Source organism: Crotalus tigris, unplaced genomic scaffold, assembly GCF_016545835.1.
Source record: "Crotalus tigris isolate CLP2741 ecotype Arizona unplaced genomic scaffold, ASM1654583v1 scf7180000023830.6690815, whole genome shotgun sequence".
Classification (NCBI taxonomy): Eukaryota; Metazoa; Chordata; class Lepidosauria; order Squamata; family Viperidae; genus Crotalus; species Crotalus tigris.
In genome coordinates, this window is record NW_024100214.1 from 6,305,272 (window position 1) to 6,421,997 (window position 116,726).

At 39.3% G+C, this 116,726-nt stretch overlaps 3 protein-coding genes and 1 long non-coding RNA gene across 12 annotated transcripts; 2 read left to right on the forward strand and 2 right to left on the reverse strand.

The window, feature by feature from the left end:
• The first annotated feature begins 1,684 nt into the window (after positions 1 to 1,684).
• On the forward strand, positions 1,685 to 29,549 carry IRF7 (interferon regulatory factor 7). Of its 6 annotated transcripts, none has more exons than XR_005554053.1 (12): positions 1,685 to 1,936; positions 5,542 to 5,653; positions 7,794 to 7,956; positions 10,750 to 10,939; positions 11,954 to 12,045; positions 13,865 to 13,940; positions 15,171 to 15,326; positions 18,142 to 18,378; positions 19,560 to 19,736; positions 19,964 to 20,338; positions 25,065 to 25,587; positions 27,358 to 27,475. XR_005554053.1 is itself a non-coding variant. In XM_039322017.1 (12 exons), exons 2-12 carry the CDS (start codon positions 5,631 to 5,633, stop codon positions 27,514 to 27,516), a joined length of 1,767 nt encoding a protein of 588 aa, XP_039177951.1. In that variant the 5' UTR covers positions 1,685 to 1,936; positions 5,542 to 5,630; the 3' UTR covers positions 27,517 to 29,549. The 6 variants fall into 6 exon arrangements, 5 of the variants coding, with proteins under 5 accessions (XP_039177951.1, XP_039177955.1, XP_039177954.1 ...); XM_039322017.1 differs by having other exon boundaries at positions 25,065 to 25,183; positions 27,358 to 29,549; XM_039322021.1 differs by having other exon boundaries at positions 19,563 to 19,736; positions 25,065 to 25,183; positions 27,358 to 29,549.
• A 4,379-nt stretch (positions 29,550 to 33,928) lies between these two features.
• On the reverse strand, positions 33,929 to 47,776 carry LOC120298352 (malignant fibrous histiocytoma-amplified sequence 1 homolog). Of its 2 annotated transcripts, XM_039322030.1 has the most exons (11): positions 47,725 to 47,776; positions 45,437 to 46,304; positions 43,979 to 44,270; positions 43,310 to 43,499; positions 42,250 to 42,431; positions 40,390 to 40,874; positions 39,446 to 39,603; positions 38,404 to 38,563; positions 36,973 to 37,043; positions 36,313 to 36,413; positions 33,929 to 34,997 (listed from the first exon to the last, which is right to left on the reverse strand). In XM_039322030.1, exons 1-11 carry the CDS (start codon positions 47,741 to 47,743, stop codon positions 34,980 to 34,982), a joined length of 2,544 nt encoding a protein of 847 aa, XP_039177964.1. In that variant the 5' UTR covers positions 47,744 to 47,776; the 3' UTR covers positions 33,929 to 34,979. The 2 variants fall into 2 exon arrangements, with proteins under 2 accessions (XP_039177964.1, XP_039177963.1); XM_039322029.1 differs by lacking the exon at positions 47,725 to 47,776 and having other exon boundaries at positions 45,437 to 46,762.
• A 6,187-nt stretch (positions 47,777 to 53,963) lies between these two features.
• Positions 53,964 to 91,041, reverse strand: PHRF1 (PHD and ring finger domains 1). Of its 3 annotated transcripts, none has more exons than XM_039321916.1 (18): positions 90,469 to 91,041; positions 86,661 to 86,775; positions 82,706 to 82,819; positions 81,878 to 82,098; positions 80,940 to 81,023; positions 79,766 to 79,887; positions 78,504 to 78,604; positions 77,965 to 78,137; positions 76,478 to 76,607; positions 74,913 to 75,037; positions 74,535 to 74,722; positions 72,651 to 72,773; positions 64,560 to 64,714; positions 59,594 to 62,278; positions 58,692 to 58,768; positions 57,532 to 57,795; positions 55,194 to 55,322; positions 53,964 to 54,954 (listed from the first exon to the last, which is right to left on the reverse strand). In XM_039321916.1, exons 2-18 carry the CDS (start codon positions 86,749 to 86,751, stop codon positions 54,844 to 54,846), a joined length of 4,893 nt encoding a protein of 1,630 aa, XP_039177850.1. In that variant the 5' UTR covers positions 86,752 to 86,775; positions 90,469 to 91,041; the 3' UTR covers positions 53,964 to 54,843. The 3 variants fall into 3 exon arrangements, with proteins under 3 accessions (XP_039177850.1, XP_039177851.1, XP_039177849.1); XM_039321917.1 differs by lacking the exon at positions 90,469 to 91,041 and adding an exon at positions 89,181 to 90,428 and having other exon boundaries at positions 77,965 to 78,131; XM_039321915.1 differs by lacking the exon at positions 90,469 to 91,041 and adding an exon at positions 89,181 to 90,428.
• An 8,258-nt stretch (positions 91,042 to 99,299) lies between these two features.
• LOC120298381 lies at positions 99,300 to 111,746 on the forward strand. Its single transcript, XR_005554063.1, has 2 exons — positions 99,300 to 106,916; positions 107,041 to 111,746. It is a non-coding gene; the product is annotated as an uncharacterized LOC120298381 (long non-coding RNA).
• The last annotated feature ends 4,980 nt before the right edge of the window (positions 111,747 to 116,726 follow it).

Sequence of the window (116,726 nt, forward strand, 5' to 3'; positions counted from 1 at the left end):
GCAGGCACAGGGAGGGTTGCTGGTGTGCGTGGGGCCCAGCGGGTGCCTTACCACCCTTGGGCTGGGCCAGCTGGTGGCCCAGCCGGTGGTCAGCCTGTGCCATCTCTGCCGCTTGCCAGCTACGCCTCGGCTGGCGCAGGGGGCGGCACCATGCATGCACAGCGCTCCCAGGCAGGGAAAGTCCTCGACTTACAACCGGTTGGGTAGTCCTTGACTTACGACCAGTTGGCGGTCGTGGCATTAAAAAGGTTGAGAACCACTGGGCTAGACAGTCACTTATCTGAAATGGTATAGGTTCTCCTGCTTGAGCAGGGGTCTGGACTAGAAGACCTCCAAGGTCCCTTCCAGATTCTATTTTATTCTATTGACATCTATATATACAAAGGTATATAAATATATACTGAATCCTTGCAAGCTGTTGATAAAGTGTCTCAGTCTTGACAGAATTTCCTTACCCCAGTTTAGAGCTACATCAGTACAAGCACAGGAGCATTTAAAACAGGAAGTGCTGAGAAATTAACGTCTGTGAGTCAGGATATTTTAAAAAATGCAAGATGGAGGTTGCAATCATGCAATCGAAGCCCCATACTTTTGTATATATACATGTGTGATATTAACACGAGTGGGATGGGGTTTTGATTGCATGGAATCAATTGCCATATTAACCTTTTTTGGTGCCCCCTTCCTCCAAGATATTGTTCTGAAGAGATGCCTTCATCTGATTACAGAAAGTTAGCATTATGGAGTAAATTATTCTAAAGAAGAATTCTGTGCTGAAATGGATTTGATTCATTTTTATTAATTTATTTACAGTCTCTACATTTTTCATATTAACAAATCTCTCTCACTCGTCAGAGCTTGCCCTATTCAGTAAAGAACTTGACTAAATTTGAAATCCTTTCAGTTTTAAATCCACGTGCACTCCAGCTCTACTAAGATCTCGATTGTCCCATGGTTCCTATCATTCTCCTGGACATCCTGGCTCAATACAATAGAAGTTGTACAGGTAGTCCTCAACCTACGACAACTGAGCCCAAAATTTCTGCTGTTAAGTGAGACATTTGTTAAGTGAGTTTTGCCCCATTTTATGACCTTTCTTACCACAGGCTGTTAAGTGAATCACTGCAGTTGTTAAGTTAGGAACAAGGTTGTTAAGTGAATCTAGCTTCCCCATTGACTTTGATTGTCAGAAGGTCTCAAAAGGTGATCATGTGATCCCAGGGCACTGCAACCATCATAAAGATGAACCAGTTGTCAAGCATCTGAATTTTGATCATGTGACCATGATCCCCATGGTTGTGTGAAAAACGGCAATGTCACTTTTTTCAGTGCCAACTTTGACCTGTCACTAAACGAACTACTGTAAATCGAGGACTACCTGTAGTCTAACCCAGTTGCAGAACACTCGTTTGGGGAAGGCCAAGCACCTGGAAAGCCTCGAATTTTCTCTTCTTATGCGCGCTTCACACTTAGTTTTAAAAAAAAGAAAGCAATTCTAATTGAAGTTTCACTTCCTGAAAAATACCTACTCCTTTTCCAGAGGAAACCCAGCTGCCGAATAAAAGCTTAGCTTCTTGGAAAGCCGGAGCCATCTAGCAAGATCGCCCTCAATTCGCCCCGATGGAAATGAAACTTAAACTTTCGTAGAGATCACGTGGTTTACAGGAACAGAACAGGGCCGAACGCAGCCGGACTCCCTCCTCGCGACCGCACTAGGCCCTTGGCAGCGATTGAGAAGAGCGAAAGGCATGTGCCCTCCCCGCGAGGAGCATGCCAATCCGAAAGGTGGTTCTCTCTGATTGGCTGTCATTGGTCAATGAAATTTCCCTCCGATCTGTAATATAAACATCACGCAGAGGGCGAGAGAGTTTTGTGGTTTCCGCGTTCTTCTCTGTCGCGCCGTAGGAGCTCTCCGCTGGTGGAAAAAAAAAAAAAGGTAATGATTTGTCCTTTTTCTGGAGTGATTTTAACTCGTAGAAGAGAGTGAGTTAGCTGAGCTGAAGTTGCTTCCACCCAGATGAAGGGAAAAAAAAAGCCACTTTCTTATTCTAGGTGGGTATTTTCACTTTTTCGGTGTCTAGCCGGCGCAAGAGGTTTTGCGGCTATGAGCTGCTTTTTCGGTACGGCGTCCAATTATTACATTTTTTAAAAAATGAAACTCAATTTAAATTATCCGATTAAATTATGAAAAAGAAAAAAAGCGTCCTGAAAATGCATTTGCAAACAGCCGAAAACAGTGCAACATCGGAGCAACATCTTTGTATACCTGACTCACAACGCCCCCCCCCCAGGTAGCAGGTGTAGAGATTTGGTTTATCTGCAGCCTAGAAGAACTAGGTGTGATCTGCTTGTCGGTTGCTCCAGGAAGCAAAGTAGATTTGCCCTGCATTTTCCCTGTTGCAGTTGCATCAACACCTGGGAAGAATTTGGATGCAAGTGGTGATAAAAAGTAACCATGAGGTGGGGGAGAATGCTAAGTGTATTGCTTTATATAGTTCTGCAGATTGTATGCAAGAAAAGTTCTTGTTTGCTGGTAGGAGACCTGCTTAATGTTCTCTAAGTAATGTGCATATGAATGGGCTATTAAGTCAGTTTGCAACCAAAATACTTTTTTCTCTGGGGAAAGAAGTAGAATTTTGGAGTTTTATTTGCTGCTAAGTTAAAGATTATTTTCACCAGCATTTGTGCTGATGGAAAGTGATCTCTGTGCTACTAAAACAGTTGTGTCCGATTGTTTGTAACCTTCAATTGGTTGTTTCAGTTGTTGCTATATGATCCACTGAAATGTGCATCATATGTAAGGTGACCAACCGTCCTCCTTTAGGGAGGACAGTCCTCCTTTTGTAAGTTGTCCTCCCTCGAAAAGTGTCCTCCTACATGTCCTCCTTTTCAATATTTGAAGATTAATCTGCAGGGCATTTTCTCTCTCATAGAAAGCTCAGAATGGCGTTCCGGCACCTTTTTTTGATGGGTTTTTTTTTCAATTTTTGCATGAGCTGTGCTACTTCCGCCAAAACACCCAGCTGGCAAACTTTGCACATGCAAGTTGTCTGTATTATTGTTGCAATGAATAAAATGTTTCTTTTATTTATGATATTTTTTTCTTCAATTTATTTGTGTCCTTTTCATTGTAAAAAAGTTGGTCAATATGGCAACAGTCTTTGAATCAACATACTTCAGATGGGTTAACTTACAGAATGCATCAAAAATCCAGGACCTATGACTACTGTGGGATTGAAATTGGATAATTGTGGCCACTTCATTATGTGATCATCATTTTCAGTGCTCCCTGCCAGCTTCTTACAAGGAAAATCAATGAGAAAGTTACTCCTGCTCTCTCTGCTCTTTTGCCTGCCAGTAATCATTCTGTTTCTCTATTTAAGTAAGGAAATACCTTTGAAACAGTAACCCAGCAGGGCACAGATTGTTTAGTAGTACAAGGTAACATTTCCTGCTTTCATTATCAATCTTTGAATCTCCTGTAGTTCCAGTGGTTGAAGGAGGGGGATGATGAAATATGAATCATGCAAATGATGTAAGTTATGTATTATAGGGATTTTTCCCTGTAACAATGATTGTGTGGTGGGTTGGGCTGAGAGAGAATGCGACTGGTCCAAACTCACCCAGCCAGTTAGGTATGCCCAGGCCTGGACTAGAACTCACAGTCTCCTGGTATAGTAGGTGTGGGTAATGATTTAGAAAGATTGTGAAGGATTGCAAAACCTTTTTATTAATGGATTTTGTGAGTCTGTTATATAGAGACTAAAAACATCTTGTCACTATGGGCTTCTACCATACCAAACAGGAATTTTCATCTATTTGAGGCAGGTTTTGTTCAGTAAATATTTATATTTTTCCCTTCTGCAATTCCTTCAAGATCAACTTTCAATTTGAGGAAATAAACATACAATATGGTCAAAACAGTCAAAACCTAAAAATAGCTTGAAATTATCATTAACATTTCACAGTGTAAAAGGTGAGGTTTTTTTTAAAAAAAACATCTTCACGATATATCAGTATGACCTCAAAGTAAATTTCAAGCAAGAGTCCCACAGAAAGTGAGATGTCTGAATCCTCATCATCTGCTATCCCCTCAAAAATCTGGAAGAGAACGTGCAGTAGCAATTATTTTGGTGGTCAAACAGGTTGATGCCTTTCAAGGCACAGGCATTTTGGCTAATGAGCCCTTAGGTACAGCAAGATATTTCAATTTTTGAAAAACACTTGAAGCATGTATTCATATACATTGTGTGGGGATGCAATTATTTGAAGTTTAAGGGATGGAGTGTGTTAGATGAGGACTTCGTAGATCTGATCAATAGAGTTGGACCCTTATGTGATGCAAAGTCCAATCTACCCCAGTGTAATAGTAGTAGAAGACCTCCTCATTTGACTCTCAGTCTAAACCGAAGTCCCTGTTATGAAACTCCTCAACTTAGTACTTATCATTTGAAAACTATGCTTCGTGATATAGGCTGGCTCAGAAATCTGGAAATTGGGACTCAATATGGCTGAATGGTTGGAAAAGGCTGACATAGGAAGCATCACCACTATTGACAAGGACAGCGAGTTTGATTCCCCTAGTCCAGGGGTGTCAAACTCAATGTCACATGACGTGTCGCGACGCATGACTTTTTTTCCATTGACGGCAATGGGGTGGGCATGGTTTTGCCATAACGCATCTGGCCCGCAGGCCGGCAGTTTGACATCCCTGCCCTTATTCCATCTAGAGTAGGTGCATAGTGGCTTTTCTTCAGATCGTATAGACTAAGCTTTGGGTGTACTTGCAGCCTTGTTGAAATTGTGACTGAGCACTTTCTAGAAGGAATGTGATTCTTGAATGAATTCAATCTGCCTTAGTGATAAGTTCACTGAGCTAACTATTGCAATATGATGTATGCCAAGTTTTATTATCTTATCAAATGTATATAGATGCTATATCTCCATTCTGGGCAGTGAACAAAATGAAAAGAGACATTCATTAAAAGCCAAAGTCCAATTAAAGGTGCATCAAGGCTCAATAAAAACACAAAAGCAGGAGGATTATTATAGAGCAATATTGGGGGCTGTCTTGGGACAGTTTTTTCCACCTACATGTGCACCAATGGAGAGAAGGCTTTGAGTGCTTTCCCTGCATGAGATTAGTCATGGGATGTAGATAGACAGTCTTCCTCTGGGGAAAGCCCAGGTTTTGTAGCATCCTGCCTTTAGAGCTAAACTTTGCTATTTCTTCTAGGTATTTCATATTACTTATTTATTAATCATTGCTAATTAAACAGTTGATGTCAGTTTTTGTTGGCTTATTTTGAACGGGCTGCCATGATACTGTGAAAAACATTTATTTTGCTCTGGTGCGAAGATTTTTATTCTGGTCTGAAATGATTGACTTCTGTATTTCTAAAACTGCCCAGAGTATTAAAAAAGTTTAGAATGTGATATGGAAGATGAATCTGAAGCCTACTTGGCTATGAAGACGTGTAATAAAAATTCAAAAACCAGTAATTAACAAGGTTATGTCATCTGGTTGTTGTTTTGGAACAGGTTCTCCCTGGAGGGGTCTTCCATTAATCCATAAGTTACTTGATGTAAAAAAGAGAGAATTCTTTCATATTTCATCTGACAGCTACACAATGGCAGCATCTGCAAATAAGGGGTAAGTGCTTCTTGGGTAGAATTCTAAAACAATAACAATAAAAATGTACGTGTGGGCAAAGGAAAAGTGGGCTTGTGTATCTTTACTTTTATTTATACACAGTGCTTTTCAGCTAGTGAATAGTATGATAAATCTGTCAATAAAGCCAAGCACTTCTCTTTTCTGTAAATAAGAGCTTTTGACCTAAATTACATTGAGAGGAAGAAAAAAAAGCAAAACAAGAAGAGATCAGGACTTCTTTATTAAAGCTTTTGGAAGTAAATTCAATAGCATTTTCTTCCCTGTAAATCTGCTTAGAATTTACAGCCTATAAATAACAAAATAACAAAGAACAAATAATGGTTTTTACAACTCCATGCTGATGTTAGGATGCTGATAGAAAGTGAACTCAATATACCATAAACTTGTGAGTCAGCTTAATATGTCAACGTAGTATCTAATGCAGAGGTCCCCAACCTTTTTTCCGTGGACCAGAGGGTGTGTGTTTTTGTGTACTGCCTGCATCCTGCAGATGGGGCTTTGCTTGTTTGCACGGACCGGTTTCTGGCGTGCCGTGGCTCTATGCCAGTCCACAGATTGGGGGTTGGGAGCCCCTGCCCTAGGGTTCTGCATTTATACTACTGAGTTGGTTGCAAGTCACATCACTTGTGTGGGGATGCATATTTAATATTTTGCCCTCCTCCTACAGATACAGTTGATTGTGTCTATTCTATTTTAGGTGAATCTGAAAGTCCTCATATGCACACTATTGCAATCTTGGCCAACTTAGTATTTTCCACGTATCTTAGACTAGAGCTCCCACTTGCCCTAATGGTATTGCTTTCCTGTCAGGTAGTTGGTGGGTTGTAGTCTAATAATGACACTAGATTGGGGAAGGTTGCATAGTAGCAAGCAGTTTGTGGCTCCACAATCTCCATGCTGCAGCTTGTGCTTCTACGTAGCAACTGGAAATGTTGGGTTTTAGATCAAAAAGAGGACTAAATAATGAGCATTACATTGTAAAACGTGGGGGATTTACAAGTGCCATAATTCTGCACTGATGTAATTAGTGTAGTATAAGTTATTTATTAATGATTAGGATAATGATTAGGAAGACTACGTTACTGCCCGTGTTATTTCTGGGGAGTTACTGATATAGAAAACTATTATTTTTCACCTATCTAAATCTGATTTCACTACTGGGTACTATGGCTCTGTAGCTATGTGGCTTTGAAGGGGAGAAAGTGATTGTACACAATAGTGTACAATACTGTCAATACTCCCTTAAATCAAATATATCTCTCCTTAGGATAGTAGAGTACCAGCCAGACTAGCTCAGGAAAAAGCATAGTTTCTTCCTAATCGTTGACAATTGCTCAGGGAACATCCCTTCCACAATTGCATAACTCTACTGTGTCAAATTAATGATTTGTTCTTCTTTTGTCTGCAAAGTCACTCCCTTACTGCAGTCAAGCAGTAGTTAAATGTTCCAGGATAGGTAAATTAACATCCACAAGATAAACAAATTCAAGTACAACTTCAAAATAAGCACAACATGTAACATGCCATGTTTATCTGTTGACATTTTTCAACCTTTGATTAAGGATCAAGTGAAAGTAGCAGAATTTAGCTGATCCTGAAAAAGTTTAACAAAAGTAGGCCTGTTTAGTACTGTATGTGGATGAAAAAACATCAAGACATTCGAGACTAGATAAGGAGGTTGAAAAACATTCCAAAGTAGTGACAAGCCATATCTGTATTGTTCTCAAAAGAAGAATGAATGTTGTCTGTTGCATCAAGTGTTAAGCTTGGTTTGAGGGGAGAAAAAGTACTGGTATTAAGTTAGAGAAGATTGCTATATTGTATATTATGACTCTCAGATTCACCTAAAATGAACAGAATGATCCAATCAGGCTATGCCATGAAAAAGTGCAGTTTTGTAAAGTTCAGGGAAGAAATATTTGATTCTGGCTTCTTTATTTGAAAACCCTATTACGACAGCTACACTTCCTTTTCTTAATTGGAGGTTTTATCGTTTTGCCTGAAGTCTGCAATGAGAGATTTTGGAGATCACCCTCCATGTCGACTTACAGTCATTTCTGTTGTGGCAATTCTTGGCTATAGTTTTCAAGGAGTAAAATTCTTCTATTTCCTCACTCAGGAATCCTAAAAAAGTTGGGTTTTTTGACTGGTTGATTGAACAGATCAACAGTGGAATCTACACGGGTTTGGAGTGGACAGACAAGAATCACACAGAGTTTTGTATCCCTTGGAAACATTATTCAAAGAGGGATCTTGTGGCAGATGATTATAAGATTTTCAGGGTATGAACATCTTCTGCTCAAAATGTTTATGTGTATATGTTTGCCATACCAAACTGTACTCTCTTCTGTAACCATTTCAAGCTTCTAATATTTTAAATAGATCGTGATGTAAGCCTGTGCAGATTGGACTTACTCACTGATGCTGAAAGAAACCAACCTAGTAATTTTTCTGAAAGCTTTGCTATATAAATGAAGAATCCATTTTACTCAAACATCCCTAGTATAAATAGCAACTTGTGGTTCCATTTAGCTGACAGATTACTTTAAAAACGTCTAGATACATGTAGGCAGCGGCAGCCCATTTTTGCACCCCATGGCGCGGCGTCCTGTTTTTGCTCCCCGCAGCCGCAGTGCTAGCACAAATGAGGGGGTATGCATACACACATGCATGCATTGGCCAGCCTATCCCATGGCCCGGTGGCCAGCAGGCCATGGTCCATTATCGGGCCACAGCCCACAGGTTGGGGACCCCTCTTCTAGGTTGCTTCTCTCCTTGATTAGTTTCCATCCATTGCTTCTTATCCTGCCTTCAGATGTTTTGGAGAATAGGTTGAGCCCCACTTCTTTGTGGCAGCCCCTGAGATGTTGGAACACTGCTATCATAGCATCCTAGTCCTTCTTTTCATTAAACTAAATATACCCAATTCCTGCAACTGTTCTTTGTATGTTTTATCCTCCAGTCTCTTAAACATCTTCGTTGCTCTTCTCTGCACTCTGATATATTTTTTATATTATGGTGACCAAAATTGGATGCAATATTCCAGGTGTGGTCTTAATCAAGGCATTATAAAGCGATATTAACACTTAATGTGATCTTGGTTCTACCCCTCTATTAATGCAGCTTAGAACTGTATTGGCTTTTTTGGCAGCTACAGCATGTTGCTGGATAAAGGAGAAAGGGTTGGAGTAGCAATGTCTGATAGTTTAATGAAAACCATTTCTGAGTAAAGTAGTATTTTAATCTTCATTCTCACTGTAGTTGAGTTCAGAAACTGCCCACAAGCAAGGACCTGTTATTTACAATGGGTGGAGAGTTCTTATTGGTACGTGTGGAAACTTTGCTCCCATTCTGAATAGGAGATATTTCTCTCAGTGTACATTATTTATTTTATTTAAAGAAAGTTTTATTAAAGTTTATTGTAGCATAAAATACAATGCAAATACAGATTAAAAAGGAGGAAGTACAGGGTAAAAAGGGAGAGAAGATTCTGATTTCCAATTCTTTTCAACACAATAAAATATTAATACATTTATGACTTCAACTTTTTACACTACCTGTTATTATTACAAGCCAGTTCTATAACTACACAATTATTAAATATTCAAACCAAATTCTAAATTTTAGTTTTTTTCTATCTCAAGCATAAAAATCAGAAGCAATATCCCAATAAAAACTAACAAAATAAAATCTTTGTTTAAATCAGGTGACATCACCATTTTTCCAAATCCATTTTGCCCCTGATATATATTTCTATTTAACTTATTAATCTTTTTAAACTATAATCATCTCTTTAACAAAAATCACCATACTTTTTCAAATACTTTAACCTTAAGAGGAAAACTCTTTTATATTCATTTTAAAATCTTAAGCGTTTCTTAAGAAAGTTCCACCTTTGTAAGTAAAACAATTAATTCTAATGCATCTTTTAAACTTTCAACATACATACATTCAATAATATTTTACAAACTTAGGAATTATTCAAGCATTATAAAAAGAAACAAAATGATTGCAACCCCGCCTTCCAGTTTATGGACGACTTGTCTATTTCAGAGCATTGCTATATAGCAGTGATGGCGAACTTTTTAAGAGACTGAGTGCCCAAACTGCAACCCAAAACCACTTATGTATCGTCGAGTGCCGGATGGGTGTGGCCTATTGGGTGGACGTGGCCCATTAGGTGGGCGTGACTGCGGTGATAATGGCAGACTGGGTGGGACTAAAAAGTTCAATCAATCAATTCCAACTTTGCAAGATCTTTTTTTTTCCCACGAGAAGTTGAAATTGACTGATAGAACCTTTTTTTTTTTTTTTTTGCACACGGCAGCGGAGGCCTAAAGCAAAAAGGTTTTATAAAACCCAGCTGAAGGCCTAGGACTGGGGCGATGGTGTGCGTGCCCACAGGGAGGGCTCTGAGTGCCGCCTCTGGTACCCGTGCCATAGGTTCGCCACCACTGCTATATAAAGAATCTTGTGGGATGATTCTGGGACTCTCTCTTAGCAAGAAAGTCATAAAAACTTAAGAAACTCAGTTCCCTGTATGTAAATTTAAAAATCTTTGGTCTGGAAAGGACTTTCCCAAGTAGTCAGTTGGCTATATTCATCGGTAGTCAGTGTACATGACCCCTTTGAGACAGTAACTAATACAAAATATGCAAGTTCTTATCATCACTTCTCACCACGGTGTGCTTCTCATCTGGTTTACCATCTCCCAGTTACTTCTTTAAAAAAAGGTTAGTTGCACAAGAATAGTCTTCTCCAATCTGGCATTCTCCAGATATTGGATACTTGCATTTTTGAGAACTCAGAAGGGCATAAAATTTGGCACATTAGAAAGGGCACAAAATTGGGAAAGGCTATACATGAGCAAAGTACATAATGAAATAACATCTCTAGTTGCCTGTTTGATACACTCTTACCTTTTATCAAATTTGGGGATATTTGTCTTTTTAATTAATTTCTGATTGTCCTATTCCTGATTTGCTGGATCAGGAATTGGACAAGGTGGGACCAGATGTTTCATTGAATGTTTACGTTTTCATCTCTCTATTTTTTGTCTGTTTTCATGTGAAAAGGCATGGGCTATGTATAGCAAAAAATATAATAAAACAACTCCTAGTAAATGGAAACTCAACTTCCGCTGTGCCATGAACAGTACGAAGAGATTTGAAGAACTGGTGTCAGATAAACCTGACTTTCACAAATACAGAATCATCCCCCTGAAACCAAAAACTGAATCAACAGCTAACCTCTCTTCGAGTACAAGTAAGACTTCTTGTATTATATTATTAAGCCAGAAGGATGCAATTTCCTGTGTATAAGAAATAATGAAAAAAGTTACGAGTCTGAAGTTTTGAAAGGCTATCATTTAAAAATAAATGGTGGATATTCATATTATTCTAAGCTAACTTTGCCAAGCATTATCTTAGAGAATGCTATAACAATGACTGTGTATATTAGGGCTCTTCAAACTTTGCCCTTTTATGACTTGTGGACTTGTGGCATGCTGGCTGAAGAATTCTGGGAGTTGAAGTCCACAAGTCATAAAAGGACCAAGTTTGAAGACCCCTGGTATATATCATAGATCAGCAACTACATCTTAAAGTATTTCGATTTTCTAGAACCCTTTCATATATGAAAATTTGCAGTGGTACAGGACTGGATTTTTGAAATAAGATTGCCAATTATTAGGCAATGTGCAATAAGTATACTTCAGTTTAGGAAGTGTGAATTAAGATGGTATGTTTGGGACTGGAATGAACCAAGAGAGTGAACCAACTTCATAGCTTGTCTTTGTTACACAAAGATTCCTCTTGTCCCAGTGATGGGAGCTCTGATGTGTCAGGATTGTGAAATCCAAATAAGTGAGCTTGGAGGTGATCCTCCTGAGGGGGAGTATGGTATTTTCAAGTACATACAAAACTGTGCAATTTGAGTATCAGCTTTTAAAAACTAAGCTTAAGCACTGCTGAGTGGGGCTAACAATCAGCATATTGGCAAAGTAGCTCTGCTGATGTGAATCCAACTGCCAGAGAGAAATTAGAATTATACAACATGCTTTCTTGACTCAAAAAACATTAACTAATCACCCAAACTGAATAAGAGTTGGTGATAGAAGCCCAATATATTACTAGTGCATGGAATGCTAGGTGATATTACTTGTGACTCAGTATAGCTTATGCTCAACGAAAAAATATTTGAATTTAATTCTTAATAAGTAAAACAGAAAATTCTCAATATCTCAATAACAATATTCTTTGCTGTTATCCTCTTTTTAAGATAATGGGAGTGACCATGAAGCTCAAGCATTGCATTTCAGTCCATACAGTGAAGAATGTCCACCTCTGCACCAATCTGCACAGTTGTGCCAGGTACAGAATTGTAGCCCTTGCTGTGATGACTGGATTTGAGAAGGCAGAGGAGCCACTGAAAACATGAAGTTTTGGAATTAGTCAACATTGATAGTAAATTGTATGAAAAAAAATCACTGAATGAATTCATAACAAATAATCTATGCTGACAAAACTGAAAAGCATACGGATACAGAGATTATGGGGATATTTACAGGACTGGAGAAACCCCCGTCTCTAGAGAAACAGCATCTTAAACAATTTGTGACTTATTTAAAATGGAAAGCAACAACAACAACAAAATACAGGATACAGTGAAGTCTTGAAGTCAGACTAGTTCCTGATCTATCTTTCTGTTTAACCTAGAGATCTAATATTTATCAATAATCTAAGTTTTTACCAGGTTCAATCTTGCCTGACTTTTTAAAACAATTCAAAGTCAGAGAGATGCTGCTGTTTGTCTGTTTTATCATATACGTGAGGTATATTTCAAGGAAAATAAATCACGTGCAACATCTTCTCCCAGAACCATTCAAGGCCTTGTGAAGTGCTGTTCCTTTGCCTTCTCTTGCTGCCATTGTTTTATAGCTTAAAAAGTGGTTTTAAGTGTCTGAAGAATTTTTTCTTCATTGTAAAACACTAGCAAATTATATTAGTATCTTGTTATTGGAAGACTTTACAGGACTGATTAAATGTAAACACCCAAGTATCTTTTTAGGCATGTGGATTGGAAGCATCCTTGATTCTATGGTTTTTAAGAAACTTTTCATCCAAGAATTTTCTAGAACTTCCATCTACTGGTGCTTAAACTGTGATAATTTTTAGATGTGAAACCAAAAGTTATTCTTGTTTTAATCAGATTGTACTAAGAATATAAAAGCTATGTTGCCCAGAAACTTAGTTTAAATGTTTGTCCACTGAATTCTTTTCTATGGAGGATACATTATATTTTGGTATTAGAATGTGCTATTGAAGACACAATACAATCATTTTGTTGATTTGGGTGCTTATTAGATTGTTTTAGTCTGGGCTGTCTGGCTGATATTAATGTTTTTATCAGTTTTAATGTGCTAAGAGTCTGCTAGAATGACTGCCAATCCATTTTAATTAAATAATTAATCTGGAGATGTTCAGAGTCTAGGTAGAAAGAATGTTTAGAAACCCCTGGTAATCTAGAAATTGCCTTATGCTAACCCAATAATCCTTTGGGTCAAGTATTATTGACATGGATTGGCACCATCTGTGTAGTAATTTAGACTGAAATCTTTGCTCACCCTTCCTTACTGGACATGATAAGGGTGAAATTTGAGGCCATCTACATGCCAAGTGTACATTTACTATTGAGTTGTCATACCAGGAACTGTCATCTTAAATTCCTAATGGACTAAATATTTTCAAGTCCCATGCTTTTTCAAGAGGCAACTGGACTTTCTTGTTTTTCTTTGAAGATGTTTCACTTCTCATCCAAGAAGCTTCTTCAGCCCTGATTTTCAAGGAGGACCTTTGCTCTCCCTTTTACTTTTTCATGAAAAAAATCCACAGCAGTTTCCTGCCTAGTAGAAGTGAACAATCTGATTCATATAGATTTGAAGTGGGAGATATGAACTACACACTTTTAAATCTGTGGTTTTGATAGCAATAATTCTTGGATCCCTCCTGCATAATATTGAGGTAACTTAATTTGGAAGACCTGAGGTAGCTTTTGTGGCACTTTAAGTTGAGAGTGAATTGATTACTGAAAAATGTGGCAGTGTCATGGGGTAAGCTCTAAGTGTACTATCAAGGCAGGTCGACTGGCATATAATGAACATTTTCACATGGTATTTCTCCGTATGTGCAGCAAAACCTTTCGTCTGGTTCACAGCTGGAAATTGATGCTGCTTTTCAAACTTTGACACTGGAAAATGGAATGCCAGGTAAAGTTGTGGGTACTCACTTATTTCTACAAGAGTTGGCTGGGATAGGGGCTTTGATCATCTTGACTAGACTGCGATGAAACATGTTTAATAATAACAAGTACAAATGTGCCCATTTTCACTGCCACAGTTCAACTGGAACCACAGTTGCAGGCAACTTTATGCCTGTGAAATGGTGAAATATCCTTTTCTTTTAATTATTAAAGCTTACATCTGGTTTTCAAAATTAGGAATTTGGGCTGCCAATTATATCTACTAATGCCTATTGCTGCATGATTGAATTATTGAAAGGAAGGAAAGTGGGAAAACCTTTTAATTTGTAGTATACTTCTTAGACTTAATCTGTTGTTATTACTGAACACTATTTGGCCAAGATGAGAATGTATTTTATTGATAACTCCTGAAGAGACTATATTGGTTCAGCTCCATTGGATCATTTGTTAACAAAAGTTTTTGAGAAAGACTATAGATGCAGCTGCAAAGTAATCTTGGACAGAGCAAATTTAGATAAAATCCCTTTTTGGTCAAATTTCAGACTCGTGGTTGTATGATCACGTTGGTAGATGATTTTTATTTGGACCTGGATGCCCGAGTGCATCCCTCTTAGTCCTATTTAATTTCTTAGAAGTGTTCATTACCATGAATTCTGGTATTCTTTTGGACCCCCTGCAATGTGTGGGAATTGATTGCATTCTGCACCAGTGTTACTTCCTACCCATTTTCAGGTTTAGTCAGTTGTGATGGGGATGAGCAGTTGAGTTCCTGGATGCTTGTCCATGGGTTTCCACAGGGTTCATGTATCTCCCTTACATTTTTCAAAATATCTACCTGAAACACATGGCTGAAGTCCTTCTATTTGGAGTAAGCAAATATTATGCTGATGATATCCAGTTAAATATCTTCACCCAGAGCCAGACAGGAGGTACAGTGAGTCTCCTACCCAATGTCTAGAGCTAATCAGGGACAGAATGGGATGAAGTATTCTGACACTGGGCTTCCTCTACCCAAATGCATAATTGATTATGATATTTGCCATTGGCTTTTCCTTTGTTAACGCACATGTGCAGACAGTTAACAACCATTACAATCCAATAGTGTAGCTTGCAGAGATTCCCCAAGAATTTACATTATATTACATTTAATGTTGATAAAGTCAGTAGGCTAAGTAAGTTTATTGCATACGTGTTATTGCAAAAATCTTGTTAACGGTGGATCTTAATGTATGTGTAGGTTCTGCAGTGCCAAATGAGAATGCAGCAGGCAGTTTTTACCAGACCAGTGATGATATGCTCCAGTGGATTATTCAGGAGTCCCAACTGAATCTGACTGAAACGTTGCAGGTCTCACGGGCCCCAACAGTAACCACAGATTCCAGTAATCCTATAGGTAAGTCTAAACATAGACTTTAAACAATGAATCACAAAATTACAGAAGTGGAAGGGATCTTGAAGTTTTATCTAGTCCATCTTCCTGCTTAGTGCAGGATGCAGTAGAGTGTCTCTGACAGGGATGAAGACCTTTTTAAAAAAATAATTTTATTTAATATATAAAATACAAAGAAAAATAGAAATAAGATATTAAGGGAGGGAAAAGGAAAGGGGAAGAGAAGGTGTGAAGTACAAGGCAAAAGAAAAAAAAGGTGTTGACTTCCAACTCTTCAGCACAGTACAAAATAAAAGCACTCTAGCCTCAACTTTTTGTTTTTACACATTATTATATAACTAGCCATTTCTATAACATGGAAATCTATCTAATCGACAAAGCCAGAGTCAGAATTATTTTTTTTTTCGTCACAAGCACAAAATCCAGAAGTGGTATCCGAATGAAAAGCATACTCAAGTATATTCTCCTCTTTAAATAGAATGATCAATTTAGTCATTCCTGCTTTATCTCCCTTGCTGTGGAAGTGGTATGTATTTCTATTTGCACCTAATAATCTTTATAAACTATCACCATTTTTATTAACAAAGTTAACTATATACTTTCAAATTCTTTGACCTTACTAGGAAAAGAACTTTTTTTTTCCACCACGCCCTTTTTTTTAAAAAAGAAAAATGCTAAACTTTCATTAAATACTTTTCTAAAATCAAAACTTTCTAATACTTTTTTTCTTCTTTAACTTCTTAACAAACAGGCTTTGAACTTCAATATTGAATTTAGCTCCAAACTACCCTTATAGAATAATATCTTTTTTTTCTTCCTTTTATAAACATATAAAAGTTTTCTTTAAACTAGTACATCATTTTCTTTAACTTTCTCTTAGTACAAGTAGTCTCAAATACATTTTCAAAAACATTTTTCATACTTTAAAAATTACTATATATATAATTTTCAAATTTTTGATAAAGACTTTCTTCCAGTTATAAATATCAAGCAAAGAAAATCCATCCTACTTCCAGTGTTGATGGTTTAAGTCATTCCTTCCAGGTTATCGTCATAGAGCAAAATCTTTTTTTTCTCTAGAAGTTTTACCCGGAGGTTGTAGGCCTTTTTATCACGGAATCATCAGCCTTGTTAATGTCCTTAAAGAGAAAGTCCAAATTTGTCTTTTTTCTTCTTTCAGTTGTATTGAGAATTTTATATTTACGCCATAATAATGAAAGTTAATAGCAGGTTCTTCCAAAACTGCAATGAGCTGCTTTGCATTTTCTGCCTTTTCAACTACTTGTGAAGTTTCAACTACTTGTGAAGTTGTCTTGGTAATATGATAGCATTCTCCACATGTTTGCATCTCAATAATTTGAGAGGATTTTTTTATTATCCTTAAAGCACAGCTGGTCAGCGAATTGGCAAATTTTATTTAAAGACCTTTCAACTATTTCTCTAATAATCTGTTCCACCATCTTGGCTTCCACTTTTATCAGAAACTTTTTGCCACCCACAGCAGAGAAGACCAGGCTACAAGTTACTACAATATTAAACTAAAATCACAGCCTTCATTCTTTATATGTCTCCGTCAGCTTTTTTTCTTCTTCACCACACTTCCTTATTTGGCTTGCCTTAGCAGCCTTCTTCCTTATTGTTTAAGGCAAAGAAAAATCGCTAAAATGGCATGAGTCTTCAAAAAGGCACAACAGGCTGTAACTAAAAAGAGCCTTTTTTTAACTTGGCTTGAAAAGAATAATAGTGTTTGAAGGTGATTAAGAAGGGAAACACCTTCATGGGGTTGTTGTGGCAAAGGGGCTTGCATAACTCAATGAAGCTATGAGCTATGCTGTGCAGGGCTACCCAAGACATAGCAGAGAGTTCTGACAAAATGTGATCCACCAGAGAAGGAAATGGCAACCCACTCCAGTATCTTTGCCATGAAAACCCCATGGATAGTACCAAAAGGCTGGAGAAGAGCCTAATGCTGGGAAAGATTGAGGGCAATAAAGAAGGGGACGACAGAGAATGAGGTGGCTGTATGGAGTCACTGAAGCAGTAGGAGTGAGCTTAAATGGACTCCAGAAGATGGTAGAGGACAGGAAGGCCTGGAGAAATGTTGTCCATGGGGTCATGATGGGTCGGACACAACTTTGCAACTAACAACAAGAAGAGAAAGGCGCAACTTACTGACCATTTGAAATGTGGATTTCAAGTGTCGGCTTCTTCAACCCCAAACAGATTGTAGCCCCCCCCCCAGCTTTTGGCATGCAGATTGCTTTGTACGAACTCCAGAAGCCGTCTGCCAGCTTACAGCTGTTTTGGAGGGTTCTGAGGGAAAGTTTTTCGACCCACACTGACTGGGTGGGTCTTAAAAACTGAAGGAATGCCAAGTCCCTTCAGTTAAAAGGTTGAGGAGCTACACCCCAGGGAAAAATCCTTCAGAGATCTTTCTCTGGGCATGTCACCCAGTTGGCCATCTTCCCGTAAGTCCAGCATCATATCAAGCATTTTTTTCCCCTGTATAGTAAACACTCCCATGTTCTTTAATAATTCCTGTTTGATCACTCACTGAAATGTTTCTTGGGCCAATCATTTATACTCTTGCGTTCTGGGCTGTCTCTTTGGCTCCATTAAATTAAGCATGTAATGCCTTTATGCTAGGTTTTATCCAAAAGAAACAAAGAGAGTCTTATGGAGAAGACCAGTGGCTGGAGAACATATATTAAGAAGAGCTGTCTACAAAACTCTTTTTATCATCTGTTTTTCCTATCTGTAATAAAGGCTGTAGATTCTTTCTGCTGGTTACCTTGTTTTATTTTTCTAAATACACCAGGGAATGCTGTTTTATATGAGCAAAGAAGTTCCTCTGAAGCCCCTCAGGTCACCCAAAATGACTGCTTACCTACAGGGAATGGAGTAGTGGTTGAACCTGTGGCAATTAACTATTACCAAGAAGGACCCCAGTGGCTACCTGCAAACCCAACAAATCAGATTTCCCAGTCAACCGTTGCTTTTCCAGTGTCACATGCTCAACAAAACTTCCCTGGTACTAATCAATTTAATCAAGTGGGTGAGTAAAGTATTCTGCAGCATATCTAGATGAATTCAGCCCAAATGGAGGCCAAAACTTTCCTTAAATTGAATCACTGTAGTGGCTTAAATTCCTATTGACACTATCAAAAGATAGTTCCCCTCTTCCTAATTCCATTTGCCCAGACTTTGCAAGCTTATGAAAGGTGGGAGAGGAATGAAAAAAATCTAGGCTAATTGCTTGTCCAGCAAAGAGTGAGAGGTTACTTCATTGTCTCCTGACTCCCAATTAAACACTTCATACTTGGAGAGGAAACTTATCCTTCTAGGAAACTAGTAAGACAAATACAAACAAACAAAGGGCAGAGGCACTTTGTTAGTGAGTTGTTTAATAAGGCAGTGCAGAGAATGGCTGTTGTCACTGGAGACACGGCAAAATGGGTTCAAGAAGTGATAGGGCTACAGCAAGATCACACAATTTTCCTGATTTTTCTCTTATTTGGTTCATTAAAAGAAGTAAGTGATTTGGCTAAACCAAGCCTTATAAGGATTTACAAGTCATCTCACTTTTCACCAGTTTCGTGACTTCTTTGTATTCTTAGCAGGCATTTTACCACCTTTTGACTTGATAGCTTAATATAAAATATAAAATTACCAAACAAGACTTTTGCCTCTTTATCTGCATTTGTTTTCAAAACCATTCTAAGTAAGCAAATCTATATACAATATAATATATTCCTAACATAGATGTGTTTCTAACTTGTGTATTTCCTCTACCCTAGCCCCCGGATCCTATTACCTATTGACCACTGTGGATCTCTTTATTGTACTAGTGTACTTCAAACACTTCAGCCAGTCTTCTCCTAGTTTTGCCCAATGGTTCATAAATTCTAATTAGAGTCACTTGCACAGTCCCTCTTAGGTTTATCAGCCAACATTGTTCTGGATAAAAATGAACAAAACACAGTCCTTGCATCAGCAGCTAGAGGTATCTAACCCATGTTGCCATTGAGGACTTTTAACAATGCCTCCACTGCTTAGCTTCGTTTCCCCCAAACTCTCTCTGATGTTGACATGCCTCCCTTTGCCATTCCCCCAGCAAAATAAAGGTTTTGTGTCCATTGAACAAGAAGTAGACCCATGTAAAGGTGGCTCAGTGGCTAAAATATAATACTTGTGACTTTTGATTTGAGAATAATGGTTCTTTCTCTTCCATCTTAGAAGAATCTGTCTGCGACACCAGTTGTTTTGTCACTAATATTTATCTGAATGAAGAGCCTCAAGATAATGGAATAGCAAACCAGGAAGCTCCAATGGAAGAGAGTGTATTTGTATCTTCAGCTACCTTCCCGACAGATGAACCAGCCATCAATAACGTTCCTTCTCAGGACCCTCTAGGTCAGTGAAATCATTTAATGTGGGCTCATGGAGGCAACTAATAAAAATACCTGAGCAGTAACAGCTAACCAAAAAAATATACCTTTTAAGTAGGGAGTAGGTTCCTTCCCAAACTCCTTTTACTGTCTTCTTTGTTTTCTGCTAATGCCTATTCAGAATGCGAGACTTGGCAGGCAAAAGGATGCTGAGTCTGCTTTCACTACACTGCGTACTCTCGTCTCTTGCAGAAACTGTCCCATGTACCATAGAGGTCTCTATCTACTACCATAACAAGCTGCAGGGCAAAGCAGAAGTAGACAACTGCATGTTCACCTACAACCAGGAGAACTACCACCTACCACACAATGCACAAGTCATAAAGTTTCCAAATCCAGAAGTGCTGACGGATCAGAAGCGAGTTCAACATACCTTGATTGCATTAAACACTGCAAGTTTATTATTATCTCAGAAAAACGGGAGGATCTGGGCCAAGCGACTTGGCACCTGTCAGGTCTTCCATGCATTCTCCAAGGAGCTGGACAATCCGTCTCAGGACCCTCCACGTAAATTACTGCCAAGGAATGTTGAAACGGAAATCTTCAACTATGAGCAGTTCCTTCAAGGTGAGGATCTAGAAATGAGGCAAAAAGTCTTATTTATTGAAAGGGCTGTGTGCAGTCTTGAGTGTTCAGATCAGGGGCTGTGTGACATCAGTGTTGAAATAATTAAAGAAAGGTAATTATAGGCAGTCCTCATCTTACAATCATTCGTTTAATGACTATTTGAAGTTACAGTGACACTGAAAAGATGATCTTATAACTGGTCCTTGAATTTATGGCTGTTACAGCTTCCCCACGATCACATGATCAAAATTTGAGCACTTGGCAACTGATCTATATTTACAACAATTGCAGCATCCTGGGGCCATGTGATTGGCTATTGGTGACCTTCCCTGGGGGCTTCCAAATCAAAGGGGGAAGCTAGTTTTGCCTAGTGATTGCAACAAAAAAAGAATGCAAAATCAGGTGCGACTCACTTAACAATCGGATTGCTTAGTGACAGAAATATCCGTCCCATTTGTGCTTGTAAATCGAGGACTAATTGTAAAATCTTTCTCAGCCATCTTCTGTTTAGTATTGTTACAGCTTTGCTATCACTGTTTTATGTCCTTAAAAATGGTTGTCTTATAAGACTTAATTTTGAGTTAATTGATACAGAACACCCCTGTCCCTGGCAATCTAAAAATTATAGGGTTATCAGTGCATGTAACATAGATGTGTGTGTGGACAAGAATATCAACCTTGCTGTCAAGCAAAATCAAACTTTTAATAGTGCCACACAAAGTGCACTAACCAAACAGGTGGTAAGAAAACAGGGGAACTCGAGCACCACACAGGTTATGTAGAAAGTAAACACAGGGTGAGTCATAAAGGACTCAAATGTCTATACACCAATGCACAGAGTATGAAAAATAAACAGGGTGAATTAGAAATTCAGGTAAATGAGGGCAGATATGATATTGCTGCCATTACAGAAACTTGGTGGGATGAAACCCACAAATGGAACATACAGCTAGAGGGATTTAAATTATTCAAAAGAAAGAGACCAAATAAAAGACAAGGTGGAGTTGCTCTCTATATAAGAAATAACTCCATCTCTACAGAAATAGAGCACAACAATGATGAAAACTGTCTTGAATGCATTTGAGTCAATATAAAAGGGGGGGAAATGACATTGCCATAGGTGTATACTATAGGCCACCCAACCAAACAGAGGAAATAGATGAACCTTTTGCTAGACAGCTAACTAAGGTATGTAGGAAGCACATCACAATAATAGTGGGGGACTTCAATTACCCTGATATCAACTGGGAAACAAACTCTGCACTAAGTGGAAGATCAAACAGATTCCTGACAAACCTAGCAGACAATTTTGTCTACCAAAAAGTAGAGAAGGGAACTAGGAGATTAGCCATATTGGATCTAATTCTCACTAACAGAGATGAAATGATAGAAGGTGTTGAAGCCACAGGAACCTTGGGGGGAAGTGATCATGCAATATTGGAATTCAACATTATGCAAGCACAAGCAATAGAACACAGTCAAACTAGAGTCTTGGACTTCAAGAGAGCTAATTTCAATAAACATAGAGAGGGCTTGGGAAGGATTCCATGGATGAGAATCCTCAAGGGGAAAACAACTCAAGAAGCTTGGGAAATTTTGAAGAGTGAGATAATAAAAGCCCAGTCTAACACAATACCAACGAAGAAGAAAAATAACAGCTCTCAAAAGAAATCAGCATGGCTGCATAAAGAACTCTCTGATAAATTGAAAGACAAAAAGGACAAGTATAACAAGTGGAAAGAGGGGCACATAACTAAGGCACAATATCAGCAAATAGCCTGGGCCTGTAAATAGCCTCACTGTAAAGTGAGGAAAGCTAAGACTCAAAATGAACTAAGGCTTGCGACAAAAGTCAAAAACAACAACAAAAGCTTCTTTCAACATGTAAAAAAAACAAGAAAAAAGTGAAGGAAATGATTGGTCCATTAGTGGGAGAAAACGGCAAGAAGGTGACAAGCAACAGGGAGAAAGCAGAACTATTTAACTCATTTTTTGCATCTGTCTTTACACAAAGGGAAAAAACAGTCCAACCTATCAAAAACTACCATAAAAAACAGATTAGAAACACAAGTTAAAATAGTCAAGAAAATGGTAAGTGAGCACCTGTCCAGCCTAGACGAGTTCAAATCACCAGGACCAGATGGATTACACCCCAAGGTTCTCAAGGAACTGGCAGATATGATCTCAGAACCACTGAACTATATTTTTCAAAGATCCTGGAGCATTGGGGAACTACCAGAGGACTGGAAAAGAGCTGATGTAGTTCCCATCTTCAAAAAAGGGAAAAAATAGATCCAGGAAACTACAGACCTATCAGCCTCAATACTTGGGAAGATTCTGGAAAAGATAAACAACGAATCAGCGAATACCTAGAGGCAAACAAAGTCATTACGAAAAGCCAACATGGGTTTGTCAAAAACAATCATGCCAGACAAATCTTATTGTATTCTTTGACCAAGTGACAAAATGAGTGGATCAGAGGAATGCTGTGGATATAATTTACTTGGACGTCATTAAGGCATTTGATAAAGTAGATCACAATCTACTACTTGATAAGATAGAAAAATGTGGTTTAGACAGCATCACCACCAGATGGATTCATAGCTGGCTGACCGGCTGTACTCAGTGTGTGGTCCTCAATGGAACCGCATCTACATGGAGGGAAGTGTGTAGTGGGATGCCCCAGGCATCTAGGCCCAGTGCTCTTCAACATCTTCATCAATGATCTGGACGAGGGGATAGATGGAGAACTCATCAAATTTGCAGACGACACCAAGCAGGCAGGAATAGCCAAAACTCCAGAAGATAGGCTTAAGATACAGAAGGATCTTGACAGACTTGTACACTGGGTGCTGTCTAACAAAATGAAATTCAATGGTGAAAAAAGTAAGGTTCTACATTTAGGCAAGAAAAACCAAATGCGCAGGTATAGTATAGGTGGTTCCTTGCTCAATAGTAAGAGGGAGAGGGATCTCGGAGTCCTAGTGGACAATCACTTAAATATGAGCCAGCAGTGTGCTGCAGCTGCCAAAAAGCCAACACAGTGCTAGGCTGCATTAACAGAGGAATAGAATCAAGATCATGTGAAGTATTAATACCTCTTTATAATGCCTTGGTAAGGCCACACTTGGAATACTGCATCCAGTTTTGGTCACCATGATGTAAAAAAGATGTTGAGACTCTAGAAAGAGTACAGAGAAGAGCAACAAAGATGATTAGGGGACTGGAGGCTAAAACATATAAGGAACGGTTGCTGGAATTGGGTTTGTCTGGTTTAATGAAGAGAAGGACGAGGGGGGACATGATAGCAGTATTCCAATATCTCAGGGGTTGCCACAAAGAAGAGGGAGTCAAACTATTCTCCAAAGCATCTGAAGGCAGGACAAGAAGCAACGGATGGAAACTAACTAAAGAGAGAAGCAACCTAGAACTAAGGAGAAATTTCCTGACAATTAGAACAATTAATCAGTGGAATAACCTGCCTCCAAAAGCTGTGAATGCTCCAATACTGGAAGTTTTTAAGAAGAGACTGAACAGCCATTTGTCTGAAATGGTATAGGGTTTCCTGCCTGAGCAGGGGATTGGACTAGATGATCTCCAAGGTCCCTTCCAAGTTGTTTATTATTATTATTATTATTATTATTATTATTATCGATCATCGCACAGTCAGCCAGATGTTCAGACTGGATTTGGCATTTTGTCTACCTATCGAGTCCTTACCCAGGACCTGGGATAGGTAGATGTGGATGTTTGATGGTATTACAGATATCGTCGCATGGAAGCAGTTCCTAATAAGGCCGCCTTTTGCAATTGACTAATAGCGAATTTGTCAATGCCAATTGTGTTCAAGTGGTGCTCCAGTTGTTTTGGGATTGCACCCAAGGAGCCTATGACTATTGGTACTACCCTTGCTTGTTTTTGCCACAGTCTTTCTATTTCTATTTGTAGGTCTTTGTATTTTGTTATCTTCTCCAGTTCTTTCTCTTCTATTCTGCTATCTGCAGGCACTGCCACGTCCACTATCCAGACTTTTTTGTCTTTCTTATCGACAATTGTTAAGTCTGGGGTGTTATGTTGCAGGTGCTTGTCTGTTTGAATTCTGAAGTCCCAGAGCAGTTTAATTTTATCATTTTCTATGACTTTCTCTATTTTATGATCCCACCAGTTTTTGCTTACAGGCAAATGATATTTTTTGCAGATCTTCCAATGCACCATTGTTGCTACTTTGTCATGCCGCTGCTTGTAATCAGTTTGTGCAATCTTCTTGCAACAGCTTATTATTATTATTATTATTATTATTATTATTATTATTATTATTATTATTATTTAGTAAAGACCTCTCAGTCCTCTAAGGCAGAGTTCCCAACCTTTCCGGGTTGGCAGCCAGGAGGGGGGGAAATGGAATGATTTTGTGGGAGAGACAGGCTCCTGTGCGTACCCGTGCATGAGCACCCATTGCTCAAGGAATGAGGCCGAGAGTACCCATGACGCTGGCGATTGGGCCAGGAGATTTTATGGTGGCATTTTGAGAGAGAGGTCAGAAGATTCCCCATAATATGCAATCAGATCTGGTAGGCTTGGTTAATGGGTTGTTGAGGACCAGAAGATTCTAGGTTTCTTCTTACTTAACCTTAGATTTTATTGTATTTATTTGCTCTGTTTTTCTGTTTATGAATTCATATGTTGGCTTAAATAGCTATGAATTCTGGATTTTTCTCTCTAATAGAACTGACTGAGTTCCGTAATGGTCAAAGAGGCTCGTCTCCTGATTATACCATTTATCTGTGTTTTGGACAGCGGTTTACCGCTGCCAGACCCAAGGAGTCCAAACTGATCTTGGTCAAGGTAAGGATATCGGTGTCAGGAAATTTACTGAAGATTGTCCAAGGTGATTTCTGTCTTCAAAGGGATCACAGTAGTGGACTTCAGTCTGTTGCCACCCCAGCATGATTTCCTCCTGAGGCCTGGATGGAAGGAAAGCATAGCCAAGTGGTTTTGTGGATGAGCCCTAAGAACTAAAACTGTGCAGCATTTGAGACTTGTCTCCAAAAGCTGCTATGGAGGGTGCAAGATTTCAAATACAATCCCCTCCCAGATTTCTTCAGCCAGAAAGTCCAGCTTCATTCAGATTGAGCTTGCTACAGTTGCATGTCTGGATTTGAACATCAAGCCTTACAGACTATAGATTATGGCACAGTTACCTTCCAGTTGGATTTGCAAGATTGCTCCAGGGGCAGAAGGTATACCAGGTAAAGAAGGGGAATCTTGCCCTATGATTTCAGTTCCTCAGTCAAATAGAAATAAATCGGCAACCCAGCATATTAAAATATCAGGTCATCTGTATTTTCAGGTTTCAAGAGGCTATCAATTTCAGCATACCCATATATCCAGTCTCACTGTCTCCTTTCTGTTCCTGTTTTTTTTCCCTAAAAATCCTGGAGTGCCACCCTTTTGAATCTTCCATTCAGTACACACCAGATTCTTCTCTGAAAAAAAATGGGCTTCCTATAATATTGATCAGAGGCAGCTTTATTTAACAAGGAAATATTCATTAAGCTCTCTGTAAATATTTTATATCTCTATAAATATTTCATACAGGTTGTTTATCTTTATCACAGTCTTTGACTAGCCTTTACAATAAAAGAGTACAATAAAAAGAGAAATAGTTTAATGCAGTAATTAGTTATTGGGGAAGAGAAAAAATAATAATAGGGCAATAAACAGAATATCTAATTAAAATTTTTGCACAGTTGTATAACATGGTGAAAATATTTTACCACCCTATAAGTGAGTATAGGATTAGCATCCTTTAAACGATAATAAACATAAAATTTATTTGTGTGATCCTTGTATTTGGAAATGATTAGGGCAATTAGAGCGTGTCTTGGAGCATCACAGAAAGGGTACCCTATGAGGACATGGGTAAAAAAAATTTCCTCCTTGGATCCACAGGGGCAAAGTCTTTGTGAATAGGTAGCCCCTTGAAATCTTCCCTCCAATAATAATAATAATAATAACAACAACAACAACTTTATTGTCACTTTGAATGTACACCAATCGGCATACATAAAAATGAAATTTCGTTGCATACAGCTCTCAAAGGGTCACCACCTCCGATATACACTCCTTGTTCGTGGCCAGCTCAAGTTTCAGATCGTCCATTTTAGTCTCTAGGGAGCAAACGATGGCAAACAGGACAGATGGAAATGGAGCTCTATGTGGATTAGCCCTCAAATTAGCTTGTATAACTGCACGACATGTATTCTTTGTTGGTACAGCAGTACTAGTTACAACCTGGGTGTCCCAAAAGCCACCAGATTCTGCTTAGGAAAATAAGGCTAATCTCTTAATCTCTTTATGCCCTTTTCACAAGTTTCCACCCTCTGCAAGGTCTCAATCACTAGTTGGATGCAAGCTTGTTTAGCCCATTGCTGGAAGGTTTTGCTACCGTGTGGATATTGCTGTCCCTTCATAGCAATAAACCACCTCTAGCATCTTCATCAATACAGTGGCATTTGCAGAGCATGTATGTGGTCCCCAGTCTCTTTCTTAATTCCCGCTGCCTTATAGGACTAGATAAGAACATTTAGATTTTGCTGCTGGAGTGAGTGGGAGATACAAACCACATAGCCTGTTGTTCTTCTTGCTGATGAACATTTTTTGTTCAGTTGTGCATCACTCATTTCTGTATTTGTCCGTTGTGGAAGGAGGGATTATTCAACTGTATTTATGTATTCATTCTGGAGCATCTAAGCTGCTTGTCTTGCATTCTTGGACTCGCTACTCTTTCTCCTTGTTCCCAGAATATCTAAAGTTAATCTGAAGCTAATTGGGAAAACTGACCTCTCTTCTGTTTTGTTTTTTTCTGAGCCCTCCTATTTCTAAGCAGGGGAGCCATTGTCAGTGAAACCATTTCAATTTTCTCCTAGAGAGTCAGTCTCATCCCTAAATAACTTTTTTTAGTGAAATGTATCTTTGCATACACTAACAATATTTATTGTCTTCTGTGTATCTTACAGCTGGTTCCAAATTTTTGTAAATATTGGCATGAATTCCTGCAGAGGGAAGGCTTCTCGTCCCTGAACAGCGAAACTGTGAGCCTCCAAATCTCCAACAGCCTCTTTGATATGGTAGAACAGCTTTCTACTATACTCATGCAGACTGACACGGCGCATTGAGTGTTTTGTTTTATATGCCAGTTAGTAGGTTTTTGCAAAGGATGAGGCTGGTTCCCTCTCATTTGTTTCACGGGCAGAAGTACTGTAATCTCTGGATTGCATCCCAGCCTTATATTAGGGCAGATAATCTCATAATTGGACTATTATTTATTGAGATAATCACACCCTGGGGATACAGATACTCTGCCATCTGAGATGAATTCTTTCCAAGAACTTATTGGAATGTACCTCTTGCTATGTGGCTTTATAAGAAGGATTCTTCTCTGCCAGTAATAATTGGATGTGGCACAAAGTTACGAAATTCTTGCAAGAACGTATTTTTATGTGATAAGAATTTCCAGATACTGCAGGGGTGAATTTAGATTCTGGAATGCACTTTTATCTCCTACTTTTTTGTAGGAAAAAACATTAAATGTACATACTAACCTGAAAGTCAACTGATTTACTTCCTTTCTCTGTGTTTCTCCAAACAAGACTATTCCCAAATGCTGTAGGAGAGGCTTAAAAGCAAGGTTTTGTATTTTCAGTCCTAAAAATAAAGAAACAAGCTTACAAAAGACTTATGTTCCTATGTAGGAATTGAGTTTATTGTCCACCCAGACGCTGCAGTTTTTAAATATTTGAAAAAAATATTTAAAAACTTCATTCAAGGCAAACATCTTGATTAATAAATTGTTTTAAGTGTATCAAGTTCCTTAGAAGTAGAAACATTAGAAGCTGTTCTCTCTTGTAATTCCAAGGGAGCTAATTGAAATAATTATTTATCTCTGGCACTCAACTTTGTATTATATTTTTCTATATTTTAACCTATTTACAAAAAAAAGCTGTTCAAAATCAGTATTGATTGGAGCAGCATATAAATCTTATAAGTAAATAAATAAACACTTTCATAGAAAAAGGAGCTTATGCAGCCCAAGGACAAGTGGCCATTTTTCTTTGTCTTCCAAAGCTACAATACAGGTAATCCTCGACTTATGACAGTAATGGAGCCTGCCCATTTTGGTCGTAAGGTGGGAGGACGTTAATTGAAACTCGTTAAGTGAAAGAGCCCTCATCATCCCAATGCAGACATTAAATGAATGTAAGGGTGAATGCAGGGGTCATTAAATGTGCATGGGATGCCTCAGGAATGTCTGCCTTGGGCCTCCCAGGGCCTCTCCCACCCCCTGAGATATCTCTGTGCTCTGCTTCCTTTTCTTGGAGTCCCCACAGGCATCTCCAGCCCTCACAACACCTTGCTTACCTTCCAGAGATATGCAGAATTCAGTCTTGTGGGCCATTTGGAGCAGCCATTTGCAAACTGACCTCGGCAAAGCAGCATTTCCCCCTCCTTCTGCCTTTCTGCATGGCCTCTTTAACTCAAAACAGGATAATGAGCCACAGTTTGTGCTTTGCAGTTTCTATATTTCCTCAAGAAAAAGTTTTAAAAGTGGGGGGGAACCAGAGCCTGTTGCAATGATAGGGAGAACAGACAATGAAGGTTTAAGTGTTAAAGGGGCGATGCAGACGAGGTCAGTTTGCAAATGGCTGCTCCACGTGGCCCAGTAAGAACGGCCCACAATACTGAATTCTGCAGATCTCCGGAGGGGTAAGCAAAGCATTGTGAGGGGTGAAATGGGGGGCAAAGCAGGCCCATGCCTTTGGGGACCCGCAGAGCAAGGATGGGGGGAGGGAAGAGATAGGTGGGCGTGCTGCAGCATCTCTGCAAAGTTATGAAGCCGTCCGGTCATTCGTATGTGCGAATGATCAGATAACTTTTCTAAAATTATTGTCTTCAAATCACGGTCGTACATGGCTTTTAGGAGGTCTGTTGTAACTTCGAACAGTCGCTAAATGATGTGTTGTACCTCGAGGATTACCTGTAATTTTCATAAGCCATTTGGAAATCCAGTATTGAAGAAATCTATACATGCTTTAAAGCAGTGGTTCTCAACCCGTAGGTCGGGACCCCGTTTGGGGTCGAACGACCATTCACGGGGGTCGCCAAACAACGCAGTCCGCCATTTTTTCCCCTTTTCCTTAGCTGTGCTACTCCCTTTTATTCTATTGGCTTTTGAAAGCCAATAGAATAGACTCTCTTGAATAGAGTCTAATTCTATTGGCTTTCAAAAGCCAATAGGAATTGTCCAGGCTGTCTCTGCCCTACTGAGCCCGCCAAAAGCCCCATTCTGCAAACGGTGCTGCACCAGTTGAGTAGTCCTCGACTTACGACCGGTTGAGTAGTCCTTGACTTACGACCGGTTGGGAGTCGCAGCATTAAAAAGGTTGAGAACCACTGCTTTAAAGAGATTCAGAAGAGCTGGCTGCTTTAAGGAGTTGACTCATTAAAATAGCAATGTCTGGTTTGGGGTTCACATGGAAACCTGACAGAAAGTGATGTGACTTATGTTAAAAAGTTACGATGCTTGTCCTCCCAAGCTTTGGAAAGTTCTTGCACACTCCTAGTCATCAGGTATAAACTCCAAAGGGCGAGTGGAGGCTGTTCCAACACAAATACTATGGCATCTGAGGCAGGAAAGGAAGTATTAGAAAGTCATCTAAAAAAGACCATGTGACCGTTTTGTCTCTTTGCTTTTTTATGTTTGAAATGGTATAGGGTTTCCTGCCTGAGCACGATTGGACTAGATGACCTCCAAGGTCCCTTCCAACTTTATTATTATTATTATTATTATTATTAGTTCTATGTTATTGCACTAGTACTACAAGTACAAGATTATGTAATAGTTGTTTTTCACATTATTGTATGATAGGGGCAGTTATTTAGCTGTGTCCTCACTCTTTGTCCTCAAAGAGCAGTAGGGGGTGATAGGCGCTGTGATCGTGCAGCAATATCAGCTCCTTTATTTTAGGGAGTAATAGAGACACAGGTATAATGGGCATTGTAATAGTATCTGGGAAAGACCTTGGGAGACAGGGCAAAGAGACATAACACAGGGAATATTCAGATGTGGACTGGGCAAGAGAGCTGAAAAGAAACCTTCCCTAGTTTCTTCAGCTGTAAAGGAGATGGGCGAGAGATTTAATTTCAGACTTGCAAGATTGGTGTCAGCCTTTTAAGATAGGAGAGATGATGCAATGAGCTTATTTTACTTTATTGCAAAGCTACGTTAACAGAATTTTGCAACTCTGAAATTACATTTCTCCCCTATCTTCTTTACAGCCCAAGAAATGGGCTCTCTTCTGAGCTTCCTGCCCTGCAATATTCCTAGGTGGACTCTCTGACTATTCCCTTAGTTGTATCTCTTTGCCTCGTCCCCCAAAATCATTCCCACATATCCTTACAAGAACCTGTTTTCTAGTCTAATTCATATTAAACAAAAAGAAAAAAGAAAGCGTAGAAGAGGGGGGAAAGGGGCATTATGCTGACCAATTTTGGTTGCAGAGTTTGGGGTAGGAGGAAGACAACAATAAGACTAGTGGACCGTATCTAGCCAGTAGGCTGCCTATGCCCAGCTGTAAGACAGGTTGCAGGTAATGTAGCCTCGTAATATATGGTCTATGATATGAGAGCATGTATCACTGAAGAATGTTAGCAGATCTCTGCTGAATCAAAGACCTGTCAAGTATAGTTTTTGTCTTCTCATAGGGATCTAGGACAATCGGCAGCAACCACATTGCTGTATCCACTTCTCCATGACGCCCCACCCCCCCACAGCTGATCGACTGTGGGCTGTGGCCGGGGCTCCTCTCCTTACCCCTTTTCCCAAGCGCTTCATCGAGGGACACTTGTCCCCAGGTGATTCACTCCATGGGACAGTTAAATGTGCCTTCCGCGTTTAATAATAATCTCAAAGCAACTTCTCTGTGTGAAGTCAAGGTTGCATGCACTTGTATACAATCCATTAGTAGAAAGGAACTTGGTGGGTGCGGGTGACTGTGTTTGCCTTCACCTGCAGTTGGGGCAGAACAAAATAAAAAATTAAAGTAGCAGGTAGTTACCGTCCCTCATATTCCAAGAGACATTTAGCAAAAAAGATTTCTTATTTTGTAACACATGCTGAATTACTTTACACATATTAGAATTGAATCCTGTGGCACTTAGTAGATATTATTTAGTATGCGTAGAACTGAAACCACAATGCATTGTTTTTTGTTTTTGTTTTTTGTAGTATTTATATATAAGATGCAGTTCTGGAAGAATTTCCAGTGCGTAAGAAGTAGGAGGAGTTTTTTGTTTTATAGGGGTACGAAGGTGAATGAATACCGAGCTGCATCTTCGGTTGCACAGCACCCATCTCTTTTCTCTTGTCCTTCAACAGCTCCAGTGCGTGTCACCCAAATCTGCTCAGGCAGGTGGGCAGGCATGCAGGAGGGCTGCAGAGGAGAATTGAAATCATTTGCCAACAGTCTCTGTTCCTCAGGCAGATGGATGGTTGGACATCCCTGGGCCAAATCCACCTGATTGCATTACTCAGGTGGTAACCCGATGCCTGCCTTTCTGTGCCTAGCACAGGGGTAGGCAACCTTGGCTCTTTTATGACTCGGGGACTTCAACTCCCAGAATTCCTGAGCCAGCCATGCTAGCTCAGGAATTCTGGGAGTTGACGTCCCCGAGTCATAAAAGAGCCAAGGTTGCCTACCCCTGACCTAGCATGACAGGCTACAAATGGGATAATTGAAGAGGAAGGAATCTAATACAGGCAGTCCTCGACTTACAACCATTTGTATAGTGACCGTTTTGAAGTTTGTGTGTGTGTGTGTATATATATATATATATATATATATATATATATATATATATATATATATATATATATATTCTGAGGTTTTCACGGGTGTTTGTATGTAGGTCTTTGGTTATTCGGGCTTTCTCCCGCGTCAAATTGGAAGTGTCTTGGCGACGTTTCGACGAAGTCTCATTCGTCATCTTCAGGCTGGTGTTTTCGGCTTCGTGCTTCTAGGAGCAATGTGTGATCGTAGCTGTTTCTTCCTTTTAACTGCCAGTGGGGGTGTGAACTGATTGGATGAGAGCTTGGCTGTGTTCTGATTGGATGGAGGTGTATTCTGATTGGTTAGGAGCTTGGCTGTGCTCTGATTGGATGGGGGGTTGACTGTGCTCTGATTGGTTGGGGGAGTGTTCTGTTTGGGTGGGGGCTTTGTTGTGCTCAGGTTAATCTGAGTTGCAGGGGGATGTGAGATGGTGAGCATTGCTATTGTTTGGCAAAAAAGATCATAAAATGGGGCGCAGTTCACTTAAGAACTGCCTTGCTTAGCAATAGAAATTCTGGCCTCAGGTGTGGTGGTAGGTCAAGGACTATCTGTATTTAAACCATCCGTCAGAAGCAGCATCATGTCCATATGTAAGCAGGTCATAGGATATGGAGAAACTGGTAAATACTGTACCTCCTCTTCTTCCAAGATCCAAGGCTGGAGAGCCAGAACGGAGCTGATGATAGTGTATGCTCAGAGTTAAGTTAGGGTAGCAGCCTGTCTCAAAGGCAAGACTTGTGCTTTTTATTAACTAAAGTAGGAGACCTGCAGATCAGGTTGCATTCACCTTTGATACAGCTTGCCTTGTTTAAGGGAAGAGAAGCTTAAATGTTTTGGTTTTTTTTTTAATTGGTACTTTCAGGCCAGGAAGGGCCATAAGCATAGAGTACATTTTCCAGTTGCTGAATGATTGGGGGGAGGGGGCGCAGAAGCAGCAGGGAGTGCAGGGCAGGGGGCGCAGTGGCAGGAACAGCCCACCACAACAGTCCCAAGTTCTCACGTGACCCCTTGGGAAAATTAACGGCCCACCTCTGCATTACAGGAAGATGAAATTGAGTCCCCAATTTTGTCCGTTGCACCTGAAGTCCATTTCAAATGGAGGCCTGTTAAAGCAATATTTTGCAACCCCCACTACTGGACTGTGAGCATTTAGAACCAGGCTGTGGAAGCAGTGCAGGCAGAGGGTGAGTGCATGCACACACGTTCCATTTGTGTAGGTGGCAGGCCTGTGTGCAGGCCACTTGCACAAATGGAGCTGCGCACGCACTCTTCCTGGTCTCTCACGTGGAGCCATTCCCTCCACCACCACCCACCGGTCCACAAAGCCAGAAAGGTTGGGGAACTCTGGTGTAAGAGATTGAAAATTCATTTTCTAATGTTTGCTAGATAATATTTTAAAGCAGGGTAAGGACACCTGGGCCTGAGTGTTGCTAAAGTTTAGCTCCCAGTATCCCTCATTTGGCTAAGGTGTCTAGGGCTGAGTTTATAACACCTCACCTAATAAAATATCCAGGAAATACTGATCTTTTCTATGTACCATTACAGTTATCAGATCCGTATGAAGTAGTTTCTCTGAATGTGGCCAAATTTTGTTATGGTGCATGCAAAATTAGGCAGACCCTTAACTTGCCCAGTGATAATCTACCACCAATGGTAATGTATTATTTTGTCTGCCATTTATTTTTATTTATTGCTATGGTTGTCGTTTTAAATGCTTTTATGTGTATTGCTAGTGTGTGACCATAATAAAAATTGATTGTCTAAGGCTCCTGGGAGGACACCTGCAATAGCTGGAGGGCTCCCAAAGGCTAATCTTCCACAATCCTGAACTAGCCTTGCTCCATTAACTCTAACTGATTATTCGTAGAAGATGATTGACTTTCTCAGACAAATACTTACATTGTGATGCATTGATCAGGCTTTTATGGAAGCTGCTTAGAATCCTTCATTGGTTTGACAGTTATATTGTAATGGCTGTGAGTTTTATAATACATTTTTCAAATGTTGCTGTTAGTCATTGTTTCTAAACCTGAAGCCACTTACTGTGCTTTTGGATCTCAAGAATCTTTTTAGACTATGAATGCCTGAAAACCTTATTTGTACTGAATTGAATCACAGGTAGTCCTCAACTTACAACAGTTCATTTAGTGACTGTTCAAAGTTACAAACAAACTGAAAAAAAGGGATTTTTCACATGACTGTTGCAGTCATGTGATCAGAATTTGGATGCTTGGCAGTTGGTTCATATTTATGTCGGTTGTACTGTCCTGGGGTCACCCTAACCTTTTGCAACTTTTTGACAAGCAAAGTCAATGGGGAAGCCAGATTCAATTAATGACCCTGTTACAAATTTAACTGCAATTATTCACTTAACAACTGTAGCTAGAAAAGTTGTAAAATGGGGCACAACTCATTTAACAAACATACATTTTGGGCTTAGCTGTAGTTGTAAATCGAGGATTACCTGCATATTGTATTGCTAGAATTTAAAATTAAGTCTTAATATTTTTGTTTCGGTTTCTCGTGGAAATATTTTATAAAATGTGAAAAATCTGTTGAGAACCTGTAATGAGAAATCAAGTCTTTATGTAACTTGTGTAAGCTCATTATGCTATAACTTCAGTCAATAATATTTTATGGAAATAAATTGTCATTCCATGTACATTTAAGAAGTACATTTTTTATTTGAACTGATCATTAAATAACATTGACAGAAATGATGTTGGCCAGTGATTTATCCTATGTGGCAGTTTTCATTTATCCAAGATGTTCTACAACAAAACAAAACATACCAGGAAATGTATTACAGATTTTGTTTAACAGATTAAACAGATCTAAACCCAAGTGTTACAATTACAGAATAAAGTTCTCTCTTGCTTTCGAGGATATAGGAGCCCCAATGTGGAACTTCTTAACAAGAATTGTTTACAAAACTTTTGCAACTTTTTAAAGTATGGCAAAGAGGTATTTGTGTTTGCGCTCTTGCATCATCTAAAGCAGCTTTTGGAGATCCAGTCTCAAATTCTGCAGAATTTTACTTTTCACAGCTCATCCATACATCCATTTTACCATACATTCCTTCCATCCGGGATAATGGGAGAAAATCATGTTGGCAAAAATCATATTGTCCCCACATCTTGCTCTTAATGTGTCTCTGGAATGGGGCCATGCTCTGCTGCTACCTATACAACAACTTCACATGACCCTGTAAGACAAAGGTCCCCAACCTTTTGGGTATCAGGGACCGGTTCCGTGGAGAAAGGTTTTTCCACGGACTGGAGGAGGTGTCGTTTCATATACTGCCTGCATCCTGCAGATGGGGCTTTGCTTGTTTGTGTGGACTGGTTGCTGGCATGCCGTGGCCCAGTACAGGTTCACGGACCAGGGGTTGGGGACCTATGCTGTAAGAACAGTAATTGGCAGCTTTCCCTGGCTGAATGTCATCAACCAGGGTAAAGCCACCACCCATTGCCATGCGGAATATGTACCAGGATGGTGATTTAAGATCCCAGTATATTGCATACATGATCTTGGAGCCAGAGTTCAAGGAACAGGATTCAGTAGTGTTCAGCTGTGGGGTGCCCTCTCGTACATACACATCATTTCTCTCAAATCCTTATGGACTAGTCAATCAACCACTAAATCACCTCCATATCAGATGAGAGGTTCTCTTCTGTTTTCCCAGAGAAAACTATGTATTTCCAGGCTGTAACTCCCTGAACCCACTTCAGCCTGCCTCAGCAATGGGCTGCCTACAATACAGAGGTTCTGTTTTGAAGACATGTCCCAGGCAAAGAGTATGTGAGATTTCTTTGCATCATATTAAACAAGTGAATGAAATCTTACTGTCTGTTTCATAGCAGTATAACGGATGCTAGAATGGAGAGACATGAATGAAAAGATCCAATTCGTACCAAAAGTGTTGTACATTACAGTTGTGACCTGCTTTTGACCTCATAGTCAAACTAACATTCCATTTTTCTGACCAGTTTTCCCTTACTCAATGTCCTCCAGGTATGTTGGGCTATAATTCATAATTCCTAGCTAGTTTAGGGAAGGCTGCTTTAGACTGCCACATTAACAAACCTGTCTTTCCACATGGACAGTGCTGGTTCCAAAGGTAGCATTTCCGTAGCTGGTGATATAATACTGTGCAGGAACCTCAGTTCTGCTTGGTTTGTTTGGAACTGTGAAAAAAATAAAATGCTTAGTAATATTATGCCTTTGCAATAAAGTTATGGCATGCTATGGCAGACACATGTGCTAGGCTGCCTCCCTATCATCCAAGTGTATGGTTATCTAAATAGAAGTATCAAGTCACTTCTATGCACAAGGGTTGAGAGGCAGAAACTCCCCTTCCATTATCCAGTTCAGACAACCCCACCTTGGCAAGATCACTAGCTCAGTTTCTCAAGAGTTTTACTTTAGTGTGAAGTGCAATCCCCAATATTGGAATAATCCAAGGTTATTCTGCTTTAACCCTCCAAAACTCAAGGGCTATGGTCATTATAACTGAAGTGCAATAAAATACTACAAATAATATAAACAAAGCCAGCACCGTAGAATTTTGTATCTAAAAGCTTTTTGACAATAATGTACTAAGCCTATATTTTTCTGGACATTTACCCTAAGGCCCACTCACAATTTTATCAGGCAGCATTCTATCTTATTGAAATAACATTAACGTTAGTATTAAAATAATTAAGACAGAGTCATTGACATTAATGGCAAATATTCCAACCTCACCTTTGGGTAACAGGAGCTCTGTTTCAAACCGATGGGCACAAATTCCACAAGTTTTAATGTCTTCTTTGAACCTGGAATGAAGTTGGACGAGAAAAAGGACCAAGCATCACTAAACAGATTGGCCCCTAGTGTGATAGGTTGTTACTAAGGTGTCAGACTAAGGACAAGATCAGAGGTTCAAATCGCTATACAAGCATGGGATTTACTGATTGATTTAGGCCAGTTACATCTATTTCACACCAACTTGTCACTACATAGTTTTCTCTGGGAAAACAGAACCTCTCATCTGATATGGAGGTGACAGTGATTGATTGACCACTAATGGGGAGAGACCTTGATATACCTCATTTTGAACTTTCAAAGAAAAAGGCATAAATAATTCTTAAAATGTGGGTGGGTTTGTTTGGGATTTGGTTTGGTTTGGTTACCAAAAGTGATTTTTGCTAATGCAGTCAACAGCAAAGTTTGAAAAGCTATAAAAGTACGAAGGCATATTACAATTCTACTGCTGTGATTTGGAAAAAAGATGCAGATGAAAATGGAAAGAAACTGCCCTTTGACTAATGGGCCACTATTCTTCCCTACAGCCGCTACTCCTAGGTAAGTAGAAATTGCTCAGAAATAGGGCAGGTTAGTCTTAATTGTACACACCAATTTTGTGATATGGTGATGGACAGAACAGGAAAGATTTAAGTCTGAATCCCCAGTGCAGCCTGAGGCTCCTATGGGATAGGCACAGATTTCAGGCTGACTTATCAAGAAGGTCGCTTCAGAGACCTTAAAATAGTAATATAACAACATCTCCAAATAAGTAATTCGAAGAATATAAAAGCAATCCCTTAGCTTGACTATAAACTCCTCTAGCTTAGGTTTCACAAGGTCAAAGAAAAGAAAGATGAAGCTTTACTGTATTTATGAGCTAAAGAAAAGAACTGGCAGTCATCCTGCAGCACAGCCTTTTCTCATCTAGAGCCATCCACATTTCCTTAATCTCCAGTCTAGTCTGGGCTGTGCTGGCAGGGGACCATGGGGGAGGAGACCTAAAACATTTAGAAGGCAGCAGATTCAGGGAGGCTGATGAACCAAATGAGGGAGGACTATAAACGTGGTAGAAGTGAAACCCTTAGTAACACTATCAGAAGGAATGCTTAAATGAAAATAAGCGCTTTATTTGAAATATTTTGAAGGTTCTGTTTTCTTTTTAAAGTCAGTTTAGAAGATACAGAGCTATCCCTCAGTTAAACTTAGGAAACACGGATTCACCGCAAAGTATCTCAGCAGAGGATCTGCTTTGGAAAGAGAAATGTTATCGTGTATATTTTCTGGATAAAGGTAATTTTCTGGACAGAGGAAAAGAAGTAATTTAAACCGCAAACCGTGAAAAAAACTTTTACAGTCTTGGTTTTGCCGGTGCACAGCATGAATACGCACACAGTCATCTTGTCCTCCAGATCTGGCCAGACAAATTCAGCAGGACATCCAACTGTCCGGCAAGGAGTCTTTATGCAAAGATGGAGCCCAGGCCATTCCTCCAGGAGTTTTTGGTTGATGGAGATGATTGTTATAATAAAGTCCCAGGTTAATTGGAATCCTGTAAAAGGCAACAGGGAGAGGGGTCTTAAGAAACATCCAGAGCAGTCAGTCTTCTCCAACTCCGTGAATCCCAGATGAGTCTAATTTCAACTCCAAATTAATTACCATCTAGTCCAGCCAAAGGCTGTGAGTTTGGGAAGAGCTGAAATGTGATGCTGTTATAGAGCCCCAAGTTGCAAAAAACTGTTCTGAACTTTAAAGGATGCATTAAAGCAGATGCAACTTTGCTGATTAAACAACATGCGCACAAAGGTGCTTTTCAAAAGGCAACTGGACTTTCTTGGTTTTTTTTCTTGAAAACTTTTCTGAAGAACTGTAGAAGCGTCTTGAATGAGAAGTGAAATGTTTTCAAGGGAAAAAAACTAAGTAAGTCCAGTTGCCTTTTAAAAATTTTGGGATAACCATGACCTGGATGATTGAGAATATCCATAGACGCTGTGCACACAACATTTTTCTTGGTCACACAGGAATTTGATTCATCCTTGTTAAGAAGAATGACTAAAAGAAAACAATAAATCTATTCTCTAAAGTTGGTTCTTCAGTTCCACCGTTTGATTTAGGACAGAGTTGAAGCCCGTTTCTAATCTACCACTATTTATCAGTGGGTCCTTCTCCCATACTCAGCATCAGTGGGATTTGCCTGTATGAAATACAGACTTTTTTCAGCTGGCATCCAGAGATGGGGCTGACCATTTGTGGTCATATGACAGGCCATTCCAAGAGTCAAACCTGTCAAACAACTTCCTTCAGCTGACACCCAAGGAGCTCATTTGTTAAGAATTACACAGATTCTGGCTTTAGATATACTGTTTTGTTCTATATCATTTACATTACATTTGAAGGTATAACACTAGAAAGCAGTAAATGCCTATGTACATACCGGCCCTCTCCCCTGGCTTTCTACACCTGAATTCAATGTAGCTGTAACCTTTTTGGTTATTTGCTTTGATCAGTAAAGGTGTGCCGCTACATATGAGCAGGCAGATGGCTTTAGCAACCCAGTGAGTTGAAAAGAAGGAACAAGCTTTCACCATGAATCTGGGAAGAGAGGGGAAAAAACAGTCAGTGCTTTCAGATCCTATTTTAAGATGTTCTCTCTTTCCCCAACATTACTGGCACTGCTAAATTGGACCCAAGCAATTACAATAATAATCAGTTCAAGAGAAGACTAAACAGCCCATATTCTAGAGAGTCCCTAATGCTTAAAATCAGTGGGATGCAGCTATTAATGGCGGCACAGGGCTTGAGAGATCAAATTCAAGCTCACAACTCAGCATGGAAGCTCCTTGAAGAATTCTGGTCCAGTCATTAACCCTTAGTGTTGAGAAGAAAACCAGAGGTAGAAATGCTCTGTAGATAGCTTTAAGTTCTGGGAAGGAAGGATGGTTACTGTTTGATGAAGGCTATTGTATCTTTCAGAAACAGGTTGCAATCAACTCTTAGACTTGAGGCTTCTTGCCTGCAATTGGGGCGCAGAATTAAGTAGCCTGGTTGCAACTGCATGTTCTGCTTTTGTATTTGCAAAATCATCACAAATTTACTTTCCTGCAGATTTGAGTGGCTCTCTATTTGACAGTCTCCAGGAAAACACTCCAACAGAGAATTAGGACAAATTAAAGGCCACAGAGTATAAGTCAAACTACCGGCACCCAGCAAAACCCTCACAGTTTTGTAAGACACAGGTGGCATATTGTCAGAAATTGTCCAGTAAATAGTGGCGGCCTCATCCTTATATTTGACCCCTGCTTGTACAAATCAACTGTCCCCAGTTCAAAAGGGCCCTCAGTTATAGATATTGGAGACTTAGCAAATACTATTCAATACCTTTGGAAGAAGCCCTCTGGGATCTCAGGAGAAAAGTACAAGCGAATGTGCAAGTCCTCCTTGTGATCTTCTCCCCACATTGCTGAAACCTCCTGGCTTTGATTGAGATAGTTAGGAAATAAGTAGTGTGTGTCCTTCTCCAGGCTTTGCAGAGTTTCCCACGGCTCCCCAGGTACAAATGCTCTGGCTCTAGGATTAAGTCCTTCTACATTTTTGATCTCCAGGCAGATCTCAAAGTGCTCGAGCAGGCTGAAGAGCTTCCCCTTCTGGAATCTGCTTCCCACCATTTCCTCAAAGATGTCCACCATATTGTCTAAAGAAAGCTGCTGCTTAAGCAAAGCTCTCATAGCTTTCTGGCATAAGATGGCTTTGGATTTAAACATCAATGCCCAATTGGTCCGGTCTCGGATGGTGGCATGTTCTCCTATCAAGATGTCCACAGAAATGCTCTCCAGCTGTTGCCTTAGGCCATACCTCACAAGAGTCTAGAAAAAACAGAAGCATATTTGCCCAAATAGACACACAATTTTGCTAGCTGAGTTGACTGAAGATAAATCAAGACTTACAAATAAACCTTTTGGCATCTTGCAGTAGATTGTTTTCTGATTCCTAAGTATTTAATCATACCAACAATAAAACCATTCTACTTCTGTCCTATCTTCTTCTTAAACAAGTTTATAAACTGAGATCAGACCAGTTTTGTATCTGACTCTTGGGATTTGAACAGGACATGAACCTATCCCACAAGTCTGAAGCATGCCCTAAAATAGTCCGCTGCTTTTTATTACTTGTCGGAAGTGGAAAATAAAGGAAATGTGATGTCCAACAAATTTAAACTGAAACATACAAAGAAACTTTTAAAAGTTCTTCTTGATAAGTGGTATGGGTATGTAGCTAAATTAATACATATGTTCAGCTATTTCATCTTGCAACATAATCTGGAATCGTATTTTGAATTCCTGAATTGAACTGGATGGCTGCACCATTTAGCTGGTGTTTCTGGACAGAATATCCAATTCTATTGATTACTACAAGCCATTGGTTTTCTGCGGTAAGATACAGTCAGAATGCCAAGTGACCATCCATACTTCAAAATTATGAACTCCCCCCCCCAAGCACTGATCTTGAGTAGATAAAGATACTGGATAGGACTGTAATGTGATTTAATACATTGCACTCATATAATTTGACTACCATCTGCCTCTCCTGCTTCACATTATATTTTCTTCTGTTAAGACGGGGGGGGGGGTGTCTCTCAACTCTTGGATAGTTTGTCAAAAGGCCAGAGGAGGAGAGTAGAGAGTAGAAACAAATAGGATGCCCCCCCCCCGCCCAAATGGAAGCATTTTTCTATGTAAAAGTCACCTTATGGGCAGTTTGGTTTTTCTCGCTCTATTTTGCTTTTCAAAAAAATTACAGGAAAATAGAATAAAAATAGAATAAAAGCATTTCCCAATATACCATTGGGTTAATTCAAAGACAATACAGAAGAAAACTGAGAGTCTGTTCATGAATGACCCCACCCCTTTCCCCAAATCCAGCACTTTTCCTTCATATTAATAATCTTTGCTAAATGGGACTTGGGAGAAAACATAAGGGGAAGTTTTGGCAGCTACTGTTAAGTCTGTGGAAGATTGTTTATGCTATTATTTTAATGGCTTAAATTTGTTGTTTGGTTTTGTTTTGACTTTGTAGTACCCCGCAAAGTGTCTGTTACGATTGGGAGGAGGTTATACATATGTTAGAACGATTTTTAAAAAATTATGGTCTGTGGAAATTTGGCTTCTAGCTAACTTCAGAGAAGCAATGACCCCATGGTGCTGGAGGAGGCTTCTAGGGTGGAATAAAGGTGATACTCACTTTGAAGAGAGTGATCAGAATAGTTGGATGTAAGAACACTGTGTTCTTCAGCTGCTTGATCTTTTCATACCACACAATTAATCCAATGCGATGAAGGTATCTCAAAATATCCTGCAGAAGTTCTCTATCCAAATGATACTGGCAGGAGAGCTTGCTGTGTAAAAGACTGAAATTCACCATCCCTAAAGTATCAGAAGAGGACTTGTTGAGGGCTGATTCGAGAAAGGCAGTCTCAGGCAGTCAACCAACAGTATATTCTATGGTGCAAACAGTATATTCTATGGTGCAAACTAAATTATTGTAAGTCCTCAACTTACAACAATTTAGCCCAAAATTTCTGTTTCTGAGACAGTTAAGTGAATTATGTTCCATTTTATGAGGGTTTTTTGCCACAGTTATTAAGTAAATCACTGCAGTTGTTAAGTTAGTAACACTTGTTAAGTGAATCTGGCTTCCCCATTGACTTTGGTTGTCAGGAGGTGACAAGGGGATCACATGACCTTGGGACACTGCAACCATCATAAATATCATCCGGTTGCCAAGCATCTGAATTCTGATCATATGAACATAGGGCTACAATAGTTGTAAGTGTGACACACACATACACACACACAAGAATCTTCCTGTGAGAACTTCATTCAAAGCAATCTTTCTCTTTCTAGTCTTCCAAATCTTTGAACCCAGTCAATTAACTTTTTATCCAACAGGCTTATAATTAATTTAACAAATCAATTAAAATATTGATTTGATATGGATCTTTATGTTTTTAAATGAATGTTTGCCCTAAATAATCGAGAAACCTAGCACCCAAATAAACTTAGGTTGCACAAGAGGAGGCATCCAGTTGCCTCAGTAGCTCTAGGTACCCAATTGAATTCAGAGTTTTAATTTAGGCCCACCCAGTTTAGGAACTATGCCCCAAATAATTCTTCTGAGCTAGTTGTGGCCATACGGCTGTGGTGAAATACACTTTGCACACGTTCCAAAAGGCATGGCTCTCACTTAACAACAACACAGTAAAGAAACGAAAGAGAACGTCTATAAGATAATATTTACTTGCCATGTTCAGTCATCTCTTCGTTATTTTGCATCATATCCACAATTGCTGCTTCTACTTGTTTATAGACAGGGGGGAGCACTTGGATGACATTGGGGAAGAGTTCTTCATTCTTGACATGCTCCAAGATTGCTTCTTCAAGTTTTTTAATGTCTAGGTAATCCATGCAGTTGACAGGAACAAGATCTAGAATCTAGAACAGAAAATGCGTAGAAACAAAGAGAACTCCAAACAAGCAAAGCGGGAAAGTGGGGAACTACTGACGTACTGCTTGGTGTTCTGTTTTTGTGGAAGCTCAGTGGAGAACAGAGTGGAATAGGAGAGGCCACACATTTATGTGTAGCATGACAAAACTGCAATCCCTCTGTCCTAAAACTAGGAATCATCTGATTGGCTAGAGCAGGAGTGTCAAACTCGCAACGTCACGTGACGTGTCGCGACATATCGTGACTTTTTCCCCATTGTCGGAGCTGGGGTGGGCGCGGTTTCGGCATGACGCATCCGGCCTGCAGGCCAGCAATTTGACACCCCTGGGCTAGAGATTCATGACAGAAAAAACGGAAGCATGTCATCATTACTTAGATTGCTTCCCAAGATGTTTGGACAGTTGCATGCCAGCAGTTTCTGGGTCAAGATCGTTGTATATGAAATATATATGACAATATTCCTTACTGTAAGGGTGCAATTTTCCATTTCTTTCAGTCTAGTCCACTGGTCCTCATAGAACTCAGATTCTTCATTGTCTTCCAGATTAGTAATAAGGTGAGCTAGGTTGACCTGTCTCTCCTCCAGCATGGCCTGTATCTTGCACATGATATCCTTTTTCTTTTCTTCAACCTCCTCCTTGGAACAAGCATCCACATGAGTTCCCACAGGAAGGATGACAGAATTTGGCACTCTCATAAAGAGGTTGCTTATCCAAAATCCAACAAGATCCTTGAAGGAGTCATTAGTAAGCTGATACCTACAAAAAGAAAAGTGATGAATCGCTGAGCCAGTTGATCAACTAGCTTATTTAAATACAAGTATTTTCAATAGTCCCAATTATCATACTGGCAAATGGAGTTTTTTTTTCTTCCTCAACTTCCTCATTAAAGTTATATACTAATACTTGTAAAATAAGGCAGAGCTCCTTTAGTAAAAATACAAACCAAGGAGACACGAGCTCAGGCAGGCATCTGCCAGGCTTTGCCCATCAGTGACACTACAAGCAGTTCATTTCTCCTGAAATCAAAAAGGGTGGGCAGGCATATCAAACATATGATCTCAGCATACTGTAACATGAAGTGTAACATTATTTAATATATCCATCGTTGGAGGTAAAAGACAAGCCAATAAAAATGAACCATTTAAAAAAGATGTGCAGAAAAGTATGAAGTCTCTGTCACCAAATATGAGAAATAAATTCTTTGTGTGCTCAGTTGTATTTCAACTTTAGAAGGAAACAATAGAGAATTAGTCTTTTGATTGTTACATTTGGCTTGCTGAGAATTCAACTTAGATATCCATTGTTGAAAATCCAAAACTCTGGGCAGGACTGATTAAAAGGATACTTCCTGACATTTTGTGGTAAAGTTCCTTCTGGATCAGAAACTCTTACAATGATTAATTTTAGTAGAAAAATTGTGTATTTTCTTCAGAAACTGTGTAGTGCAATCCTATGCTGTTTTAATGGAAGTGACTTCAGACGGGCTGGCATGATATTTAGCCTTAGATGCCACACTTATCAAATAGCACTGAAGTGGGAGAAAAAGGATGATTGTTGTCTCTATAATGGCGCCATCAAAGTTTAAGCATTTAAATCTGACGCTTTAGAATTAGATTGTTTGTTTAGATATACAGTATCTATTCCACTTAAATTAAAGGGAACTGTCACTGAAAAACACTTCACGCTTCTTGGCATTACGGCAAGCCTGCTTGATGGCATCAGGAATATAAATATGATTGCAGTTCAGCCTTGATTATATTGCATCCTATCTTTGTGTTTTTCAAAAGTAGTGGTTATTTTTTGTTGTGTGCCCTAAAACCTACACCAGCTGTTCAGAATTACAGTTTATAATTGGGTGACATATAAATCTCATTCATAAATAAGTAAATACATGTTCACAATGGAAGCCAGAGAACACTTACTGGTGAAGGTTAATGGCCAAGATGACAAGGGCCTGTGAAGTAATGAACATATGGTGGGTCACATAGTATTCCAGCTGGCCAGCAAAATCCCAAAAGAGAAAGGTGAAGCCTTGGATATGGAACTCACTTATCTCAATCCCAACTGTCCGCTCTTCCTCTGATAGTTGAATAACTTGTCCCTGCTTTAAGCTTTTGCACAATGTAGACTTTCCTGCTAAGGATGTCCCCAAAAACATTGTCTTGACACGCTTGTCCTCCTCAGCTTGGCCATTCTGTAGCTGATTGAAGTAAGTGATGATCTGTTTGATACCCCCTGCACATACTTCATCTGGGGGTTCCCTCAGTGAGTTCCCATTTACTTTGAACATCTTCAGGGGCAGTTCTGTGAACATTTCTCTGGGAAGGTAGCGTAACAAGTTATTTTGCACATAGAATTCTTGCAAGTTTTTCAACTCCAAGATTACATGAGGGATGGCTTGGAATAAGTTTGTGGACAAGTTGAGATACTGGAGAAAGTCCCTACAAGAACTTAGATCCTTAGGAAGACTGTCTAAACAGTTGTTGTTAAGTCGGAGATGTTTCAATTTAGGGAGAGAAGAGAAGATCCCCTCTGGGATAGTTCGGATTTGGTTTTGATTGAGCTCAAGCTTCTCCAGGTGGATCAAGTTCCGGATTTCCACTGGGAAATCTGTTATAGCATTTTTAGACAAAATCAATTTTTTCAGGTTGTAAAGACTAGAAATCCCATTGATATGTTTCAGCTTGTTCCGGTCCAAATTCAGGTTCTCCATACTACTATTTTGTAGCACTTCAGGTGGAAGAATTCGGAGTCTTAATCTGGAAAGGGTCACTTTATCGACTTCGTGCCCTGGGGAATAAAGAATATAAGATGGTGTGATTAAGGGGAAAAAAAAGATTGAGGAGTCCTTGGCGCTCTCTGAACTTGGTTGTTTTCCTGCAGACATTTCATTACCCAAACTAGGTAACATCATCAGTGCCAGTGCTAGCAAAAAGACTGAAACATGCTCATTATTAGGGAAGCTCATTTGGTGGCAGTGGAGGAGGGGGAAAGTGGTTAAACTTTCAAAAATACTTGATTAGGCCAAATTTTACATACAGTAGAGCAGGCAGAGAAAGGGATGGGGAAAAGAGAAAGAGCAGGAAGGAGAGAAAGTGGACAATACAATATTGGAAAAATGTATTATATATAGCTTCAAACAGAATGGGGGGTGGGGAAGCTGCAAATGAGCTGAGGTGGCACAGCAGTTAGAGTACAGTACTGCAGGCCACTTTAGCTGACTGTGTTCAGCAGGTCAGCGGTTCAAATCTCACCGGCTCAAGGTTGACTCAGCCTTCCATCCTTCCGGGGTAGGTAAAATGAGGACCCAGATTGTTGGGGGCAATGTAAATATATATATATATATATATATATATATATATATATATATATATATACATACATACATTGCTTACTGGTGTACACCGCTTAGAGAGTGCTTGCACTTAAAGCAGTATATAAGTCTCATAAACAAACAAACAAACAAACAAACAAACAAACAAATAAATAGAGATAATTTCAGATGACTCAGGAGTGTCCCAAAAATTGGAGGGGTAATAACAGTTATAAAAATGGCTGATACTACCCATTTTTAAAATAGAGCATCTAACTTCATCTCAAACCATTTTCTCAACAAAACACAAACATCCCTTCTAATTTTTTAAAAAAATCAGAAATAACAAACTAGATTATTTCTCTCTAACAATATTGAAAATAATTTATTCTGTACTACAGACACGGAAGTAATATCCCAGTTCTGACAGTGCAATCCAAAATAGTATATTAGGGGGTAACTTCATTGCAGATAGTTGGGCATCTTACAATTGCATAAAATGTGAGTCAAAGGACTGACTTTGCTGTGATTCATACAATCTTGTACCAAAATTTAGCAACCTGATTTTAAGAATGCAGGTTGATGAGAAGTAAATTAGAATTATGAGTGGGTCCAATTGTTGGACAGCTGATTAGAGTTATTGCTTAGCATGTGATGCAAACCATGACTTAGGGCTTAGCATCTTATATGAATCCAATTGAAAAATAAATCACTTTTTTAAAAAGTTGCATAAAAGTTGCTACAGCCCATCTGTAAAAAAAGGAATGGGTAACCCTTGGCCCACGTTTGCCCTAGTGCAAGAATCCAGGTAGTATAAGGCTGCAGATACCTAGACCATCTCTCACCTAATCTTCTCAACTATACATAGCAATTAATAGGAATTAAAGACATACTTACTAGGTCTGTGCTCAGACATATTTTGGGTTTTGCTCTCTATTGGCAAGCAGCAGCTGTATCCTGCTGTCTATTTTCATTTCCTGAAATCTTTTCATTTTGAAAAGGCTTGAGCTCCACCTTCCCCCCCCCCCGATATTTCTAAATACTGTATAGCCTCTCCCTTCTCTTTGTGCAACCCAAGGGAAATGAAAGAGGAAGAATTGGATTCCCCATTGAGAGCAGACTGATAAAATGCTCCCACCACTTCCAGAAAAATGATGTGCACACAAGCTTTAAAAAAAAGCATTATTTCATATGCTCAGTTGTAATACTGTTCCTTCTTAAAGCGTTGGTGTTTAATCCAGAAGATGAATTAAACTAGGGGTCTTCAAACTTGGCCCTTTTATGACTTGTGGACTTCAACTCCCAGAATTCCTCAGCCAGGCATGCTGGCTGAGGAATTCTGAGAGTTGAAGTCCACGTCATAAAAGGGCCAAGTTTGAAGACCCCTGAGCTAAACCATAGGTCTGTGGTGGCGAACCTATGGCACGCGTGCCACAGGTGTCACGCAGAGCCCTCTGTATGGGCATGCACGCCGTCGCCCCAGACCTAGGCCTTCAGTTGGGTTTTATAAAAGCTTTTCGCTTTAGGCCTTGGCCGCCGTGTGCCAAAAAAAAAAAAAAAAGGTTCAATCAATCAATCAATTTCTCTGGGGGAAACAAGATCTCGCAAAATTGGAATTGATTGATTGAACTTTTTAGTCCCACCCAGTCTGCCGTTACCACCGAAGCCATGCCCACCCAATGCCCATGCCCACCCGGCACCCGACGATACATAAGTAGGTTTTGGGTTGCAGTTTGGGCACTCAGTCTCTAAAAGGTTAGCCATCAGTGCCATAGATGATACCAGAATATGTCTTTGCCTAGAGCACCAAAATGTCTGTTTCTGCAATGTGAGTTTCTGGATAATCATCACTGACTCCAAGGAAATAGTCACCAGAATTAAATGACTGGTCCTTCCTGCCACCCAAGCAATGTTCATGTTTACATTTAATAGAAAACATACTGAATCATTGCACTGTTCCGATCCATCTGTTGTCACCAGTGGCCCCTGTCATTTTGTCTTTCATCTTCTTATGTTCTTCGTAGCATTCAGCTCTTTTTCTTTGGCATTCTCCAACCTCCAACATGACTATAGAAATTCTGATGAGCTGTTCCCATCCTGTTCCTTTCTACACACCCAGTGTGCTTATTTATTCAACCTATATGCTGAATATATGTTAAGGAAAGCTAGCTTGGAAGATTAAAATGGTTTTAAAATTTAAAGAAGAAACATTAATAATCTCCACTATGCCGATAACACTACTCTGATAGCCAAAAATGCAAAGGATCTGAAAGCCCTAGTACTAAAATTCAAAGTCACAGAGAAAAAATAGGACTGCAATATAAGGGAGACCAAACTCATGACAACAGGTAGAACAATCAGCCTTAGAACTGACAATGAAGCTATCAAAATGACGAGTAGCTTCACACGGTCAACAATAAAGGACAAATAATTATGAAATACCCTGCAAACTAGCACTTGGTAGAACAAACCTGAAGGCCTTAGAAAAGATATTCAAATGTCATGATGTATCTAATTCTACAAAGATCAAAACTGTACAATTCTGTGACACCCTATGGAGGTGAAAGTTGGACTTTAAATAAACAGGATAAAGTATTGTCATTTTTTAATTTGGGTGTTGGAGAAGACCCCTGTGAATACCATGGGCAGCCAAAGAAAATAAACCAATGGATCATTAAACCAATCAAGCCAACATTCTCACAAAAATGACGAGACCCAAATTATCCTACTTTGGTCAAATTATGAGGACCAAACTCTCTGGAAAAGGCTCTAATGCTTGAAAAAAATGGAAGGAAAGAGGAAGCGAAGTAGATGGATTCAATTACAACAGCGATGACTTGGGAGACATGAAATAACAGGTTAGAAACAGATCATGGAGAAAGTCTGTGTGGTTCTAGAAGTCAAAAATGATGTAAAAGCACTTCATCAATCTATCAGTCTGGAAATATATTTCTAGATTATAAACTAATAGACTTCCAGGCACAATTGAAAGTACTGATTATCAGCTTTGAAAGTAATTCCTCCACTGAACATTAACTTATATCCCTATGACTTACTCAATTCTTAAAGGCAGCAGAATGCTTGCGAGGATGCTGTTCCTTCTACAAGTTCCGTTGAAGGGCACACACAAAACCAATGTAATCGGTATGTTGTTCCCAAATTGTGGTAGGTGCAACATTAAGCATTTCTTACTCTTAGTTTTTAGAATCTTTTCACTCATTTTATTCTGAATGTTTTTAGAAATCGTTTTGCTGATTTTAATGATGTATTTGTTGCATATCCCTGTGACTTAAAATCAAAAGAGGGAAAAAGCAATACATATTAATTAAACACTACATTAATTAAGAAAAGTTACGTTACTTGGGGTGACTTTTACTGAGGAAAATTCTAAGCTTTACAAAAATAATTACAGTAAAATATGGAAGGAGATAAAATTTTATTTAAATAGATGGCAAAAGTTAGATTTGTCATTAATGGAAAGAAACTCAGTAATTGAAGTGAATGTACTACCTGGAATGTTATTTGTTTTGGACTACAATGATATTGATTAAAGATTCCACCTTCAGACAGTGGCAGAAAGATATATCTAAATTTATTTGACAAAATAAAAAATTAAGAATTATATGTAAGTTGCTACAAGATTCTAAAGACAGAGGAGGTCTGGATTGGCTGGATCTTAGATATTATGATGCTTGTTGTCTGGTATGGTTAAAAGATTGGATAACTTTAAAGAATTCAAGGCTGTTAGACCTCAAAGGTTTGGCTTTGATATTTGGGTAGCATCTGTGGTATGACAAAGTAAAATTTAACCCTGGTTTTAAGATTCATCCTCTTAGGCAATCGATTGCATGTGCATAGTGGAAGTATAAAAGATTAGCTGATAAAGTAGCACTTTGGCCATCACCTCATGAAGCACAACATAGAACACAGATGATTTCGGAATATAAATGGATGACACATCAAGACTTATTGATGTATGAAAAAGACGGATTTAAGATAAATACAAGAGAAAGACTAGTAAGGGAAGGATTTGCTTGTGATTGGTTTAATTACTGTAGAATTTTTGAAAGATTTAAACTTGATAAAAAAGTTTTGTTTTCACAGGAACCAAATCTGAATTGGATGTTAATTTATGTTCTGGAGATGACCACCTGATTTCTAAAGTCTATAAAATGCTGCTTAAGATAAATCTAAAATAGTGGCTCCCAACCTTTTCTATACCCTGCACCCCTAGAATGCTCCTGATATATTCTTGCACCCTTTACAAAAGTTCGAAACAATGGCAATGAATTATGCATATACATATAATTTTGAAAACCCAAATTTTTGCACCCCTGGTTAGGAACCCCTGATCTAGAAGATGAATATGTGTATGGTAAAATAGGCAAAAAAATTTGGATATAACGCTAGATATATGGGAGAATGTATGGAAGAAGGGACTAAAATTTACATTAAATTATAGTCTGAATTTTTTTTATAAAATGTATCGTTGATATTTGACCCCAGATAGACTAGTGAAAATATATAAAGGGATTTCTCATAAGTGCTGGAAATGTAGTCAAAATCCAGGTTCACTTTATTATATGTGGTGGTCTTGCAAATATGTGAAAACATACTGGATAAACATAGCAATGACAATGCAAAGAATATTTTAAGATAAAAATATTAATGAAATCTGAAGCTTTTCTTTTAGGTATGATGACAGATCAATTGAAAAACAATTTGGGGGTGCTATTCCTTCACATGGTGACCACTGGGAGGATTATACTTGCCAAACACTGGAAAGAAAAGATGTTGATGATTGAAGAATGGATTTTGAAGTTGATTGAATTAGCAGAGATGGCGAAACTAACCACTTTGATTAGCGATAATGGACTAGCCAGCTATAATAAGACTGGAAACCATTTGTGGACTTTCCACATGCTAAGTATTATAAAAGATGGTTAACAGAGGGATTTGAAGATTAATGTAATATTTAGCTCAACCTGTTGACTGCTTTTTCTTTTACACACACACACACACACTTGTAAAAGGGGAAGAAAATTTATTGCTTTTTACTTGTCTTTCAGCACTCAACCGGGGTCGATCCTACATGTTAAATGTTAAATTTAATTCACTACTTTTTCCTCCTTTTATATACACTATTTTTTTTCTTTTTCTGTTGTGGTTAGGGTTGAATGTGTTTTTGTTTTGTTATATTCTGCTTGTTTTTCTGTGCTGTATTTTATGCTCTATGATAAAACAATAAACTTATAAAAAGAAAAAGAAATTACACTAAGATGTCACCAGGACTGGCAATCTGACAGCACCAATCTCAGCAAAGCTTCTTCTCTAATTTCTTTGCCACTTCAGCAGAATTCTTAGCTGAAAGCTAAGTCAATAGTTGGAATGTATTACTAACCCTTAGGAATGCTAAATGTCATTGTACCACTTTACTCAAGCAGATGTCACATAGGGGTGTTGTTAATTTGGGATGTCAAATAATAAATTCTAGGGGAAAATCCAGATTACTTGAACAGCACGCCCGATGACTAAAAGTGGCTCAAGTCATCATTTAAATAAACAAAACAAAAAATTATATTACAGGCAGGAATGTGATGTCTCCTAAATCCTCTTTTTTTGGTATCCATCTAATTTTCAGCCTTATGGATTTTTAATCTTTTTAAAGGAAATGCAAAAATCAGTCTCTAGCACAGTGGTTCTCAACCTGTGGGTCGGGACCCCATTTGGAGTCGAACGACCATTTCACAGGGGGCGCCAAACAACGCAGTCCGCCATTTTTTTCCCCCTTTTCCTTAACTGTGCTACTCCCTTTTATTCTATTGCAGTGGTTCTCAACCTGTGGGTCGGGACCCCATTTGGGGTCGAACGACCATTTCACGGGGGTCACCAAACCATGCTGTCCACCATTTTTTTCTCTTTTCCCTAGCTGTCCTACTCCCTTATTGGTGGCCACGCCCACTTGGGGGTCACCACAACATGGGGAACTGTATTATGGGGTCACGGCATTAGAAAGGTTGAGAACCACTGTTCTATTGGCTTTTGAAAGCCAATAGAATAGACTCTCTTGAATAGAGTCTAATTCTATTGGCTTTCAAAAGCCAATAGGAATTGTCCAGGCTGTCTCTGCCCTGCTGAGCCCCCCAAAAGTCCCATTCTGCAAACAGTGCTGCACCAGTTGAGTAGTCCTCGACTTACGACCGGTTGAGTAGTCCTCGACTTACGACTGATTGGGGGTCGCGGCATTAAAAAGGTTGAGAACCACTGCTCTAGCATATTAGTCAAAGAATTATTCTAGGACCAACATCCCTCGATAATAAAATGGTCAATTGTGACAGCCCATGATACGTTTTCAAAATGTGCTTAGCTGCTTAAAAAAATAAATCCCACGATGTTCAGCTGAGACAGACGGAACATAATGGAAGGCTAGAGGGAAGAGTGGTAAACAATCTCTCTGTTTTGCTTTCTAATAAATAAACTTAACTAGCTTTGAATATGTTAACTGCCATGGGGATACATTTCTTATACCTAAGGTTGCTTGGTTCCTTCCTTGGAAGAATCGTTAACCAACTTGTGGCAGTGTGCCTCAGTCTCCAAAATAACTTCCTGTCTAAAAAGAAAATCTGATGCAGAATTCAATTCTAGCTAGAAACCATTCCTGTCTTGCAATTTGATATATGGATTTGCGCCATATATATGTTTTTTTTCCTACATATACAATTTATATTTCAGTTGTCATGGGCAAGTAGATTTTTAATATTTATCTAATTTATTATAGTTTATCATTTTAGTTGATTATTTGTACTGTATTAACCAGAAATTTCCAGTTTAAAGCTTAACAGTGATTTTTTTTTACTTCTTTAAAAGGTTATACATTTCATAATTTATAAAAAGCAACTAAGGATATAATACAAAAATGTAACCTCTGTGATATTTTAAATTTACAAATTAGTACTAATTTGTACTTTACTACTGTAATTTTTCTTTTTATATGACTTCTACCTTTCCTTGTTTATACTTTTTATTTAAATTAAATATTTTAAAGAAAGTGAAATACTTGAAAACTGTGCCATTTGACCTTGATCAACACTAGAAATCAGGAACAAGACCAGAATCAATGAATAAACAAGTATGAATAAGAAACAATTCAAAATAATTTTATAAATTGTAAGATTTCTGCTGTATACATGGTCTGGTTGCATTCCTTGTGTTTGCTTTCCAAACTGTGGTCTTCTCTGTCTCTCTTGTTCAAAGGCAGCTTGTTGAATGCAAGATGGACTCAGAACCAGCCTTCAGTACATTATTCACAGGAAGCATCACACAACTCAGTTCACTGTCACACTGTCCCAGAGACCCCAAATGAAGTTCCTCCTTGAGACATTGTAACAGAATGTAAATAATTACCATCTCCATAGCAGGACTTTCAGAAAAAAATTTATAAAGGTTAACATACATCTGCATGTCCCATTTCACTGAACAAGTTCAATATTTCTTTCATAGGACAGGCAAAACATACCACGGTTCAAGTATGAAACCAATTTTTGAGAATCACGAAAGAATCTGTATTTGTCATAAATAAGAACACAATGGGAGGAGCATTGTGTTGTATGCCGGATATAAAAGTGTCTGTTTTAAACTCTGGTGAGTGGTACAGAAATTAAAAACAAAAAGGAGGCTGAAGTAAAACCATGAGAAATAACTAGCCATCCCCAATGCGCGCGCGCGCGCGCACACACACACACACACACACACACACACTTTCCCCAATTTCCTCAGAGGTTAAGGGGCCAAGGGTTCCTCATCAGCAATCAATTCCAAGAAGACAGGTTCCTATGTGAAAATGTGTCCAGCTGCAGGAAGGTCTTCTGCATCCAGGGTGGGGGTGAGAAGGGATTGCAACATGCAATGGTGTATTTCTGCCTCCCTCAAAAGGAAGGGAAACATTGTCATCTAGAAAAGCTTTCTGCTTCTCCCACGGTTGCTTCTCATTTCTTGGTTGAGTCACGAGGTTCTTCTTCAGCACTGGTCTTTTTTGTGTTTCCTGATATGTTTATATTTCTCCACATATGCCTTCACAAGATTAGCCACCTTCATGGGATTGATTTCACCGCTTTTACTATGGCAGATCTGTAGAGAGATCAAAAGGGTAGGTCAGTTCCAGGAGTTAATGCAAGCACACACCTTCTGTATTTCTTGACTTTAAGATTAACTAGCAGGATATTACTGGGTCAGCAGCTAAAAACCAGCCACCAAGACAACCCACACTTATACTTGTTTACTTACCTTTCTTTTCTGTCTTCTCTTTCTTTCACACACACTATCACAGCCACCCTAAGAAGAAAAGGTAACAATTCCACAATTCCAACCTTTTGCACAGCTTTCCGCAGAATATCCTTGTATTCCTCCTTTGTGATCTCCCTCTTCTGGTAAAAGGGCTTAATTGCGAGCTTCACTTCTTCCACCGCCCTCTCTTGCATGTGAAGCTTCTTCATGTACTGCAAGGACAGGCAGAAGACGAATTCAATGATCTCTGTGCAACGAGCATTTCACAACCTCCAGTCAAAACATCTTCCGTTACATAGTTTTTGGCGCATACATTTTTTTTTTTTTGCTTCCTTCCTTTTTTAAAAAAAATGTTATTTTACTCACTGATCATCAATATTGCAACGCAACAGAAGTCAGAAGTTTGAGATCATTCCAGCTCTCACCCATTTGTTGAGAGGAGCAGAGGTTGCATTTTACTATACCTACCACTAAGATACTACACATTATGTACAACATGAACATTTTCCTCAGGATTAATAGCACTAACTGTTCTGTCTTTTAAGTTCTTTGGAAAAGATGAGTGATTGGATTTCATAAGAGAGAAAGCATTCCAAGTGTGACCTGAATAGAAGCTCGGAGCCAATTTCTTAAACATTAATTTAGATTTGTTGCAGAAGTAGTCTTCTCTTACTGACCACTCATTTAGTGGCCATTCAAAGTTACGATAGCACTGAAAAAGGAGACTTATGACAGGACCTTGAAGTTGCAGTTGCTACAGTGTCGCCACAATCCTGTGATCGTGATTTGGGCAGCGGCAACCAGCATGGATTTACAATAACTGCAGCCACAGTCCTGTGATCACCATCTGTGATCTTCCCTGCCGGATTCCAACAAGCTAAGTCAATGGGGAAGCCACTGCAAGAAGTCGCAAGTCAGGGTCATGTGATGTCACGCTTAATGACCCACAGAGATACGCCGACCAGAGGTGACATTGTAAGGCAGTGCAATCAAGTGATGTTTCACTCAACAACTGCACCACTTAGCTACTGAGTTGCCAGTCCTAACTGCAGCCAATAAGTGAGGAATATCTATACTAAATAAGAGTCATGTTGGATTAGAACCCAAACCTGTGTAGCCTGGGAACGTTTTCCCCACATGGCCCTGGATATACAAGCACAACAATACTGTCTTCTCTAACTTTTCCTATAATTAGTATTAGGATGCATACTGCCATCATACCAGGAGCCATTGATGCACTGCATGCATTTGCCTTAAAATACAGAACTTGAGAGCCATCTCAAAATTTTGCAATAGTAAATGACATATTTTTAACATATTTGGCTGCTCACCAAAAGCAGCCCCGTAAGACTCAACTGCAATGGTGAAGTTTGCAGAAACCTTTGACAGGTAAGTACATTTAAACAGTAAGAAGCCTTCCAGAACCACCTTGTAGAAGAGATGGGTGGCATAACAATTTAAAGAAAAGAAAGAAAGAAATAATAAACATAAGACTAACACATTTGCAGGATTTCCTGTTCCTACAAGGGCTCTAGTGTGAACACTGCACACATTCCTACTTAAACAAAACATCCTTGCAAGATAAGAGTTTAGAACATTAGATTGGAAAGACCCAAGTCCCCAGCCGACTTTGAGAGTCACTGGGGTGACTCTGAGTGAGGAAAAACTACTTTACACAATTTTGGTATGAGGATAAAAACAAAAGGATGACCTTGCATATCTGCTTTAGAGGAATGATGGGATATAAGTGGAAGAAAAATATTCAGTAAAAAATAAAATAATAGGTGGACAGCAGTTAGATGACAGATAGAGAAAATAAACCTTACTCATGCCATACATTCTTATGCTTTAACTACAAAGATCTTATAATTATTACATGCCCTCTTACAGCTCTGGCCATCCCATCGGTTTAAAGTGGAGATAAATGTAAATGTAATTAAACATGCTTTTGAGATATCAAATATCATTCTTTCCATTTTAATTACAAAAGAGGGAAGGTTCTGTATTGTACGACTTTGAAAAAGACCTATGAAATACAGGATTCTTTTCTTAGGAAGAGGAAGAACGCGATGCAGATGAAATACTGAATGGATAGAAGCTAGAATATGAGATCATCCAATGAAACTGATCACCAATATTTTACAAGAAATATGAACTGCAACATTAATGTATGCAACTCCTGGCCACAACCATGGGTTATAGCAACTAACTTAGATGCCTTAAAGAAGGTGGCACTTTCATAGAGGACGCCTTCAGCAATTATTTCCCCAACAGACATGTGACAGCGATGCACGTCTGGAACCAAATAATAGGTAAAACCATCAACAAAGAAAATTCAAGACCAGCAGTTCAATTTTCAAGTTTTTATATCCTTAAAATGGACCCATTGACCTTAAAGACATCATCTATCTAGCCACCCACCTCTTCATTTTTTGTTTTATCCACTGGAGACTTAGATGCTTTGACTTTTTCTTCTGCATCTCCTGTGGAAGCTTCCTGAATACTTGGTTCTGAAGCTGTGGTCAAATTGCCCTCAGGTTCTGGAATTAACCCCTGCTCTGCCATGCAGGTGAGCAGAGGAAGATTCCCTTGTATGATGAACTGAACAGTGGGCTGACTGACAGGTGCATAAGGGGGGAGAGCTGAAGAAAGTGGTACTGTCAACGCCAGATTCTGATTGTAAACCTGAAGAAGAGAAACAGTAGTTAGTCATCATTTATGCTTAAACACTGCAGAACCCTCCCAACGGTTCAGGAAGGACTGTCTTCACCAGAAATTTGCATGACCTTCTGCCAATTCAAAAGGGTCTCACTCCTGGTTACTAATGAACAATGAATGGTCCTTAACTCCCAAAAATGTTTTTATGGGAATTTAAAACGTTGTTCTGAAGTATCATCAAATGAATTAGGGCAGGGGTCTGCAACCTATGGGCTGCTTCCCGTTAGTGGGCTGTGGCCTCCTGGCCACCGGGCCGCAGGACAGGCGGGCCAGTGTGCATGCGTGTGCGTGCACACCCTCACTTGTGTTATCCCCGCAGCTGTGGGGTGCAAAAGCAGGATGTCACACCAAAGGGTGCAAAAACGGGCCACCATCGCGCTGCAACGTGCAAAAATGGCCACTGCCATGCTACAGGGCATAGAAACAAGACGCTGCGCCACACAAAAACAGAGCAGGGCTAGTATCACGTGGGCACTAGCCCCGCCCCATTTGCAGCGCATGTGTGCTCGTGGCCCTGTGCGCTCGCACGCACATGTGTAAATGCTTCCCCTTCCCTTTTCCTCCGGTCCGCCAATTGACAAAGGTTGGTGACCTCTGAATTAGGGGAAGGAAGAGATCATAAACACAACAGGTTGTAATCCAACGGTTAGTGAGTAGTCTGGGCAATATGAAAAGTACTGCATGTAGGGGAGGAAGAGCATTCTGCAATGAAATCGAGTGGGACACAAGTTCACAGATGGGAGTGGAATGGCCTTCCATCATGCTCAACCTCTGGAGTGGGAACCAACCTGAGAGGAATCTAGATCGGGAAACATAGGCTCAGGAATCATATAATTGGTTGGAGGAGGCTCAGTTAACTGCACCTGATTTAACGACTGGGTCAAATCCTCTGCTTTCCAGACCCCTTCTTTCGGTTTCTGCTGTTTACAGAATGGTGTCTCTAAAAATCCCCCAAAAGAAGAAAATAATTTCAGCATAGCAATATAACCAGATTATCACAGCAGATAAAACATCTTCATCTAACCAACATTAGAACTGTCTAAGAATATATTTGAAGCAAATCTTATTTTAGCACACCTGGGGCAATTCCAGAATAAGGCAGAGGTAAATATTCTTACTGATTAAAAACATATACTGCGTATTCATTATGTGTAGGGAACATGAGTCAGTTAACACTATGCCTCACATTTCCTTTGACACTTACATCTGAACTAGAAAGTTATGATATGCAATTGCCCTCCAAATTACAGTCAAGCTTTGGTTTACAATACTGGCTAGGAGGTTAACTGCCATTTCATAAAACCAAAAGAATGAAGGAGGCCAAAGGAGGGAGAAAAAACACTGACTAAAAATTTAGAATCCATCATCATAGTACAATACACAAAAAATATGTTAACTAGAACCAAAAGGGATTACTACTCAGGAAAGAGATCTCCTAAACTTAGCACACACCTGATCTGTACCTCTCTATCACAATAATCCTCAACCTTCTCCTTTATAAAGACTACATATCTGAAACATTTTCAGGACAATCATATGAGACAGGAATCAACAACGCTGCATCCATGGAACTGGGGCACATGTGACTCCCCCAATCTGTATCTGCACAATTCCCATTTACACATTGTAAATGTATATCAGAAATCACATCAGCGGTATGACGTTTGAATCAAGACGAACATAATGTTTACAAGGGAAAAATTGGATTTCATTCTAAACTGCGCTTCAATATTTTTTTTTTTAAAAAAAAATCCATCTTACTTACTTGCTGTTTTATCTATGGTCACCATATCACTTTCTTCTTCCTGAAGATTCCACGTAACTCTCTTCACTAATGCTTTTGATTTCAACACAGGACTCTGAACTACTGCTTCCAGTTCAGCCTTATTTACATCAACTGTACTTTCAACTAATACAGGCTCTACATCTTTTGACAGTACTGGCATTTTGCTTTCAGGCAAAGTTTGAGATAGACTTGCCTCATCACAGCTTGGTGTATATGCCTCCTTTTCTGGAAGAGAATCTGTTAAGAAAGGACATACATCACTGTCTTCTTGTTTAATTTCAATTTCCTCCTGTCTCTCACTGCTTTGGTTATCAAATAGTGATGAATCATAGTCTATGGTCAATTCTTCAGTGGAGGAATCTATATTATCAGGTAATACTTCAGAATCTGTGCAATCCAGTTGAGGAGGAAGTACTTCATTACCTAACTCATCATCCTCCATTCTAGGAGAGTCGTCAAATGCAATGAAGTTATATTTTGAAGAAATCTCTTGTACAGGCATTAGATCACAATGAATGTTTGTCACTTCTTGCTCTGTGTTGTCCAACGCCTGCCCCCAAGAAAGAGAATGCTCAGAATTTTCAATTTGATCATTCAAAGATCTGAGCTCTTTTTTTTGAAACGGCTGTAGAGACATCTTTTTTGGCTTGTGTTTCTTTTCTTTGGAGCATGATGGAGATTGTAGTGGCTTTTCCTTAGATTTAGATCCCTTTGATTCATGAAGCTTTGATTCAGGTGATCTTGAACGCCTTTTATGTTTCTCCCGAGATCTAGATCGTTTTGTATCTCTTGAGCTTGAGGTCCTCTCCTTCTCATACCTATCATAGCTCCTCTCTCTTTTGTGTTTCTTTTTTTTAGCTCTCTCAGCACTATTTGAACGGGAACATTCTTGATCTCTTGCCCTAGAGTGCTTTTTCTTTTTCTTGGCTCCATGTAATTCAAAAGAAGAATTGCCAGGACTACCAGATTGTGACCAAGATCTCTTATGCTCTTTGGGCCAGAAACTTGGTTTTTTGTCTTTAGTTTTACTTTTTGCTTTCTTTTTTTTTGATCGCTCATGGCTACTGGAACAATCACTAGATGACCGACGGGTTTTTGCTTTAATTCCATGGCTTTTGCTATATTTCTTTTCAACTGAGTGGGAAGTTGATCTGGAACTTCTGTCCCTTGAATGTGTCCTTGATCTAGACCTTGATTTAGTATGTTTGCCTTCTTTGATATCTACCTTTCTAATTTTGACTTCTCTCTGACTCTGAGAACTGGAATTCGATGGGGATCTTGAAAAAGATCGTTTTCTTGATTGTTCACTTTTAATGTTTTGTTGCTGTTTTTCTACTGAGGGGCTAACTAATTCCATTTTTACCCTAACTGTATCCCGATCATCCTCAAAAACTACCCCAGGGCTATCTTGATCATTGTCATTTATCTGCTCTGCATCAGTAACTTGCTTAATAGCTGAGGAGGTACAGGGTGTACTTGAGTCTTCCTTATCATGAACTTTATCTTGTTCTGCATCAGAAATCTGTTCTACAAATCTCTCTTTTATTACCATATCATCAGGAGATTCTGCGTTACTTGATGGCGCCTCCAAGGAATCAACCTCAGATTCAAAGATATTTTCCAGCGGATAGGGAGTAATGCGGCGCACGGTTTGGAAGGTCTGAACTTTTGAACTTGCTATGGATATTGTTCTGGTAATATTAGTGAGGGGTAACCTTTCAGGGCTGCTGTGTGTTGAACTCGAATCAGAGCCTGTGGGATCAAAAGGATCGTATATTTCACTTTTGACGGGTTTCGCTTTTTTTAGTGAAAAAAGGGGTGAAGGATTCTCTTTCTGTTGCACTTTATTGTCCACGGGTCGAAACGTATTGCAAAATCCGGGATTAGACAGCCTGCTCGAATGACCCACATTTCCAGGGATGTTGATTTTAAAGCTCTCAAAGGAGGAGCTTCCAACTTTCCCTCTTGCTGAAGAAAGCGAGGAACTGCCATGAGCAACAGCACGTGCAGAAGAGACTCCTGTTGCATGTGTTTGTTGCTGAGTAGCTTGCGGCTTGCTGGTTTCCATTCTGTTGCTTCTGATTGGCTGGCTTGTGTTTCCTTTGCCAGTCAACTGTGTTATACAAGAGCTGGGAATGTTACTATTTTGGTCACTGGCAGATTGTAGTCCCAGATGTCCACTGTTTGTCTCCTTCTTAATCTTTGGTATCCTTGGGAGTTCAGAGATGTCAGGTCTTTTAGGAAAAGTTTTCAAAGGCTGTTTTCCATAAATTGCTTTTGAAGTGGAACTGGAACTGTTTAATTTAGGAGATGCAGAAAGAGGGACCACAGGTAGTTTAGAGCCGCCATTAAATTTGGACGAGTCACCTGGTTTGCTCCCGATTCTATTCAGATTGGCTAAATTATGAGTCTGAACAGACCTGGGAGTCATGGAGTAATCAAATCGAATCGGCGCCCTTCCAATTGTACCATGGGGAGGAGTCGCTATTCTGTTTGTCACGCTTAGTGGCAATGGAGATGACGAGCCAGACTTTGAGATGGGAGTTTTAGAGTTGGAAGAATCAGTGCCAGAGTTTGTCATTAAGGCCTCCAAAATTGGTGTCCTTGACTGGGAATGGTCCTCCAAACCTTCCTCCGCTTTTGAACTGCCACGCAGTAATGGGACTGAAAACAATTAGAGAGAAACAAGTTTTCAGTCATGTGCTGATACAAATACAAAAAAACATTACAATGTTAAAATGAAATAAAATCATTTTAAGCAGCTATTACCCTTATGAAACAAACTACCACTGAAATGTTTTTACAAAATTATTTTATTGCCAGTATTTTTACGTTAGATGAAAATATAAAAACTCTTTGACCAACTACAGAACGCCCAAGAACGACAAAGAAAAATAAAAAAAACAGAATTAATAAAAAAAGGGGAAAAAAACTATGGACTATTTAAAAAAGTCACCAGTACATTAAGTATTAAGCAATACATGAACATTTCAAATTAAAAATAATCTCTCTTATTGTAAAATTTGAGATCTATGACAAAGAGGAACATGTTGCATTATTTTTGATTAATGGGAAAATGATTTCTTAAATACTTTTTTTTTAGCAATTCCTCATGATATAATCAAAGTTAATAACCATATATTGAAATGCTACCTTCAATCTTAGTGGCTTTTAACATAGCAATACGTTATCAATACTCTTTTTCTAAAAGTAGTCTTAATTTTAGAAAACCCCTCTTCTTATATAAGCTATTTCAAAACAATTTCACTGTAATTCAAAACATCTATTTGTATTGCTTCCAGATTTAAAAGTTGTCTCCTTTTACAAAATCTAGATATACTGTATATTGAGTTCCTCTTTTGAAACAAATAGGCATAAACACTATTTTTTAATTGCTTCCAACCCAAGATTTTAATGTTAGCAGAATGTGAATGTAGCAATTATCTTAGTGTTTGACCAAATTTTACTAAAATTAGAATAAAAAAACAAAAACAAAACCCCTGTATAGATTTAGACTCAGTCCGCCTATGCCAGTGATGGCAAACCTTTTAGAGACCGAGCGCCCAAACTGCAACCCAAAACCCACTTATGCATCATCGGGTGCCGGGTGGGTGTGGCCCATTGGGCAGACGTGGCTGTGGTGATTTTTATAAAACCCAGCTGAAGGGTTTTCGCTTTAGGCCTCCGCCATGTGCAAAAAAAAAAAGTTTCCATCAAACAATCAATTTCAACTTCTCGCGGGGAAAAAAAAGATCTCTCAAAGTTGGAATTAATTGATTGAACTTTTTAGTCCCACCCAGTCTGCCATTATCACCACAGCCACACCCACCCAATGGGTCATGCCCACCCAGCACCCGATGATACATAAATGGGTTTTGGGTTGTATTTTGGGCACTCGGTCTCTAAAAGATTCACCATCACTGGCCTATGCCCTCTAGAACAGTGGTTCTCAACCTTTTTAATGCCGCGACCCCCCAACTGGTTGTAAGTCAAGGACTACCCAACCGGTCATAAGTCGAGGACTTTCTCTGCCCGGGAGCGCCACGCATGCGTGGTGCCACCCGCTGCGCCGGCCAAGGCATAGCTGGCAAGGGGCAGAGACGGCGCAGGGCGACCACTGGCTGGGCCACCAGCTGGCCCAGCCTAAGGGAGGTAAGGCACCCACTGGGCCCCACGCGCACCAGCAACCCTCCCTGCGCCCGCCGGCCTCCCACCTCCCACCCCTGGCCCTCTTTTACTTACATTTTTAGTAGTTGCTCAGCAGGGAGGGGTGGAAACTTCCAGACAGCTGGCCTTCGCTGCAGACAAGTTGCAGCACCGTTTGCAGAATGGGACTTTTGGCGGGCTCAGCAGGGCAGAGACAGTCTGGACAATTCCTATTGGCTTTTGAAAGCCAATAGAATTAGACTCTATTCAAGAGAGTTTATTCTATTGGCTTTCAAAAGCCAATAGAATAAAAGGGAGTAGCACAGCTAAGGGAAAGGGGGAAAAAATGGCGGACTGCGTTGTTTGGAGACCCCCATGAAATGGTCGTTCGACCCCAAATGGGGTTGTGACCCACAGGTTGAGAACCGCTGATTTAAAGCAATGGGTTGCATGTAGCAAAAGCCTCCCTTGGCTGGAAAGATGCCTTCAATTACCACAGGTTGAGAACCGCTGCTCTAGAATATCATCCCTCTGGAGAGCAGAAGGGGCCTGACTGTTTTGGCGTTCCACAAAGCCTTGAAGGTTTGGTTCTCTGCTCAAGCCTGGGGCCCCATGTGTGTGTGTCATACAGTCAGTTTTCTGGTTGTTTTGATTGCGTGATTTTGTTTTGCCCTTGGCTGCTATGTACATTTTGTTAACCCCACCTAGAACCACATTTTTAAAATGGGTGGCTATATGAATCAAAATGAATAAGATAAAACTAAAACAAAAATAAGGCTGTTAAAAGCTTTAGACTCACCTGTTTTCTTTGCCGTTAAGGATCCATCTCTGTTAATCACCACATCAGAACCACTCATCATCAGGAGGCTCTGTCCAGTCAGGATGCTCCCCAACAAGTCGGGCACGGAGGCTGGCTCAGCTTCTGGCTCAGGTATCAAGGCAGGAACGCCCCTCCTATAAATCAGAGAGTTTTGTATTGCACAGAAGTACGCCAATTGCATCAGCTTAGGACATTAGCTTTTCTTAGAAGTTCAGAAGTATAGTCTATGAACTCAGCACAATGATATGGTTTTACACCAGCAGCACTTATTTTAAATTACTGCTGCCCACTCTTTCTAAAAAAAAAAAAAAAAGCAGCACAAAAAATGAAATAAAACAATTATGATAAGGAAATAAAAGGTCAGGTACAGTTTTTTTCTAGAGACCGCTGAAAGGAAAGACTTGGAAAAAATGCAATATTTAACACATAATTCCATGCAAGTTTAGCTACAGACTGGAAGAAGGACAAGAAAATGAAAATCCTGAAAGGTCTGGAGATGAGCAACATGTGTTTCCGGGGACTGGGGGAGATCTCAGACTCTGAATGGGGTAAGCACTGATTCGGAAGGGGCAAGCGCAGAGCAGGCTGGAGTTCTCTTCCCTTTCATCAGAACCCAATTGGCCTCAGCTATCTGGCACGCATTTCAGCAATTGGCCCATGAAGTGCAATCTTTTCTAGGCAATAATGGCCTAGTAGTTAAAGTAGTCTATCTTCTACTAACCAGGTTCATTGTTAGACTGCTGCAATGCATGTTACGTAGGGCTGACCTTGAAGACAAACTGAAAATGCAGCTGGTGGAAAATGCAGAAAAGGCTTCTTCTTTGAAACATTTACCAGAGACCATGTAACCCAGATTTTAAAGGAACACACAGTGTGCTCTGTAACAAACTCATCTTCAAATTGGTATTGGGTTTCCTGCCTGAGCAGGGGGTTGGACTAGATGATCTCCAAGGTCCCTTCCAACTTTTATTTTTATTATTATTATTGAGGATCATCGCACAGTCAGCCAGATGCTCAGACTGGATTTGGCATTTTTGTCTAGCTATCAAGTCCTTACCAAGGACCTGGGATAGGCAGATGTGGATGTTTGATGGTATTAGAGATATCGTCGCAGGATGGAGGCGGTTCCTAGTAAGGCCGCCTTTTGCAATTGACTAATGGCGAATTTGTCAATGCCAATGGTGTTCAAGTGGTGCTCCAGTTGTTTTGGGATTGCACCCAAGGTGCCTATGCCTATTACTATGCCTATTACTAACCCTGCTTGCCTTTGCCACAATCTTTCTATTTCTATTAGTAGGTCTTTGTTTATTATTATTATTACTATTACTATTATTATTATTAGTCTGAGATTAGTATGTTATATGAGGATGCAGAAGTGGGCCTTACTTGCTCCAGATTTTGAACAGGTAGTCGACTTAGACAGTTCGTTTAGTGACCGTTCGAAGTTACAACAGCACTGAAAAAAGTAACTTATGATTGGGTTTTTGTCACACGACCGTTGTAGCATTCCCATGGTCACATGATTAAAATTCAGATGTTTGGCAACTGACTCATGTTTATGACGGTTGCAGTGTCCTAGGGTCATGTGATCAGCTTTTGTGACCATCTGACAAGCAAGTCAACGGGGAAGCCAGATTCAGTTAACAACTGCATGACTAACTTAACAATTGCAGTGATTCGTTTAACAACTGTGGCAAGAAAGGTTGTAAAATGGGCAAAACTCACTTAACAAATGTCTTGCTTAGCAACAGAAATTTTGGGCTCAATTGTGGCCATAAGTCGAGGACCGCCTGTATTGTCTTTCCTCCTGAAGCTAAGCTATCACTTATACTGTTTTTTTTTCAATGACAAGTGAAGTCTTACCTTTTATCCATGCATTTGGGCTTTAGCTAGTGAATTATATGTCCAAGTAAGTACAACGATTAGGAACAACCAAATGTAAAAAGAAAAAGCCACAATTCCTTGAGCTGTGTTGCAAATTTAAGAATTTAATATAAGTGTCAGATATAACGCTTCAGTTTTTAAAAAAAAATAATTGCAAAATGGGCTTTTAAATTATAACATATAGCATAACACAATCTAAGACACGTCCCATTCCTCATGAAGAGAAACAAGTGGAAAAGAAATAGCAAAAATAGCAATATGTGGAAAGGAAGAAAAAACAAAGGAGAAACAAATCTTAGAATGACTGGAGCTTTTTCTTTCTTTCAAAATGAGTATTTGCTTGGAATTGGCAAATGAAATACTGTATATATCTTCAAGTTTATACCCCCCATTTTGATTAACAAGTGATCCTAAAAATCTACAATGGAGCACATTAAATCCTCCTCTCTATACAAATGTTTCTGAACCTTGAGATCACACACAGGCCCAGCTTTGTATTCTTTGCTAGAAATAAAATGAACTCAGAGCATACAAGATTTTCTTTCTTTCTTTTTTTTTTTGCAGTGCCACCTACATTATGGCAAGCCCTGCCCAATTAATTTGCCCTGCCTACGGTAGCTTGTCTTTTTCAGTAAATAATTAAAACCTGCTATTTAACAGGATTGTTTGAGTACTATTTTGACTGAGCGGTTTCAGGAAAAGATAGGAAATTTGTGTTAACTTCATGGGATCATCTCAGAACATATCGACAGGCAGAATGGGAGGAGGTGATATTAGTCCATCCTTCTTCCCTCTCTCTTCCCCAGCAGCAACTCTCCCACTGATCTGTGATTCACACCACACAGTAAGATGAATGGAGAAACCTGAGAGCATGACTCCTATTCAGCAAACAGCAAAACTGCACCAGATCAAAAGCTTCCTGGTAATTGAAGGCATCTTTCCAGCCAAGGGAGGCTTTTGCTACATGCAACCCATTGCTTTAAATCAGCGGTTCTCAACCTGTGGGTCACAACCCCATTTGGGGTCGAACGACCATTTCATGGGGGTCTCCAAACAACGCAGTCCGCCATTTTTTCCCCCTTTTCCTTAGCTGTGCTACTCCCTTTTATTCTATTGGCTTTTGAAAGCCAATAGAATAAACTCTCTTGAATAGAGTCTAATTCTATTGGCTTTCAAAAGCCAATAGGAATTGTCCAGGCTGTCTCTGCCCTGCTGAGCCCGCCAAAAGTCCCATTCTGCAAACGGTGCTGCAAGTTGTCTGCAGCGAAGGCGAGCTGTCTGGAAGTTCCCACCCCTCCCTGCTGAGCAACTACTAAAAATGTAAGTAAAAGGGGTGGGAGGTGGGAGGCCGGCGGGCGCAGGGAGGGTTGCTGGCGTGCGTGGGGCCCGGCGGGTGCTTTACCTCCCTTGGGCTGGGCCAGCTGGTGGCCCAGCCGGTGGTCGTCCTGCACCGTCACTGCCCCCTGCCAGCTATGCCTCGGCCGGCGCAGGGGGCGGCACCATGCATGCGCGGCGCTCCCAGGCAGGGAAAGTCCTCGACTTACAACCAGTTGGGTAGTCCTTGACTTACGACCGGTTCGGGGGGGGGGTTCGCGGCATTAAAAAGGTTGAGAACCACTGCTTTAAATTATCTTGCCATTTTGTCACTAGGAATATTTCTTGAAAATGCAGGAGTAATGAAAGGCCACTATGTAAATGCTAGATAGGCACTCACTTTGAACAAGTGACATCTAAAACTATCCAGGTGGGTCTTGCTTACTGATCACATTTAGCAACCACTCAAAGCTATAATGGCACTGAAAATGTTAATTTTATGATCAATCTTTGCATCACAGCATTCCAGAGATCACGACTGGCATTGAGTGCTTTGTAGGTGCGCATTTATGACCACTGTAGTGTCCACAGTCATGTGATCACCATTTGTGTGCTTAGCAACTGGGTGGCAATAAGCAAAGTGAGTGAAGAAAGCAAGATTGCAAGACACGTGATATCTTGCTTAACAGTCGCATGTGATTTGTTTAACAACCCCAGTGGAAGTGAGTTCATGAGTCCATCATGGTCACGTGATGTTTTGCTTACCCACCCTGGTGCTTAGCAAGAGTTACTAGTTTTAATTGTGGTCACTAATTGAGGTCACTACCTGTATTTCTACTTTTTTTTTAAAAAAAAGAAATACCCTGCATCCAAGAACTTAATTCGGAAGGACAGCTTACAAATTTATATGTAAACCGATAAAACCGTATGTTCAGCTAAAGTTCAACGCATATTTTGAAAAACAAAACAAAACCCAATGAATTGCTCCCACGTTGGAATGTCATGGTGGCATTCCCACTGGTGCCATTTTGGTTTCACCTTACCTGCAGAAACTCACCTTCAACTTGCCTTCTTTGGAGGTTAACATTTGGCTGCATTCCTGCTCTTTAGTAGATTCTCCCCTAAATCTCAATGAGCTTTGGCCCTCTGGCTCTAGAGGAGACATCTCAGTGTACTCGGCTTACAGGATGGCTCCTAATAAAAAGGAAGCAGAAAGCTCCCTAAACTTTAAAGCACATTTATTAATAGTAATAGTATTTTACAGGCATGGATCCACAGGACAGAAACTTCTTTTTATTTTATCATTCTTGGGGAGAGGAGCAGGAATCCAGCCAAATGACCCTCTTCAAATCCTAAACATGGAAACTATTTCTTATATGCAAATTTACCAGTCAAAACTTTAGGATCCTTTCTCTCTTTCTCACCTTCTACTACTTATTTCACAGCAGTCTTATGATAGAAATATGGGGGGGGGGGAAGAGGAGACTGAAAAGAAGGCCAGATACAATAAATAATACCAAGTAATTTAAAAAAAAGAAATCTGGCTTATTCAATATCACTGAAGAACTGTAAATTAGCTACTTTTACTGACGTGTTGAAGGAAAAAAGAGCCACATATCACATATCACAAAGCTCTTCCTCAAATATGTCTTCTAGTATTCCTGATATGGAAAACTGACTTCACTGACTCCCATACTGACTGTGGACAGGAAAGAATAGTAAGCATGATTGCTTCTCATTAGATCTAGTTTGCTTCTATCTGAATTCCTATAAATATCATCATAATATCCAAACTCTCTCTTCAAAGCTGGTTGGCAGAGAGCAACCTTTGCCAACACGGCGTCTTCAACTGCAACTCTGCTGGCTTGGATTTGGGATACAAATGTAATTACGTTGAAAAAAAACATTCCAAGAATGGCTCGGGACCACAAATTCTGGCATTGCTGGATGACTTACAACTCCCCTTTTATCCTCCTAACCAAAAGTGAAAGATTTCAAGTAGGGTAGCAAAGATCCAGAATCTGAACTCTTCGCTTTGAGCCTTCAAGATCTACGATGCCATTTCTCTTATTGCTATATTCTCAAACTCTTCCTTAAAACCCAGTTTTCTACAATTGATTTGTCACAATCAATCTCCACTGTAGCTACGTTTAAGCAATTCATAAATTACTTTAAGATGATATTGATACATTTCACATTAAAAAAATGATCAGGTACTTCCTCTGATTACCCCATGACTTTTATCCCCCTGTAAGCCAGTTGGAAGCTCTTTTAAAGCAGGGACCTATTTTCTCTTTTTCTAAGAAGAACCAAAGACATATCTAATAATAATATCTAATATAACAGTTTTTGGTTGATGATATAAAACTGTCTCATTCATTCCTCCAAAACTTAAAGTAGCCCCCCTTTTGCCCTTTCCTTTCATACCCCTAAGTAATCGTCCTGTTTGGCCAAATCCCCAATCCCTGACTTAGTCTCCAACTGCAAAAGAACACCCAGAGCCAACATTCCTTCTCATATGCCTGTTAAAGGAACAGGGTCACTATTTAAAATGAAGTAAACAAGTTGCATCCTACAAACTCATCACTAGAAGCAGTTACTCTAAAGATCTATAGGTAACTCAGGAGTTTGTGACTGGCTGTGCTACTGTTTTATTTTATAGATTGCTTAACTTTTGCTTAACTTTCTTATAACATGCTTGGTATTTAACTCTGGCCTAAATAAGCAAACATTAAAAAAAAGGGAAATGTTAATAAATATAGGTAGTCGTAGACTTACAACCGTTCACTTAGTGACCGTTCAAAGTTACAACAGCACTGGAAAAAGTGACTTATGGCTGTTTAACACTTACATCCTCTGAAGCATCCCCAGGGTCATGTGATCAAAATTCAGTTACTCGGCAACTGGCATGTATTTATGACGGTTGCAGTGTCCTGCAATCATGTGATCAGCTTTTGTGACCTTCTGACAAAGCCAATGGAGGAAGCCGGATTCACTTAACAACCGTGTTGCTAACTAATAACTGCAGCGATTCATTTAACAACGGTGGCAAGAAAGGTCATAGAGTGGGGTGAAACTCACTTAACAAGTGCCTTGCTTCGCAATGGAAATTTTGGGCTCAATTGTGGTTGTAAGTTGAGGACTACCTGTATGCAGAAGTATGCTTACACAAGAACAAAAACATTTCCTTTACACTTTCTATTATAAATCAAGAAACAAAAATGCTTATAGTGGAATGCAGTTTAAATTCAATTTAAAATAGAATTGAGAGAAAGAGACGTATATACTAACCATGGGTTGTTTGAAGATGGTTTGTTAAACAACCCATGGTTTGTTTCCCCAGTATACGGAGTCAAAAACTATGGCTTATAAACAAGATTCATGCATCACACAAAGCTACCTTCTGGCTTAGTTGATTCCTCTAAAAGAGCAATCTACTTTCTGGGTCTATAAATCTGATTTGTAACATTTCTTCCATCCCCATTCCTCTTCCTCACTCCCACACACCAAAAAAAGGAATAGGACTTTGCCTTTGCCTTCCTCAGCTTTCTCCATCAAAACAGAGGACGGTGATAACAATGTCCTCCAGAAATACACATTGTACCTTTTTGTGTACAACAGAAAAATATTTCCTGCATTTTTAGGACATATTCCCCAGGCTGCAAACAGAATTGCCTCCCTCTGGCCATCAATTGTTTCATATTGTTTTGAGTACGTATAAGATTTTTTATAGAAGAATACCATTTCTTAAATTACATTTATTTCAACTACCATAGCTTCCATATATTGAAAAAAACTATTAAATGTTTTCATATTGCCAAAAAACACAAAGATAGTATATACGCATATATGTATCTAAACATTAACCATATATTAACATTGAAAATGATCACCAAGGCACACAATGAATATTTTCATTTTGTTAAATTCAATTTTAGTGCAGACACATTAAGCATTTTTTAAAGAGAAAGCAGACAGAATTGTGAAACCAGTACTTCTCAACTAATTCTAAAGCCATACATGCATGTACAAAATAAAGTCAAAAAGATCAACTTTGGCTATTCTCTCAGGAAATTCACTTTTTAATTAAATATTCTTTATTTTCAGTATTTTTAAAAATACTTTTAATTAAATATTCTGAGCTTACCACACGTATTTTTCATTCACTTTATGTCCAATCTTTAATTCAGGCATGTAGACTGCTTTCTCCTATTTTTTCCCCCAATCCAACACAATTTGTGTGATCAGTTAGGCTAAAGGAGAATGACTGGCCCAAAGTTACCCAATGGGCTTCTGTAACTGAGGGTGGACTAGATCCTGGGTTTATTTTCTCTTACTCAACACTTCAATCATTACATCACACTGGCTTTTCCCAATATTCTTGGAAGTATATGTTTTTTAACTTGAAGATCCTATGAAGAGAGAGTTTACAACGGGACCCTAAACTCTTTATGTCAAACAGGCTTTTATCCTGGAAGATAAGCTGCTATCAAGAAGCACAATATATCCAACTGTGAGAGATATTAGTATTGCACTACTTCCTCATTACTTTCTTCTTGATTCAGAATTCATGGAAAATGTTCCTTTTGTAATATTAGCTACGATATGTCAATTCTTCCTTTATACTGTTTGTGATTTTTTTTTCAGCAGAAGAAAAATGGAAAGAAATCATCCATATCTTATCCAAAGACGATTAACCATCAAGACTGTCAAGGTATATGTTCTGTTTATATCACCTGCACTGGAGGGAAGGGTAGCTTTTTGACATGGCAAGCAAAGAAACCATAAGAGATCGCCAGGCAGAAGAAAACTTTGTCAGAAAGCTCAAGCAAGTACTTTATACAAGAAAGCATCTTCTCTGACTAGTCTTACCCTGGGAGCCCAACAGCCACTGGCCTAGCAACAGGGCGATGCGATCTAAGTGCTGACTGGGAAAGAATTCTTCTTTTGATGCTCACTGGTGAGGCTGGGTTAGCAACAGGAAGCTCTTCATTGCTAAAGAGAGAAAAACTCAAAAATCACTGAAAATGTCCAATCATACCTCAGCTTTATCTATTATTATTATTATTATTATTATTATTATTATTATTATTATTATTATTATTATTTATTATCATTATTATGGTGGGTTCCACAGTCAGCCAGATGTTTAGACAGGATTTGGCATTTTGGTCCACCTTCCCAAGTCCTTCCCAAGACATTATTGTTTGACGCTGTTAAAGGAATTGTTGTAGCATGTTTAAGCTATTCTTAGCAGAGCTGCCTTTTCCATTTGCACGACGGTGACTGCCAACGCCAAAGGTGTTCAAGTGATTCTATTATTATTATTATAAAAATAATTAGATGTGAAATGTTTGAAATTGAGAGAAAGCATACATGCAATGCATTAATTTCTCTTGAGTAAATGTCATGATCTACTTTGGCACTAGACCCAATTTTTTTCCTTTACTGGTAAGATCAATGCAACATGCAATCGGTGCTGTATTAGCAGTAAGTATTTAAAAAGACACAAATAGTTCTAAGAAATGTCAAAATTGCCATAAGGAATAGATTACACTTTTTTTTAAGAGTCCCAAATAGGAATGTACACAATTTAACATTTAGAGAGTGAAACATTCTGGAAAACTCTAGAACACATTATTTCTTCTCTGGCATACTGACTGAGCTATTTATGAGTTATGTCCGTTTTCTAGAAGTTAATTTTCTGAACAAAATATAGCTTATGGTGTTCCGGACATAGTGTTTTGATAAAACAGGTCTGCTTCAAGGAGGGAACATCAAACTGCTTCCAGTTGGAGAATTAATTTCTAGAAAATTATCAGATTATCCCTAGAATGGTCATACTAGCAAGGCCCAGGCAGGAAATGGAACATTCCAGAGGTTTTCAGTTTCAAGCAAAACAAAATGAGAAAACCCATTACATAAGCGGTATATGAAACATTTAACCTGTTATGTTAAGACAAAGAAAAAAAATTCAAGAGGAAAAAGATACCAAGTAAAATATGAGGGGAGCATCAGTATGAGGTTCTCAAAGGAAGACAAGCAAATTTGTAATATACTCAGACTTGAAATATGTACCACTGAAAATATCAATATACACAAAAGAAGAGATACAGAGCCGTGATTAGAATGCAATACAGATAGTCCTCGAGGTACAAACTTAATGGAGCCTATCCATTAGGATCATAAGTCAAAAAATTTGTCAAATGAATCAGACTCAATTTTACATTTTTTTTTTAAAAAAAAACCTGCCGGCTCATAACTTGAACAGCCCAGACAAGTCACAAAATTAAAAATGGTTGCCACTCCAGCAGTGACTGAATCCAAGTCACATGGTTACAGAGGCCTCTTTTTGGTCGCAGTTTTGAATTTCTAATGTAACTACCCTTTCTGAATAAATTCATTTTTATGAAAACTCGCTAAATGAACGTCCGTACCTGGGGGATTACCTGTACTTCAGGGAAACTCGCTGCTCACTCTAGCAGTTTGATTCTGAATGGCTCAAGGTTGACTCAGCCTTCTACCCTCCCGAGGTCGGTAAAATGAGGCCCAGATTGTTGGGGGCCAATATGCTGATTCTGTAAACTGCTTAGAGAGGCTGTAAAGCACTGTGAAGCAGTATATAAGCTTAAGTGCTATTGCTAGTGTTACAGTCAGATGTCATGCTGGAATTTGGGCAACCTCAATTGTTCTTTAAAGAGAGATGGTTTCTGGTTTCTTTAAACATTCTCTTCTTCCCATTTATCTTATGCTTACCTGTTGTATGGATCTAGTTCAAAGGGATCCCCAAAGACAGAGAGGGAGGCAGCTCCAATATCAGCTCTCATAAGCCCAAGCGATGGTTCTATCGGCTTGCAGACGGAAGGGAATGAAGTACCATGTATAGGCTTGCCAAGATGAAGGGTTTTTGCTATTCGAGAACGAGCTGTCACCTCGGCCTTCATCTGGGTGGGATAGCAAGTTAACTAAGCTAAAAATGTCCAGTTGACTTAAGAGGCAAAACAGAAAATACACAATAGCAGCCACCAACATCCTCTAAACATTATCACTGAATTAAAAAAAAATTCCAATAAAACATGCTACTTGATTAACCAATTATATTTCTGCACTTCTGAAAACAGCATGGGAAAATACCTGGGGTTTTTTCCCCTTTCTCCTCTTTGTCCGATGCTTGCGTCTCTTAATCCAACTTCCAGTACCTTTTTTCCCAGCAGATGATTTTGTACGATGTTTTTTACTGGTGGCTTTTCTTCTCCTGCCTGAATTAAGCAAAATACAAAGATTTTAGAATTAAGTAACCACAAATGGTGTACCTCCATGCTTAAAATAATATACAACAACTAGATGTCAATTTAAATTTAAATAGCCTTATGCTTTAATGTAGAATAAATGGTAATTACAATAAAGAGATTATGCTCTGTTGCGGCTCTTATCACATTGCACATCCTAGTTGGCAATTTCAGATAGATTTTCTGCGATATCTGCATGAACGAGAAAACTTCAAGGACCCCAAAACAGGTTGTGCTCACCCCCTCAACCCCCCCATGATTCTCTTCTTTATCCACCAGTTAAATTATGATGCAAAACAAAGAACTCAACTCCAGCATTTGTTTTATTTTCAGGAATGCTTCAGTCTCTTTTAGAAAAGAAAAATGGGAGGTGATTGTGTGCACTTTTTAACTTAAAAATGTGCCAATTTCCTCAGAGAGAAGAGAAATATAAGTTGGAGCTAGAGGGAATGTTAGGGACTATTACCCCCATCACTTACACAGTGTTCTAATAGACAAAAGCTTTGTAAACAGCCACATCTCTATGGCATCCCTGCTGACGCAGGACTTGTTCTTAACATTCCCAAAACTATTTACCCAAAACTATTAGGAGGATTGAGATATCTGATCCTCTGAGTGCATTGACAATTTTATTGACTGCATAATGCAAAATATTAGCTCATGCCACATTTCACTTATTTACCAAGCAGCACAGGTTCCACGCTCCTTATACATCTGCAACCTACATTAATCTCTAATTGAATGATTTTTCTCATCAAAAGCAATTCTATGCATTAATATACGGATGCACAGATTTCATTATGTTTACGGCCATATATGGATGCTTATCAAAAGCTTCTGTATACAGGAACTGCTTTATTCTTTTCTGAGACCTACAGTCATCAAATAGAAAGTCTGCTGCTCACATGCATTTTTCAGCTGTAAAATTTTGGAAGAAAATTTTTCTACCTATTCTGTCATCCTTTAGCCATTTGCTATTTTTCCCCCAAAAAGAATGTTTTATGACAATGTTCCTTTTCGTCTTCTGTTTGTTCACATCCGCATTATTAAATGGGAGTTATTGAACTTATACTGGGGAGACACATTGTAGAACAGTGTTTCCCAAACTTGACAATTTTAAGGCATGTGGACTTCAACTCCCAGAATTCCACAGCCAGCGTTGCTGGCTGTGGAATTCTGGAAGTTGAAGTCCTTATGCCTTAAAATTGTCAAGTTTGGGAAACACTGTTGTAGAATGAAAACATTGCACAAATAATGAAGTCTACCGGGAGGGTATTTCAGTTTAAGGGCAAAGAGATCTGAGTTCAATCAGAACTGTACTGGCATGATGGGTGGATAAGTCAGGCATGTTCCTCCATGACAAGCTTCCCTAGAAAATGTGACTAAATTCCATCATTGTGATAGAATTACCTCCTTTTCGTTTTTTTCTGGTTGTGGTCCGAGGAGTTAATGGTCTCTGGTAGACAGCTGTACTCAGACCCGCTGCAACTGCCTCAATTGTTTCATCAAGAAAGGAAGACATAAGGTAGCTTGGTACATGCTAAAATCAAGATAAATGTTTATAATTACTGGTCGAAGCTAACTAATGCTAAACTCATAGATCTTACTCGAAAAGATGTAAAACCTTTCCCCTCTAACTTTTCTCCCAAATTATGTCTCCCACCAGGTGTTTCCCTCTCAATCACTCAAAGTCCTTCAGTCCAGGAAGCCATAAACTTGTCTCTACCATAAATTATTGGTAAAGCAGATAAACGGCGAAGCAGATCAATGTATCTATCATTCCATTCGGAAACACAAGTGAACGTAATGTCCTGTCCACACAGTGATTATGCTTGTGTGAAAACTATCTATCTTAAGCATTTCTTGACCTTCTGCATTTATCTGCAGGAACAAGAAAGAAGCCCAAGGCAAACAATCTCTTTCTACAATTTAACCAAAGTTACCTTTGACCATTGATGTATTTTTGCCAATAGGTCGTTTTAAAACGTTGTGGGTTTGACTGCATCATTAATTTTAGAAGTGAAGTAGCTCTGCACACTTATGTAGTATTGCAGGCATTTCATGGGGGGGGGGAGATGTAGTTCTCAACTTACGACTATTCACATAGCATTCAAAGTTGTAATGTGATCACATTTTGAGCGCTCAACAACTGGCTCACATTTACAGCTGTTTGTGTTATTCTGCAGTCATGAGACCACAATTTATGGTGGTTTGTTTTTTTTTTTTTTTTTGGCTGCTAACTGGTGTTTACTCCTGGCTTCCAGGAAAAAAATGCTGCAGACAACAGATTCACTTAATGACTGCAGTAATTTATTTAACAACCATCGCACAAAAAGGTCGTAAAATCAGGCACAATTATGTGGTGGTGACCTGCAGAATGACCAGCACAACAAGCTCAATTACAACTGCTTGTTGAGGATCTGTACCTGCCTACACACATTTAAATGAAATTATATATTTAGAAATATATTTATATATTGAATGTCTGCTGTGACACAAAGTATACGTTACCTTAGTCCTGCAAATTTTTAGCAGGCCTAGGAGCTTGAAGATTCATATGAAATCTATCCCATTCTAAAAGTACTTTAGAATATAAGGACAGAAAAGTGTGTGTGTGGGGGGGGGGAATCAGTGGAATGATTTGCTGTACAAATCTACAGAACCGGAGGAGTACTGAACACCAACACTGTATTATTTTTTTTTATTAAACTTGTACTTAATTCATTAAGACCAAAGAACTGTTACCAGAAATCTTCACCCTTCTGATTTACACACCAGAAATGATTGCCGGTATGTACCCCATTCCTTTAATATGGACAAACAGTGCTACGCTGTGTACACTTGGTCGTTAACTGGAAAGCTGTCTGAAGTCTGAAGTCCTTCAGATTAAGCAATACCTGAATTCTCTGTGCAGTTGTTATCCTATTTCGATTCACCGTTGCCCGCACACGCTCACTTTGGCGTGTTCTAGCGATAGCTCGTGTTCGGGCACTGGGGCGCAGTCGACTGGTGGTTGGGATTACATCAGCAATGAGTGAAGCAACCTCCTCTTCGCTCACCTGATCTGTTTCTTAAAAGAAGATCTGTGTCAGTGTTCAACCATCACTTGAGCACCTTTCAAGAGACCAAGAGTTACACAGTTCACAAATAAATGAGTTGATATGTACTGTAGGTATTTAGATTAACAATTTATGTTGCAACATAGTCAAACATTCAGAAAACGTGCTTGTCCAAGCAACCACTGAATTTTACTGAATTTTGCTACCATAGTAATGGTAATGCATAGGATAAATCTTTTCACGTGATTTTTCAGGCAACTATGCCTCTGTAAAATTACAGTAATGCTAAATTTAAATTCCGATAAGTTTTGTAATGGTAAAAAAGTCCTATTTTTTTATCATTCAAACTAAAAATATGTTATAAAGAAAATACTTGCCAGCCTCAGCAGGCGTAGCATTTGCAGGTGCACAGGGTGGACAGAACCATTCATCTACAGGTACCTCGCTTAAAGGCGGATTAAGGCATTCCATATGGTAACTAAAGAAAGAGTACACAAGGGATTCTTACAAAATTGTAAAAGTAGAAGAGAACACCCTGCCTTTTTGCCTATTACGCAGACTAATTCTTCACACAGAGAGTGATGTGCATGCACAATTTCCTATTCTAACCACATCGAGACATTCATTGATATGGAATTAACAAATATTCTAAGAACTAACAAAATACCCAAAATCTAAGAAACCAGTGAAAGTGTATGTTCCAATTAAAATGATCATTTATTTAACATATAACACATTTATAAGGCCTGTTAACTAGAAGCGTGCTAAGGAGAAAGATAAAATGTACTTTGAAATTCTGTGTATGAGGGCACCTCTTTAGATATTCACAACCTGTAATTGCACAGTAAGACAAGAAAGCTCACTGTGGCCTCACCCTGTCCATCTATGAGCAAGCCATCTTTGTCAAAAGATCTAACAGAAAAAGTATAATTGTATGCAAGTTAAGGACAAAGTGACCGATGATCAGAAGTCACAGTTCAAGTGTGAAGCTTATAACCAGATTCACCTGAAAGCAATTACATTTCTGCTGCAAGGTTTCCAGTTGCTTTGTGATATAGCAAAGTATCCTTGTCACTCTTCAAACATACAAATTAGGATTGACTGGGAAAATCTAAAGGAGACCTATGGTCAGGTATGTCAGCAAAAATGCAATATTGTCTATAGCAGTGATGGCGAACCTTTTAGAGACAGAGTGCCCAAACTGCAACCCAAAACCCACTTATTTATCGTAAAGTGCCAGGGCTGCATCAGCATTGTGGTGCCCTCAGCGGGGGTGGGGAGAATGGCCCACTGGGTGGGTGTGGCTGTAGTGTTCATGGTAGACTAGGTGAGCGTGGCCAGGGCCAGTCCCTCGCCATCTCTGGGGCATCCCCAGGGGGCCAAAGCCGCTTGCTCGCTCACTTCCTGCCCTGTCGCTTCCAAACACAATGTGCTTGCTACTCTGGCGAACTCTGCTGGGGCAACGGCACACGCGCCCACAGAGAGGGCTCTGAGTGCCGCCTCTGGCACCCGTGCCATAGGTTCGCCACCACTGGTCTATAGTAAAAGCAAACTAACACCCTTCAATGATATCCTATCTCAAAAAGCATTTGACAAATGTAACAATCAAGAATGATTTTTAAAGGCAAGGACTCTTTACCCTGCATCGCATCCATCACAAAGAAGCAAGCGATCTTCTCTGTCACTTCGACCACATACTTCACAAAAGGTGGGATCTTCCTCCAGACCATCTTCCTGAGATTTTGTATTCTCAACAGGAATCTAAAGAAAACATTTAAGGAAATTTTGCATTGTTCATAGCAAAGCAAGTACACTTCCTGTGGCCACAACTCATCATCTATGCTTAATTCTGTCCAAGCATGAGCTTTTTTCTATGTTCTTTCATCATGATGTCAGATTTAAGGACAGCTATCACCACATTATAAAGTTACTCTCATTGCATTTTATATGGATTTTTTTTTCTTCAAGAGTTCCTAAAGGGGAATATTAAAAAAATTCAATCTAAAACATTTTCAGTTTAAATGTCAGAATTTCCAAATTTTACTTTGTGTTCTTTCTACATAATCTTACTTGCCTATTTCTATTTCATGAATGGGTAAATGAAAGTAAATTAAACAAGGAGCAGTAAAATATTTATTGTATATATATTTCAAAAGAATTTCAAAATCAAAATCAAAAAGTACTGTAAGAACTTCATGTATATTTGAAAAAAACATTTTCACAGGAAAAAAACCATTAAACTTTACTCTGAGGCAAAGCCCATTTTATTTAACAGGAACTATGCTCAAGAATGCATAGGTTCGTGGCTAGTTGGCAACAACGCTAAACTGCTATCACTACAATAATACAGCAGTACATAGCAATCCATCTGTTAAATTCATAGTTAAGTGCAAATCTCTTTCACTATTACCTTTTATGCAGTGTGATTTAGCATTCATTATGTCCTTTCCCATCTGATTAATAATGCTTTATTGATATTTCTGCTGCAGTACAAGCCACAATGTTCTTTACTAGAACAATTTTCTCCCACGAGAAAGCACAAGCAATGAAAGCATGAGATGCGTAATACCCTCTATTCACAAAAAACCTTGCAGATGTTCATGTGAATGGCTCATGCAAATGAGGAAAAATAGTTCATAAAACTAGAAAATCATGCATTCAAAAACTGTATTATTTCAGAAAGATTAAATCCAGAAAAAGCACAGTGAACTGTGAGTTGATTACAAATGAGAAAGCAGATATAAAAAGCATTGATTATGTTTAAGCACTGAATACTCTGATTGTTGCTATTTTTAAGAAAACAAAATACCTACTTTCTTCAAAATTTCTCCATCAAAACGCACACGAACACAAATAGATTTAAAAATGATCCGATCCACTGGACAAGAGTTGGCATTCTGCAAAAAATGGGGAAAGGAGGGTGGGGTGGAAGGACAGTTTACCAGTTTCAAAAGCATCTCCATTTTTAAACAAATTAAAAAGTCATAGTTGTTCAACAGGTTACGTTCCTACTGATTGTAGCTAAGGACCTGCCTTAAAAACCTGATACTATTTTCATAGCTTAATAAGTCTGAACTGAAATAATTTTATACACATTGTCAACATTTGTTTCATTGTCACAAGACCTGGCTTTATATTTCTCAATTCTTAGTAAACCAGGGGTACCCAACCCCTGGCCCATGGCCCACTACCAGGCTGTGGCCTGTTCGCAACCAGGCCGCGTGAGTAGTGGGCCGGCACACATGTATGCTTAGCTCAATTTGCGCAAGTGGTGAGGCAGCACCCACACAAATCGACTTGTGCGAGTGGCAGGCAGAGCTCAAACACATGCATGTGTAGCTTAACTTGCACAAGTCAAGTTATATGCACATGCACACCAGCCCGCTGCTTGCGCAATTTGAGCTGCGCATGAGCACATCTGTGTGCCAGCCCGCCACTTGCACAGCCTGATTCCCTTCCTCCCCCCCCCCCGCTCGGCTGCCAAGCCGCAAGGGTTGGGGACTGCTGCACTAAACTATTTTAAGAGCAGACAGCAATTATTCATTGTAAGAATTGAAAAAGAACAATAATTAAAATAACCCAGTTCACATATATATACAAATTAGCCTTCTGGGGGAAGTTTAGAAGATCTTTAATAATTATTTGCTGTCAGTCAAATATGACCTGTAAAGGCATACATTGTAAAACAGTCACAATGCTGACAAAATAGGATCAGCTCTAGCATAATTTTATCAATTAAATGAGTTCTTACTTTAGACCATTCAACTATACAATCCAAGCAGAAATAATGGGCACAATTCTCAGGTGTTCCAACTGCCTGATCTCTGAATGTATTGAGACATATTGGGCAGTTTTCAGCATCTTCATCAGAAGAAGAGTTAATTCCTCCATTAAATTGAGGCTTTGTTTGAATAGAATATGCTGGTTGCTCAGAAGTCAATTCCATGTCTTCTGCCTCCTCTTCTTCAGTATCTTAAAAAAGAAACAAAAAATAATACTTTCATATGCACGTATCCCAAACCTGTTCTGGAACGCTGGAAAATTATTTTATCTGGAACGTGAGAGTAGCTTATCCAATAGTTGAAAACTATCTGTGTAATACTGGATACGGATTTGTTAGCTATTTCCATTGTCATGGGTGACCCAGACTTACTAGCAAGATATGCACAAATCAAGTATAATTGAATCTGGAATAATATTTATATCTTCCCCCAAATCCTGACTGCCAATAACAAAGATGAGGGTCAAGATATCAAATGCTCATTGTATGTGATAAAGAGCATCTTTTTTTCTATTTATCTCTCTCTCTCTCTCTCTCTCTCTTTGTGTGTGTGTGTGTTTGCGTGTGTGTACATGTGTATTCCATGCCTGGATGGCAGCCTGCAATACTATGAATGACTAGCAAGCAACCAAACAGTTATAAGAGCAATGCGCTTCTCTACAGTTCAATTATTATAGTGGTTTGATGCAAATTAGGCAAGTTAGCAACATCTCTCACCCAAAGTAGCTTTAAAAATAGCTCTCTTATTGAACGTAAACCTTCTTTAGCTGCTATTAATGAAAGACTTGTTATAATCACCTTCTAGATCTTCATCTTCACTTTCTTCATTCTCTTCATCTCCATCTTCCTCAGTATCACCTTCATCCTCACTTCCTGTGTCATCAGAGTCTCCACTATTTCCATCACTGCTTTCTTTTGAAAAACCGAGTAAAGGAAATCGAGAAAGGGCATTATCAATTAGAATGTAAAGTAGCAAATAAGACATTTCAGAAGTACGTATACTACTGTCTCTATTTTTGACCAGATATATGAATGTTCTTTGTGAGAAAAATCATTGCACCTGCCCAACAATATTATTGAGAATATCCAAAACATGACAAATATGAAGGCTCTCCAATGAGATGGGACTAATAAAAGATACAAGTATTGAGGAATGGGGTGTGCATGGGTTCAACGTAGCAAAGATTAGAAATGTTTATTCTAAAGCTTTGTAAATTAAGATCTAAAACTCACTATTTGAGCTTCCTCCAGATTTCATCCAAGCCTAGCATGCATGCAGACAATTAGCAGGGGTATCCATTACTTGTTTCTTCCAAGAAGACTGATATCTGTCTCGCAGAACTATCTGAACAAGTTGATTCTCCTTCTCAATTTTTCTTACACCAATCCTTCAACGAGCAGAGTTGTAATCAAGCTTTGACTGAATTCTACTTGGAGAAGGGTGTTAGCAACCAAATAGAGAATCTGGAGTAAGGATCTCAGAAATTAAGAATGTACAACTTCTAAGGCACCGATGCCCTTGTAAATGCAACACTGTGTGCCATATAACAAAACACATAGCACTCTGGGTTCAAAAAGTGTTAATTGCTACAGGCACATAGTTGTTGCCCTTGTGGGCTGAATATCTAAGGGTTGCATTAGTGCTGATTGGGATCGCAAAAAAGGGCTTGAAGAGGGAAGCTTCCTGGGAAAATGACTGGAAATAGATGGCAAGACATTTGAAAGCTTTGATCTACTCAGTTTGATCATTAGCTTGGTGAATACAAGGAGCTTAGTTCTCACATGGTTGATTTCTAGCATTTCAGATTGGCAGCAGGATGCTAGTGCACAGAGGCTATGTTGTAGCAAGCAGCCTTACTTGGAAAACAGACAAAGTTACAGCAGCATAGGCATATAGCAGAATGGAGATTGGTTTACTGGTCAGAGAAGAGGGATCAAGTTTGGTTTTAAGTAAGGGCTGGAACAAAATCAATAATGCATAAATTAAATAATAGAGGGGCCAGGATACATCCTTGTTTATTCCCTTAGAAGTTGAAATAGGGTTGGTCTGTTCTCCTTTTGAGTACTGGACCTGCACCATAGTCCATTCATGGAAGATCACAACTGGTTGCAGGAGACACTGGTCAATGGAGGAGGCTGCTATTTGTGCCCCAACCTCTCACAAGGGAATGAAAAAAAATGCCTCTTTCAGATCGATGACAGTAACATAGAGAGCCCCTCCAGGAAGGTTAATACATTTTGCAAAGATGCAGTGCAGAGGAACAGATTGATCTGCAATAGAAAAGCTTTGTCTAAAACTGACTTGCTGCACTGCTAAGATTCTTTTTTGGACCAGTAAATCAACAAGCTTATAAAAAAAGATGTTTAGGATATAATTTGCTATTTATACATAGTAAGCTGACAGGATGGTGGTTAGATTGGTTTTGTTGTCCTTTTTGCATGCTATTATAATTAATTAATCAAGAGACAGTTTGGTGTAATGGTTAAGGCATGAGGCTAGAAAAGGAAAGACTGTGAGTTCTAAACATGCCTTTGGCACAAAGTTAGCTGAGTGACCTTGGGCCGGTCATTTTCAGCCCCACGGAAGGAGGCAATGGCAAATCACTTTTGAAAACCATGCCAAGAACTGCAGGGATTTATCCAGGCAGTCTCTGAGAATTGGACATGATTGAACAGACAAAAATAAAAGAATGTGTCCATTCTTTGGAGATCTGCAGAAAGATGTTAGTTAGTGAACAGAGGGGGTCAAAACAGTAGCCCACCAATTAGGGTTTTGATTCAGCATTTCTGGGAGGATCAAGACCCTTCCAGTAATTTTACCACTTTTAAGATGGACAAGTAAGATCATTTCTTCTGGTTTGGAGGTGGGATGCCAAGTTAGGAGAGTGCTAAAGATTATTGGATGAATATCATAATTTCTGGCTATGGTCTGGAACTGCACACAATAGTGAGCATCCCACCACTCACATGTTATTAGATTATACATTCCAATCTTGGACTTGTTGAGATAGAAACAAGGGAGCAGAACAGGATATCATTTTTAAGATTGAGTGAATTGGTCTGTCCCATTTTGTCAGTTGACCTACCAGTTTCTACTTACACGGAACCTTATATTTCTGTTTCTGGGAATATTTCCCCCCCCCCCCCGGAGTGGGATCATTTACTATCCATGGTGGCTAGCCATCAAATTTAATTTCTCAGTTTTAAAGATTCAGCTTATGGAGACTCAAAGGGACAACTCACTTTCTGGGAAGGGAAAGGAGCCAGTATGCTTGATATGTTAATCATTAGCAATCTGAACACTTGGCATGTAAACTTTGCAGTCATCACCTACCACTACAAGGTTTTTTTATCCTTTCTTTAAAAAGTTAAAAACGTTGATCTTAAATGATTCAGAAATTTCAACTGAGACATTTTTCTGATCCAAGTGGTCACATAAGCTACAAAATTAAGGTCTGTACTGAATTCATGCATTCATTCGGAGATTTTGAGCTGAAACAAGTTATATTTGAACTAAGTGTAACGCATACCACTTTTGATAAATTTCCAAGATATTATTAAATTAATGCAGAAATGCATATCTTTGCCAATGCAAAGAAGCTACACTAAATTTCCGGCTCCAGTTTGACAAAGAACGCATTCATGCCAAAACATTAGAGACTTAATCCATAAAATTGCTATGGTCTAGAGCAGGGGTGTCGAACTGCCGGCCCGCAGGCTGAATGCATCATGCTGAAACCGCACCCACCCCATTGCCAGCAATGGAAAAAAAGTCACGATACGTCTCAACACATCACATGACGTTGAAAGTTTGACACACCCCTGGTCTAGAGTAAAGGAATAGGCAGGAGCCCTACAGTATGAATTTCATAGTGTAAATTACTCCTTGACCTCTTAAACATTTACAAGACCCCATATACAAAACTTTCCACCGTCCCAGAAAATGTCAGTCTGATATAAAGAAATGGAGAAGAAACCTTTTTCTTTGACTGTTGCATTCCTTTGTAGGTAATCTCTGGAAACTAAATGATGTTCACAAGCAAGTTCAAAGATCTGGGTGGATGGAACCAGTTTGTTGTTGTTAGTTGCGAAGTCGTGTCCAACCGACCCCATGGACAACATTCCTCCAGGCCTTCCTGTCCTCTACCATCTTCTGGAGTCCATTTAAGCTCATGCCTACTGCTTCAGTGACTCCATCCAGCTACCTCATTCTCTGCCGTCCCCTTTTTCTATTGTCCTCAATCTTTCCCAGCATTAGGCTCTTCTCCAGTGAGTCCTTCCTTCTCATTAGGTGGCCAAAGTATTTGAGTTTCAAATTCAGGATCTGGCCTTCTAAAGAGCAGTCAGGGTTGATCTCCTCTAGGACTGACCAGTTAAGCACGAGCAGAACTACAACTTTCTCTCACCTAGCAGGATACCAGAAAAGAGAGAACTTGCTCTCGCCATAGGTCTGAATTGATCACTTAACAAAGGGCTTTGAAAACTAAAGCAAGATTATCAGGCGCCTCATCCTAATGTATGGTAAAAAAAAAAAAGCAAAAAAAAATCTCAGGATTTTTTTTCCTGTAGGAATTCCTAGTTCCTTAATGCCGTTCAAACATTAAACTGAATAGCAGTTAAAACCATGTCTATGTTTGAATGTTTATAACTATGGAGCCAAGGAATGATCAAAACCACTAGGAGATATGTTATTATAAATACTAGCTTATTAAAGACCATAAAGTTGGAATGCACACTGATTAATATCATTTACCTGCATCGCTAAAGAGCAGCGCATTTGTTCTTTTAACTTTGCCTACCGCAGCATTCTTGTTTATGAGCTCATCCTGGCTGTCTTCATCCATTGCGGGGCATTTGGAACTGGCTTCCTACAAGCAGAAAGAAATTATTTGTAAAATGGAAAATACCCAACCCCCTAAATACATTTTCTTTGACCCTATGAATTTTAATTTCAATATAATTTCAATATATACAAACATTTGATCAGAATATATTTCCGCAATATTTTCTAAACACTGTAAGAATACCTCTGAATATACACAATATGTGTTTTCCTTTCTACCTATGAAGAGCCAGCCTAATTCTCTCATTTTTTTTAAAGGGACATAGTAACTTCTCTTTGGAGATGACTATAATGTACTCTATTCCACCATACATATTTGAATATGAAGAGAAAAAAGTTAAGGCTATACAATGTAAACTACACAAGAAAATTTGACCAGATCATTCAAATGACACGGTAGGGCAGGGGTAAACAACCTTGGCTCTTTTATGACTTGTGGACTTCAATTCCCAGAATTCCTGAGCCAGTATTTCATACAGCCAGGATCTGGGTCCCTTCTCACATTTGAGGCCCATGGCCCAGACACATTATCTATTGAAAAAGTTCAAAATCGACAAAGAACATACATCAAGCATTCCAACTGTATACATCAGGCATAGTTCTTCTAGTCCTACCTGTATCCTATGGATATGCATAACAGTCTAAGATTATATAAGTGCCTTTAACAAACAGAATTATCAGGGTTATGTTAACAATTTTATGGATTTTAGTTCAAAATATAAGAGGCAAATGAATCCAACAATAAGGTTTTCTATTTCAGTTCTACAGTTACATCTCCAGGTTATAATAGCCAAATTTTCAAAAATATGTTGAATGAAAATTAAAAACTGATCCCTCCTTCTCGGTTTTAATACACAACTTTACCAACTTTGTTGAAAAAAATAAGGTATATGTGTGTGTGTGTGTGTGTGTGTATACACACACACATACACACACAGAGAGAGAGTAGTTTCTAACTGCTAATTTGAAAAGCATACAGTCATATATCCATATTAGATTAGATTCTTACATTATGCAGGAATCAGTTTAATGAAATATTGTTGAAAAAGATATGCATGCAAATACAATACTAGAATGTTGGAAAGATTTTAATCACCTGAAACTTCAGGTGATTAAAATTTTTGTATATAGTATGTGCAAGACAGTTAAACATTAATAAAATGTATGCTAAGAAACAGCATGCTGCAATCAATTCATCTAAACCTGTATTGATCAGGGGATATTTGTTGCTTATCTCTGTGTTCTCACTTATTTGGAAGTCCTATTGAACTTAATGGGGATTATATGAGTACACACACACACACATAAGAATTTACTCATAATATACTTCCAGATAACTATATACTATATGTTTCTGTGTTTAGACTATGCAATATTTTAAAATTGATGCATTCTTGTTGATTAAATAGAATTTTAACATCTTCCTCTGACATACTTGTTTCCTGTATCACTGGAAGCCTTAGTCATTTTGGGTTTGTTCTGACATACACAAACAGAAATCAATCTTCATATTTACATCTTCAAAGAATCTCAGTCCAGAAGTATATGTAATTATACTAAATCAGTTTGGTATATAGAACAGAAACATTTCCTCTATTCTGTGTTGGTGCTAATCATTACAGCCCTGGATGGCTTGAGACCATTCAAGGGACATCTTTTTCCCGTACAGGCTTTGCCTAGGCTTTCCAATAGTCCTCAGAAACCCTCAAGCAATTGTCCCTGCCAAAGGCATTTCCAAGAATAGAAGCTTAAATCAGCTTCAAGGCCTTCCCAGTCACACTGCCCTTCCAGATAACATACTTTTCCTGTCCCAAACTGAGACATTTGGCATTTTCCAAGGCGTTTTTACTAACCGCCTGCTACTTCTTTTTTCTACCATCTTTGTAAGCGGCCTTGGAGATTTCCTAAGATAAATAGTAAGTGCATGCGCTTTATGCTTGACTAAAGAGCAAACAATTCGCTCCATCGTTTCAGCTCGGTCTTTAAGAGTTTCGTTGCCTGAGTAGCCGGGCGAAAACCACGCAGAGCACAAGCGTTGCGGCCACGTCACTGAGTGCAAGACGAAAACATTGCCCAAGAGGAAACCACGGAGAGAAAGGGGCCCTTCGCCCAAGTTCCAGGCCACACCGGGCTCAGAAACACAGGTAGCAAATGCAATACAATAACATGAAAAGGGATGTTCTCGCAGGACCCCGCAGATACACCCGCTCTCAGCTCTTTCTGTGCCAGCAGCCGCAGATTGCAACTCCACAGGATCCTCGCCCGTCGCCGGTTGTAGATGACTAGATCAAAAGCGCCTCTGTAGGGACCTTCCGGCCTCTTTAATTTCGAGTTGCCTGGCTGCTTTCCCTCCTGGGCAGCGGGAGGGTCGCATCCGGCGGTGGGGGGGGAACTAATGTAACACTACCCGGACGGCTAACTTCCACTCACCTGCCAGGAGGCGACCCCGCGGAATAATGTCGAAAACGGACGGAGAGTGGGCAGGGGCGTCCGCTACCGTTACTACCGTTTGTAAACCAAGATCACGGAAGGAACCGAAACGACAGGAATCTGGGCCTCCTGGAAGGCCAAGAACACCTCCAATGCTGCACTGACCCGGAAGAGGATGGAAGCTCTTCCGGATAACATTACTTAATCCGCCAGCTGCGAGGAAGAGAAAGTGTAGGAGTCTTCCATTTGTTTCGGGGGAGGAGTAGAGCGTTTTAAAGCATAGAGCTTGCCCGAGGTTTGCTCGCGTGGATCATTGTTCCGGTTGCACCAATTCCGAAGGAAGATTAGCGTTAAAGCTGCACTTTCGAATCTGCTCCCGCCGCAGATGTTCAGGATACGATCTCAGCGTGAAGTTGGCCATAGGGCACCCATAGGATTGCTGCCGTGGCGTTTGCCAAGTTGCTATATTCTCAACCTTCCTTGGTTTATTAACATTTTACTGTAATCGGCAGCTGCTGTCAAACAGGTCTTCAGCGATCTTTTTAACTGGAGGCATCAGCCTTTATCTTCTGATGGGGATAGCTGTGTTCAGTCTAAAAGGAAGCGCGATTTCTTTCTGTGGATTTTGCACGTTGTTCGGAGCACTTTTTGTCCAGCTGCAAAGGCGAACACACATTCTGGTCCTTCGGACAGCCCGATCTTGTGCATACATGTTCAAGAAATAAGTCAATGTGATGCTTACATATCATTTAGTTTGAACAACATAATCTTTCACGCAAAGGTAGAAAGGTCGAAAACCCCTTTTACAAGAAAATAAAATCCTATTAATGATTTTGATAGAAAGTTAAAACGTCCCGATTTTCAAATGAGTATTAAGATTCATATATCATATTGCATAGTCTGATTTAACCAAGGTTTATGGAATAAAATACAATTAGTTGGTTTAAATGCCGTACCGTACGCTCTTAAATCAGCTTGTATGAACCCAGTTCTTATAAATCACGATTAATAAACTAATAGTCGAGTTCACACAGCAAACTCAGTAAAAAGCAAGCAAGCAAGCAAGCTGCATGATGGTTTAGACAGGCGCATATCTAGATGGGTTAATTGGAAAAGGGAAGACAAATCAGTCCAAACGCGCTGAGCTCAAGACAAGAGTATGGAGTTTCTTGGGATTTTTTAAAGCACTTAAGTGAGGGACTATTTGTTCTGCTAAAAGCTAAAACACAACAGTTAGTCTTAATTAACATTACTAGCTAATTAGTAGCACTGAGTCAAATAAAGTTGCCTTGTAAGATGCCACTGGATCTTTTCTTAGTTTAAGGGCTCCCTCACGTCCGGTCCTGCGAACGTCTGAACGTTTTCCTCCAATAGAAGAAACGAGCAAGCATTCCTCCACAAGAGGTCTCTGCAATACCCCTCCCGTGACTCCACGCGCTGCGGTCTGACAAGAGCGAGCCGTGCGTGTTAAACCCCGTGGAACCGGGGGACAGAGCTGCACGCCAGCGTTATTCTCTCGCTAGGACGTTCAGGATTATAAAGATTACGTCGCTAACGCAAACAGGAACCTACCCGGGTGTAAAGCTCCAAATAGCTCAGCGAGATAAAAACGCGTTTGGAGATGGAAAGATCACGGCCCAAAGGGGGAAAGGTTACGTCGCTTAGTGGCACTTCGTTGTATAAACCACGGTTCTAGAAGAGTATATAGACGAATCAAACTGCTATCGGATGCTGCCAGGAGTACAGTACATCAATTTGGCTTGATCCGTTTTATGGCTCAGACCATAAACTAGGCAGCCCTCCGCGCACATGCTGGCAGTGAAACCCACTCATTTACTTGCGTGTTAAGAGGAAATGCTTTCTTTCCAGCCAAGGTAGGGTTTTATAATTATGAGGAAAAGCTTGCTCCCTTTCATCCTAACATGCATAATTTTATAACCCTTGGTCATCTTTCCTGCCAATCATTTTACAGCAGTTATATATATATTTACTTCTATTCAGGGAGGCTTATTTTCAGCTAGAAGTTATATTGCAGTTCTAATCGTAGGTTCCTCTTTTGTGAGAAGGCACATATATATTTCTATCTCTCCAAATTTCTCTTTTTTGAAGCACCCTGAGAAAAGGAGAAGCAAACTCACCACTTATTTTGTAGTGGTTTATCTTTCTGAGCCCTTAAAAAGAATGGCTCAGAAATCCAAGTATATAGTATCCACTTATTGTACATTGACTTCTGTGGTGATGATTATTCAGTTGATCAAATAGTTCCCCAAGAAATGGCATTATGCTACATTTTTGACTCTGGACAAAACATCAGTCTTCAAGCCATTAATAACCTGTTCTGTGTCAAGCTGATGGCCTACCATTGCCAGAAAAATTGATAAATAATTTAGGGTTATTCTGGGTCTTATAGGGAAAGGATGCTTAACTGAAAGATTGAGGAGATCCTAAATGTAGGATTGCCAATTGGTGAATGTGTCTGAAGTGGGAATGAAGCACTTCTACAAGCAGGGAAGGATAAGCTTCCCATTTGCTGTATCAGTTGATATTAGTGCCCTCCCAGATAAAAATAAAGCAATTACTACTCCTCAGAACTGTCTCCCCTTCACCCACCCTCAAAGATAAGAGCTGCTTTAGCTATTCCCTCTAAATCAGGCTGGGATTGCAATGCTGGATATGAAAGAGACTCTGTCCTTTACACCACAGTTTCCTAATTATTTATCCAAGCTGCTATTTGCCTTGAGGGGTGGTTGTGTGTGTGTGTTCTTCTATTCAATCATGCTCATTTCATAGAACAAATAACTGCACTTTTCTGGGCAAGTTTTTTCCTAAGTGGTTTGCCATTGCTTCCTTCTCAGGACTGAGGGAAAATGATTGGGAGATTCTAATCCTCCTTAGACATAAAGCCAGCTGGGTAACCTTAGCCCAGTCACTTTCTCCCAGCACTGGGAATGAGGCAGTAGTGAAAACGTCTGAAAAACCTTGCCTAGAAAAGGATGGATTGCAGTCCAGTGTATTTAGAAGTCCTCAAATTGAGGGGAAAGATTGGATTTCTGGAATAGTTACGAGGAAGGGGAGATGATGGATTTGTTAATATCTATTGAAAAGGCTGGAGATCTTATTTGTTTTTTTTCCTTTGCACTTTACTATCTTTTTTCTTTCTTTTCTCTTTACTTCTCTTTTTTCTTTATTATATTTGTATTTTACTTCTACAACAAAATCTTTTAAGAATTAATAAAAGACTGGGGAAGAAAATAGCTTAACTAAAAGAAAGACAACTATTTCAATATGGAGTATTGGAGCATAATAAAGTTATTATTAAAATTCATTATGATACATTTTCTCTGATATTGTTATTGGAATGCTTCATCCCATCCTTTGTAATAGCTGCCCAGCCTATAAGATTAAACAGTAATTGGGAGAGGGAAAGAGAAAGAGAAAGAAAAGCATTATGTTTTGGCACCCTATCAGGAATGAAACTGTGTTCTGTTTCTGGATGCTGTTAGCAAGACTCTGAATAAATTAGGTGTGTCCTCCTCATGTTTGTTTCTCAAAGGAGAGGCTAACACTCCCCAGCAATTACCCTTTTTATTGGAAGAAGTATTCTGATACAGTTTTTATTCTATGGATTTATAGGAACCAGAGCAATTGTAGCTTCTGTGGTCCAGATTAGAATCTAATTTGGTGTAAACATTCTCAGCAATTCATTAGTTCAACTGGTTCAAACATAGGTTCAGCTTCATAATAGAATCTGCAGTATAATAAATCTGATAAATAAATAAATACGTGCATAATAAATAATCTGATAAATAAATAAAACTGCAATATAATAATTCCATCATCTTATCAAGATTTTCAGCACTACCTGGAACTGAACCTAGGGCCTTCTACGTGCAAAGTCAGATTATCTGAATAGCATTGGACAGAGTTGTTTGTCAGAAAACCTAGTTAAGATGGTATGGGTGAAAAAAAAGAATACAAGAAAATTGGAACATGTATAGAGCAACCTGTCTCTTTCCTTTTTACAGACAGCACAAATCGTGCTTCTGAGAATGTTTTCTTGTCAAAATCATTACAAAAAGAGAGCATTTCCCCAATGATACTAAATACAGCTAAGCATGGTGTACATGCGCATGTCAGCTGTCCCTTTCTGACCTCTTCAACAGTGAGCTGAAGCAAGAACAGTGAGGAAACAGACATATTGGATATTGAGGAGAAAACAAAAACATCTCACTATGAAAAAATGGCTACACAGGTGTCATTTTAACTACTCCAAAAAAAGGAGATCACTGTTTTTCTTGCTGCGAAACACAACAGTTCATTGGGAAATGCAGGAAAAGAAGGCCCTGTGATTTGCAGAATCAGCCTAGAGTTTGAGAAGTCTACATTATCATCCCTCCGTTTTTGATCCAGAAATGCTAAGCAAACCTCCCAGGGAGACCATTCCATAGAAGGGGCACCTTTGCTGAAATGTTCTCTGTTGCACCTTTTCTTAAAAATGGCAGAGTCACTGCAGATAGCAACAGCTATCTCACTAACCAGGTAAAGTTGGGTATGATTAGTCTTTGATAGGAAACCACCAAGATATCTCAGGGCTGAAACTAAATTGGAAATATTCATAATAAGACAATGGCAAACACTTCCATATGGTTAGCAGAGTTGAGGTCCACTGGAGAGAATTTTAAAAGGCTTATTTTAGAGTCCAAGTAATGATATGTGCGAGATTATAATTCATAAAGTTATAGTGTATTAGGCTGTTCAGAAATGCAAAGGTAATACAAATACTTTGAAGGGAACCCAAGAAACAAACTAAAAGTCAGAGGACTGATAGCCCAAACTAGGCTGTGCTCAATATTTTGGGATTGACCACATACCTCCCTTAGCAACTCATTTGGATAAAACTTTTCAAAATCCCAGTCATATCTACAATCTTAAAAAATAGGCAACTCTGGTATCATAATGAGGATTTGTTTTTGTTTTTTTGTTTAGATAGAATATTGTACTAGTTAGCAGATATAATTTTTAGCTTACTGTTTTCCGATGCTTTAAATAATTTATAGTAAATTATACTAGTAAGGTACATGAAAGGCAAGGCAACAACTGTTAATAGCTAATGTCATTCTCAGCAATATTAAAATATTACTCACAGGCCTTGGTGAGTCTCTAAAAATGGACATGCACATCAGTATAGCACGTACATTTCTGGTTTGGACAAATGCATTCTCCAGAATAAAGGATTATAATATTTAACTCCCTCAAAATATAGAAAGCTCAGAGCCACATTGCCAGGAAAACATTATTAGTAAAAAGAGAAAGCATTGCTCAAGCTTCAGGATAATTTGCCCCTTGTGGGCCCCAACTCTCTTTTTTAGGGTCCATTGAATCTCCCAAAATCTTTAAACAACTGTAGAATTATTTTCTGCTGATGTTTAATGAATAATGGATGGAATAATTAGATGGATTAAGAATTAGCAACTCTTAAAAAGTTGTTACACTTGTGGTTTAAAAAAAAAACTTTTAATCAACCCCAAAAAGTGAAATTGGAGGTGGGGGGACATCCTGCCTCAGCTTCTCCATGTATGTTCATCGTGTCAATGTCTTTTCCACTGTTTTTCTTGGAAGTGAGATAGTTAAGTATTCTCTAACTTTACAACATAGGTAGGAAAGAGGTAGTTCAGCTATCTAAAAAAAAGCTCATATACCTTTGGATCATTTTTCCATAGGGATCCTCCAAAGGCACAAAATATTTGTTTTCTAAATAAAGTCAACGATGGAAACACTTTCTAAATAACTTGCTCAATTTATTTAATAATGTGAAGTTTTCTTATGGACTAAAATAATCTATTCTATAGAACAAGTGTCACATTTCTTCTAGTGGGAATCATGATTATTTCTTGACTGTGATATCTGTAATCCCTGACTTTGACCGGGATGATCACTCCCTTTGTCTTCACAGAATGGATTTGAATCTACTCCAAACTTCAGTGTCCTCGTCTCTGTATGTCATGCACAGCTAAACACTGGGATAATTAGAACTACAGACACATTTTCCACGTAAACACCATCATGAAGTGCTTTGTTTTATTGCCTGACTGTAAAGTTTTTTTCTCTGAGCCACATAAGTGAATCACATGAAGACAAATAAAGTTTAATCTATTGAGTTTTAAAAGGGATCTCAACATTGGATCTGACTGAAATTCAGAGAATACCAAATTGCAAACATATCACTGTTCTCATAGGATTTTATACACATAGATATTAGACAGAAAAACAGTTGAATTTTCTTCATGCATGAGGGCTTCTTCAAGGGCAAGCTTTGTCAGGAGAGGGAGAAATCAACATGTATATATATTAAAAAAGTCTTTAAAGCCATACAGGTCATAACAACGATATTCCAGAGGACGCAAAGCTAAATTTTCCTCCCATTTTGGGGGAGGGTGGGAAAACTGAATAGTAGTAATATTGAATATGTAATATAAAACATATAAGTGAAATAGACTAGACTGGTCTAATGGTTAAAGCACCAGACTAGAAACCAGGAGACCATGAGTTCTAATCCCACCCCAGGCATAAAAGCTGGCTGAGTGATTTTGGGCCAATCATTCTCTCTAAGCCCAACACACCTCACAGGTTTGTTGTTGTGGGGAAAAGTAGGAGGAGGAAGGAGTATTAGGTATGTTTGCTATCTTGATTTTTTTATAAAAAAAATAAGTGGGATAAAATCCATAAAAAATAAAATAAAATGGATGCTAGCCCAGCAGAGGTGTACCATGGATATTTTGGCCTGGATTTCGGCTAATTGGAGTATTATAGAGACTGCCAATATGGAGTTGGAAACATTCATGTATCTCATAAGCTACAGTTGCCTACCCGATTTAGCCCAGCTCATGAAGTATGTCAGAGAGAGATCCCCATGTACTTGTGGTTTATTCTAGTATTTATATGAAAGGCACAATTGTCTGCCTATTTTCCTGTTGAATCTACTATATAGTGTCTGAGTACTTACAGTGACCTTTTTTGCAAGATTGGTGAGTTGGAGCCTTTCCTCACTAGGAATTTTAACATACTTCAGCCCTTCCTGTATTGATTTGCTGGTAAGATGCAGACCTGATTTTGCTAAACTAAGCTAGACTGCTTTCAGGAGATGCACCACAGTCTGACCAAGGATGGCCTGGTTACATGATCATACCTCTCTAAAGGTGCACTATAAAGTTTAAACCCTATGTTTAATGTCAAATGAAGCAGGAAGAACCAGTTATTTTCCTGAATATTAAGAACCCGTGTAAGGCTGTTTAAAACATGGGTGTGGAATGAGATAAACCAATGTCATGTGTTCAGAAAGGAATACTGGTGTTGCCAGAACATTCTGTGAACTACAAGGAAGGAAAGGCCCAGCATGCCTTTTGTTATCATCCAGCAATGAAGGAAGGGGACAAGTCAATAAAGGTCTTCATGTTCCTCCATGCTAATATATGTGTATCCTAATCCCTAATCCCTTCAGCATAATTGGGGTTTGGGCACCAAAGTTTTCTGCATGCAGTAGGCCCATAGGAAGGCAGCACCTAGGTCAGGGGTCTGCAACCTTGGCTGAGGAATTCTGGGAGCTGAAATCCACAAGTCTTAAAGTTGTCAAGGTTGCAGACCCCTGACCTAGGTGGGTTGAAGTAAAAAAAGGCAGCAAGCTCTTCCTCAAGACCAGGGCCAAAGCAGAAGTGCTGGATACATTAGTCCAATTCATCCTAAAGATTTTACATTTATTTATTTGTATGTTTATTTAAATATTGTGTGTTATTTCTGCATGAGCAAGCAGCACAATGGTAGTGCAGTGTTCCCATTATAAAATGACAAATTATACAAATAATTTGAAGGACCGCTAGAACACAGTCAGTTGTCATTTTGTTCATATGTGAGGATCGTTGATTTCATGTGGCGAACCACGAGACACACAATCAGTCTAGAAGTTATATAAATGTGCACAAATATGCTTAAATTAATTTGCATAGACAAATGTGCAGTGCTCTTCTATGCCACAGGATAAATTCTGGAATGTAATAAACTTAAGAATGGTTTGGTAGATTAAACCACCATTATAATGGATTTCTCACCAAATTCATGCTCTGACAAACAGACGTTCTATACTATATTATCCATCTTTTTACACCCTTTTGGAAATCTCTGTAACGAATGGAAGTAAAAGAGTTCCAGAAGGATTTGTTTGGTGGACTTTTTTTCAGTAGTCTTAAATGCATCTTCTCTGATGATAGTGTTATTTGTTTATAAAGGCCAGCTAAGAATTTGCCTGGAAGCTACAAGGGTCGCCAACGTGTAAAGTAGGAGACTCAGGTAGGGTGCCCAAGTAGCGTACCATCCCAGGCAGCATGCAAGATTTGCAGCGTCTTGAATGTCCTGTTCCAGTACTAAAGATAACCAGGTCCCTTGAGCTTTTTGCACGCACACACGCGCGCGCGCATCCTTAAAAAAAAAGCAAATGAGGTAAAAAGAGCGGGGCGGGATTCCTTTTCCTTCTTCCCCTTTCCTTAGAACGGGGCCAAGGAAGGTTCGGCGCCGGAGCTCAAAGAGCCTTTGAGGACAGCGCGCGCCAGCTGCAAACAGCAGCTGCCTCGGCGGCCGTCCGGGGAACATCCAGGGGCGCGCGCGCGCCCGCCCCGTCGGCCCCGCGCGTCGCTTGGGACCCGTCCTTCTGCTGCTGCTGCGCTTGCTACGTGCACACTGACACTGTCCTCATGGCAAAGCCCAAGCCGGGCTGTACCATTTACCATCCTCCCGCCCCAAAAGGGGAGAGAAGGCGGCGAGCCGAAGCACGCGTGTCAAAAGCAATGTACAGAGTCGCGAGACTCACCCTGGCGTGAAAGCTTGTCCCCAATGAAAAAGGAGGTTGGCTAGCGGCAACCATTGCGGGGAAGGGAGGTGGGAGCGCGGTTCTGAAGCTCGGGCAAGTACAGTTGGTTCCTCCCTAAAAGTAAGGACGTGCAGAAACGAACGCGCCGCACCCCGCACTGTAACTCATAGGGAAGGGAAGGAGGGAGTTGCCTGGCCCCCGGCACGGAGAGGTTCCCGTAGATTGGCCAGCCCCTCGGAGGGCGTGACTGCCGGGTAGCCGGGCGCAGCTCCCATTGGGCAATCGTAACGTCACGTCACGAGCTCGATTTGCATGAAGTTAGGGCGGGGTGGAGGAGCAAAAGGGAAAGCAGGTTGCACGGCTGCAGTGGTCGCGGCATGGGTTGGTCTGAGGCGCGCCGGGCTGGGCTGACTGGCTTAGGGAGCGCAGTGAGAACAAGAGGTTGCCACCGCCCTCTTCCTCGCCAGCTGGAAACGGAAAATGGTCCCTGTAGGCTAGAGTCCCGGAAGCTGGCGCTGTGGAAGGAGAGCGCGAAGCTGTACCGGTCAGCGTCTGGCAAGCGCTTGCAAAGTTCAGGTACTTCGCAGAACTCCGTGGAGAGTGAGCGTTAGGACTCCGGCCGCCTCTCGACTGGCGAATGGATGCAATTAGAGGAAAGTCCCTTCTTTCTGAAGCGGGAGAGCCTCGGCCGAGGGAGTTGCGTGCGGGCAGCTAAAAAACGCGCGCGGGGTCGGAACTTGGCTTGAGTGATTTCTCCCGGACATTCGCCGAGGACGCGGAGTCGGTGGGGTTCGAGCGAGGTCACTGACAGACCTGGCTTCACCCGGGCAGGTAAAAGAGCGCTCGGCGCCTCTTGGACTTTTCGGTGTGACGATTTGCTTTTTAGCGCGTTGCCCGCGGCGTCCTGAAAGTGCAAATTGTGAGTGATGCTTTGACCAGGAACCAGCAGTTGGCCTTATCGCTGGAAAAGTTTATCCGGTCTGCCTTGATACCCCTCTGAACTAAGGATCGCGTAGAGAAGGAAACAGAAGCTTTTTGCTCCTGGAGGATATTGCAAAACGACTTGTTGAACTGCGGCTTGGAAAGTGACAAATAAGAGTTGGCTTATAATGTAGGACAAATACCGTGGAGTATGTGCCGTATACCCGAAGGAAATCTCTGCGGGACCAAAGATCCGACTCATTCCGCTAAAATCAATGGGAATTTTGTTGCTACTCTGACAAGTGGGTGAATTGTTCTCCAGAGGGAGACGGGACTTATAGCAACAGTCCCCCCCCCCCCCAATAACATTTCTTGCCTCTCTGAAACACTTGGGGTAATGTAGATACAGTATTTTCCTAAGTATTTTCCCAAGCAATTTTGCCTTGTCTATGAGTGGTGATGGAGAGGAAGGTCCCCTAAATATATATTTAAAGAGTGGGTTTGTATTTTACAGAGCTGAGGATAAATATAAAGCACTCTTCTGCTCTCCTGTTTATGTTAGACTACAGTTCCATGCTCTCCAACTCAAATCCAATGGCTATGCTGTCTGAGGACTGGGGGGAACTGCAGAACTGGAGGGCATAGGAGAAAGTAAGGCTGTGGCAGAAAGTCCTGCTGTTTTGCGATTGTGTTACACAAGTTGGAAAGGACAAGGAGACTGAAAAGGAAACTGCCTTGAGATTATTTAGAATCGGGTCTGAATTTCTGAAATAATGCAAACAAGCAGTTAATAAGGACAGTGATCCTGCTGATACATGTTTTTATTTCAGGTGCTCAATTAGAGGGTGAGGTGGGGTGAGATGGGGTGATTGCCTGTCATTGGTACCCTAGAAGCTGATGCCTGTTTGGTTAATTCTCCAGAAGCAGGTGAGCCACTGACTAACGCACATTGTGCTGCTATGTCCCCACTGTGCGTGTGACAGCGGCTAACCTGCTTCTCGGACATCACTGTGTCTTCTTCAGTAACTCACCTTCTCTCTAGAAGTGCCTACGTCTTGGAGCCTGATGACTGCCCTTCCAACCTGAATGCAATAAGGAGAAAGGTTTCTCTTAAAGAGTTGAATGTCCACCTTTTAACAGCTTGTACAGCCATGGCTTCTTAAAGAAAGTAGACTTGGCACTCAGAATGCTTTTTCCCATTGAGTGTATTGGAAAGACTCAGAATGAAATGCATTTGTTATCATTTTAAGCAGGCTGTTTTTTTCCAAGAAACTTTAGACTAGAAAAGGTCTGAATTTATTTGGAATGGCTCATGTTCTTCCAGTGAAATGGTTATGTGATGAGATCTAATCTGCCTAGAAAGATTATAAAATAACTAAGGAATTGAACATCCCCTCCCTTAAACATGCACGTACAGAGAGCATCTCATCCAGTCAGACAGACATTGTGTTCTTGAAAACTTCCATAAAGGAGGTTTTATTGAGTTTAAGATCTGTCGTGATACACAGTAATGAGCATATTAGAGAAATGTATTCTTCAAACAGGTAAGGAGATTCTAATCTTTGGAGCATTAATCTCAATTACCTTTTTTTATATGGAAGATATTTGTGGAGTCCTGCTCCTTCCTAAATTCATCTTCCTCCTAGAATGAATACTGTTCCTTCATTTTGGGGAACAGTTTGCCTGATGCTATTGAAGCTATAGTGGAATCTATCAATTTTTGATGAAAACAACAATGCAGTTTTAAATCAGTTATTAAATACTTCAAAAGTACGCAAAAACGTAGCTTTACATTTGCTGTTTAATTTTTCTTTCTTTCAATGTCATTTGCCATAAAATGTGTCTGCTCAGACATGTAATTTTTACTCATCGCTCCTTTTTTCCGTATAATTTTACACACTGGAAAATGGTTTATTTTCACACATTTTCTATTTTATACCAGAATGTTAAGAGGAATGGCTTGTGGTCGGTTTCAGCCAATATTTGGAAAAATCCTCCTTTCCCTGGACCTCATTTTGCAGCTGCTCTTCAACCAAGGGAAAAGGACTTTATTCTGAACTCGTTTTCCTGGAAACATAAATGAATCAGAATAGAAAAGTAGCTGAAGGATGACATCCAGAAAACCTATAGGCTGGTTGACATCTGATATAGGCCAGTTGAGGATAGGCCAATTTGCCTCACATGAACAGCAACAAATGTAATGGAATTTAAGTGGAAATAGCATAATTTAGAAAGCTAGTTGGTGTAGAGGTTAAGGCACCAGGTTAGAAACTGGAGGCTATGAGTTCTATTCTCGTGTTGGGCAAAAAGCCAGCTGGGCAAACTTGGCCAGTCATTTCTCTCAGCCCGAGGAAAAGCTTCAGGGAATTGTCTGGACAGTCTCTGAGAATTGGGCACAATTGAATGGAAGAAAAAAAGCATAACTTACTAATATGGCAACATATATTGGGGAAAAGATTCATACATTATAATTCATAAATTATAATTGGCATTTGAACGTTAATTAGACCATATTCAGACAAATTCAGAGAGGGAGGAGGGAGGAGAGAACACCTAAGCATCCAGTAATGACACAGCTAAACTGGAATGTCCAGTTTAGCTAAGTTCCCAACATAATTGTCTTCCAAAGTTCCCAATGGAGGAGACTGTAATGATTCATTATTAAAATGGTTTTATTTTATTTTCTCACAGTTTATTTATTCACAATCCTGGGACATTCAGGAAGGTGATGTTGAAAATGTTAATACTGAGAAAAGAAAGGAGTGTGCAGATGGAAGTACAGATTATTCTAAACAAGTAATAGTTTATCTGGTATCTTTGATTAAATAAGAATCTAGTTAAAAACCATGCTGGCTTGTTTGTGGACATTCCCATAGGTATCTGAAGACCTCGAAAAGGAATTGATGATTTGCAGGCTATAGAAAGTCTATCCTACAGAAAGTCTGATTGTAAAAAGCAGGTGCACAAAATGTACCTTACACTAACTCAAATATTTTGCAACCTATTTATGTACATTTTAATAGAAAATAGTGTTTTTGTGAGTTATAGTGGATCATAGTCCTCAAATTAGTGGGGCCTCTAGTTTTATATTTGCCAGTCAGCTTTGACTGATCTAGAATACTAAGCAAAGTCAGTCCTTGATATATTTCTTATATTGATTTATATAGCTACAAATTTCATAATTACAGCTCTGGATATTGAACACTGATTTAAAACCAACATAATAGTAGTAGTAGTAGTAGTAGTAGTAGTAGTAGTAGTAGTAGTAGTAATAAATAGACAACATTGACACAATACTTTAATGTCAAATACCATTTAATTCCTATCCTGAATCTCACATACTTATGCTCAAAAAAAGTTAAATGACTTCCTATAAAAGTTTTTAAATTTCATAATTTTGAGAGAGGGATGTTTCTAAACCTCTTGCTTATATCTGTACTGAGCAGCAACACTTATTTGTTAGATTTATGTTGTATTTTTCCTTCAGGACCTCAATGTGGCAATAGTAATATCAGTGGTAAATGCTTACTAATCTATTGTGTGATTATCAGCATGTTAAGAACGGAGGTAATCAATAACTTTGTATTGTAAATGTGAAAACTCTGGTAACAGGAGTCAAACCCACAGCAAATGCTTTCAGGATTGAACTGTAAGCTCTTCAAGCAAAACAGAAAAAAAAAATTATGCAATCTGAGAAGCAGATAGGAGGATGCTTTCACTCTGAAAAGAATCTGCATTGAAGGATGTTCAATTTCAAATGTCTTTTTTCACTAAGATGCTCTTGTTTTCCTTCCCTTTATTTTTCTGGAGAAGGCAGCTGGAGGATGAAGCAAAGATGAATGAAATATTCTGGTTTCTAATGTATTCTGGAGTCTGTAAGTATAACCAGCATGATCCCAGGAGTCTATAAATAGCATTTTGGGCCGAGAGCACCAGAACGGCACATGTTCTTTACATAAAATGTAAGCACAGCCTTATGTAATACTTCTTAAAACTAGTTGGCAGGAAATTCCACCAGGAGAGAGCACTCAGTCATCTAGAAACAGCCAGAATCTTCTGATCCAGATCCACCAAGATTGGCTGATGCTGCTAAAACCATCTGAGTATATAGAGTACCCTCCAAGCAGATTGACTGAAAAGGGTTTTGTGGCCTAGTAGATATAAACTGCCCTGTCATAGTGAGGCCTCTGTCCCAGGAACCAAACCTAGGTGTTTTTTCTTTTCTACCTCTCCCATCCAGTCTAGAATCTACCAGCTTTCCCCCTCTCCAGGGAACCAGCTTAGTGAAAAACACATTCCTGGCCAGCATGTGATTCTGCATTTAATCTTAGCTGTCTTTTTGGAGAAGAAGGGTTACACCTGAGAGCAACAAGATAGCCAATCATAGTGATTGAATGCTCCCATAACTTTATTTGAATAATAAAGTTTTTCCAGGGGGCTATTTCCATTAAAATGCAGCAAAAGAATAGTGAAACATAGTTCCCTATACAGTGTGCTATATAATAAATCTGCTGTGCTTCAAATTGCGATATGACTCAAACTGCAATGACTAGTTTGACACATTATAGTAAACCAAATGATAATTTGCTTGTTTGTTGCTTAATGTGGTACATGAATGCAAACATTATGGTTTGTAAATTATCTTGGATGCTTTATTATGTAAAACCAGTTAATTATCTTTTATTCTGTAAACTATGGTTAAACAAAAAAGTGGTTTAGCATTAGCTATATGTAAAATATTTTGTTAGGGAGAGCTCTAAAATATTGCTTTCTTTCTTCAAACTCTGCCAATTCCATCATTTAAGGGATCTAGCATTTGGAAGGAAAGTTAATCTTTGAACCAGCAATAATTCCGGAATGAAACAGGCCATTCCTTGAACAATAGAATTTGCCCACCTCCATCATGTCGAGTGAAGACTGCCTTTGTTTTTTCCACCTCTGATCTACCGAGTCCAGGGTGTCTTCCATTTTGCCTTTCATCTCAGCATGAACAAACCCAATTTTATGTTGCTTCAGTCTATTACCAGGAACTGCCTAGATTCTGTTTTCCAGGGAAAGTTAGTATCACTTTTTCCTCTACGTACATAGATTTTTATGGTCATTTTATTAAATGTTACAATTATAAAGACTAATAATAAAATAAAATAATAAAAACTTTAAAAAGGGAAAATATAAAAAATAAAGTGCAGAAAAGAAAAAATAGAAAATATAATAAAGAAAATAAATTTTGCATATAAGAATTACTTCATCACAAATAAACAATTTTGGTAAGTTATCACTTTCTCCTTAAATACTACAAATGATCTTCCCATATCTCATATATAGATGTTTTCTATGAAGCGATAATTAAGGGGAACATATTTCGGTCTGTGAGCTGCTAAAACATAAACTTGATGGTGCATGAATAAACTACAGAATTAAATTGCTGGGGATATTGTTGCTATTCCTTTTGCCCTAGAATAGCAGAATTCTGTAACTTGGCTTTTTTACGCACCCGTGTATTTGCTGAGATTCCAAAGTTGGTTAAAATCCTGTATTGTTAAGCTGGAGGGATGGGAATTTGGTAATGAATCATCATTTGTATGTTTAACTTGCATCATCAGTAAAGAAGCAATTCCAGTAGTTGTCACCTCATTTTTATAGCCCCATTTCTACTCAAATATTACTGCTTGTGGAATTCTAATACTAGAGTAAGGGCTTCACTAAAGCCAAGTTTTTATTTAATTGGTGAATAGTCTCTTGTCTGAACTCTTTCTTTGTGTGTGGGTGTATGTGTGTGGGTGTGGGTGCGCATATGTATATATAGGCAAATGCAAACAGGATAAACAGTAAAATCTCTTTCAAACCTGGCTTGCCTCTTAGTGATTCAATAGACATTTTGGGGTGTAATCAATGCAGACTTGCTGTTGCCTTCTTCTAAGATGTTTGTTAAATTTCCTAATGCAGTTTATAGTTCTGGTATTTCTGAACGTTTTCCAGCCAAGTGTACTAATTAAGTAGGTCCAATTCTGTGTGGCTTTTTGAGAGCAGTCAAGATTGACTAAATTTCAATAAAGGAGAATATTTGAGGGATCTTTGGTGTTCTCTGAGCTTGATTGTTTTCTTGCAGATGTTTCATTATCCAAATTAGATAATATCATCAGTGCATTGGCTAAATTCTGCCACCTAGCTGGGTGTAGTAAGAAGTAGTTCAAAATTAATACTTACCCGGTTGGCATGCCTTGTAGCTCAGATAGTTCTTCAAATTCTGGAAATTTTGTGTTGGGTTTCGAACAACACATTTTTAAAATATTTCTGCTGACCTCTGTCATGAAACTATATATTTGTACTTCATAAATCAAATTGTTCCGTTCAGTTTTCATCTACTTCATACAGTGATATATTAATTTCTCATGCTGCCTTTTTTCCATTTCAATCTTAATCCAGTTTGTTGGTCTACTGATTAGATTTTACACTGTTTATTGGAATGAATAGTCCTTTTCTTTCATTTCTACAATCCCTTGTCTTAAGTACTTTCATTTTCCTTTTTATTCCAGCTTCCTTTTTTCATTCAATTTTGTGATATCTTCCATGACACTTTTTGTGATTTCATAAAAGTGAATCGAAACCATTCATCCTCTCGGGGATAGATAACTTAGTTTCCCAGTGTTTTAGAATGTACTTATCACTGTCATTATCTGTGCTGATTAGGATAGATGGGATTGAAATCCTCAGCATTGAGAAGACACAATACAACCGATCTCTGCTCTCTCTTCTCTCCATATTATTTCGAATTGCCTGGAGAAAGTGTCTGATTTTATTAGTTTGCTTTTTTACAGTATATATTCTTTAGAGGACATTTCTATAATCTGCCTTTTTAAATTAAAATATAAAATTGATCCTCAGGACCTGATTTCCTAAACTATAATGTAGAATTTCACCTTATGGTAGCAACTATCTAAAATAGTGTTCTTTTGTATTACAGTTAAAGGGCTACTATTAAAAATACTGAGTTCGTTAAATCCTAATAACAGTGTTGTGTGGCACTAAGGGTTTCATTGCTGAAAAAAAAAAAAGCTATGATAGTGAGCTTGTGTTCTTGAACCACATCCAGTGGCATTTTCTAAAATTAAGTATATAAGCATGAGTGTCTTGAAAAAAGACACTTGAAAATGGCTGCACAATAAATGGGTTCCTTGGGATAAGATTGAATTGCAAAAGGCATTTTTAGAAGCTAAAAAGCAAACTGGGGAGGAATGGCCTTTAATAAGAGCCATTTGATAACCTTTTGAAAAACTGATTTTTCTTGGTATGGAGTACTGCACACTAGACAACAGGATGAGGGGGATATGTTGCCAGAGGAAGGACTGTCAGTAATATTTCTTGGTTGAGTCAGATCAGAGCTCTCCTGCTTTACCAGATACTTCCCTGCCCTCAGAACAGCATATTTTGGAATACCTGCCAGTTGCTGATATCATCGACATGGCTTAAATCTCACAGATTTAATGTGCTTTTAAAATTCCACACCTGGGGAAGCCTGCTAATCAGTTGGCTTGCAGGTACAAGTTTGGGCCTATGGTTAAATCTAGCCATCTGTCCAGACCTTCTGCTAACTACACCAGCGCTGTGCTTGGCAGATGGTTTCTTCCTGGCTGAGGAGTTCAAAAAGGGGAAGGTGTCAAAGCCAGAGGGTTTAAGTACTGACATTGTTTAACACACCCTATGCACCCAAAATCAGGATTTCCATCTTGCACACCTAGCTAGAACTGAGATTATAGAAGCAAGACAATGATCAGCAGCAAGGAAAGCAAATTTAATGTCTGTATGTTATATTGGCTGAAAACTGCGTATAGTAGGTAGCACTAACTGAAAGTTCAGAATCTTGTAAAAAAATCTGCCTTGCCACAATTTTCCTCTTCATTTCCTATCCAGTCCTTAGGAGCCGTTTAAAGTGGACAGAAGTGCCCCCTTTTGCTTTAGTTCAGTGTTTCTCAACCTTGACAATTTTAAGGCATGTGGACTTCAACTCCCAGAATTCCACAGCCAGCAATGCTGGCTGTGGAATTCTGGGAGTTAAAGTCCACATGCCTTAAAATTATCAAGGTTGAGAAACACTGCTTTAGTTGTTGCGAGGAAGAATAGCAAACTCTCCCCTGAAGTGAGCAGTTTTCTCTCATGACATAAAATTTTAATTAGAAATAACCCGGCAGCCTTGAAATGGGAACAGCAAGCAGCAGAAGTCAAATTAATAAAATATTCAATGACAGGAATGTATTATTGATACAGCCTATGTGCCTAGTTTTGAAAATTCTGTCAAAGCACATGAAGCTGGAAGACCTTCATCTCTTCGCTTGTAGGACCAAAACGCTGCTCAAAGAGAGCTGGCACTTAACATTTAGTGAGTTTCCCAGCTGGATCATAATCACTCATCTGATCCAACCCATAATGGCAATCATAATGGGAGGTCTTGGGGGCATCACCTAAGGATAGACATTTCAAGCAGAGACTGGAATGTAATTAGCATTGGTGCTGAATCTTACTGTTTCTACATAAATATTATTGCTAGGCAATCTCAAATTGCTTGAGTTGAAAATGATTGTTATTCTCCAAGAAGCTGGTCAACTTCTCTTGACCAGCTGAAGATGCAGCGTTTAAAGATGCTATGTGACAGAAGCAGGATGTTATACTTGGTTCCTTAGAGCTCTTGAAAACATCATCAGTGTTAGTGCATCACATTCCTGAATTGAATTTCCACTACATGCTAATCTATGCTTGATTTAACCCTGGCTTACTGAATAATCTACAGCTGTGATTCTCAACCTTTTCTTCACCCTGGACTCCCTTTAAATACCTCTTGTGGCCATGGACCCTCAAGACTTAACTCAAGATTTAAATCATAATATTTCTTCAAGCCCTCACGGACCCCCTGTGATGACATTGTGGATACCCCCAGCTTCCATGGATCACAGGTTGAGAAATACTGATCTACACTATACTAGCTGGGCTGGCATGACATGCTAAATCATAAGCCATGGTTTTCAAACTTCAGAGCTGACTTTATAAAGTCAAACTGCTTATTTAGTATACAGTGTGGTCCCTGGTTGAGAATGAATTCTGTACCCTAACTCTGTCTTTAATCCAAATTTATATTTAAGCTGAAACTCGTACTTTCAAATGGACTGCCTATTATTAAAATGGCAGATGTTGTTCTTCTACAAGCTGACAAAATGCTTGAGCAATGCTTTCAGGAACCACTGAAAACAGCTTGCATTAATGCACGTCTTCACTTCATTGGCTAGAAGAAGAACACTATCTGCCAAATAGGCAGCCCATTCATATCTAGGGTTTGCCCTTACATTGGATGTTCTTAACCAAAGGATTGCTTGTACTATGTGAACCTATTTTTGTGTTCTTCAGGGAAAAAAGGAGAGAGTATAAAGGCAACAGCTGCAAGGCACATATGAAAAGTGTCTTTATGCAGAGAATTTTTCTGCAGCATCAATCTTTGGACATTTGGCTTAAGAGTGGCTCTATGACTGGTGGCAATTTCTGCAGTTTTAGAGAGGGGTTCTCTTAGCTTTATCTGGAGTTGAATTTGGATTTTTTTGCATGCCAAGCATGAACTTCATCACCAAATAAGAATAAATAAAACATATTTTATTCTTCCGAACAGTGTATGAAATACAGGTAGTCCTCGCTTACCAGCTATTTCATTTAGCAACTGTCTGAAGTTACAACAGTATTTTAAAAAACAGTTTTGTGGTCAATCCTCAGATTTACAACGGTTACAATGTCCTGCAGTCATATGATTGCCATTTGCATGCTTCATAACTGGCTTGTGGCAAACAGACTTAATGGAGAACATGGAAGTAAAATCAAAAGTCACAGTCATGTGATGTCTCACTTAACAATCAAATGGGAAGTAATGCAAGCTTGTCATGATCGTGTAACTTTCCATTTAGCAATTGCTGTGCTTAGTGATGGAGTTGCCAATCCAATTGTGGTTGCTTAACAAGATCTAGTCGTGTTACAGTGAGCATTTCTTTCATGAAAGTATACAGAATACAGTATATTGATATAGTCACTAGTAATATTAGCTTAAGCAAAATAAACAATGCAAAAATTGTTGTGAAGTTGTTGAACTTCACAAAGGCATGTTCTGCCTAAAGGCCAAAGTTAAATTTTGGACTTTAATGCCCAGAACATATCCCACCTCCTCCTGTCTTTGTCAAAAAGCATTGGGAGACTTATGGAGCATTGGAATGTATTCCTTGCCAGATTGTAGCAAGAAGGAGAAATTGTCTGAATTTCTCTGGAGGATGTAGGAGCTTATGCAGTTCTTCTGCCTCCCTGAAGCTCAGTAAAAGTACCATGCCTTGTAAGCCTCCATAAGCTAGGAGGATCAAGGGAATATAATGGAGCTGTTAGAATAATACGCTAGGATAATGTGATTCAATACAACATAAGGCATTGCTAGGAGTTGCAACATATTTATGGAGCATACTTGTTTTCTGCTTGTATAAATGTTGGATTTCACCCAATCCTTTTTACTAAAGTGAACCTAATAAATATGTAATATTTCCTCTTTGCTAATTTCTTCCTATCTTGTATAGAGGCTTCATTAACTAATACAGTGATTATTTCATAATTTAATGAAGGGTGCTGTAATTCTGCTTTTATTACGTATTTTAGTATTTTTAATTATTATGTGTTTTGTTGATTTGAACCAGTCTAAAAATACTTTTTAAAATTTGTAAGGCTGTTTTGTGATTGGTTGATACAGCAGCAAAGAGAAGGGAGATTTTAAGGAAAAATAAAAAAGGGTTACCAAATAGTATGTATTTATTGAGATATGGTTTCATTGTTAGAGATACCAGACAATCTGTGCCTCTAAGAATTGTGCATGCTGCTCCTTAATAGCCATCACAGATGACAAATAACAAAATAATGTGATTCATGAAAATATTTCTTCTAGTCAGAGAAGGGCAATGCTAATGAAGGCAGTATCCAATCCTTCCAGCAATATATTTAGTATGGGTAGGAGAAAACAAGGGAAGAGGAAATTGCTTCCTGGAAGATGACATAATTTCAAAGCCATCCAGAGGACAAAGCATGAATTTTTCTGTTTCCCCCCCCAAATTTCAGCAGTTGTGCCTTGCCTTTCCATTAGATTTAGATTAGTTCTTAAGTCACACCACAGGGTGAGTTTGGTAATTTTTCAACAGAAGAGTCTGTATTGTGTCTCATGCTAAACTAAAATAATATGGCAATGAGTTATCTGAAAATCAAGCCTAATAGCTTACTAGTTCTCCAGGCTTGTTTATACACGTAGCAGAAATATAAATATTAATCAGAAACAGGCTGCTGAACAGCTATAGAAATAATCAATGAGAAAGATTAGTAAACCTCTTTGACCAATAAGGAAGGCGACTTGCAAAAAATTATTTAACTGTGGTCAGTTTGGGGTTCATATTGGTAACAGCCTCGATCTTTTTCAGAAAGAGAAAGCCTTTTTCTGAAAACAAAATAGGTCTTAAAACTAGCCGTTAAGTTGAAATATAAAATGGAAATCAGCAGCAAAAGTCAGATGCCTACTTGTCATGACTTATTGGAAAGATAAGATAGAAATGTATATTCAAATATTTATACATTACAGCCACTCCTTGTTTATGACTACCTCGGTTAATGGCATTCGCTAATATGACAGAAATTTTAAAAAATCATTTTCCAATCAGTGTGTGCATTTACAACCAAGTTTCATGAGCCTAACCAACAAAAGCCTTCAGTGCGAAACTGATTAAGGTCTAGTTGTTTTCAAGAAGCAACAGGAACTAGTCTAGATTCTAATGAATTAAGGTCACAAAACTTTGCTTGTTAACTCGTGGCTAGCATTTTTGAGGGAAGTGCTATGTTGAAGTTTTTGGAATGTAGTAGTCCGAGATACTTTGTGTGAGAGAAAGAGGGTGAAGACAGCCCCTCCCTAATAGTTCTCAGAGCATATGGTTGATGCAGATAATGATGTACTTCAGTTTGGCAGAATTCTATTTATAGGTGCAGGACAATAAAGAACCCAGCTTGGAACAATCACCATGTGTCTTTCTTGGTTTTGGGGCCTAACAGTTGCAGAGAAAAGCACTTCTGGAAAGATAGATTGTGTAGAGGGAAATTTTGGGGGGGGGGGGAGCAGATCAGGCAAAGGACCTTGTAAAAGAGAACTTTATCTAGATGAAATAGCTGCAATCAGTGATCTTTTGCAGTCTCTCTTTATCAACCCCCTCCCTTTATTATGTTTATGAATAAAAGCAACAAACTTACCTAATATTTGTTCTTCTGTTTTTCCCACAACAACAACCCTGGGTTGGACTGAGGGAAAGTGACTGGCCCAAAATAATCCAGCCAGCTTTTTTTTGCTAAAGGCTGGATTAGAATTCACACTCTCCTGGTTTCTGGCGTGGTACCTTAAGCACTAGATCAAACTGGATCTCTATATACTACCCAAAGCCATAAAACTAGGGTGTTTAGAAGAATTGAGAAATATTCATTTTGAGAAACGTACAGTATATGAATGTAGAGGTTTCTGCTTTTAGCATTATCAAGTCTTTGTGTAACATCTGTTTTTTTTAGTTTGTTTTACTCCTGGTTATTTTTAAACTGCTCTTTTATTGAAATAAGACAACTTCAAGGATGAGAAAATTACAGAACAGAAAAAAGTAAGGACTAAAGCAAATGAAAGGATTAACTGTAATCGGTATTTGTACCCAGAAAATATGTCACATAAACTTAATAAAAACATTGACATAGGTAAGAAATGGTGCCTGGATTTTAATAGAGCTGTCACTGATTGCAACGTTATAAGGAATCTTTGCTGCTGTTAATTTTTCAACTTAAGCTGGTGTCCCAAAAACTCAAAACACCCAAATTGGCATGGAGCTGGAAAGAACCCAGTCTCTGAATTTGAGAAACATCCGATATCCTTGCAAAGTGGCTTTTTTGCCTCCTTTGTCCCCTCCCACAAACCACAAGTACTGAAAGGAAAAGCATTTTATTAAGACTTTATATAGAGCACAGAGACAAACGATATATTTGATGTATGTAATGCATCAGAAAGCAACAAATCAAGTAAAGATATTGATTAGACAGGAGAAGAGACATCCTTAAGATATGTTGCATCTCTTCTTTTGACGACTTCCAATGCAGCCCCATAGTTTGATTGGTGTCCCTGAAAGGGCTAGTTTTTGCACGTCAAAGGAAATGATTTTGACTCAAAGGAAAAACATGGTTTCCTAAACATTAAAAGGAGGCACAGGTGCCATGCTCAAATGCTAATATTACCATTTATTAAAATGGTAGTGATGATGCCTAAAATTCCAAGTAGCAAATCACCCATTTGGTTCTCAAATTAGCAATTGTGCTGACCCACTGTAGTGTTTAGCATGCAAGTGAGCAATTAACATCTGAAATTGCATGGGATCCATAGCTGGAGCATTTCTGCAGGGCAGAACCCAGAGAAGAATAGCAACAATGGGGTGCACCTATTGAGGGGGGCATACTGAAGAAGACAATATCCAAGCAGAGCTAGGGCAGCCACAGCCATTACCATGAGCAGTAAAAGTTTCACTCACCCCAATGTGTCATCTACATACCAAGTGGTGTTTTTTTTTTTAAAAACAAAAAAGATTTCCCTGGGGTTTTTTTTGGTCAGGATAGGAACTATTCTAGCTAACTTATGTTGCTGGGTAATTAAGCCTTCATGAAACAGGTATCAGCTTTGATTAATGTTCATGTGGAGCCCTCCCTTATGTTTCCCCCAGTAATTGATTAAGACTTGCCTCTTTTGCAGTACATTTTCCAGAGAAATTTTCATCCTGAAGTAGCTTACAGCTCTTTGAAGTGTCATTAATAAAGATTTCAAAAGTAATAGATACATTTACAACAAGTTCATTTAAACAGTAAAACCCTGTCTACCAAAGAAGAGGGGATTATCAAACAAAATTGTATGATGTTCCCACCAATTAGTACTAAAGAACACATGAAAAATAGGACGAGAGGTTGACTCAGCACAGATCCAACAAGTTTTATTTTTCAGGTTAGCATTTGTGATTGCATGAAGCTTGGGTTGACAAGAGAATTGCTCTCCCAGCTTATCCCACCTGCATAAAAGTAATGGCAAATAGAGCAAAAGTCCAACAGAAATCATGGTTGCTTAAAAGAAGTCCACAGAGTTTCATAAAATAGTTCATCAAGTAAGTTCTGCAAAATCAGCAACAGTCCATTCTGGGCCTGTGAATCTATTTTTCCTTCCACAAGTACAGTTAATTTGGAGTAGCCAGCAAAATCTGGGTGATCCTCCCAGGTTGGGTTGAGAGCCCTGCTATGGAACTTTTTAAGCCACTGGAAATCTCCCAGCTGGAATAGATGGATCCGGCACTCAGAGGAACTGATAAAGGAGAATACGTGTGACTCAAGGTTGAAATGAAGGGTCCTTGGTGCTCTCTGAGCTTGGGTGTTTTCTTGCAGACATTTCATTAACCAAGCTAGGTAACATCACCAGTGCTGAGAGTTCAGAGATCACCCAAGGATCCCTCAGAGGAATTGTGGCCCTACTGCCATTGCCTTCCAGAGCTTTCAGCTACTGCTGCCTTCTTGGAAGGATAGAAACTTTGACATCCTCCTCACTCCAACCGTAGATGCATTGAGATGGCAGAGAGCTACCTTTCCTCTTTGCAAGTTCTCACCCTAGAAAAAGTTCTTGGGATTTTGTACATAAGCTCCAGAAGCAAGCCAGACTAGAATAGCTTGGGTATCACAATGTCTTTCACATGTAGTTGGTGAGCTAAAATATAACATGAGGCCTGAGGAACCATTTGAATAAACATCACAGAGACATTGCAAGTAGCAGTCCCAGCATCTGAAATAAACTTCTGAGAAGCAGCAGGGAGGGAATTTGAAACAAGCGCAAAGACTGAAACACAAAGTTGTTGAGCAAGCCTGATAAGCAAAGTGATTGCCTTTAGTAATATAAGGTAAAATGACCAGGTACGCAGGAACAATCTGATGGCCTGAGATGGTGAAGAATCCTCTCAGTTTCGATAAGGAACCAGGACCAAAAGCATACTTGGAATCAATGAAGATATTAACAGAGAAGAGCAACAAAGATGATTAGGGGACTGGAGGCTAAAACATGTAAGGAATGGTTGCTAGAATTGGGTATGTCTAGTTTAACTAAGAGAAGGACAAGGGGGACATGATAGCAGTATTCCAATATCTCAGGGGCTGCCATAAAGAAGAGGGAATCAAGCTATTTTCCAAGGCGCCTGAAGGCAGGACAAGAAGCAATGGGTGGAAACTAATCAAGGAGAGAAGCAACCTCGAACTAAGGAGAAACTTCCTGACAGTGAGAACAATTAATCAGTGGAACAGCCTGCCTCCAGAAGCAGTAAATGCTCCAACACTGGAAGTTTTTAAGAAGAGACTGGACAGCCATTTGTCCGAAATGGTGTAGGGTTTCCTGCCCGAGCAGGGGGTTAGACTAGATGACCTCCAAGGTCCCTTCCAACTTTACTACTATTATTATTATTATATTTGGCAATACAAGATTGAATTTAGGCAATAAATTCAGGAAGGTAGCAAGGGTACTACCCAGCAGATTAAAAAAAAATGCAGTCCCTGTTAAACAGATGCCCTCAACCACACAAGATTATCAGAAAAGAGTTCAAAGTCAAAGAGTTTGTAAGGCCACGTAAGTAAAATCTGAGGTTTCTCCACCAGGTTTATGGTCTGCAAACAATTGTGGATAAAGTCATCTGTAGTCTTGGGAAACAGAAGTGGCCAACTGGCCGTGGTGGTGCAGTGGTTATAATGCAGTATTGCAGGCTAATTCTGCCGACTGTTCAATTCTGGCTGGCTCAAGGTTGACTCAGCCTTCAATCCTTCTGAGGTCATTAAAATAAGGACCCAGATTGTTGGGAGCAGTATGCTCTGTAAAACCCCAGAGAGTGCTACGAAGCAGTATATGTCTTAAATGCTGTTGGTATTGTGGGATTCAAAATTGTACATCGCTTCAAAGTCAGGTTTGGAGCAGCTAGAAGCTCTGCTTCATAAGTGGCTAACCACTGAACTTCAAAGGCTGGAGTTGATCATTCCAGGAGAATGGCAGAAACCTCATGAGGAACAAAGTAGTCAATGTCCTAAAGGTACCGTATATGCCGGCGTTTAAGGTGACCCAGCGTATAAGACGACCCCCATCTTTGGCACCAAGTCACATGCCTAGAACATCGTCTTATATGCCGGAAACTACCAGTATTTCCGGCGTATAAGACGACTCGGCGTGTAAGACGACCCCCAACTTCGGTGCCAATTTTAATGCTTGCAGAAGTCGCCTTATACGCCGGCATATACGGTATTTTTTCCAAAAGGCAAGTAGACTTTCTTGTTTTGTTTTTTTCATTTGAAAACATTTTACTTCTCATGAAGATGCTCTTTGGATGAGAAGCAAAATGCTTTCAAAGGAAAAAAACAGGAAAATTCAGTTACCTTTTGGAAAAGGTAACAACATGGGACAACCATGACCTGGATGATTGAGAATCTCCATAGACAAAGCAGTCGTTGGAAAGTCCATAACCACGTCTTTAGATATTTTGAACAAGGACAGTAGCAACCAAGGCTCACAGACATCCTACTGACCATGAATGATAGGGTCCAGAATGTATAGTGGGCTACAGCTCACTTTTTAGCAGTCAGTGACATAAAGATTTTAGTAGCTTGCCAAAGGCTGGTATCCAAGGCTCACAAAAGTCTCAACTTCCAAGTAAGGCTCTCACCTGATGCTTGGTAGAAGACAGTGGCAAAATAGCATTCATCTTGGCAGGGGAAAGGGTGCATAATAAAGTTCAGTGACTTTAGGCTACGAAATGAAGGAGTCAAGTCTTTGGAGTTCTTTGGTAGGCTTCAGCAGGTTTTAAAAATGTAAAAGTAAAGGGCTGACCTCAGAGTGATTCAGGAACATCTACAAGCTGAGAAGGTAATAAAAAAAAAAACTCTACTGGCAATGTAAACAAAGAAGCTAATAGAAAAGCCTTATAGTAAGCAAATGTTTAGGCCAGGGGTCTTCAAACTTGGCCCTTTTATGACTGGCTGAGGAATTATGCAAGTTGAAGTCTACAAAGTCAAGTTTGAAGACCCCTGATTTAGGCTATCTAGAGTACTGTAGATGGTAGATTCCTGTCAACACCCTTCTCCCCCATCCAAATTATCCCTTTTAATCTCTGTAATTTAAAATCAGTTTCCCCTGGATGCGCATCCAGTAAGGAACAAGATGCTCTGTTATCAAGCAATTATTTGTAATCTTTATCCTCCGTTTGTGCTGAGATAAGGCTCATTTCTATCAGAATGTTCAATAGGCAAGTTTTTAGCTTTTAAAACAACTTCATAAGTGCTTCCTTCTCTTCCCACATATTCATCTGACACAGTGTGGTTCTTGTTGGCAGCTGTTGCATTGCAGCCATAATTAGATGGAATTGGTCCCTGGCCTTAAGCTCTGGTAATCTTTTTTTTTTTTTTCTTAAAGAAAAAACATGGCCTGGAAACAAAGTCATTGTTTCTAAACAATGGTAATTCAACAGAAATCATTTTTTTCAATCTCAAAAATGCAAGGATAAGGCAATTTAAATCTGTAGAAACACTCAGTGAATCTCAAGAAGTTATAAAATGCAGCGTGTAAAGTATTGCAAAAGTCCTGAAAAAAGAGGGGGAAGGGGTCAGCCCCCCTAAATTTTCAATGAAAGCATTGT

What these genes read in the sequence shown, in the direction of transcription:
- IRF7 (XM_039322017.1), top strand. Translation starts at nt 5,631, where the DNA reads ATGGCAGCATCTGCAAATAAGGG. An exon ending in ATGATTATAAGATTTTCAGG is followed by an intron (nt 7,957 to 10,749) that starts GTATGAACATCT and finishes TCATGTGAAAAG; the next exon opens with GCATGGGCTATGTATAGCAA. An exon ending in TAACCTCTCTTCGAGTACAA is followed by an intron (nt 10,940 to 11,953) that starts GTAAGACTTCTT and finishes CCTCTTTTTAAG; the next exon opens with ATAATGGGAGTGACCATGAA.
- LOC120298352 (XM_039322029.1), bottom strand. Translation starts at nt 46,482, where the DNA reads ATGAGCTTCCCTAATAATGAGCATGTTTCAGTCTTTTTGCTAGCACTG. An exon ending in CCAGAGGGCTTCTTCCAAAG is followed by an intron (nt 39,604 to 40,389) that starts GTATTGAATAGT and finishes CTCTCTTCCCAG; the next exon opens with ATTCATGGTGAAAGCTTGTT. An exon ending in AGAGCTCCTGTTACCCAAAG is followed by an intron (nt 36,414 to 36,972) that starts GTGAGGTTGGAA and finishes TTTTTTTCACAG; the next exon opens with TTCCAAACAAACCAAGCAGA.
- PHRF1 (XM_039321916.1), bottom strand. Translation starts at nt 86,751, where the DNA reads ATGGATGAAGACAGCCAGGATGAGCTCATAAACAAGAATGCTGCGGTA. An exon ending in GCTGCTCTTTAGCGATGCAG is followed by an intron (nt 82,820 to 86,660) that starts GTAAATGATATT and finishes GTTTTTCAAAAG; the next exon opens with AAAGCAGTGATGGAAATAGT. An exon ending in CAGAAAAAAACGAAAAGGAG is followed by an intron (nt 75,038 to 76,477) that starts GTAATTCTATCA and finishes TGCTTAATTCAG; the next exon opens with GCAGGAGAAGAAAAGCCACC.